The 144179-nt window shown below is 38.8% G+C and overlaps 1 protein-coding gene across 1 annotated transcript; it reads left to right on the top strand.

The window, feature by feature from the left end:
- Positions 1–65498: 65498 nt before the first annotated feature.
- On the top strand, positions 65499–143815 carry ALX4 (ALX homeobox 4). The gene is made up of 4 exons (XM_070931220.1): positions 65499–65982; positions 113384–113694; positions 137423–137551; positions 143492–143815. The coding sequence occupies exons 1-4, from the start codon at positions 65499–65501 to the stop codon at positions 143813–143815; spliced, it is 1248 nt and encodes a 415-aa protein (XP_070787321.1).
- The last annotated feature ends 364 nt before the right edge of the window (positions 143816–144179 follow it).

The following is a 144179-nucleotide window of genomic DNA, read 5'->3' as shown; positions in this document are numbered from 1 at the left end:
TTAGTAGAGAATCAGAGGGCTAAAAAGGTCAGCTCTTCCAGGACAACTGTTCCTTTCCCATTCTTTTTTCTTCTTTCTAGGCTCAAGATACCCACAGGATTCAAACAGACTTGGGGGGGAAAAATTCATTGGTCATTGGGGCTTTTTTCTCTCTCTCTCTCTTTCTCTGAAATCCAGGACAAGGAAGGACCACTTCCACTCTGTGTAATTGTTAATTATATGAGAGGAAGTTGACTAACAATCAGAACCATTGGCATCCTCTTAATTCCATGGCAGCTTTCCCATATTAAATCATTGAGGTCATTATCTGTGACTCTCAAAGGAAGCTGTGCTAAGCTTAGATTTTATTGGTAACCTGGATGACAAAAAACCATTGATCATCTCTATTATCATGTTCTGTCCATGGAATATCAGACATGCACTCACTGATGAGTGTGGTTTGCAAGAATAAACCTAGAGATCAGGATGTGCACTTCAGTTGTAGAACATTTCTTATTACAGCTCAGGCATTCTGAAATGTGGAAGCATTTTATTACAGTCTCTTGTTATCCATTCATCTCAATTAATGTCAACCCCAATGTAAGATCATTTAGTGGTAATTATTACTAGACATCAGTACTTCTCTAGGATAGATTTCAAACTGAAAAAAATGTAATTCTGAAACACAGGAGCATAATTTGAAGCCACATTGATATAGCCCTATTCCTCAGACCTTATAAAAGGGGCCATTCAATTATAATTTTTCATATGACCAAAGAAAGACAAGGTTAAATACTTGGGAGGAAATCCTATGATATTTATTTCATTACCCTTACTTAGAGGTTCAATGTGGTTGCTCCTGCCATGACCCTGCCTCCTTTTTTGTCCTACGCTTTTAGTTTTCTAGACTACTTTTAGAAACTTACTTCTGCCTCCTCCAATTGCACAATTCTTGATTTCAAGTAGTTATTGAAGCCTTATTTAAAAAGAGGAAAGTAGAAAAGGGCGAATCCATTTCTCTCTATTCACATTGACACCTGTGCTGTCAGAGTTCCTGAATTATCTGCATTTTTTTCTGGGTTCAGATTCTTGCTAGGGAGTAGAATAACGTGTATTCTAGGAAGTAGAATAACGTGTATTCTAGGAAGTCATGGGTTGTAGGCAGGAGTGAGCTTCAATAATTTTAGCAAGGGGTTCTCTGCCCAGTTGCTGAGTGGGTGTGGCCATGGTGAGTGTGACCTAGTGGCCATGGGGGGGGGGGCGTTTTGGTCCTCCTAAAGCTCTAGAGGCTTTTAATGAGCCTCCAGGAGGGCAAAACCGGCCTCCCCAGGTTTTGGAGGCCCTCTGGAGGCCCGTTTCCAGCCTTCCCAAACCTCCAGTAGGCCCATTTTTCACACTCCCCAAGCCCTGCACTTATCTGCATCCAAAAAGGGCCACATGGGCACTCCTGGGAGGGGCAGGGCAGGGTGGGTGGGGCCAGCCAGTAGTGGGATTTGGAGGCTCTCCGAACTGCACAGAATCTTAGCTAGAGGTTCTCCCAAACCCCTGCAAACCCACAGCAGCCCACCCCTGGTTGTAGGAAGTCATGGCTGACCGAAGACAGTTTAAAGCTAACATAGAAAATGTTAGCCATTTTGCCCATATTATCTTCAGTCCTTCTGCTGCCTTTGTCAAAAGATAACATGGTACCTCTATTCCATGCACATAATCTAATACTGGTTGATGAAAGGCCAACTTCTGTACTATGTTTTTTAAAAGAAGCAAAATTACAATTTTGTCCTTCAGTACATTGCTGCCATTTATATTCCCAGTATTTACTACCTGAAGTAGCCAGTACCTACTGACATTATAGGGTTTGCTCTGCTCCTCTTCATTGGTATTGAATTCATTTAAGTATCTTCCATCACCTGCCACTTGAACATTTTTCTGAATTAACAACACAAGGAACTGAATCAGATATTTTCTACAGGCAAGACAGCTGTTCCACCACTGAGCTATGACAACATCTCTTCTTCCTCCTCTGATCTCACTCACCCCAAAACCCTATGAAAAACCAAGAATTGATTAAAAGTAAAAGCATCCAGAATGACATTTCTAAAACTCCATCATCTATTTTTTCCCCCTGGAGAGCTACATAACCCCAAACAATATGTGGAAGACCACTATTAACCTGGGGAGGGAGGATCTGAAATATTCTTCACCCAAAAGGGGTAAGAGGTAGACAAATTTATCAGTAAAAAGCTTGCCCTACTGCGAAAGAATGAAGATTGCAGGGACGCAAAGTGACTTGGCTCTCCCTTTCATCTCATTCCCCTCCAAGCAACTATGCTGAAACAAGGTAGCTTGGTGCAGGGGGTAACTTCAGACAAACTGGTTTTTTTAATCCTTTTCTGTTTCTGCTGGGCATTCATCGGACAGATTTCAAAAGACTGCGTTGCTAATGAAAAACATACTGGTTGTTAAAATTAAGTTAACTCCTTTTATATATTTTTTTAAAAGAGAAAAGATGAAGATGAAGAAGAAAAGGGGAAAAAAGGAAAGGAAAGACCCTCTTTGATTTCATTGGTATAGATATTAGAACCACATTGTTCATCAAGATATATTTGGCCTTGCAAAAATACACAGTAGTTCTTATAAGCACGGAATCAGTGGTTTTATATAGAATCTTTTTCTCCTCATTATTGGGGAGAAAAAACATGGAAGGATGGCTTAGAAAATATTGTGTTGAAAGATAACTTTGAGAATTGTTTTCAATATTCAAATATTTTTATAGCATATTTGAAGCAGGAGTGGGAGAAAAAAAGGAATTATTTTTTTGTGTTTAAATATTTGTATGATGCCTGCTCCAACCATGTGGCTTTAGGTGGCTTAGTTACAAAATTCACACACAATATTCAAACAAACCATTAAATTCCAGCCACATAAAACTTCAAGGCACAATACAAACCAAATAACATTCTATGCATTTTTGAGATTTTTTTTTTCAGTTCGCTAGCTTTTGTTGATAGAATTGGACTAAACCATTCCTGTCGTATTTATATGTTTACTAGATCGGAAAGCAGTGATGAAACTCCAGGTGTTTGTGTGTGTTTGTGTGAGGAAGAGAGAGGGGGGAAGAGAGAGGGGAGAGAGAGAGAGACTGTGTATATGTGATATCATAATGTGCATACAAGAGGAAAGCTTGTGTTGCGTCAATGTGACACAGCTTTCATCATTTGTCCTCCCTCAGCTACCCTCCAGATGACTCCAACAGAATGTTTTGTGACGCATTGTTTTTGTGTTAGCATTAACTAACATCAAGTGAGTTTTATTAATTATGGTATTTGGCTAATATGTTCAAGCAGTGCCGTAGGCCTCTTAGGAATCCCCCTCTCCCTTTCCCGGTATTTTAATCTGGTATTCTTCAGATAGAATAACAATAAAATCAGAAAATGAAGGGTGTCTTGCTTCTCTTATCTGTTTCCTTGTTTTCAGAAGAATGTGGGAAGTAGATGAGTCTAAAAATCTCTCCTGTTATGATTTCTACAAGTCCTGCTGCTCATAAATTTCTCATGCTTCTTACTTCCTTGCTTCTGTATAACATATGTAGGACATTTTTTATCCAGGAGGCTTGGAACAGTTCTCGCTTTAGTAACTGTGTAATACAGCATAAAGCTTCCAGTGGTCAGAATGCTCATTTTTCTAAAACTGCAAATGCTGCTGCTTACCATTAATCATCATCTGAAATTCATATAATTATTGAGAGACTCAGGGCCAATCTTATCATTATTTGTAACCTGAGACTGTTCTTTCTCCTTAAAATGTCTTCATTATATAATCTTCACTAGGGGTCATTATTAACAACTGTAAAGATTCAATAGATGGTATTGATCACTTATTTCCAAAATGGTCAGGGGAGACTTTAAAAATCACTTTAAAGTTTTAGTTATACCTTCACAAACAGGATACATGGATAGCTGGATAGCTTTGTAAAGAACTAGTTTGTAAATAAAAATCCAACCCAACTCATTATTGTTTTGTATTATGTTTATGTATGTATGTATGTATCTTTTTAGTCCTAGCACGGAGGGCAGTGACTCACATGGCTAGGACCCTGGGTTGTCAATCAGCAAGCCCACGATTCAAGACCTAAGTGCTGCTCTGTGACAAGGTCAGCTCCAGGGGTGAAATGCTCCCGGATCGGACCAGATCACCCGATCTGATAGCGATCTTGGCCGGTGGTTCAGCAATCTGGTAGCGACAGTGGAACGTAGCTCCGCCCACCCGGCCGGGTATTATTACTTCCTGGTTTTACCCAGGAAGTAATGTGTTTTTTACCTTCTGCGCATGCGCAGAAGGTCTGCGAGCGCCTGTGATGCGCACGAGCAGCGCCTGTGCTTCTGAACCGGTAAGGAAGGTAAGTAAATTTCACCCCTGGTCAGCTCCCATCATTTGCTCCAGCTCCTGCCAAACTAGCAATTCAAAAGCATGTAATTGCAAGTAGATAGATAGGTACCACTTCAGTGGGCACATTAAGAAAAGGAACCCCCAACTGGGCGTCCTGGGCAACAGTGAAGTCACAGGATAATTCTTTCAACCTAGAACACCTTAGATCAGGGGTGTCAAACTCATGTTTTCCACAGCAGTGTCATGTGATATATAAGGACTTCTTTTTCCCCCTTTGCTAAACTGGGCGTGGATGTGGCCAGCATGTGACACATCTGGCCCACGGGCCAGGAGTTTGACAGCCCTGCCTTAGATGCTTCACAATGTGAATGTGTTCTAGTGCAACACTAAGATTTTGAAAAGCACAAACTTTGCACAGCATCAGAAATGCCCAAGACTGAAGTAAGAAACAATATAAAGCAACTGTGTTTTATATCAACACACACAACCACTCCTACAATGGTGTTATAGAGAAATTTGGAACATAAACTACCATCTAGAGAAGATCTCTGGACTTCAGCCATATAGGCTGAAGCCATTTTGGGATCATCACTTGTAATCCAGATCAGGAAGTCAACCTCTCTATAAAATATACCTGTTAGTCATTCCTTCATTGACTTCCCTCTGAGGTTCCAATTGCCTTGCTGTTTCCGTGCCTTGGTGATAACACAGAGTAAGCAGTGGCAGACAAAAATCTCATCACTGTACTCAACTGAAGTAGTATTCATGTCAGGGGAGCACACACACACAGACACACTCATATACACACATCCTGCTGCTGCTGCTGCTGCTGACATCAAAACCAACCCAACCAGCTGGAATCAATATGCCAGCCTGGGTTTTTACTTATTCATGGTGGAGCACCCTCCCAAAACTGTAGTTGTAGAAATCCTAAGTATAATGCAATGCCATATCTGTGATATAAAATCAATATATAGCACTATTCCCATCATTATCTAGCAACTTTCAAAATAGGTAGCATTTGGACAAGCACAGAACTAAGTTAAAGATAGCTTAAATCACTTTGAAAAGAAAAAGGAAAGGATTGATTATCTGCTTCATCTAACTGTAGGTCAAGTAAAAACTCTCTTCCAAATCTCCCAAATATTTACACCCAGAAAATACAATGCCTGGGAGACGAAACATCTGAGAAAATGGGAAATTTCTTTCCAATCCCAAATAAAATCATATTTTGCAACTTGTTGAAATCTGGCTTGTAAGTGTGAAACCTTCTAGTATAGATACAGTGACCATATTATAAAGGACAGTCCTTTATTTCAGAAAGCTGTCCTTTATGTTTATTTTTCAAAAGCTCAGTTTTGTCCTTTGTTTTGTCCGTATAAGTTTTACAATACAAATGGTACCATTTAGTGCCCAGTCTTTCATATTAATGTGAAAAATATGGAAATTGAATTGTCCTTTTAAAATAAAGTTACATAATATTGCTTGTTTTTTGATATCTTTATTAGAATATGTACTTTTGTTGCTTCTACACTTGATTTTTTTCTTTGTAAAGCAGTTATTAATTTTTTTGTCCTTATGAATTTCCTTCAGATTTGCCCCCTTTTCAGATTTGTCCTTTATTTTTCCAAGAAAATATAGTCACCACAAGGATAGGCACAAAATGAGGCTCATACACATTATATAGTGTACACAGAAACTACACAGTATAATTTGACTCTATCCATATCTATCCATATCGCCAAACCACGCACCACTGGCACTACAGGCTCATGCGAGCTAGACAGAACCGGCAGGATTTCACCACTGGACAGCAGTGTCCTGTTGTTGGACTGTTCTATATTTGGAACTATATATTTTGGAACTGGATCAATCCTGAGAAAGTCACAAATGTAAACATACATAACTGCATGTATATGGACAAATATATTACATATACATACATACATACATACATACATACATACATACATACATACATACATAAACACAAAACTGCATTCATATGTCCTATGGTTTCTCTGCATTTTGCTAAGCCATGGGCAGTTGAGATGGGAATTTTGTCAATTTATGCAGGATATATGTAAAGCACCATTGATTCATTAATTGGCTTATAATTGAAGATAAATAGTGGAATGGACGATGGTCATATAGATTTCTCACTGTCTAAAAAAAATATTTTTTTCCAAAAATAACTTTCCACAGTAATTACACTGGAGATGCACTATGGCTTCATAGTTCATTTTCATTAGTTTATTCATACTGCAATAAATATTGACTTTTCCCTGTGAACACCAGGAGTTTTAATTCAGAAAACTACAAATCCCAGAGAGGTTTTTAAGAAAACCATAAGTTGTTTCCAAATGAAGCTTTGTTATACAATGGTCCTTCTGCCTCACTCTTAAAATGTTCCAGGAAGCAAATAATAAGATATTATTGTAATACTCTGTGTTTTCCTTTTCATTCAAAGATGGAAAGCTGAAATAACTACATTTCTTGATCTGGAAGTTTTAACAGCTGCCATGTGGAAGATGTTATGAAGTGGAGAATTAAAAATCAGATGGAATTATAAGAGAGGTACAACTATAGCTTGTTGTAGCCACATCTTTCCCCAGATTGGTTGATGATCTTCTAAATTTCATTGTTGTGGATACCTATTTCTATAATTAACCATTTTATTTTTAAGCACAGACCATTCCCCCCTACTTGTTTACGTTTTCATATGTGCCTCTTGTCTTTGGTCAGTTTGATCTATCTAAGTAGCTAAACTCCTTTTTCATCAGATACATGACTTCTAATTTTCGTGGTTTCAGATTCTGAATGTTACTCCTTTTCCTATGCACACTATTTTCATCCTTTTGGTTCATGAAACTATATAAACTCTATTTTCTCAGAATATCATCAATAGTCATTGATCAAGGCATTCTAACAATAAATGGAGGCATTCCAATGTTCAAACAATCTAAGTATTTTACCAAGTAGCAGATACAAGACTCCTGCAATTAATATTTCTAAATGTTGATTTTATTTCTTTATTCGAAGTGATGATAGATAGTAAAAAAACCTATTGACACTAAGGTATCTTTTCTCCTGATCTAGATGTCATGGGCAAACTGAATTAATAAAAAGGAGAAATGTTCCCAGGGTTAATTTTCTATTTCAAATTATCCCAATTACAAATTAAAGATAAGGTACTAAACAAGTGGCAAATACCAATACCTAATTTTATATGATCTAGTAGAAGACAAAAGATTAAGTTTAAGATTTTAGAAGATTCAAAATTACAGTGTGGATTGGCAGTACCTAATTTCAAATTGTATTACCAAGCTAGTTGTTTAACTTGGATAGCACATTGAATTATATCATCTTACAGCTGGATTGTTTCTATTGAAGGAGCAGGCCTTCCAGATGGTTTGCATAAATACCTTTGATTTGACATATATAGAAAAATACAACCTATAGGAGATCATTCAATAATAAGCAGCATATTAAAAGTTTGGGATAAACACAGAACAAGAATTAGTCCAAATATATTCCCATGAAAGTGAACATACAAAGATATTTGAACAATGGAGATGGAATAACTCATATAATCATCAAGATCTAATTATTAATAAGACAAAGAGGAAATCCTTCAAAATTCTTTCTCTGGAATGGTCAGAATCCCTTCACTGGTTTCACTACCTCCAAATAAACATTATAATTCTGAAGGAATTACAAAAACAAGGTGGAACGTTCAGAGACCTGACTGAATTTGAAAAACATAAAAGAAAATTCAGAACATTGTAAGCTGAGCTTATCTACAAGTTCCAGTTGAAATATGATTCAGAGACCAATCAAGGACTGTATGATTAAACGGATGCCAAAATAAACAGAAAAATTGATATACAACAATGGGAATATCAGTGGAAGAAAATATTTACAGTGAATATTTCACTTACAGAAAATTGATATAAGCTATTTTACTAAAGGTATTATTTCTCCAGTATTAATTGGTAAAATTTTTGGAAATGTAATAAGCAGATCAGGTCATTTGTTTTTCATTTTGATAGCAATACTGCAAAGCCAATAATTATGGATAATAATTTTATAATAGAATGAAACAAATTCTAAAGGTTGTGTTCTTTTTGCAACTTGCTATTTACCCATTAAATATTACTCATGTTCCACAAAGTATGCCAAACTGGTTTTATATATGATTTTAGATATGAGGAATACTAATTACAGAATGGCTTTTACAGAAGATTGGCAAGGCATGTTGTTAGAGAATGTATCAATGTCAAAAATAACTTCATTTTTTTAAAAAAATAATAAATCTGATATAGAATTCAAATCAATATGGAAACCAAATTTTTAATTATAATTCCACACATGGTCTTGTACTGTGTTTGATGCTTACATTTCTTCTAATAAAAGACTAGCATTTAAATTTCTCTATGACTTTCTAAATAATAATACATTATTTATACTAGGCCAAAATTACTATAAATGCTCATCTTGATTTATTTGGTTTACCTCATTTACTGATATTTTAAATATGAAATCATTTATATTTTACTGGTTACAGTTATTAATGGTATGTTATGGTATGTTATTTTGATTGTAATAATCCGGTTTCAAATTGACAAATATTTTAATATATAAAATGAAACGAATGTTCTTTGACATTTTTTATTCAGTATAGTTATATACTTGTAAATCTTTTTTCTATAAACTTTTTGCTTTTTCTACTTTCTTTACGATTTTAAATATTTAATGAAATTAAAAAGTAGTAAGAGACAATATGTTAAAATCCCTATGAATATGCTGTGTTTCTGTTGTGTACATAGGTGGATGTATACGCACATTCTGTGAATAATGTAATATCTAAGTGGAATGGAACTCATATGACCATGGTTTCAAATTTTGCTTTAGTTATCTATACATTTTTATAAACAAGAAATTTCCATGTATATATTTGCATTAGAATGATTATATCAGGACATCTTTCAATCATTAATTCTAAGAGAACATGCAAAAAGTTCATATACTAATCTCTATTAGTTAGAAAATCTTAATTTGGAGTTGACAAAGGTAAACCAATGTCTGATCAATCTTCTCGAACAAGTAATTTACTATTTGATTATTACTGTGAATATGGGTAATTACATTAAGAAGACATGCATGCATTTCTTTACTGACTAAATTGAAGAGACCTTAGATAATAATCTGCAGAAATGTATAATAGATCAGTGGTGGTATTCAGCCGGTTCTATCCGGTTCAGGCAAAATGGTAGCAGCGGCTGCGGAATGCTCCGCCCACCCACTCGGATGTCATCATGTTCCATTTTTGTGCAGAAGGTTCTGCACATGCGCAGAGGTGTCACGCATGAGCAAAGCGAGCACACATGCACGCACGCTCACGTTTCTGAACCGGTAGCGAAGGTAAGTCAATACCACCCCTGTATTAGATGTATAACTGACACTCATCAAATGTGGACAAATGCATGTAAGAAGTACCAGCTCAAAGTCAAAGTGGAGAAAATAGCCTAATAAAGAAGACTTATGAAGTTCATAATAACTTGAAAATTATAAAAGATTGCAAAGAATTCAAAACAACAGCTTTTGTTCCTTCAGACAATCTTTGGACAAATAATAAAGATTGTGGAAACCACCTGACCATAAATGCTTGACCAATTTGCCTGACAAAGGTGGTTTTAAAAATAAAATATCCATCAAGGCTGCTCTTAATTTGCAGCAAAAAGGTGGGATATCAATATAGTAAGTTTATAGGTTTGGCCACCAAGATGAGAACTCGGCTGCAAAGAAAATTGGAGTATCTCCAGCAACAATTAATTGCAATGTTTTTTGAGTTTGAAAGTTTAAGAAAAAATGGATAAGGAATCACTGTGGTATAGTCATCAAGAAGCTTGCCTAGAATTACAAATATCCAGGTTCAATCAGGCAAATCTTTGAATGAATTGAGACAGTCATTCTCCCTCTGACCAGTCTAACTTTCTTCATGGCATTAGAAAAATGGGAAGAGGGAACGCTATGCACTGTACGCTACCTTCAAGAAAGGCAGAATATAAATCCAACAAATAATATTACATCTTGCTTTCCAACATAACTTTATTTTCTTAAGGATTCTCATTTCAAAGACAATAATAATACCAATACTGACTTCAATCAAGAATAAAGTATAAAGGTTAGGAAATATTAAAATATTTCTATAAGTAGGTAAGCCTGGGATTTTGGCATTCAAGATAGAAAGTTTGTGTGTATCATCAGGTATTTACTTTATAGATTTAAGCTAGTTTTCAGAACTGATCCACACAAACTTATACATAAAGCTGTTTTCAGAGTACTCTTGACTAGTGAATTCTAACTACGATCTGCTGCATTCATCAATCTAGGTGTGGTCATCATTACATACCGGAACGCTGTATGTTTTCTGTAATTTTTAAATCTGAATCATTCATTATTATTGTAGAAAATGCAAGATAGATTTTATGTTTGCAGTCAAAAATAGTCAAATTAGATAAATTTCCATAGGTGAGAATTTTAGTCAAATTCGTAATTTTGAAAAATAAACTTTCCTTTTCTTATTCTTTTTAATTGAATTGGCTTACTATTTTTCTGATAATTCTCATTTTGAACAGTGAAATCCCAACAAGAACTTTTTGTAATATTTTTGGGAAGTCAGAATATGTCCTACAAAATACAATTTAAAATACTAAGAATACTACCACCAGATCTGTAATTTGAAATCTGAAGTGCCATGCCTAAAGTATCAAAGGTAAAGTTGTTACCATTTAAAAAATAATTACTGTCAGTCTATTAATCGCTTCATTAAATACTTTACATATGAGAAAAAAATATTCTAAGACAAAAGCACATCTTGTTTTAAATGGTCAAACAAATGAAATATTCACTGAAATAGTTAAAATAGGAGAATAGTATCACAGAAAAACATTAAAAGTTTAGAAGCAAAGCAATATATCCGGTAGTATTCAAGGCACAAATAATCTTTTGCAAAGTTGATTCCTGTAATGCTGTCTCTATACGAAGATCATCTTTCTAATGCAAATTTCATTAGGCACGGTAAGTGCTATAATAAATGTATGTCTCTTCATAACACTTCCTTTTTAAATTTTTCTCTATCAATTTTTGAAAGAAGAGGCAGTTTTCCTAGAAATAAGAAGAAAATAGTTCTAGGTTATTTTCAGAATATTTTTTTAACACTCACCTCTTCCTACCATTTCCATCACTACTAATGGAACTTCAATTGAAAAATGCATGTAATACACATATTGCTAGTATCATTGTTAAAGTTTTTTTTAAAAATAGAATAGTTTACAGTATTATTAACATTCCCTCTTCTTACCTAGCATCTTTAAACATGCATGTGTACCAGTGGTGGGTTGTTACCGGTTCGCCCCAGATCGGGTGAACTGGTAGTGGCAGGAGGCTACGCCCACCCACCCAGACGTCTCTGCACATGTGCAGTAGCATCACACATGCGTGCAAGCGCATGCACATCCACAAGTGAACCAGTAGCAATGGGATTTGAAACCCACTACTGATGTGCACATCCAGAAAACAAAAGTTTTGAACCATAAGGAAAGTGGGGGCTAATAGGGCATAAAGTGCAATGTTTTATGAATCCAATATTCAGAATGTAGGATCAAGCTGACTACCTTATTAAAATTTCTTTTTAAAGTCTCAAAGGCTAGTTAGCCATATGAATGAAGGCTAGAAAGTAAACAGCAAAGCTTACAAAACCTGATACAGATAATCCCCACAGAGAAAACAGCAAGAAAAAAAATGCTTTAGACAAAAACGGTAGCTTTATGATGGCACCAGGAGAGAACAATGCTTGAGGAGGGGAATCAGAACAAATAGATTAAGTATGTCAAAGACAGCATAGGAATGTAGAAGTGGGTTGAGGGACATCTGAAGAGTTTTGGGGTGCTCTTTAAACAAAATTCCGAGTGGCTTTCTGATGATGCCTGAAAGGATGGCCTGCCAAGCCTTCAGAATGATCCAGGAAGAGATAGAACAAGACTCATCTGGGAGCCAGTGGCAACACAAGTGAGCAACAAGGCAATGGGTGGACTATTCTCAACAGCAAAATGCTATTATTCCATCCAGGGTCCAATTTGCATAAGGAAGTCTCTTTGTTGAAGAGTCAAAGTCCATTGTTCAAAGGCCTGTCTGTGATAAGAGTCTTGCACACTAATAAGATATCTGCCCCAGCATACCTTTGATCTGAACTAGCAGATAGTATTCTCCTAGGTTGATGGTCATATTGAAGTCAGATGGTGGCTATTGGCCCACTGGACATCATTCCTTTTTTCCATGTGCCCCAATCCACTGTATTTAAAATAATGTATAATAACAGACCTATCTGCTGGGCAGCCCCCCTCAAGTAGGGTTGGCTGGGTTGCATGTGTTGTCTTAGGCTTACCTTGTCTGGTTTTTCTCCCAAACCTAATGCACCTGATGAACAACAGTTTGGAACATCCTTCAAGAGCTTTTTCTACAGATTCATGAATCTCTCTCTGACATTTTCTTGAATAAGTCCAATTGGAGTTCATCCTGTCCTCAAAGTGTTTGTAGACTTCCATCTCATATCTTGATTTCTGCCAAAAAAAAAAAATGTTGCCATTGAAGTATGGATAGAGATACCATATATGGGAACTTTTGTAGGAGATGTACATTCTCTAAAAAAATGATTAAGTTCTTATCTCCATTTCTGTAGTCAGGAAACAAGTCTTTCTATGGAAATTAATAGCATCTTTGAGTTCTATGCTTGTATCTTACCTGTATCAGTTTCGTGTGCAAGTTGAATTCTCTTTTTCTTCCAACGTTAGCTTTTCTCGTTCTCATTTCAATGGCACCTTCTCCATCTCCAATACCACGTCTAGGTGGAATTCAAAATATTTATTCCAGAGGACTGCTTACCTCCCTTTTTCTGGGTTGCTGGCTCACACCTCTCTTCTGCAGGAGGAGTTGTGAGTTAAAGCACTTCGTTTGCATTCAACTAATTTCTCTTGCTTAAGCTTTTTTTATCTAGCAAAAAGGTTTTTAAAAATGAAGAAAGAGAAGGAAAAAATGTTTACACAAATTGCATTTATTAGGGTTGATTCGAAAAAGATAGTTTGAGGTGAATATAGCAGTGATTCTTTTACTGCCCCAGTCTTCCTTCCCTCCCTGCCCCCAGCTCCCATAACAGCAAGACTAAAAGAAGTAAAATGTCATTTCTCCTTTCTACTAATAAAGGAATACAAAAAATCAGATTAAGCCCAGCAACTAGAAGTCAATTTGCAAAGGCATGTTATTAGATTACAACTAGCACCAAAAATGTCAGTTTAAACCAGTTTTTACTAGAAAACACACAGCAACACAGAGGATCACAGGTGTTGGGCTTAAACCAAATAGGATAGATTCAAAAAGTGTAAACAAAAGAACAATTTGTATGCTCATCCAAAATGGAGGTTACATTTCATAGAAAAATAGTTGTGAAAGGAATTAGGCTTTGAATACACCCAAAATAAAAGCTAAATTTTAATATAATCTGGTTACTTACTGATTCCAGAAGTCCACATGTGGTTACTTCTTTCTAGATTCCTGGAAATTTATCATACCATATAAACTGAAGCAGTTCCTATTGTCTCTTTTCTTGTCTCGAGAAAGATTTTAAGACAAAAGTCTCTAGTCATTTTCTTTTAAAATTATTTTGCTCCTAGGTAGACTATTTTGGACCGATCTAGTTTTCTCCCATTTCTTTATGTAAAGGTCTAGCCTTTTTTGGCAACACTTTAAAATCTGCCTCTCATGGTAAATTTGGAAGCAATTTTTAAAAAAGAATTGGGGCAGATCTTTATCTTACATTACTAATAGGGACAATTTCAAAGATATCCAGGAACATATAGTTAAAGAAAAAGGAATTTGCTAAAGGATTTGCCAAATAATAACTTTAACCAGCCACTGTTTTAGAGTCATTTTGCATTCTCTTTAAAAATGATAATGTCTCATTAGGCTTGGATGAAAACCTAAGAGATGTTAAGTTGAGGGAATCGCTAATTGCTCCTCTTTTTCATTTATTTGGATTATATCAGCTAACATTTAAATATTCTGGCAATGTGAAGAATAGGGTTTCTGAATATAAACAAAACAGAGATACTAAATACTAAACATCTAGTTTATATGGAGCCTGAATAAATAGAGTCACTCCCAGCAATCAAATGCCTTAAGGGCATCCTGAGATAAAAAGGGATGTGTTCGTGCAGAAATAATAGCAAAAAATAATCACATTAGGATATGCCAAAAAATTGGGTGTATATGCTATTTGATAAAATGATACATGCATTTTGCCAAAACATCACTTATAAGTTTAGCATTAAATTAATAGGATCAAGAACCACTCTTATTTTCATTGATGATTTTTAATGGTCATCTTATCGCTATTAAACAAGCTTTGTTTAGCTTGTATTTCAGGTAATAACACATTCTTCTCTGTGAATGGATAGACCATATAAAGTAGGCTTAAATAACACCCTTAGAAATTTCAGGTTAGTTTTCGTATGAGTAGGCTTGTTTTTGGACAGCATATTAATATGATGGATTTCCATATTTAAATCACATCAAATATAAGACATTATATTATTAATTTGAATCAATTTTAAAATTAGGTAATATTACAAGAAAAATGATGGTCCCAGATATCTGAATTCCAGTTTCCCTACATATAAGTAAATACAATGCTTCTTTAGTGTATAAAGTGCTAATTGCATGACCTTTGAGGCATCTTAGATATTGCACCTAAATTTTTATTTCTGACACAATTTGAATTCCATTGAAGCAAAGAGAGCCAAAAGTACCCAAGCAAAAAAAAAAAGGAAATTTGTTGAAAACAAATATCAGCTGCAAGGTAAACTGTAGAAGTAGGGAACCTCAGAGCTTGGACAATAAGAAAATGCATAGGCCATGCATTAACAATTGTAGGCTTTATTTTAATCCTGACAGAATTACTACTTTCTTCAAAAAAATTAGCTGATCTATTATGTTCAATTTAAGTTAAACTTTCCCATTTCATTTTCAGTTGAGCTGATTTTTGCAAGATGTCTGAAAAGTGACATTTGGAAATGAAGAACAATATTCATCAAAGTGGATGAGGAAAGCTGGTGTTTCACCCCCTTCCTAATATTCCATAAGTATGAAGACATACAACTTTAAATACATGGTTAGTTTTCCAGATCTTCAATCTTATTTCAGAGAACCTGAAATACCAAAGTGAACTGGTAGGAAGCTTAGGCATACAGTGCAAATGAGTTATTTGAAGGTGTTAGTTTCATGTTAAGTAATCATAAAGCTGTAACAAAATTGTCTAACTGGGAAACTGTTGAAAAGGATTGAAAAAGAAATTGCAAAGGACTTTGTGATCACACATCAGACCCATAATTCAGGGTGCCTATAGTTAGTAACTAAAATCTTTTTAAAAATCTCAGTCACATCAAGATCCAATAGGTTTGTTTAGAAACAGCTACACATTACCACAAATAATATCATCAGTTTATATCAAGGCCATGAATGTTACATATCTGCTACTTCCAAAAAAAGGAAAAAGCCTATTCTGATTCTTACTGAGGATGTCATTATGAAAATAAGAGTTCATGTGATGGCATACCATCCTACAGAATAACTAGCCAACATCTGATTAAAGAGAAAATACCTTCAAGCCAGAAGTTGGCCCCATCCATCACTGGAGTTTCCTTTATAGAAAAGACTATATAACACCATTGTATTTGATTCAGAGAACAACATGCAGGGCAGATAAACTTGTGCTTGCTGAACTTCTTCCTTCCCCAGATTTTATTTATTTATTTATTTGAATGGGACAATGTTGTTTTGGGAGGAGGCTTCTGTGGCATCCTTTCCATTTCTAAGAATGCCTTGCATACCAAAGAAGCACTGTACAGAATCCAAAAGATGGGATAGTTCCTTGTTTGAAAACATGGACACCTGCCTGGGGAAAAAAAGGTAAACCATGCATGGAGGGGAGGGGGCAAGAGAAGATGGCAAACTTTTTGTCATGTTGTTTTTAAGGACAGCCATTTTGGATAGGTCTCCAGTCCCTTGGTTTTGCACGAATACTTGCAGCATCCATTTTAAGTGTTTGATATACCCATTAAGCCAAAATGTTAGCTTTTCCAGAGCTTATCTGAGGAAAATATCTTTCCTTGCTCTAGTACATTCCTATATTTTCTTGTCCTTGGTTCTAATTTAAGTCCAAGACAGGGGTGAAATCCAGCTGATTCTAACAGGTTCTGGAGAACCGGTAGCAGAAATTTTGAGTAGTTCGGAGAACCGGTAGTGGAAATTTTAAGTAGCTCAGAGAACCGGCAAACACCACCTCTGGCTGGCCCCAGAGTGGGGTGGGAATGGAAATTTTGCAATATCCTTCCCCTACCACACCCACAGAACTGGTCGGGAAAAATTTTGAATTTCACCCCTGGTCCAAGGCTCTGAGTTCTGACTTGTTGCTTAGTTCTGACCCTCGCCTGTTGATTGGCTCCAGCCTTTGGTATAATTTCTCATCTCACACTCTGGACTAGTGATCACATCTCAGACCTTGTAAGACTTCTTTCTAATTATTTCTACTACTACAACTAAATTGCATTCACAGGCTTGGATTATTGAATGTTGACCCGCTTAACTTCGGGTCAAACTGAAGAACAGAGCTTTGTGTCTATGGCTGGTTTACAAAAATAGAAATAGAATCCCAGGTTGGGAAAATAGGGTGGGAGTTTTCCCAAAGAAAAACATATTCTGTATGATGCAGCTGTTCTGGAGAGAATCAGTGAAAACACGTTGAGCTTACATATAGGAGTTAGGATATAAGCAATGTGTTTGCAAATTTTTCCAGGAAATGCAAATCATGTTTTGTATCTGAATTTCTCTGATAGATTTGCAAGAGAGAAAAAATTTCTCTCCAAGTGTCAAGAAATTGTTGTTGTTCCCTATTTCCAAATTCAGGTCTATTTCAGTTGGCTAATAATTATTTGTATCTACATGGCATCCAGTTGTTTTTCCAAACATTCTATAGAACCCGTTGGATAATGCATATGACTACAAGTGATATGTGGTCTCTCAGAATACCTTCTACCCAGTGCACTTGTGACATGGGGTGGGAGGGATTGGAGCTAGTTTTGGGGAAGGTTTTAATCCACTAAATGAATGCACTATTTTCTCACTATCAACTAATCCTAATAAACTGGCCTTTTGCTATTTTAAGGATGTGACATTTAAGATGATGTGAAACTTTGAACAATTTTTGGCTAATTGTTGTATTTAAGTAATTTTTAGAAAGCAAAGATGCCTTTTGTTATATATGTATGTGCATGTGAATTACTTTAACTGTTTTTATTATAATTTTTATACATAGCTTTTATGTTTTCATGTCTATTTGTACACCATCAGCTCTATAAAGTAGATGGCCGATTTCTAAACAATACACACACGCATAAATTATACATACTGTAAATACATATATTAGAAATCACTCCTCTCCCTCATAGAATTGGCAGTGTGTGTGTTTGTGTGTGTATGTATTTCATCCAGTGTGAATAGAGCTAGCATATTAAATCTCCAAAGAACAAATTAATTAACATGGCATAAATTTAATCCATTCATGATTGATACTTCATTTTGAATTTTTGCACATATTTCTTAAGCATAGAATGAACTGTTATCAATAGCCCAGGCAACAATCTATCCTTTATCACTCCCTTGCCATTTTTGTAGAGTTCAATTTAAGCAAATAACTCTTTGAGGAATACAAATCATTGTTTCTCCCCTTCACATTCAAATCCAATTTACTGTGGATTTAATTAATGTTAAATGACCACAGAACTCCTCTATCCAATAAACCATATGAAAATCCCTTTAACAGTAGGTGAAGCCAATATGCTTAATTTTACTGTAATACACATTAAAGTGAGAAAAAAATTGTCATGTACAACTCTTGAAGAGAGAGAGACTTAAAACAACAAGAATAGACCAGGAAAATATGTTGATGCATTTCCTAAATAAGAGCAAAATTCTCCATTGATTGCATTGCATTTTAATGCAGCCTCACTTAAATAAATATGAAAGACATTTAACAAATGCATTCATCTTGCATGGATCATACTCTATTTGTTCATATACAAAAAGTACATCTGATAAAAAGCATAGTATATCAGTTCATAACTCTACATTATATTAAGCAAACAACATGGAACTGTTCAGTGTCAATCCATCAGCTTTGTACACATAAAGGCTCTTAAGTATGGAAAAAGAGATATTATAACCAACATATTAACTGTAAAATGGAATTTAAAATACCGTTGAAAGAGGGACTCGCAAGGAAGCTAAGAACACAAGCATCTATTCTACCCTAATCTGCAGCCACATTTTCTAAGAGCGAAACATTTTTATTTTCTTGTTAAGGAATGCCCCGGAACTAAAAAAAATTCTTGAAAGGATAAAGAGGAAAGGGCAGGCAAGAACCTGTATTGAGAAGATTATCTTAGCCATTAATGGCCTCAGTGTAACAATTCCTTATTAGGGAGCCCCAGGCCAAAACCTGACATTTTTACTACTTGCAGTAAACTTCGTGCATCTGCAACAATATTCATAATCAAGAGCCAGGGACCACCGCAAATTGTTTCGAGCCTTGCAACAATCAAGTGAGCATTTCATTATCCTGAGAAGACCAGAGTCCTGATAAATCAGAGAACTTTTCCATACACATTCATCTCCAGAAAAGAGTGCTTTCGCTAAGATGAAAAAAGCATGTTGGAAGGATTGGAAACATTAGAATTTTTTTTTTTTAAAGAAAAAGTAAAACAGCCACCCTGATATCACAGGCTGAGTTGAGACAGAAACCTGATCTTACATGGAATAGGCAACATTTGGGTCTGTTTTATGTGAATTGCTCCAAGCTGTTTTGGTTAGAATTGTATAGATTTTAAGGTAAAGCATACCATATACACAGTCTAAAGTCACATGCACTTTTGGAACATAGTACTCCCCAACTTTTCTTGTACCAATGGTAGGGTCCAAAGTTATTCTTCTGCACTGGGTAAGTGTTTTGCCTTTTGAAATGGAACTGAATTAAGCACTTGGTTTATTGTTCAGTTAGTCAACTTTTCAGTACTGTAAACTGTAAGTAATCTCCCTTCCTATTCTCTGATTTCTTTTTTTAAAAAAAGAAAGAAAGAAAAAAAGAAAAAGTAATAGTTCTGTTTCAGTTGTTTATTTTATTTTTCATGCCATTTCTTTTAACAATAACTTAGTATATATTCTTTTCCTTCCTTCTGGTTGGGTGATCAATGTTTTAAAAAATCCCTGTTCAAAATCATTTATCTAGCAAAGAGAGAGAGAAATATATACTACATATCTTTTTTGGCTGCTGTTTTGGTTGAAAACTGCTTCAAGAATCCTGCCATAGAAATTATATTAAAACACAGTTCCAAACATTCTTGTGATATTCTGAATTTTAAATTCAGGTAATAAAAAAAATTCTTCTAAAAACTGAACAATCATTGCTGCTTTTCACATTGTTTTATTTGAAATGCCTCAGTATAGATATAGTAAATGCAATGAATTTTTAAATGACATGTTCAACATTAAAAATACCATAGAGAGAAAGAGTAACCAGAAAAAATTGCAAACCAAGACTAACGAGGAGCATATTGAAAGTAAACGATAATATCATGAGATTTAAGAATATCCAACACTTTGTTTAGCTTATTTGCTTTGAATATTTAGCTAGTTTAGAATTGGCAATAAAAAGATTCGTGGATAAATCTCCACTAAGCCTGAAATTCTATGTACATTTACTTGGAAGTAAGTTCTATTAAACACTGTGTGTGTACGTGTGTATGTGTATTTTATATGATACATAAAATTTAACTGTATGTATATACACAAGCATTTTTATTTGACATAATCATAATTGATAATATTCTACGGGATTTTCAGATAGACAAATATTTGTGTTCACTTACACAAATATTTGTATGGAGAAACACACAGAGAATTTGTATTTTATCATTTCTCAAACATTTACATGTTCTTCAGTTCAATATGAATTGTCAAATAGCTAAACTCCTACTATTTATATATTTGTCATTCATGCTTCCCACCACTCTTTTGAATTTAATCTTTTTTCTCTTCTCCTTATATTAAAAGTAATGTTTTTATACTATTCTATTTTTTTCTGTTTCTCATCTGGCTTTCTTCCACATTTTTGATGTTTACTTTTCACTGTCTGCAGGTCTCGTAATAAACACACAACACAAATAAAACTCTGTAAATAAAATGAGCAAATCTAGATAAGAAATTCTGTTCATTTGTGACTTTAAAATTCCTTGACTGAACGATATATGTTTAAGAACAACTAACTATTTTCTAGTCACAAAGGATAACATTTGAAATCACTTGAATAGCAATTTGAAATTGTAGTTTTGTTTTTAATTGTAATATGTGTATTGAATATGTATATAAAAGATTAATTCAGGCTTCAATAGAGCAGAAACTGAATCATTTCAAATTCTTCATAATACTTTTAAGAATAAAAAGTTATGTTCTTTACACAAAGTTCTGTGTTTTCCTGTATTCATAAAATATAATAATCTGGACTGCAATCATAAATACACTATTTGGGAGCAAATCCTATCACATATAATGGAACTAATTTTTAAATAGTAATTATAGAATAGCATGATAAAAAAAGATTATTAAACTGTTGGCTTCTAAGGGAGGGAGAAAGTTATATCCTAACCTAAGGAGAATGGGTTTTTTAATAAACAAAGGAATTCTTTTTTTAAAAAGTTTTTTTTAATTTAAAATTAAACACATTTGTTTTAATGAATATCCAAAATTAGAAGAGCAACTTTGATTCCGGCTTTTCAGTGACTCTAAGAAAATTTACTTTGTGGTTTTTTTTCCTGTGAGATCAAAAGAATCTAATTAACTTTTCTCTAAGGTAAACAAACTTGAAACTTGAAATATCCTCCTGAATTTTCTGGGAAGCAGTCGGGCCTCTGTGTGTTATGTCTTTTCCTTTCTTTATATTGCTGACATTTTCCATACTGTGAGAGGCGGGGGGAGAGATTATTTTTCAACATAAAGGTAGAGTGATATTCAGAGCTGTAGCTATTTTATAGCCAACAAAATATTTAAATGAAATTGTTGCAAAACTGCCAAACTGAAATCATTTGAAAGATTAATAGTGTATTGTTGTGTTAAGATGATTTTGTTTCCTTAAACCCACTTTAAGCAGAGTGTCTTCTTTCTTGAAGAAACTTGCAATAGAGAGAATGGGAAAGTTGGCTGTTCAGCTGCAGAGAGTAGAGAAAGGATAAAGGACTTTCCAATGAACCCCAGGTTCTAGACAGCCTGAGTTGCTTTAAAGGAAGAGGGGAAAATGGATCAACAGTTTTATAAATTCCAATAGAAGAGAATTTTATAAACTCTTTTATAAGTATATAAGGAGTCAACCCAACATGATCTGAAGAATCCAGTCTCTTGAGTCAAAATCCAATCTCAGCTCTTCATATGAACTAAATTTAAAAGAATTGCTCCCATCACCATTTGACTTTTGACCAGTCATTTCATGCCACCTATTTCCTAGCTTTATGAAGAATTGAATATGTATTCACATTTGGTAGGCCATTATAGAAGCTGAACTATGGTTTTGAAACCTTTGAAGAACTTTTCATTTAAGATTTCCACACTGAAGATTGAGATCATTCATAATTGAGCCATTTATAAGAATGAAAGGGAAGTCTGTGTATATTAATTGAGTGAAAGACATTGGTGTGTGAAAGGTCTACAATTCTTCATCTAAAGCAGAAATGTCCTAAAAGCAGAAATGTGTGTTGCTTGTCTATGCGTGTATCAAACTCCTTATTTACAACTTCAGAAGGGAATTTCAGAATGATGAAAACACATATGTGCGCCAGTCATTTTTATTCTACCCTATGTACTTCATACTCTATATGCCCTTGCCAGCCATTTTCTCCTACTAGAATTTCAGATGCATTTTTGGAAAGGCAACCATGCATTTAGAAGTCTGGCCTTGAGTCAGTGAATAGGTAGAATAGCTTCAAAAGGTTATTCAGGATGAGAGAGCAGTTGGCTGGGAAATCAGTTAAGCATCCTCTTTCTATCCCTCTTTCTCTAGTTAAGATCTTGGATTTACTTTGTCTCTTTTTGATGAAAGTTCATAGCTCACTGAAATAGCATGTGTATATAGAAATCCCAGGCAAATCATCTGGTTTTTCTAGGCTGGAAGACTCCAGCTGAAATTCTGATGAGCAATTACCAGTCACTATAAACAAATCAAGCTAGAGGAGGGGGAACAAGTTGACTTGATGCAAGGCAACTTTCTATGTTGCAAGAGTTTTCAGTATGGTGGTGGATTACTTCACAGTAGGCCTAGCTGTGATAGGATACCAACCAATATAACATTAGGGATAGGATTCAGAGAACTGAACAAAGGATCCTTTTGGTTTGTGATATTAAAACCGCAACAATCACATGTGCAATCAACTTTGGAAAGACTTTCCAAGTTGGGCAAACAGGATAATTTCAAAACCTCTGTTGCTTTTATAAGTTGTCTATCTCATTTTTATAGCCTTTTTTTTAAAAAGAACCATATCAGAAGTAGAAAATAGTAGTGTCTGACTGGGTGCAACCACCAACTTTTGGTTCTGCCTTGATATATTACTTGCTTCAACCATGCCTACCATGCAGTCACCAAGGAAATAGTTGTCAGCCCTGATCCAATTGCCAGTTTGACAGATTAAGGATTCAAATGGAGAAATGAAATTCCTAATCTCCAGGAGGATCTTTTGATTTCATTTTCTAAGTGTAAATAATCACACTTAACAAGTGGTAGATTCTGTTGTGAACAATGAGTTCATTATATAAATAGCATTCTCCAAACTTAAAATTTAATAGCCTGAACAAAAACCTTTACAAAAAATTATTTCATACTTATCTTAGGGCTCCAGTAACTGCAAATTAGTTAAGCTTTACAGCATTGAGGATAAACTGTGAGCCCTAAGACCTGCTCTAACTTTATAACTGCAAACTTCAGCTTCTAAATGCCTTGAAGAATTTTCATGCTTGCATTCTGGGTTTTGCAGGAATCAATCTCATACCCTTAATACACTATTTGAAAAAAAAAATGCAATTGCATTTACACAATATTTCTGTAAGCTGCAAAGACAAATGCTAAAGAATTATAATAGAATAAAATTGGTTAAAGGCATCCCAAAACATTGTTCCTGTTGATTATTTTGTCTTAAAGTACACATCCAATCTTATAAAAATGTTGCCTGCTTTCTGATGGAAAGCAGTTTCCTCTTCACTTTTAGATTGCTTTTCAATTAGAGGTTCCAATCTCATTTACACACTAGAAGACAGCTGTAGAGACCTACTTAATTGGGGTGGGACATAGTTTTCTTGCAGACCATTAAAATAGCCTGGGTGTGGGCAGCTTGCATTTATTTAATTAAAATGTTTTGCAATCCAGAAAGTGTTTTCTTATTTGTGAGAATGTTGAGTCTCATCACCAGAGTATGTTTGTTCATTAGCCAAAATCCATATTTGGGCTGCTCTGATTTCATGCTATGTGTGGTTTCTCATTGGAGAAAAGTCTACAAAATATTGTACTGATCTTTACAAAATATTTTGGGCAATTTCAGATGTTGTCACCTATAGCTGTAAATTTGGCCTAAGATACGTGAAAAAAGCAAAAGATTCCCAAAATATTTGTTTTGGTAATAATTTAAACATGAAGATGATGGTATCGCCATTGTGAATTAAGCTGAAGACTAATCATGCTTGCACCGAAAGTGGTGTATTCCATATTTAACTTCTATGTCTGCACTATTTTCAGCTTTAACCTTGATTAGCGCTAGAGCAATCACCAGCTAACAAACTTCAGTGTAACACAAGTGATATAAAAATAAAGACTTTGTAATCTGTGTTTTAGAATATTCTGTTTCTTGAGCTTCTATTTTCAGCAACTTAGAGCCAAAACAGGAGCACAGAAAACACTTGGTAAGTTCAATTTCAGTTACAGTGTATGGCTGAGATCCTGTCACTTGTATATGAAAGCAAGTAAATTCTACTGAAATAAATGGCATTTGCTTCCAAGTAAGTGTGGTTAGAAGTGCGGTATTTCCAGATGGCAGATTCTCATGCTCTCAATTTGACATTTGTGCACTAAACCACAAGCATAAGAATCCAGTAAAATAGATACTTGGGGGGTGGCGGGGGAGACATCTTTTTTTTCTTTCTAACTGCAAGCATGTTAATTAACTGGCCACTATTTATTATATGCTTGCTTTATACAGTATTTCTCAAGGTTGGTAGAGCAGACCAAGCATTCATTTAACTAAAGGCACAGATATAAAAGGTTATGTTTATACTGAGTGTACATCTGCCCCTATTTAAATCCCCATTCCGGAAGCACCCTAAAATAAAGTGAAATTGCTTCACAGCTATGGATATAGAATAACCTTCTCCAAACTTCTCCAGATGCATTGGGACTTAAGTCACAAAATTCTCATCCAATGTGTACAAGGTGGGAAATCTGAGAATTATAAGTCTAGCACATCTGGAAGGTACTAGACTGAGTAATGCAATTTCTGGTAGAACTGAATTTTTTTTAACATATCTGAGGAAAAATATACAAAAAGCCGTTCACAGCTTATATTTCACTATTCAACAAGAACTCTTTTACTTATAACTCCCAATCTGGGCTTGAGATTCAATGACTACAAGACCAATTCTATATTCTAAAAGTATTTCTTCCTTGCAATCCTATGAATGACATTATGTATTCCATAAGACTGCCGTTCTCCAGATTCTTTCAGGGATCTCTTCACTACATATAACATTGACAAGGGGATACTTGGAGAAAAGTAGTACTAAAACCCAGTTTCCAAAGGAGAGGGGGTGGAAAAGTATCTGCTTTCAAATGCTTTTTTATTATTATTATTATTATTATTATTATTATTATTATTATTATTATTATTATTATTATTATTATTATTATTTATTCAATTTATATCCCGCCCTTCTCCTAGTGGACTCAGGGCGGTGCACAGCCGGAACTAAAACACATACCAATACAAAATTTAAAATTTTTAAAAGAATTATATAACTGTGGCCCAAAATTTAAAACATTCAAATTAAAACCCCATGACAATTTAAAACTAAAAAACTAAAAAGACTAAAAAAGGGGGATGGGGTTCACGCCAGCCCTGCTTGATGGAAAAGAGTAGTTTTCAGGGCACGGCGAAAGACCCGGAGATCCGATATCCTTCGTATCTCTGGGGGCAAATCGTTCCAGAGGGCAAGAGCTGCCACAGAGAAGGCCCTCCACCTGGGGGTCGCCAGCCGACATTGCCTGGCTGACGGCACCCTGAGGAATCCCTCTCTGTGGGAGCGTACTGGTTGGTGGGAGGCTATCGGTGGCAGAAGGCCGATAGAAAGATTTTGATATCTTTTGCCATATCATGCATAAAGCAGTTGAACAGATATCTTGATATATTTTTTTTAGGAAAAAAAAATAAGTTTCCATGCCACTCTCTTAGAACAAATTTGCTCCTCATTATAAAAATTGCTGAGTCAGGGAAAGTGATTTTCATGATGCACAGAAAGATCTTGGAAAGAAAATATGTATTTGTTGCACTGGTTTCAATGAATGGACATAGTTCCAGGTTCTGCTGTTTTCTCTTTAAAAATAAAATATAACTTTAATTTACTAAAATAGAAAAAGGTGAAAAGATAAGATCTGAGGACCTGAACAGGGACTTAGTCAAGGTTATTATGTCATCTATGCAAATGCTATAGTGATTATTTTAGACAGGATAGAAAGCTACTATATTTTCTTCAAATTATCCTACTTTGGATCCATTGTGTGAAGACCTAGCTCTGTGGAGAAGGTTCCTCTGTTGGAAAGAAGACAGAAGATAGAGAAGAAGAGGACAACCAGCAGCAGGATGGATGGATTTAGTTATAGTGGCAATAGACACACCATTGGAAGTTTTGAAAGAAATTTGAAATAGACCATCATGGAGAAAATCTATGTCCATGGTCACTAATATATAACAATGACTTGATGGCATGTAATCAAAATCTCTTTTTTATTGCAACTCATTAACTACTGCTTAATTATGTATTTGTTAACATATTAAAGATGCTGCTAGTTTTTGCCAGGCTGAGAATTAAGGTGGTGTAAGTGTATGCAAGACCAAAAAAAGCTGGGAGTATTAAAAAAATATGAAAGAACAGCAGTCACATTTGTTCTGGATCCCAGAAGGCCACAGTTAATAAGCAAGTAAAGAGAAGGAAAGAATGTGGTTTAAACTATGAAATTGTTTGGGGTTTTTTGTTTATTTGTCCTAGTGCTAAAGACAAGTATTTTAGTAAACAAAAACATTACACACTTTTGTACCTGGAGAGGAAAGTCCAGGAGTGATCATATAAACCAGGAGTAAAATCTAGCAGGTTCTGACAGGATCTGGAGAACCGGTAGCAGAAATTTTGAGCAGTTCGGAGAACCGGCAAATACCACCTCTGGCTGGCCCCAGAGTGGGGAGGGAATGGGGATTTCACAGTATCCTTCCCTTGCCACATCCACCAAGTCGCACCCACCAAACCACACCATGCCCACCAAGCCATGCCCACAGAATCGGTAGTAAAAGAAATTGGATTTCACCACTGATATAAACTGAAAGACCAGTCTAACTTAATGAAAAGAGATTAATTTCTTCATCTATTTGTTTTTAAGTGTTGAGTTTTGAGTACCAATCATAGGTGGCATTAAAGGGTAAGAGTCTAAATATTTATTAGAGTTTATTGTATTATTTGGCTGCAAACCTCAGACCTTGGTATATGCTGTGAATGAAAAGTTCGAAATAGTAGAAGATACTGAGCAGTTTTGAACGTATTTTAATTTGCATCCTGTGTTACTCATGCCTCACATATATTGTACATATAGACAATTTATGTATATAAATTTATGTATATAAAATTCACCCAAGTTGCATATCCTATACCAATCGTTTCCTGCCCTCTTTTCAGGGAGCAGTTGTGGAAGCATTTGAAATCATGTAACCTGCTTTAGAGTTTGTGTGTGTGTGTGTGTGTGTGTGTGTGTGTGTGTGTGCGCGCGTGTGTGTGTGTATATATAAAATGGTTGAGGTTATAAATGTCTGATAAAAAGTGTTAGGGTGTGTGTAAAAAGTATTTGTTGCTTGTGCAACGAGCAGAGCAGAAACACACAGGGAAGGAGATAAACGTCCAGCTCATGTGAGAATAATACTTTATAGATAACAAACAGTCTCAGTGTAAAACAGTCCAAGGTCATAAACAGTAATATCAGTCCAGTAAGTATCTTCCCTTACCAAAGCAAACAGGCTTTAGTAACTTTTGGTATACAGTACCATACGCAGTAAGCAACAGGATACAATCAGGTATCAATCCGGAAGAAGCAGGAAGAACCAGGAAGAACGAACGCTTCTCTGTGCTGCTTATTTATGCACTGTAGCCTAATTACAGGGTTCAGCAAACCCTGATTACGTGGCTCAGTTATTTCTTAAAGAAACAGATATTGCCTGACCAACAAGTTAGGAGTAAGCTGCAAGCTGAACCTAACATTCTCCCCATTGGGCAGGACAATATACACAATAGATACAGAAACAAAAATACACATCCAAATCATACATTGTACAGTGGTATCAGTCACATTTCAGATTCTTAATCCAAATCTTTCACAACAATTGGTGTGTTTAATGGCACCTTGCGCTTTGGTAAAGTTGTCGGCAATATTGTCCTCTGATGCGCAATATTCCAATGTAATCATGTTATCCTTAACACATTGCCGAACATTCAGATAACGTATATCAGTGTATTTAGTCCTTGTCTTTACAGCAAGATTCGTTGCCATTTTAATGGCTGCCTGGTTATCTTCATAAACCGTAATAGGATACTCCATTTTGAATCCAATATCTTCCATCAACTGTTTATAATAAATCAGTTCAGTACATGTAAGTGATAGACAAGAAAACTCCGCTTCCATGGTAGACAAACTTATGTGTTTCTGGCGAATTGATTTCCATCCAATCAGGCAGTTATCCAACATGATTGCTATTCCAGACGTAGATTTTCTGGCAAAACTGGCATCAGCATATGCCTTTAACACCATATTGGCATTTGGTTCTAAATACATAGCAAAATGCAATGTTCTTTTAAGATACCTAAGAACACGTTTAGCAGCCTGCCAATGCCTATCAGTAGGCTCTGAACTATATTGTGCTAGTTGATTAACACTAAAAGCTATATCAGGCCGTGTCCAGTTGCTCAAATACGACAAACTGCCTATTAATGATTGATACAGTTCTTTACTGAACTGTGGACTCTGCAAACTATCCTGCTGGAATTCTTGTGCCATAGGAGTCTTGGCAGGTTTACATAATTCCATCCCATATTTTTTCAACAATTTGCAGATTTTATTAGACTGTGAAATTCTAAATCCTCTAGATGTTTTCAGGATATCCAGCCCTAGATAATGCCGTATATGTCCTAGATTTCTAAGTTTAAATTTTGTTTGCAACTGACCGATAATCTCTCTGGCCTCAGCGTCAGTTCTGGTAATTATGGCAATGTCGTCTGTAAAGAGTAACAAGAATGAAACACATCCATCCTGTTCTTTTTTAAACAGACATTTATCTGCTACGCCCTCATAGAACCCAATGTTATGTAATTCCTGCACTATACATTGGTTCCACTCGTAACCTGATTGTCTTAAACCATATAGGCTTTTTTGTAGCCTCCAACACTCAGTGCTATCCTGTGTATCATAACCAGGAGGTTTCTTCATATATATTGTATGCCTCAACGGAGCGTTCAAGTAAGCTGTCTCGACATCTAAATGAGTAATAGAGCATTTATTTCTAGCTGCCCAAACAAGCATCGTCCTCAAAGTGCTCGCTTGTAAACTTGAATGAAGTTGCTTACTGAATGAATTTGAATATATACCCATACCTAAACAAGTTAATCAATAAAAAGAGAAGTGGTTTGCCAATGTAATGAATGAAACAAGATTGTTGTACAACTTTTTCAAGTGGAAGGATGTATTTGGCAAAAATGTGGTTAGAACAGGATTCAAAAGAAAAATGAAAAACAAACAAACAGGTGAGATAAGGATCATTTTAATTAACTAAACTCTTATGATTGCCCCATGTATTAAATGATTTTGCTATCTAAAAATAATAATCATTTCATATATGCTTTATCAAGGCACACAACAAAATATAACAACAATTATTAATCAGTCCAATAAAACAAGCTTAGAATGAAGTAAATTGATACATTAAAAACTATAAAGGTAAAGATTTCCCTGTCTAGTTGCGTCTCATTCTAAAGCAAGGAGCTCATCTCCGTTTCTTGGCCAAAGACATTTTCTGTGGTCATATGGCCAACATGGCTATATGCCAAAGGTGCACAGAACACTGTTATCTTCTTGCCAAAGTGGTACCTATTTATCTACTTTCATTGGCATATTTTTGAACTGCTAGGTGGGCAGGAGCTGAGGCAAGGAACAGTTGTTTACCCCATTGAACGACACTCAGGTCTCAAACCCAGGCTGTCAGCTCTCCAGCTGGCAAGTTCAGCAAGTTCAGTTTTTAACTGCTGAGCCATCATACCTCCTTAAAACGGTAGTTCTACACAAAGGCCCTCCAATTTGAGGGTGGAGTTTGAAAGCTATGTCCAAGGCTTTGAGGGCTTCCTAGGACCATGGAATCCAAGAATGTGTACTCATGAAGGATGGTTTCGTGTAGGGAAATTCAACATTGATGAAGGCTCTTCCAAAGTATAAATATCAAGAATACGTATTTGAGGTAAATCAGCCTCTGCATTTTTGATAACAATCGTGCTTTGATGGCCCTAAGAGCCCATTTGTATTTTAATCTAATCTAGTGTTCTGTGTCCTGCAATGGGCAGCCGGATATTTCTGAAAAGCTCACTAGGAAAATATGAGAAGGACATTCTAATTCTGGATGAAGTTGGCAGCTTATCCTCCATCAATTTGACCAATCCCCTATCAAAGCTATTTGAATCTCCATCACTATATTGTGTAATAAACAAGTTCTACAATGCACACTATAAAGCCTGGATTTGTGCAGGTAGCACAATAAATTGTACCAGGTACTAATAAAAGTTCTCTTTTTATAATCCCTCAATTCATTATTATTAATACTCCTGCAGTGCAAAATAGATAGAAGGTAATATCACCTTCTTCCCAAATCTGTGAAATAGAAATGTCTTTGTACTTCTCTGGACCACTGTCAACAGTGATCTAGAATAAATTCAGCACCCTAGTGCTCTCCACATAATCAGCAATTTAAATTGCCATGACGCTATCCTCTGTCCACAGTATCCAAGATTAAAATAGCCGATCTACTATTTTAAGATTTGTTCTTTACATAACTCCATAGAAGACTTTCATGCCTCAAAACGAGTATCTTTTTTAGCAAATGTGATTAGCTGAATAGCACCAGAAAAGAAACAATTTGTCCTCTAAAGTAGAGATTGGCAACACACAGCAGGCAGAATATCGGAGACCAGCCAGCCTTTTGCTGCTGTCCCCAAGAGTCTCCATCTGAGGTAGCCAAGATATGACTGAATAATTTGTGAGAATTTAAAATAGAAATGGACTTTTGTTTTCCTGTTTGATTTGTGATTATGAGCCATCAAGCGGTCAACTCTTAGTGACCCTTTAGATAGTACCACTGAGTTATTTTAGATTTTAGATTAAATCAAATGAGGCTGATAATTCTAAGAGAAAGTTTAACTCTCATCTAGCTCATTCCTTTTTCATAAGCATGATGTATAAAATGTTGTAATGGGCTTTGCGAAGTTGCTATGCCAGTGGTGGGATTCAAATAATTTAACAACCAGTTCACTGCTCTAATGACCAGCTGGGTAGGCGTGGCTCGGTGGTCATGTGACTGGGTGGGTATGGCCAACTCAGCGACACTCATATCGATGGGCGCTTCGCCTTAGCTGTTACAATGTAATAAGGGTTAACCAGAGAGGCAGTTTCTGTAAGCAGGGCAATAAAGATTAGGCTAGAAACAACACCAGAATGTTTCCTTCCTTACAGGATTAGCCCTGTATAGTGGAAAAAAACAAAATAAGATTTCTTTCAACAACCAGTTCTCCGAACTGCTTAGAAAGTTAACAACCAATTCTCCCAAATAGGTACGAACTGGCTGAATCCCACCACTGGCTATGGCCCATCTTAACAAAATATATGCCTAATGCCAAAATCCACTGACTTTGGTAGGAACTGAAAGGATTCCGCCTCTCAGAAAACCACTTCCATATTTATGACTTTGTGCTCACACAGCCTCATGTACCTTCTTCATTGCAGCAGCATAGGAAACATTTGCAGCAGGAAATCTTCAATGTCCTCCACATTCTTATTGAATCAGTGCTGAAAGTACTTTTTTTTAGGTGAGTCATCTGGAACCTTGAAGGATCAGAACAATTTCAAATACTGACAGAAGTTGAATAACAGAGCAATTGTTTCATTATTCAGTCAAGCCTTATTCATTGCATCACAGGTTTCACTGCTCTGATAACCATCAGGTGTTGTCGAATTTTTAAGAATGAATTAGTTTCCTGTCCATAATGAATAGGTTTGTGTCATGTAAACTGGCCTTTAAGGTGTAAAAGAGCAAATATTTTTGTCCTTGTTCCTTTCTACAATACATTTATTGAATATCTGTTACAATTGTTATCCCTCATTCTCCAAATTATAGGATGATGTGTCTGTATTGTTATTTGAATATATTACAACAATTGGGTTCACAAAAAGCTCAGAAATTTTTTAGGGTTTTGTGCTTTATGGAAGGGTATTTGAGTATAGTATTTATCTGAACAACTCCATCATTTACCTTTTAATTGGTTTCTGCCAATAAATACTTTATGTCCCCTTTCAGCATTTTCTGCCAAGATTCTTCCACCAAGTGAGGTGGCAATCTTACCATCTTTATTCAAATATAATTCAATTGCATACATGTTTCTAAGCAGGGGTGGGCTTCAAAATTTTTATCAAGGGGTTCTCTGCCTGGTTGTTGGGTGGGCATGACCATGGGGGCCGTGGCCTAGTTGGCCTCCTGCATCACGGGGGGGGGCATTTTTGCCCTCCCCAGGCTCTGGAGGCTTTCCTCGAGCTTCCAGGAGGGCGAAAACGGCCTCCCCAAGCTCCGGAGGCCCTCTGGAGGCCGGCAATGGGCCCATTTCCAGCCTTCCTGAACTTCTCCCAAACCCCTGCAAACCCCCAGCAGGCCACCCCTGTTTCTGAGTCAATAACACCACTGTTGTTCATGATATCAAATACAAACTATGATCTTTCCCCAATCTTGGGTCATGCATACTTTTCATAGTTTCATTCACGCTAGTTGGATCTCTGGTTCTGTAGAAACTTCTACTCATATGTTTCTCCATTATCACATGTTTAGCGTCCCAGTGTTCTGTGATGTTTATATACACACTTATTATTTATTTATTTATTTATTTATTTATTTATTTATTTATTTATTTATCAAATTTCTATACCGCCCTACTCCCGAAGGACTCAGGACGGTGAACAGCCAAGATAAAATACAGATAATACAAATATTAAAAAATCCCTTAAAATTATTAAATATTTTGGCCAAAACACAGATTAAAACACCCAATTTATAAAATCACACGAATTAAAAATTTAAAAGAGGAGAGTTAGGCCAGGCCAGCCTACTGAAATAAAAAAGTTTTGAGAGCACGACGAAACGTGCGGAGTCTATTACACAGTCAGCTTCTGATGAAAACTCAAGGTGTTCGTTGCAGTTGTAAATCCTTAACCATAGTAACATAAGCATATTTTAAATGACAAATTTTCTATTTTGAGAACAGAAACACAAAAGCTTAGTTTTCACAAAATCTACACAGATAAAATATCAGTTCCAAGTGTGATCAGTTTCCAGTTCAAAGTTCAGCCAGGTAATCCATGAAAACCTGTACCTCATCAGATTGTTGATGTTAGTTGCGAAGTCGTGTCTGACCCATCGCAACCTCATGGACAACATTCCACCAGGCCTTCCTGTCCTCTACCATCCCCCAGAGTCCATTTAAGTTCACATCAACTGCTTCAGTGACTCCATCCAGCCACCCCATTCTCTGCCATCCCCTTCTTCTTTTGCCCTCAATTGTTCCCAGCATTAGGCTCTTCTCCAGTGAGTCCTTCCTTCTCATTAGGTGGCCAAAGTATTTGAGTTTCATCTTCAGGATCTGTCCTTCTAAAGAGCAGTCAGGGTTGATCTCCTCTAGGACTGACCGGTTTGATCGCCTTGCAGTCCAAGGGACTCGCAGGAGTCTTCTCCAGCACCATAGTTTAAAGGCCTCAATTCTTTGGTGTTCAGCCTTCCTTATGGTTCAACTTTCACAGCCATACTTTGAAACTGGGAAAGCCATAGCCTTGACTATATGCACTTTTGTTGGCAGGGTGATGTCTCTGCTTTTTAGTATGCTGTCTAGCTTTGCCATAGCTTTCCTCCCCAGGAGCAAGCGTCTTTTAATTTCTTGGCTGCAGTCCCCATCTGCGATGATCTTGGAGCCCAGGAAAATAAAATCTGTCACTACCTCCATTTCTTCCACATCTATTTGCCAGGAATTGAGATGGCCAAATGCCATGATCTTAGTTCTCTTAATGTTGAGTTTCAAGCCAACTTTTGTACTCTCCTCCTTCACCCGCATGAAAAAGGTCTTTAGTTCCTCCTCAGATACACCCTTTTTATTTGGTTCCTATAATGCAGGCTGAGATTTTAGACCTGTCAAAGTCTTCGGCTTCTGAATATGAATATGAAGATCCAATCTGACCCCTAATAGCCTATCAAGCAACATCTAGAAGAAATTTTAAATGTTACTACAACAATCAAGACAACAGCAACCTGGTACATATGAAAAAGACTGAGATAGCCAGAGGAAGACTGGGAAACTCAGGTTTTAAATGCCTGTTCAGCAACAAAGGTTATTTGGTCTTTCTTCAATTGCACCTAACCATAGCATAGAAAATCCCGTGATATTACCTTCACCTCATTCTCAGCCTATGAGCAAGACAGCCTTAAGTTGATTTTAGCTTTACTGAAGTTATATTTCTCTCTAATTTCACATAGTCCAAGGACAGCCTCATCTTTAGCCTAGTCTATAAAAACTGTTTGTTTTTGCTTTACTGCTGTTCATCTCAATTGAAATATATTTAGATATCGTTCAATGGTGCTAGATCAAAATTGTCATAGTTGCCCCACTTAAGTTATAATATATATTATGTTGTTAGATTTATAGCCACTGCCTTTCTTTGTTTTTGTCTTCTATAGTCAAGGCAATTTACAAGAGGATTTCCATTTTATCCCTACAAATAGCAACTTTGTCAAGTAAATTGGTCTGAGAAAAAGAGTGACTAATTCAGAATAATTTTGTGGCAGAGACTGGATAAGTACCTGGATCTTCTCCATCCTGGTCCCAGACCTATTTAAATTTCCCCAACCAATTTCCTTCTAAAGGTAGGCTTCAACTTTCATAATCTTTAGATGGCATAGTCATAATGCCAGAATTATGGAACCGACATCAACAATACCTGAAGAGAACCAATTGGAGAAAACTACACAGCTGTAGTGAAAAATAAGATGCAATCCTTACGTTTTTCAAACCTATTTTTGTACTGCCTGCTCATCTTGAAAGAAGTTCCTCATATGTGTTCAAATGGTCAGCTGTTAAACTGATACCAGCCTTTGAAAGAGGCTTGTGGTTACCATTCATGGACTAACACATCAAAAGTTCTAATCTGGTTCTGATGACTTTCTTCAAATGCCAAGTCAAACAGTGGGTGTGAATGACCTTGCCTTGACCTGGACATCTATTTAAATATTCACTTGGCAATCCCTAGAGTGGAAAACAAGACAACACAACAATGTCTCTAAGCACTTAAGGGCAAATTACTCTAGTTGCTTAGTAAGTGAGAAGGAACTAGCCATTCAATTGACTCTCAGACCTGAAGATCAGATTGAGCCATACTCTTTTGATATGGCCTTAACTTTTATTGTTGATATCATTCCTGTTGAGTTAGAGAGATCAGAACATCAGTCATCTGGTTAAGCAAAGGAAAAAAATAGTAGATCCAGAGGAAACATGCTGCAGAGCACCAGTTGGAAGTTGTCAACGACTGATAAATGACTTGGACTTCATAGTGGAATCTGAATCCCCATTGTGGGAAGAATCTTGTGTTCATGTGGTGCATAGCCAACCATAGATATAATCATTGTGCCCAATAAATGAGCCAAAGTCTTTTTTTACAGTACGAATGCAAGCAGCAGGTTATTCTCCAAGTACCGGTGGAATAAATTATAATTGTTATTTTAAATTCCCAAATATTTAACTTCTGGTTGAATTTTTCCTCGGGACAGGCATGATGTGAAAAGTAGACGAAATTGGCATGTCACTATTAAACCGAGTGTTTCCTTATAGAGGGATGAAGCAAGCCTGACAGATCCCTTTCAGGGGAGAGTGAACTGGTAAATTGTCATGATTTCCACTCAATTGAGTTTCTCCTACGTACAGTAGTGGCCAAAATTGTGGAAACCTTTTGGGAAAAGTGTATTTTTGAGGTTTGATGGCTAATAACATCATTTTGGGGGGGGGAGTTTCAAGATAATCATATTCCACTGCTGGAATGGTCTGGGAATAGCCCAGACCTTAACCCAATTGGAAATCTATGAAGCTGACTAAAGAAACTTGTTAGTCAGAAGCAACCCAGCAATAAAGCCCAGTTAATAGAAGCAATCATTCAATCTTGGTTTCACATTATAACAGCTGCAGAACTAAAAGACTTGACTCACTCCATAGGAAGACATTGTTCATACTAAAGATTACCCAACTAAGTATTAACTGATGGAATAATTTTTGTATATCTCATTTTTTCTATGGTGATAATTTTTGTATATCGTGTTTTTTCTATGTGCTTCACTTTTCTTCTTTATACTGTAACTGCTATTCTAATAGCAAATCCTTCATAAAAGTTATTGCATTACATTCTTGATTAAATTATCTTTCCATTGATATATAATTTTATGGTACTACTCCAAAAAAAAAAAAAGTGATGTTATTAGCTAGTTTTGGAAAATACACTTTTCCCAAAAGGTTTCCATAATTTTGGCCACTACTGTAGTTTTTCTGAATCACCAAGGAAAGGGTGGCCATAGAATGCTCATATTATTAGAAAGCTATTATTATCACTGCAAAACACTGCTCATTTTGCAAATGGTTAATATGTAAGATTAAAGGATTGGATTCTGGTGAATTTATGATCTCATAGTCCATTTTTATCCTAATAACAATTGTGTAAATGCAGCCAGAAATGATGAGAAAAAATGAATATTCAGATATTATTCTTACATGTAAAATTACACCACCAAAATGACAAATGACCTAGCAGCATGGACATTTTTTCTACTAGTTTTTCTGTATTTAGACAAGTTATTATAATTAATAACTCGATTAATTAATAATTAATTAATTAATTAATTAGGATTAGCTTGTATACATTTCTATTGGTTGTTTTGTACTTTCTTCAGGAGGCTAAATAGCACTTTATACTTTTTGTTGTTTATAATATAAAACTATATTTTGTAATACTATCTGAAATTCAGTTATTTTTCTTTTCTTTTCAATTTTTGAAAGATATTTCTGTTTGTTTGTAAGAAGCTGATTATGCATCAAAGAATTTATGGCAGGGAAGGCCAAAATATTGTTTTAACATAATCATCTTTTTATGTTTCTGTGTTCTGTATGCCCTAGAGCCGTGATGGCGAATCTATGGCATGCGTGCCACAGGTGGCACGCGGAGCCATATTAGTGGGCACGCCAGCTCAGCTCTGGGGCGCATGCGCGTGCCGGCCAGCTGATTTTCAGGCCTTCGGGGCCTACCAGAAGTAGGGAGACAGGCTGTTTCCTGCCTCTGGAGGGCCTGGGGGCGGGGTGGGGAAGGCCCGTTTTTCTTTCTTACCTGACTCCAAATCCTCTCTGTGTATCTTGGAGGCCCTACGGAGGCTGAAAGGGCCCATTTCCCCACTCCCGGTGGGACAGGAAGTGACGTTTTTTCCTGTTCCCAGCCTCCAGAGGCTCCTACAGATTCCTAGAGAGGCTCCTAAAGACTCCTAGAGAGGTTCTGGAGGTTGGGGACAGCAAAAAAAGTCACTTCCTGTTCCACCAGGAGTTGGGAAATGGGCCCTTTCAGCGTCTGTAGGGCCTCCAAGGGAGTGGGAAAGGCTGTTTTCGCCATTCCCAGATACACAGAGAGGATGTGGAACCAAGTAAGAAAGAAAAACGGGCCTTCTCCACCCCGCCCCCAGGCCCTCCAGAGGCAGGAAACAGCCTGTCTCCCTACTTCTGGTAGGTCCCGAAGGCCTGAAAATCAGCTGGCCGGCGCGCACATGCGCCCCAGAGCTGAGCTGGCGTGCCCACTAATATGGCTCCGCGTGCCACCTGTGGCACGCGTGCCATAGATTCGCCATCACGGCTCTAGGGCATACAGAACACAGAAACATAAAAAGATGATTATATTAAAACAATATTTTGGCCTTCCCTGCCATAAATTCTTTGATGCATAATCAGCTTCTTACAAACAAACAGAAATATCTTTCAAAAATTGAAAAGAAAAGAAAAATAACTGAATTTCAGATAGTATTACAAAATATAGTTTTATATTATAAACAACAAAAAGTATAAAGTGCTATTTAGCCTCCTGAAGAAAGTACAAAACAACCAATAGAAATGTATACATAGCTAATTAAAGCGCTCCATGGCTTAGGGCTAGGGTATCTACGAGACCGCCTTCTGCCGCCAATAGCCTCCCACTGGCCAGTTCACTCACACAGAGAGGGCCTCCTCAGGGTGCCGTCGGCCAGACAATGTTGGCTGGCAACCCCCAGGGGGAGAGCCTTCTCTGTGGCGGCACCTGCCCTCTGGAACGACCTACCCCCAGAGATACGCACGATACCAGACCTCCAGACTTTTTGTCAGGCCCTGAAAACTCATCTATTCCATCCAGCAGGGCTGGCTTGATCCCATCCTTTCAGTTTTAATTTGAAATTGGTTTTAACTGGGTTGTTTTAAATTGATGGCCAAAATTATTTAATGTCTTTTGAACTGTTTTTTAAATTTTATATGTTATGTTTTATCTTGGCTGTTCACCACCCTGAGTCCTGTTGGAGAAGGGCGGTATAGAAATCAAATAAAATAAATAAAGTCACACACTGTTAGTAAGTTTCTTGCTGGAAACAACTTGTAATTATCATCAGAGCATTTTTGGAAAAGTTTTATTGTATCTTGTTTTCTGGGCTGGTTGCGAACCTTTGCCAGACTTTGGTTTATTCTTGCTACTTAATAAATTTGATAAGGACCATTGGTGTGTGTCAATATCCTCGGGAATCCGGAGCTGGAGCAGAACGCAAACATCTGTTTACATATGATGCCCTGTACTGCATTTGTGCTTCCCTAATACCCTGAAATTAAATTGCAACAATATACTTGCAACATTCAATTGCCAAATCAGTGACTAATTTTCATCAGCAAATTTCTTTCTTTTCAAAATAAAGATAAAAAAAGCTCCCTAAAATGGAAAAATTCTAATCTTAAATAACTTTGCCCACCTCCAAAAGCCCTGAAATCACATCATTGAAATTTGGCTATTTTGCTCCTGAATGAATGTTGAACTATTGGGGACATTTATGAAACTTTGAGGGGTAAATTGGGCTCAGTTCCAAACTTGGAATAGGCAGATGTTGTTCTTTGTTCCTTGATGATGTTAAAGATATTGTAGCAGAATGTAAGCTGTTCCAAGTAAAGCTGCCTTTTGCAATTGACTGATGGTGATTTTGACAACGCTGATGGTGTTTAAGTAGTGCTCCAGATGTTTTGGGATTGCACCCAAGGTGCCTATTTCTGTTGGTACTATCTTTGCTTTCTTTTGCCATAATTGTTCTACTTCTATTTGCAGGTCTTCATATTTTGTAATTTTCTCCAGATATTTATTTATTAGTTCGATTTATATGCCGCCCTTGTCCAGAGACTCAGGGCGGCTTTCAATGCATAAAGCAATAGCCTTCATATTTTTGTATATACCTGCTTAGTAGGGCTTTTTGCCCCCCCCCCAGCGGTGTTCTATTTTATACAAAGTCAGCTTATTGCCCCCACAAACCGGGTCCTCATTTTACCTACCTCGGAAAGATGGAAGGCTGAGTCAACCTTGAGTCTGGTGAGAATTGAACTCGCAGTAATTGCAGGCAGCTGGCAGCTAAGTGCTACTTTAACAGTAGTTTAGTCTGCTGCGCCACCATTTCTCTTCTGTTCTATGCCTGCAGGTACTGCAATGACCCCTAGCCAGAGTTTTTTGTCTTTCTTATCAACAACTGCTAGGTCTGAAGTATTATATGTAGGTGGGAATTCTAAGTTCTGGAGCATTTTAGATTCTTCATTTTCTATTACTTTGTCTATTTTGTGCTCCCACCAGTTCTTGCTTGCAGGCAAATGGCATTTCTGCAGATATTCCAAGGTAGCATTGTTGCTACTATGTCAAGCTTTTGTTGTAGTCAGTATCTGATCTTCTTACAGCAGCTGATCCTCTTTTATTGTTCTTTATTGTCTTTTGCTATCTTCTCAATTCTGGATTTGTATGCATTTGTGCTTAAGACTCAGTCTTGTGGAGACAGAATTATCCCCTATCTCTTTCTTCAACTTTCCTGCTCTTAACCTTTGCCAGGTCTTGTTATCTGCTTTGCCTGCTAATCTTTTTTTATGTATTGGCCATTTAATACTTTGCCTTGTTATGACTTTTTCTAGCCTTCATTTAGTCTTTCTGTACACCAGTTTCATCTTTTTGATATCCAGTAAATATTCATGGTGTACTAACTTCAGTGCATCTGCTTTACTGGTCTGCAAATGTTCTTTCAATGCTGTTTGTTTTTCGAACATTACCTAGTGTACTTTCAAACTATGGTCCTTGGTAAGTAGATTCTGTCAATATTGCTGAGTGGATGAAGGGCATGATTCATTGTCATTATTTTTCTGGTCTTCCTATCCAGCGCTTTTAATTCTGCTTAAGTCCAGTCCACTATTTCTTCTGTGAATCTAATGATTATAGGTGTTAATTGCCTTGATGGCATTTCCTCCACTGAGTTTGAACTTTACGATATTTATCACTCTTATGATGTATTGACTTCTAACCTTCTTTTTGACTTAGTATGCATTAGCGTTTATATTTATTATGATTGCACACTCCAAAATCTTGGGGCAGTTTACACATCAAAATGTACAATTAAAACAGTTAAAAAATAATAACAAAAGTTATAACCCAAACTAAACCTGGGAAAGAAACAGGATTTATGAGCTTTTCAGAGCTCCAGGAGAATGGCACCATCCATATCTCTGGAGAGATACTATTCCAGAGGGCAGGGGCAGTGACAGAGAAGGCATGCTTCTTTGGGCCCACAAGATGGCAATGTTTAATTGAGAGGAGTATACCCTCTTCATGCATCTATCAATTGGGCAGAAACAATTTGAGACAGGTGGCCCTGCAGATATGCCCTAAGCCATGAAGGGATTGATAGCTGACAATCAGCACCTTGAATGACACCTGGAAGCTGTCTGGCAGCCAGTGTAACTCACATAGCAGTGATAACACATGAGCATAACAAGAAGTGCCCATTACTGCTCGTGCCACTGCATTTTGAACCAGCTATAGCTTCCCAATGGTCTTTAAAGGCAGCCCATATAGAATGCATTGCCATAGTCCACTCATTAATTGACAGGGGTTGATATTTGATATAGTTTTATCTGGCTTGTTCAAATTGTCTGGTCTTTACTCAACTGGCAGCAGAGGCCATTCCATCTGTGTTAATACTTCTATTTGTAAGAAGAGATGCCTAACATTGAACTTGAGAGCATATTTATATAAGTGGTATGTTCTGCCATTGATCTCTGGGTGTATCAAAAGAAGCAATTATTCTCATAATTGATCCTTCTACTCAGTATTTTGATGGTTCTTCAAAAGAATGGCAGCATTGTGATACAACATGAAGAGGAGTAGAAAGCTACTTGTGATTGATATATTACATTAGTACCATGGCGAATGTGTGATTATGTAGTGCACAATAACTTTATCTCAAACCCATCTCATGCTGCTTTTTGGCCATTTCCAGTGCTACTGCTAACTCTCTTCATATGACATTCATTAGAAAACATGCTGTTGTTAATTCCAGAAAAAGTTACTCTCCAGCCTTTCTCAAGATACTAGGAGCCTCCAGATGGTTTGGCCCCAGCTCTTACATTTCCCAGAGCACAATGAAACTGGCTAGGAATTATGGAGCTTATAGTCCAACACAGCTGGAGAGGCCCTGATTAGGGAAGCTTGAACTAAGCAAAGTAATAGATGAAACCATATAACTGTCTGTTTACAGATGTCTTCTCCTTGTGAGCCAAGAATACTCTGTGGGTCAAAAATAGCCCTGAGGTTTACACGGATTGGTTAAACAAATCATAAAGCTTTTAACCTCATTTGAAAGTCGAATCCCCTAATCACCGAGCAGAAAGGTAATGTATTGTTTGCATCTCTGCCATGGGACCCATGCTCTGCATTTTTTATTTATTTTTAGCCAATTACAGTAGACATTGTCTGGAGGAATTCTAATATCTGTATATATACACATAGCTCACTGTTGTGGTTTGCTGCTGCTTATTTCAACCTGGATATGTATTGTGTTGTGCTTCACTTGGATTGATTAAACTAAAGATAGTCTTCAGATTAAACTGGTTTCACTCAAAATGCAAACAGAGCAGTCTATTCAAAACTGAGTTGAACTTTCAAAGTACAGCATATTATTAAGAAATTTATACTAAATGTTCAATGAAGCCTGAAAGTATAAGGTAAAGGTAAAGGTTCCCCTCGCACATATGTACTAGTCATTCCCGACTCCGGGAGGCGGTGTTCATCTTCATTTCAAAGCCGAAGAGCCAGCGCTGTCCGAAGACGTCTCTGTGGTCATGTGGCCGGCATGACTAAATGCTAGAGGCGCACGAAACACTGTTACCTTCCCACCAAAGGTGGCCCTATTTTTCTACTTGCATTTTTTACGTGCTTTCAAACTGCTAGGTTGGCAAAAGCTGGGAGAAGTAACGGGAGCTCACCCCGTTATGCAGCACTAGGGATTCAAACCACTGAACTGCTGACCTTTCAATTGACAAGCTCAGTGTCTTACCCACTGATCATTGCGTCCCTTGAAAGTATATATGTGCTAATAATATTCAGTTTATCTTTGTAGAATTTTTTTTAGTCTGTACTATCTCTATATTTTCCTATCATGGGCTATAGTCCAATAACTCAACAACTCTAAGTACCAGGTAGAAGAAGGGTGCTGTTAACACCGACTTAAAAAGCTCCATTGAAATGTACTGGATTTTTTAAAAAACCCACTCAATTCTGTTGCTAGTCTCCTGATTCGTTAAAGTACTGTTTGAAACTATGGGCACCTCCACAAGAAGATTCTATGTGTTGGTACAGAATCAAGCATCCATGATGCTACCATATTAGCTTTGTTTAAAATTGGAACAGATTTATTTGAGTTAGTATACTTGATAAAAGAGCAAAGCTACTTTTTTCTTCTGAAACTACTATGCTGGCAGAAGATCTTAATAGACAGGAGACTGGTCTTACCTCCTGTGATGCAATCCAGGTTTCACTGCAGCCCTGTATTTTAGTAATACTACAGAATATTACTCATAAAAGTTAATATGAGGATAGTCAGAAGAAATTCTTGATATCAAGGCTGTCTTTTCTGGAAGAACATATTCTTTTCAATAAGCTACCTCTCTTGAGGCTATAAGCAACTTTTAATGGTCCTGAAAACGTATGAGTAAAGGACTGTGAAGATGGAAAACTGGATTACAAATTAAAGTAATGAGAAAATAATAAAATGACTCAGGGATAAATTCTACTTTAGAATATTTGAGATTTTTTTTCCAGAGTTCTTATGAGTTGTTCTAAGGCTGTTGTATTAAGGTTGCATTGATTGTTTATCTATTAAATCTATATGGATGCCCAGCTCAAGTACCTGACTCTAGGTGGCTAAGAATAAAAAAGCAAAATAAAAACAATAAACAAAAGTATAATTAACATAAATAGCAGCCAAGCAATCAAGCTGCAACAATACTAACAATCATTAATGCAACCAAGGAACTGAGTATGTCTAGTTTAATGAAAAGAAGGACTAGGGGAGACATGATAGCACTGTTCCAATATCTCAGGGGCTGCCACAAAGAAGAGGGAGTCAAGCTATTCTCCAAAGCACTTAAACAAGAAGTAATGGGTGGAAACTAATCAAGGAGAGAAGCAATTTAGAACTAAGGAGAAATTTCATGACAGTTAGAACAATTAATCAGTGGAACAACTTGCCTCCAGAAGTTGTGAATGCTCCAACACTGGACATTTTTAAGAAGATGTTGGATAACCATTTGTCTGAAGTGGTGTAGGGTTTCCTGCCTAAGCAGGGGGTTGGACTAGAAGACCTCCAAGGTCCCTTCCAACTCTGTTATTCTATTCTAAACTGACTCACCCAAACCATCAAGGCCCCAAGCTTGATGAAAAAAATCCAGTCTTTAAGGGCTTGTGAAAATCCAGCTCGATCAGGGCAAATCTGATCTCAGATGGGAAGGATATCTCAGGGGGCAAGCACTACAACAGATCAGGCTTTTTTCCCAGATCCTACCAGAGAGCACACCTTCATGGACAGGACCTGCAACTGGCCTCTCCTAGTATCTAATGGGACATAGATTCCATCAAAAGTGATGGTCCCATAAATAATCTGGCCCCAAACCATGGTCTTTAATGGTAATCACCAGCACCTTTAATTGTATCCGGATGCAGACTGGCAGACAGTGTAGCTCATGGAGCAGAGGGCTTTTGGGTGCTATTTGTAACTACTGCCTACTGTGTAGGCACATTTCATCCTTCTTGCATAAGAGGCACTTCTTTTGTGCTCTTGCTGCTGTTAATATTATCTATAATATGAGATGCAAGTTTCCTGTCAATAAGGACAGAAACTTAAAATACTTTTTCTACAAGTGTTTAGATTAATGCTTGTTTTGATGGCTATGTGGTTTGTTCTAGATTTTATTAAAAACATCAGACTAATAGCAAGTGGAAGGGGTTTTCTTTTCTTTACTTTGCTTTTGGAATGTAGCCAACAAAATAAGCATTAATCCAAAATACTGGGTTTTGAATTATTACTTGCAAGGGTGCAAGTAAAAAAAAAATTGAGAAAAGAATTTATAGCAACATTATTGGGTTTTGGGTTTTTTTTTTGTTTTTTTTTTTGGTGGAAATGTATTAATGCACCGGGGCGGGGGGGAGAGATGGAGAGAGAGAGATTAAAATGTGGCACTCTATAAATCTGAGTGACAGTAAGGACACGTGGCCTTCTACCCAAATGCTTTTACCTGTGATTTCAAACATCAGAGAATTTTGTCTGGATCTTCATTCCATTACCGAACAAATTTAATCCATCATCTACAGAAATTCCAGACATCTTAACTATTCAACTATTGAGGGATCATTTTGTTTTTCCTTCAGTTCATTTGGTTTCATATAGACCAAAAAAACATTTTTAGATTAATAAAGGCTATTTTGACATGTGGAAAATCTGAAATTTGAGGATTTTTAAATTGCTTTCTCTTCAGAAAAAAGTTATCAGAGCTTCTTCTTCTTTTTCAGCAAAAATTGGGAAGAGGGTTCTCTGTGGTAGCTACCTACAGTCTGTAAAATTCCCGTTTATTAATTTTTGATGCTTCTCTGTTGACAAGCAATATCAAATTTATTTTAAAAGTTTTTCTTAAGCTAATTTGCTTTCTGAATTAAATTGCCTCCTGTTGGTATTTTTATTTATTATCAGATGCTTTATTTCATAAACTTTAATTAAACTATTTTACTTCATCTGAGTTTTAATGTAAGCAGTTCTGAGTACTATTTAGTAAAAGAGGAAAAATGACTGGATATCTGTGATTCCTAATAATTATAATATGCTTTTCTTCTTGCATATTATATTATTAGGAATCACAGCTATCTATTCATTGCACTTATTTGATGACTAATTGCAAATGATATATCCAAAAGAAATGTAGTGATGTGTGAGAGCTGCTAATTAATAAGTACTTTACAGAGTGTATTCACAGACTAAGAAAGTTAGTCACTCTATACTTAAATCCCTTTTATAATTCACTAATAGGATTTAATCATACAGTTAAACTTTTACTCTGACGATTTCTAGGGATAGTTTCCAAGTGCTTTAGATATCACACTATTTGTGTGAGGTCTTTGAAAGTTTGCACAAGCAACCAGGTTGCCCCAAGCCAGCAGTCATTTTGGATAACAGTACTGTATTAATAGTAGTATCCATTGAATAGCACATAAATTAAAAATCAATAAATCGCCACTTCAGCATGGTATCAATCCAGGGATTTAACCAAACTGTAAAGTGACTGATACTATCTTTTAACCTTTGTAATTAAGTTGATGGTATTGATTTTATTTGGAATTCTGTAGGTTTGTTGCATTCTCTTTTCATGTGTTCTCTTTGTATTCCCCAATAAACTTTTTTTAAAATCTAGAAATTTGGCTTTATTAGTTTATAAAATAATTTCTCATTAAATCTTTTGCCCACATGCAAGAATATACAGTTATATAGCCTCTAATAAAACTTGTTAAGTTCTATATTTCTGGACTTTGGATGAGAAAATCCAAAATACTTTCCTTTCTCTTTAGTCTCCTAAAGCTAGACTAAAAAGAGAATTGTAGAATTCCCCAACTGGACAGATTAGGGAATGTCACGAGGTTCAGCTACACTAGTAGCACTCTATTATAATTAGTTTTTTACTAGAAAACATTTGGAAGGAGTTTACCAGCAAACTGTATAAACAGAAAGGTGCTCTGACATTACAGGCTAACTGACCAATGACTGTAACATGTCAATAGGTAAAATCATGATTCAAGATAAAAATCAAGAATTGACGTGAAGAAAACTAAGTCTTGCTTATGATGAATAAAGACAGTTTCAACAAAATAAGGTTCTATCTAATTCACTTTGAGAATCATCCGTGTCAACATGCAGGGAGAGTTGATCGAATAGGCATTGCTAATGTTGACTTTCAAAACGGTGTTTTTTTTTATTTCAAAATCCCTCAGAATAAATTTAACAGTGATGAGTAAAAGGACAAATTTTGCTGTAAATCTGTAACTGACTCAGAAAAATAACAAATTGAAGGCTATAGAAAAGACTCATTTCACATTAGCAGTCCAGAGGAAGACTCCATGGGCAGTTACAGATCAGGTAAACATCAGCAAGTTAATTAGTAAAACTGGAAATTTATATAGACTTGTCTGGAATAAATCATATGATAGTCTTACTAGACACATATGGGAATGCATTACTAAAATTAATTAAACAAGTTAATAAACAGAGGAAAATAAAGGGGAAGGAAGAAATCCTTTTCCCCCCAAAAAAAAACAACTGAAGGAATTTATAAAGGCCATTTTCCTCCTGCTGAATTAAAGTGTGGTGTGTCTTGCCTGTGTCCGCATGAAATGAAGCCATCAAAAAAAAAACAAATGGCTGTTTTCATTGCCAAATCTATCCTGCTTCTGGTAGTATGTTTTGCAAAACTGTATAATCCAGATTAGTGGCTGCATCAATTATTACAGGTATACCAAATGGTTTCCTCTAAAGATATCATTATACTATTCTACAGTTTTGAGTTTCTGGATTCTGCTTGGTTTATCTTCCCCTCTTCCACCCATTTTGGGCATCTGACAAGTTTAAAATAATGTGAAATGAAGAAATATATCGGGAAATGTTGCACAATCATAAACATGTGTCTACTATGTTTAAAATTATCTTAGCAATACCAAACAGATTCGAATACAGGCCATTTTGAATAGGCACAGGGAAATACCAGTGAAGAAACAGACAGAGAAAGGAGGAATTCAAACCTAGCATATTTGTTCAGCTAGTTAGATCCTTACAGAGCGTAATATATTAACCTGGCTAGCTGCTGGGCAATCACCTTCTTTTACTCTACAGAGAAAAGTTGTTGAAATTGATAAATACAGAATATATTCACATACAAAATAATCAGCCAAGTGCAGTTCAGTACCCTTAATTATTTTCATGATGGACAATTAGGTATAGTGAGGTAATATATATGCCTTGTCAACACTTCAGCGTTGTTCAAATTTTAAGTTGTGTAAAGTAGTCAAACTTTTATTTCTTTTTTTAAAAAATGGAACTCAGATTTCCTTTACAGTCCTGTCTTGGTTAAAAGCCTGGAGGGAAGCTGATTTCAAAAATTAGGAAAGCGGAAGGAAGTATGAAAGGAACTCAAGAAACTTAATGGCAATTGATAGGGCATATGCTAGGAGAGAAACGGTTTAGAGAGAAACTCAGATGGGAGAAGATATTCCTGTGGTTATACTACAACAAATAATTTTACCTGCCTCCAAGATAATGGGCGGCAAAGTATTATAGATACGTTGGGATATTTATTCTGGTATATGGTAAAAAAATCAACAGAAATGAGATGAGGCCAAGACTGGGCGATCAACAGAAAAGTTTGCATTATCAGAGTATTATGTACCATTATAAACTGCCAGGAAACCAAAGATAGCATTAATTAAATGTCTATCCAGCATCTTGCAGTCTGATTTTATGGGACAGCTAGGAAACATTTAAAATCAAAACATTCAACCTGTTGGAACAGTCATGTCTTAAGCAAACATTTCCATATGCAGGAGCATTTACAGCTATGAAATGGCTTAAGATCCATTTTCTTCCACAAAGCTGGTGCATTCAGGAACAGATGGGAAAGTCTTGAAATCCTATTATTTCTTTAAATAAACTTTCCCTAAGCCAAAGGGGGAAAAGAAGGCCTTCATTCTATTCAATAACAATTTGGGAGTGACAGGCAGAACTCTTTATTAGAACTATATAGCAAAGATTTCCCAAATCTCCAGCTGTGCTGCTTTTACAACCACCATAACCTCAACCAGTATAATATTATTGGCTGGGGATTATGGGAGCTTACATCCAGGCTGTCTAGAAGTTACCAGGTTGGCAAAGGTTCCTATAAAACTTTTCAGGCAAGTATGATTAAGGATCACTGCTTTTTATAGGACTTTTCTTCCCAGTAGATTTGGCCATTTCCCCATTAGTGACTAACATTTCTAGAGTCACCAGCTGTTACTGAAACAATATAAAGGCACTCCTTCTTACTGTTTCAGCAGTGCAATGGTTGTCAGATTACTACCAAAAAATCCAGGATTATAGATAGAATGTAGAATTTAAAAAATCCCAGAAGAAAGCAATTATTTTGCAACAAAACCAAATCCATCCATACAATTACCAAGGATTCAGTTTGGCACAATGCCACCATGCATTTTACAAAATGGTATTCATTTTACAAAGAATTCAAAGTGGCAAATATATCCAACACACCTTCTTCCTTCTATTTTCCCCACAAAGAGGGTGACTGGCCCAAAGTCACCCAGCTAACTTTCATGGGTAAGACAGGATTTGAACTCATGGTCTCCTGCTTTCTAGTTTGGTTCCTTAACCACTAGACCATACTGGTTCTCTGCACTGGCAATGTAATTCGTATCTTCATTACTGTTCTGCCAGCCCAGGGGTAATTGAATGACTCAAGAAATGAAGGACCCCCTGAAACGCCTTTTTGGTTTTCTCAGTCAACTGATTCTGTATTGCTTCTTTCCTGGCCAGATTTCCTTGTCTATTCCTTCTCCTTGCTTCATTCTACTGCTTAGGAGACCTGGTTTGTAGGTCTCAACTTAACCGTGATCTTTTTTGAGCAGAACGGTGGCAAGTTTATGCCAGCCAGCCAGGCCTGCTGGGTGATTTTGCTTGCTAGGCCAGAGACGGTGCATCTCTTCCACATTATCTTCTCCAGCAATGGAGAGTCAAGACATTTTTGGTATGTCCATTTATTGTTTACCTGGTTGTAATTATGAGTGCAACCAGGTAAGCAGTAAATGGCATGCTAAAGGTCTTGACACATGGGAAGCAAACTTTATCTTACTACTAAGAACTTCATATTCCCAGGGGAGGATTTTGCTTCCCTATTTCTGGATTTACTCTTCAGAGGGGGCTAATTAACTAACATATTTCAAGAATGAAATATTATAATGCTAAAATAAATAATAAGAATAGCACAAATGGTACAACTAAGGTACAGACCACTAAATATAGAAAAGTAATAGTATAGAAAATTTTGTGTGTGTGTGTGTGTGTGTGTGTGTGTATGCACACACACATACAGAGAGAGAGAGAGAGAGAGAGAGAGAGATTGATTGATTAACAGCAAGGTTATCTTGGAGCAATCATAATCTTTGTGATAAAGCCACAGAGTAGTTTAGTGATTCTTTGTTACATTGCTGTGTAGAATATTGTGTAGGACTGCAATCTGACATGCCGTTAATTTGCTTAAACCCTGATGCAGTTAATGGATTGAATCAAGCAAATCATGCTCAAAATAAAAGCCTAGATTATTTTCAGGGAGGGAGGAAGGAAGGAAGGAGATAGAGAAAGGCTATTCTATTAAGAATTATTATGCCTCAAAATACAATTCATACAATTAGAATCTGTATTGTTAAAATGCTAACAACAATATTTGAAATCTTGTCAGATTCACCTCCTGCTGTGATGTTTGCCATTTGCTCCTAAAATAATCTTCTGTTTTTTACTTGCTTTCTTACTTGCCTGCCCCATTGATCTTTTTTCATTTCACTATAAAATTTATTTTTTAAAAAATACACCAAGAATGACAAGAAAATACCAATAGCTATTGGTACTTAGACTTATATACCACTTCATAGTGCTTTACAGCACTCTCTAAGCAGTTTACAGAGTCAGCACATGGCCCTTAACAATCTGTGTTAAGGGCTTCAGCAGGTTCTGACCAGTTCTGGAGAACCGGTAGCGGAAATTTTGAGTAGTTCAGAGAACCAGTAGTAAAAATTCTGACTGGCCCCATCCCCATCTATTCTCTGCTTTCCAAGTCCCAGCTGATCAGGAGGAAATGGGGATTTGGCAGTAACCTTCCCCTGGACTGGGGTGGGAATGGAGATTTTACAGTACCCTTCCCCTGCCACGCCCTCCAAGCCACACCCACAGAACCTGTAGTAAAAAAAATTTTGAAACCCACCACTGGTCTGCAATACTGCATTCTAACCACTGCGCCACCAAGGCTCTTTTACTTCTCTAGTTGGATCATAAACAAATCATTTGTCCTTTTCGGATAATCTGGGATAATCCAGAAAGTACTGCTCTCTGTGGGAGTTTCCCTTTTTACATATTTACTCTAGTTCTATTGGAAGCAAGGAGTAAATATTGCTTTTCTGAGCAGCCTTGATCAATGACTGCTTCAAGGACTGAAGAAAACTATTCCCCACCTCCCAGGAAACAGAGTAAATCAGGTAGACATGTACTGAGAAGTGTCCTAAGTGTCCAATTCCTATAGGAGTAAACCAGTGATGGAATTCAATTGTTTTTTACCAGTTCTGTAGGCTTGGCTTGGTGGGTGTGGCATGGCTTGGTGGGCGTGGCTTGGTGGGCATGGCAGGGGAAGCATACTACAAAATCCCCATTCCCTCCCCACTCCTGGGGGAAGGATATTGCAAAATCTCCATTTCCTCCCCACTCTGGAGCCAGCCAGAGCTGGTATTTGCCAGTTCTCCAAACTACTCAAAATTTCTGCTACCGGTTCTCCAGAACCTTTCAGAACCTGCTGAATAGCACTCCTGGACCAACTGTTCTTCTCAAATATATAGACAAACACCAAAACACACACACACACACACACACATCATCTCATCTGTGCTAAATTCAATTCCTGTTGACTCATCCCTCCAGTGCTGTACTGCAAATTCAGGATCTATTATGATTATATTTAACATTTATACACATTACCAACACAAACCCAACAGATTTTATTTCCCCACAATGACTTGCCTGCTCAGAGTCTCCTCGAACCACAAAATGGCAGCAAAATAAATTTAATAATAATAATAATAATAATAATAATAATAATAATAATAATAATAATAATAATAAAAATTTCACTGAGCTGAACAGGGCTTACTCCCCAATAAAATGCCTTTATTACTAAATCACATCAGCGCTCAACCGTTCTGACAAGATTAGTACAAAAATAAGTGCTGCCTGACTATGACTTTTGCATGGTGGTATGCCCTGCTCATTTCAAGTAGACAAAATACTCGAGGCAGCATGCCCATTGTCCAGGCTTTCAGCCATAAGGTAATATTTCTACCATATGAGGAAAACTTAAAACAAGAACAATTATTCAGCAAGATCAAAGAGTAAAAGAACTCTTTCCTAACTTTTCCCTCTTTGGCTCTTTTCTCTCATCTTTGATTCTTCACTGGCCACTAATTGGTATGCCCAGATTTCATGAGTACAGTTGCCCTCCTCCCTTTCAAGGCTAAGCAGTCTTTCCATGTCTCTTTTGCACTGGGTTTTTTTGCCAAGGTCAAAGGGGATGTTCCTAGGGCTGATCCATGCCTTCAGATGACAGCAGATATCACAAATGGAGTCAGCTGAAGAATTTGGGAACTGGCAGCAAACCTCAAGAAGATCATGCTCTTATACTTCATTCTGGCCATCCACAGAGTGGACTTTCTACTGTCTCCCTGCCATGTCTCCTTAGCCAGCCAATGAAGAGTCTACCCTTAATCAGCTTTCAGATTCAGATTCAGATTAACAGAATTGGAAGGGACCTTGTAGGTCATCTAGTTCAATCCCCCCACCCAAGCAGGTGACCCTACACCATTTCTGACAAATGGCAGTCCAATCTCTTCTTGAAATTCTCAAGTGATGAAGCTCCCACAACTTCTGAAGGCAAGCTGTTCCACTGGTTGATTGTTCTCACTGTCAGAAAATTTCTCCTTATTTCCAAGTTAAATCTCTCCTTTTTTTTTTTTTTTTAATTTGATTTATATGCCGCCCTTCTCCGGAGACTCAGGGCGGCTTACAATGCTTTAAGCAATAGCCTTCATTCTTTTGTATATTTTATACAAAGTCAGCTTATTGCCCCCACAAACTGGGTCCTCATTTCACCTACCTTAGAAAGGATGGAAGGCTGAGTCAACCTTGAGCCTTGGAGAGATTCGAACCAGCAGAAATTGCAGGCAGCTGTGTTAATAACAGGGTGCACTAAACCCTTGTACTATCAAGGCTCCTTGTTCAGTTTCCATCCATTATTCCTTGTCTGGCCTACAGGTGCTTTAGAAAATATCTTGACCCCTTCCTCTCAGTGGCAGCCCCTCAAATATTGGAAAACTGCTATCATGTCTCCCCTGGTCCTTCTCTTCACTAGACTAGTCATGCCCAGTTGCTGTAACCGTTCTTCATATATTTTAGTCTCCAGTCCCCTAATCATTGCTCTTTTCTGCAGTTTTTCTAGAGTCTCAACATCTTTCATGATCCTCCAGGCTCTGGATTGAGTTTAGATTCTGAACAGAGGCAGTGAGGTGGATTGTGGAGGTACATAGATTTTAAAAGCTCTGATTCATTCTGTCCTGCCCATTTCAGATTTCTGGAACCAAACTAGTCCTCCCTCTCGGGAACAACAAGAAATGTGGATCTCCTACTGTAAGGCAACAGTTGCTGTAGTGTGTAGTAGTACATGCAATCCAAATGTAGAAAGAACATGTGGAAGCGTTGTTTTCTTCTAAACAGTTCTCTTCTGTACTTGTTGGCAAAATCCCGACTCCAACAGGAAAAGTCAAAGGTCCTTAGCAGCCCAATCAAGTATGCATTGACTCAAAAGTAAGTCACATTGCATTCACTGGGTCTCATTCCCAGATAAAAGGATATTGGATTACAGCCTTCAAGTACACTTGAGGAACGCAAGTGGTTAGCAAATGCCAGGAGCATTTCTGAGGGCAGAGCCTGAAATCAGTGTTGCAGCCCTTAAATATAAGCAGCTTTTATTTCCTGAGGACTGGTAGACCCCACCCTAGTTTGTGAACAATAGTTCAAGCTCCTTTAAGGTGTTTATTGGTTTGTCAACAAATTGCTTTATAATAAAAAGCAAAATCCATAATCACCCTATTATTTGTACCCTCACCTTTAGTATTATTGCTTTTTCAAATTTGTCTTTCTCGTGACACGGTTGCATGAAACCCTCTGCAGAAACCAAAGATAAAGGAAACTGTTTTCAGCAAAGTTTTACCAGATGATGTTGCCTAGTCTACCTATTAGAAACACATTGTTCATGTCTGTTTTTATATTCATGTAAAGAGCTGTTTTTAATGGAGATGAGCTATCCAATGACAGGGTCTTTCATATCCTTTTTAAAGAGTAGTCATCCACAAGCTCTTTACCATTTTTTCTCAGAATTAACAATGTGCAAGGTATATATAGAACCAAAACCAAGTGGGGGGGGGAAGTATAAATAAATACAACTTTTGCTTGGGCTTCCACTGCAACCCAATCTAGCTAGAATTATTATGCTTTATTAAATTGGCATTTCTTTATTAGGCTAATTTTCAAAAGTAAATAAAGTCTCTATCAAATCAAACTTGACTCCTGAATTTTATCTTGTTTCTTGAGCACAAGACAAAAACGCTTAGCCACTGCAGTATTTTAAAATGCTTTTTGCTTTTCCAATCTAGTCCAGTATTGTTTGTAAACATCCTTCAGGAAACAGAAATGAAAAATAAGAGAGTAATTCCAGGGAAATTGACCCCATTGATAATAATGGAAGCTGCTCAAGAATAGTGACACACTTCCGCTGTTATCCTATCAAATGCCTGTTCACAGCTTCTCAATGGATTATGCCAGCAGTCACCAGTTTACAACTTGAATTGTAAATTGGAAATTACTACATATGATTCTGATAAAACTTCATGGATCACTTAGAATCAAACTTTTCAAGCTCGATATTCATCCATCTCAACTTGGATTCATATAACTGCAACTAGCTGTTGTGGATATCTCTTCTCTGCTAAGATCATGTCTAGTATCAAGTGTGTATAGTTGTAGGCAGAGGTGGAATTCAGCCGGTTCGGACCAGTTTGGGTGAACTGGTAGCTCTGATGATCAATTGGCCCCACCCACCCACCTCAGTTCTATCCTGTCCTTTATTTTCTGCTTTGTAGCTCATCTCAATCATGCGGCACAGCTGATTTCCCCCTCCTCTCGCTGTTCTACTTACCATTGCTGACTTGGAAGGTAAGCAGCTGACCTTCTAGATGCTCCGTTTTCAGCAGTGCATGCAAGCGCCTTAGGCACACATGCACGCAAAGCACACGTGCACATGCAAAGCACACGTGCGCATGCAAAGCATGTGTGCGCACGCAAAGCGCAAGCTCACCAAATCGGTTGTTAAACCGGCAACATTCCACCACTGGTTGTAGGTAAAGATATGCTCCCCTTCCATTAATAATAATGGTAACAAGCCAGAAAAGTCTGTTTTTTGTTATTATTGGGGGTGGGTTAGGGGGCACACTGTCCTAAGAAGATTTTTTTCAGAAATAAAAGTTCAGCTGCTGTAAGAAATTGTATAAAAAGATATAAGGTATAAAAGGTATTATATAACTATAATACGGATGTGATACTGTTGCAGTTATTTTTAATGACAGCCCACCTTACTGGACTGATATAAGAATTAATAAGGCAACATGCTAAAGCAACCGTCCCCACCTGATCAATCTTGTAGTATCAAATTTCAATTCTCAGTACTAAGTCATTATGGACAATGGACATGCTAGCTAGGAATCTGGAGAACTGAAGGCATTGGTTTAGGACTAGGTCATCCACATTTCATTCCCAGTTAGTATGAGCCGTGATGGGGCAATGGTTAGAGTGCAGTACTGCAGGCTTCTTCTGCTGATTGCCGGCTGACTGAAATTTGGCAGTTCGAATCTCAACAGGCTCGAGGTATACACAGCCTTCCATCCTTCTGAGGTCAGTAAAATGAGGACCCAGATTGTTGGAGGCAATATGCTGACTCTGTAAGGCTTCTACTGCAGGCTTCTTCTGCTGATTGCCGGCTGACTGAAATTTGGCAGTTCGAATCTCAACAGGCTCGAGGTATACACAGCCTTCCATCCTTCTGAGGTCAGTAAAATGAGGACCCAGATTGTTGGAGGCAATATGCTGACTCTGTAAACTGCTTAGAGAGGGCTGTAAAGCACTGTAAAGTGGTATTAAGTCTAAGAGCTATTGCTATTGCTAGTCACAGAACTCAAACTGGAGCAATCACCAACCCTTTGCCCAATTACTGGAATGATTTGTGTGAATAATATGAGCATATTATCTGAGAAGATATAAAGGGAAAAGAGAAATACACATGATTCAAATGTATTTGAAATACATTTCAAATACACATAATTATGAACTTTAAAAAGAATTATATTACATAATGTAATTGTGATTTTAGGAATGATATTGCATGATATAATCATTCTTTTTAAGAATTATATTATGTAATGTAAACATGATCTTTAAGAAGAATTATACGACTGTTAAACTTGAGGGTTAAAAACAGCCCATTCTTCTTCAGCTGAACAAATTTCTATGTAAGCTGCTTCATAAAGTGAAATATGATCCTTTCCTCGCTTTCTGTTTACATCAGCAGAACTCCTGAGCAACCCTATATTCCTTCTTGATCACATGACACTGCCCTTATCTCACTCCAGCCTATGTTTAAACAGACTAAACTGATGCTTTCCCTTCTGGAAAAAGAGCCAGTTTTTTTCCCTTTTTAATATGATGGGGAGCCATAGGCCATAAACTGCGAAACCAGCCTTGAATACCAAGAAGATTCAAGACAACACATTGCCATATCACCATTATCTTCTCTCTTGTGTGGCAAATTCTTGAGTTCCATATAGTTATTTTGGAATAAAAGATTCTGATAACATTGACCGAGAGGTTGTTAGCTATATAATGCATTTATGCACAATGCTGAACAATCTGGGTCTTCTATTTTTTGTTGTTGCTGTTTGTTTGTTTGTTTGTTTGTTTGTTTGTTTACTGAATATTGGATGGGCAAGAAAAAGGCTTTGTTCTTCAAGCCAATCTCTTCAGCTGCTCATTGTGGGTGGAGATATTGTGAGGATATAAAACCTGACTTCATTACTGTTATATTAAGCTAGACCTATTTGGGGGTGGGGGGTGCTAGAATATGCTGCAATGAAAAAATAAACTTCAGAGCTGTCCTGGGATATTGCTCTGAGTCACAAATTAGCTAGCTAAAAATTACCTATCCCTTATTGGTGATACAGTATGTATCTTCCTCAGCTTCAGCTCTTCAGCTCTTCTGCCAGAGGCCTGGGAGTTTGAGGCTTCTGTGCAATATCTTGGCTGTTCCTAGCAATGCACTGTTCTCTACGGAGAGCTCTGATGTTGTTCCTGGGATCTGTTGGAACCACTCTCCCAATGTAGAATTCACAACTCTAAGGGTTCCTATCACACTGGAACCACTTTAGCCTTTACTGGGATCACTTTAGTGATATAAGTGTATACCCCCATACACAGAGAGAAATATACACTCACTGTAGTAAAGCACAGCCCACGCCTCTTTGAAAATTAAAATTGTGATCCTACACAAGGTTCCATGGGAATATTAATTCTCTGTAGATGTGTAAACAATTGCACAATCAAAAAATATATCCTATGGAGAGTTATTTGGAAATCAGCCACTGAGAAACTAGCGTTGTAGGCCAAATATGGAGAAGTTGAAAAATATATCATATACTAGAGTCACCTCCATGAGATTGGCAGCCTACACGTTTGATTAATAAATAATAAATAAAATCAAATATTCTGGAAGAAGAGAATGGCAAGCCACTTCCAAGAAGCCTCTTCCAGCGTGGATGTGCTCATGAAGTACTAGGAATGAAGGAGACTGCCTTGAAACGTGTACAGAATTATAGGTTTGAAATGCTACTATTTCATTTTTTTACACCAGGGTGGGAGATATTGGGATTCAGAGAATCGTAAAATCGTTTCAGGAATGTTCGATTGACCAGGTTCTTATCTACCCAATACTATCATTTACAGCAAGGAAATAGCCATCAACTTCCTGAAGATCACTTTGGGAAAGGGCAGCTTTGTCCAGAGAGGAAATCAAATGATAGCACTTTGCATTACTTCGAAAGGCCAGGGCAGAGAAGGTTCTTTTGCATCATCCTTCTTCCTGCTTTCTCAAATGCAAAACAATTATTAAAATGCCAGTTCCCTTTACTTCCAGGGCTAGAATGTACAGAAATCAATGGCCATCTATTTATAGATGCTGCGTGAAGCCACCAAGAGTATTTGCAAATAAATGATACAGGTCTAAGGCATGAGGGATGGCTGCCCATCTAACACTGGGATCAAATACGAAATCGTGCTAAAAGAAAGTTCCCCAAAAACTTGGCATCACAGAAGAGAATCCACCATAACCATATAATTGAATTGGCTTTGAGGACATGTTTGGATAGGAGAGTAATAGAGGTGTATCTAGCTCTGCAGTGATTTGCCAACCATCCAGATCTGTGTCCCTTCTAAATTTCATCAGCAGCAGCCAGTCAAAAAACCATGTTGGATTTTTACTCCCAGTTACTCCACATATTCTGTGGAGCTCCAAGATTAGGGAAGGCAGAGCAATTAGCAAAAGAGAAAACACGGGTCTCTTCCACCTTATCTCATGGCTAACTATCTAAGGCTGAATAGCTGAACCAGTGGAACTTCTCTCTTCATGAGCCAAGGATAATTTTCTCTCTGAACCCCACATTTAGACTGAGGCTTCAGGAGCCAGACTTTCAAGTCATGGCTGGGAAGCATAAACAGGTTAATTCTGTGTATCCATTTCCTGTGGTGCCTTTCAAAAGGATTGGATTTTAATCTATAGGACCCACAATGTCAGCCCATAGTGGTTGATTGGTTGGGTTAATAAGTGAAAATAGGAGCTGTAACCCAGGGAAGCTAATAGTGGGAGAAGGTTGAGACAGATGATCCCCTATGGCAGGGGTCAACAACCTGTGGCTCTGGAGCCGCATGTGGCTTCTTCACCCCTCTACTGCAGCTCCCTGTCATTCAAAATATGTGTCACAACCACCAATGTGCAACACCCGCCGGCACGCGATTTATTGAGCTTTTCAATCCCCGTAGGCCAACCATGGATAAATCCAAGAAAAGAAAAGTTTCAGAAGAAAACAGAATGTTTAATTCAAGTACATATGCTAGTTTTGTGGCTGCTCAAGAAATAGTCAGGCACGGGAAGGGTTTTGTGGCTCCCGGTGTTTTCTTTTCTGTGGGAAACGGGTCCAAATGGCTTTTTGAGTGTTTAAGGTTGCAGACCCCTGCCCTATGGCATATTTAACTAATCTTGAAGTACCTAACCATTGGAGGGCCTTTACTCTGGCACAATATCACATTCTCCCTTCAGCTGTTTTGAAGGCCAATAAAAGAAGATCCCCAATCCAAAGAGACAACACCCCTATGACTCCAGACATAGAAACAACAGAACATATACTTCTCTGGTGCCTATTCTAGAGAGACATTCGTACTAACTTCATCTCATCATTATTGCATAAATAGCCAAGGTGCACAGGACAATTCAGCGCCTCCGTGATGCTCTAAGATACCAGCCCAATGCCTGGCAGAATTTTTTTCCCCCTTTGATATAATTTTGCACGCAGTCGTACCGTAGTAATCCTCCAAGATGATCTTATTTATATGTATACAGTGAGTTCTCTGACTTTTTCTGATCTCCTCCCCTTTGAATGCACGAGTCCTTCACAGTCTTTTTTTTTTTCTTTTCTTATTCAGACACTTGCCTATAATTGAAGTCAGGACAATTTAACGTGGATTAAATTCAGCAGAACGCACCTAAATTGCGGTGATCATCCGACACATCCACCCAGGTGCACCTGGCGCCCTGCATGCCCGCGATCCCTATTCCTTCATTCTTGGAATAGCGCAGTACGGCCTTTCCCTGGCAGTTTTTGCCACGAGGTCCCTATGGAGCAGGATCCACAATTCCCGCTCTAGTCTAGTAATTCGCAGTTACTTGGCGAATGAAGTAGTGTAGTTTAGGGATGCGAGTGGTTGTTCTAAAGTCCCTACCCCATCCGCTTCAATGGAATAAAGTGCGGGGAAGGAAAATAGACGGTAAAACCATTTTACTCCGAGTATGTGTGCAAGAAATTCAGTCCCACGTAAACATGGAAAGGCCAGGTTTCCCTAACCGGGACGCTTGTAGAGACTTTACCACTACTGAGGGGCTCAGATTGCGGGTGGTTTTAGGTCTCTTTTCAGCACAGTTCTTGCTGCGCCCGAAATGCTTCTTACTACCTGCCCAAATTAAGGAATGGTGGTCTTAGTTGGAATACCCTGAAATAAGTTCAATGGAAACCAGAAGGACTTATTTCTGAATAGACGGGTAGTGAGCAATAGAGCTGAGGGCTTCCCCCCAAACCACAATCATTACGTTGACTTTACCTCTGATGCGATTTGGTAAACGATGCTTAGGAAGGATGGGCAAAGCGAGGTTTTCTAGCCGTTTTCTAATAACTCCTGAGACCGAATCTCTAGCGCTGAAGAATGAATGGACTTCCAAGTATAATTTGACCAGATAGCTCTTCCGTTTATTTTAACTCCGTGGAACGAAACCCATCGTTTTTAACCCAGAAAGAGGAAACGCTTGGGCGGCATGTATCTATTTTGGTTCCTGATGTGTTTGGGCGGGGAAAATAGCGAACCATTCGGTTTCCAGCGCCTGCGTTTCCGCGAAAGTGAGATTTCAATTTAGACTAAAGGAAATGCGCTCCGAATCCCAGCCTTAACGCTGGGTACCAGCGATTCACCCACAGGCGCTCCGGGAAGGAGCGTTCGGATGCCACAAAGCTGGAGTGTAGGAAAAGGGATGATCTCTGTTCTGTTTCTGCGGAATTTATATTCCGGATTTGGCCGATCGACTGTGCTCGGATAGTCGGGTCTGGACTATAAATGGTCCCTTCCAGTTCTATTCTGAATTACTATTTTAAAGATAAGCCAGTGACAACCACATTTAGTTTGATGATTACAGCTGAGAATAAATTACATGTAAGCGGATGTGTGCTGAAAACTGTGACATTCCCACAGCAGGACTAATAAGGGCAGGCTTAAGAATACTCCATCCCAACCAGTAGAAAACAGAATCGATGACTTGGACCCAGATGGTCGTTTCCAATTTATAACGTTTAAAATTCTTACTGCTACTTTAAAATTCATCCGTCAAAGTAGCACTGGTTTTCCAAATACCCTGTTACTCCTATTGGCCATTGGATGACTGAAGATGGATTTTAGGAATGTTACAGGTCTGGGGCCATTTGCTTAATTCTTCGATCGCTTTCCACAATATCCTCGATGAAGAAAAAGAGAGAGAGAGAGAGAGAGAGAGAGAGAGACTGAGAGACAAAGGGAGACTTAAAGGAACTGCAGGTCCGATAAAATCGGGAGGGTTTTAATTCTAAACGAATGTTGACTAGATAGCAATGCCGGAAAAGTAAATTTATTAAACCGCGGAGAGCATGTCCCATCTGAAAGAAATGGGAATTGGGTAGGGGCGTCCTAATTCCTGCGCTATCACTTCGGCTTAAGGAGATTTAACAAGCGCACTGAGGATCTCGCCTTCTCACACAAACATCCCCACCTTCCCATTTTTGGTAATGATCGCAGAGGTGAGAATTGTGCCAGTGGAAGGGGACAGATTTTCTTCTCTCTAATTTCTTTGAACCTCTGAATGGTTTTCGCACAGAGGACCGAACTATCCTGAACCTGATTAAGAACCTAGATACGCGAATCATTCCGGGGGTGGGGGGCGTAGTCGTCGTCGTCGTTATTGTTTTGCTTTTAAAGAAATCGGGCTGTTTTTCTTTCCGATCAAGCGGTGCATCCCGAAGATCAATTGCGTGGAAGTTCCATCCTCGGATAGTTAGATGAGCGTAGCAGACTGACGATTCCCAGTTAAAATGCACGAATTCGACACAGCTCCTCCCCATAAACTCAGCCCCTCTCTTCCAAGGTGGCCTGCTAGGCAATTCTTCTTGCTGGGATATTTGAACAATGGTAGATCTTTCGAAATGGTTTTTTAACGTTTAATTTTTAAAGAGTAACCTGACCATGCAATATTTTTTTTTTAAAAAAAATAATAATTAAAAGAGAAGCCTGTACTTCCAATTAAGTTATAAAAGAAACTTCATTCCATTTCATTTCCTGAAATCTTAATGTGCCACCGTTAAAAAAAAAAAACACTTGCTCATTAGATTTAAAGCAGCCAAAAGGAAGTATTGGTGGCCAATCAACTTGTAAAAAAAGAAAGAAAGAAAGAAAAGGCATTATAAATGGGAAAGAAGAGATTTTACTTGTTATTATTTCGAGGAAGTAAAACGACTGCTTGTATGTTCTGGGAGAGACAGGAAAAGGAAAATGGATCATTCTTACAATCAATATCCTGCCGAGGATGTTAGCTCATTTGGGTCTTATAACAAGAGCCCGAACCTTAGCCTCCAGCCCAAACTATCTCTCCTTTTCTTTCATCCTGTTAAGCCCCAATCTGGTAAACCGGTTTAGGGCAGATGAAGACTCTTCACACTTTAGACCGAAACCAATACCTTCGAGTGTAACAGCCCTGACATTCACTAGAATGTCATCTTTCTCCAAAGAGGACGTTCATTTGCCAGGGACTCCTAGCTCCGCTGGATTTTTTAGGCAAACTCCGTAGCTCTGGCAAAAAGCCACAGCAGGGGAACAGGCCTCACCCCATCCCTCCGCCCGGACCACGGAACCCATAGCGAGGCGTGGGGTGCCACATTATTTGCTTGCGCTGTTCAAGGGCTCGGATTCCCGCCCTCCCCAGATCCTGAATATAATGTTTATCGACTCAAAACACTATCCTTAAAAATCTTAAAACAAATGTATTTATCAATGCACTTTTAAGAACTCGATTCCTCCCGTTTATAAACTTCGCCACCTATGGATGCTCTTAAATAAGCTCAAGTCTGACTTTGGCATTTGAGATAAGGAAAAGATTGGTATTATTAAGAATTATCTCACTTTCTTACTGTTCTTAGAGGATTTTTTTCCCCCTTCCGCTCCAGCAAAAAAGATAATGGAAGTTAAAGTCCCATCTAAACAAAGAAAAACTAATTGTCCGGTCAATCGAAAGCTTCGCAGTTTTCAGCGGGACTCATAAAATTGCTCGTTCTGGTTGGGCTGGAGAGCTTAAACTCCCGGTTAAAAAAAGTGTATCAGAAGCCAAGAGATTTTGAAATCGGGTGAAAAAGCTAGCCGGCCCGAGTCTTCCCTCTTCCAAGTTTACCGCAGCTACGGAAGTCCCGCTGCACGGGACGGGGGAAAAAAGCGACTCCCGCCCCCAGCCAGACCGACCCCCCACCCTACCCCAATTCAGGATCGCCCAACTTGCCTTTTCTCTGAAGATTTCCCCATGGCCTGTCCAGAAGTGGTTTTAGAAAGGCTCGAACGCACCATGGAGCTGATTTGGTTTTTATTAAGTCATACGAGAGAGGGTGAGCGAGGGGGGGGGAAGAGGGGGAGGCCCCAAAAACGAGGAAAGAATTAAGCAGGTAATAAAGAGACGAAAGCAAGAAAAGCCGCTGAAAGCTTTCTTGGATCAGAAACCGGGCCAAAACTCTGCCCAAGAAGGACTTTGGGGCTGTTTGAAACCTCTTCCCTTAAACATTTGGGGCTGCTCCTTAGCAAGACCACCCGACGGGTCTGAAACTAAGAAATAGCGACTCCGCTTCCTGAGCTCCTAGAAAGAAAACGCCTCCAGAAGAAGGGAAGGAAGGGGTATAAATTGGATTACAGGTGCATCCCTCTCGAGAGTTGCTTGTCCAACCGTCCCTGTTTATTAAGGCCCATCGTAAGAGACCTTCCCCCGTGCCCCAATCCCGAATCATCAAACTGCCCAGAACCCGGATTTGGAGACACCCCCCCCCACCCCTCTGATAAAACAAGTACAACTCATAATAATGCGAACGTGTTGTTTTTCCCAGCCAGACCCAGATGTTCAAACAGGTGCTTAGCTTGAAGGCGAAACAACTCAGTGAGACCCTGCTAAGAACTGTCGCCCGAGATCACCAGGGTCTCTCTGTCGGTTCAGGTGCATTGCGACCCGTTCCGCCAATTTGGTACAGTTCCGTTTCGAGCCTAGGCGTTATTGTCCGGCTCTGTTAAAATCCCAAATCGGGTTAAATTCCCGAAGCTTCCGAAATATTTGGTTCCCTTTGGTCAGCCTCGAGAGAAGGATTTGAATCAACTATCTGATCCCCGCCCGCTTCTCTCCCAGACTCAGGGCTCGCCACGCGTTTGCCATCTAGATAATAATTTTGTTTTTTTCCATCTCGTCTCCTTCCCGGGGGATCGTCTCGAGTTCTACGGCCGCCTTCGTTTTTAAATCACCGGGCTTCCTTTTTAAAAACTACCTCGGAGTAGACGATGCTCCCTCCCTGGTGAGGTGAAATAAGTGTAGCAAAGGCCGCGCGAAGAAAGGGTTAAGGGTGCTTTTGACCGAGAAGCCGCGGATCCCGTTTGCGTAATATCTTTATTACTGAAAACTTCAAGGTAGAGAAAGAGAGAGGGGGGGGGACGCAATGGAAACCAGATGTCGGAATGGAAAAAGAGAGATTACAGATGGAGAAAATGGAGCGTAAAGGGGCAGCAGGAGTTAAAGTAGGAGAGGAGGAGTCGCGGTATATTTTTTTCCCCTGGATCCATTTCGGAGGCCTGGAAAAGTGGGTCTCCCCCCAAAACGTAAACCTCCAAAGCACCTTGGGAAGCGGAGGGGAGAATCCCTTTCCGGCACCCAGGTGGCGGGACAAACATTTGCTAAAAGAAAACCACTAGCGGGAAAGATTTGCCTATTTGGATTGATAGGAGTGGATAGCAGGGAAGCCTTTTAATTCTAGGCAATTGTGTCCCTTTATTTATTAACTAAAATTCGATCCAGGCGGGCAATCAACCGATGAAGCTTTCTTCTTTTCTCTTGAAAGCTCCTCCAGTTGAATGCATACCTGTTCCCCGGCTGTTTTCCACACAAGAGTTGGGAAAGAGAGCGATTAAAGCCAGCAAAGGCGGGAGGCTGCCTAACAAACCTGGCCAGATGACCCCAACGTTGACGGTCATTTTTCCCGGTCAGCAAACTGAAAAGAGCTGTGCCAGGCTACAGCTCAGAAGAAAGGAGGAAAGAGGGCCGGAGGAATCGACCCAGGAATGCCCGGAGGGACGCCTCGGAGTCGGCCGGCTCTTCCGCCCTGCTCACAACTGAGCCGGCATCAGCCCCAATTGCATCATCGCCATGTGGCCTCCTGGCTTCTATATTGTATTGCTTTCTAATGGTTGTTGAAAAACAAACAAATAATGCAAAAGCAACAAACAAGAAAGCCGGCCCTTTTTCTCCCCGGCTTCCCTTTCCCGCCTGCCGTTCTTTGCACGGATGGATTGGGCAGCGCCGGCCGAGAGAGCCGATTTCTTGGCCCGAGGGCCCGAGGGGAGGAGGAGGAGGAGAAGGAGGAAAAACCTGGGGAAGGAAAGAAGAGGGGCTGAAGGAAGAGCTCCTTCCGAAGAATCCCTCCTTCTCTCTCCCCTCCCTCCCCTCTTGGTGAGCCCCTTTCCCCTTTTACTGGGGTGGGGGGGTGGGGGGTGGGACGGATCTGCTCAGCTCCGGAGAACATCTGACTCTGCTTAGTGCTGGCTAGCCCAGCCGTCTGTGTGCGGGTGTGTGGCTGCGTGTGTCGGTGAGTGTGTATGTGTGCATGAGCGTGCGGGGGGGGGAGGCTGGGGGGCAAAGCCAGAGAAAGGCTCGCTGGCGTTGCATGAGGACACTGCTGCCGGGGCCTTTTAATTTTAGGCATGAATGCTGAGAGTTGCGTGTCGTTCTGCGATCCGTCGGCTGCTACCATGGATTCCTTCTACAACGCCGCCTCGCAAGGCAGCGTCGACGGCTCCTCGCCTTTTAGGGCATTTCCCGGCAGCAGCGACAAATTCAGCTCCGCTTTCCTGGCCAGCAAAGGACAAAGCTTTGGAGACAGCGGCGGGGGCGGCGGCGGTAGCAGCGGCAGCAGCAACAACAGCCCCAAGCGCCGGAGCCGCTACAGCCAGCCGGAATGCCCGTCTCTGGACGGCAGCGGCGCGCAGCAGTCACAGGCGCTCCCGACGGCCACCACCGCCGCCGCCGCTTCCACCACCACCACCGCCGCCGCCTTTAACAAGTACCACTTGCAGCCACCGCCGCCGCTCTACGGGCAGCGCGGCTCTTGTAAAAGCCCCCCGAGCAGCAACCTCAAGCTGCAGGACACCAGCGGCCACAACGGAGCCCTGCAGCTTTCTTGCTTCGGTGAGTCACCCTGTCGGTCGGGGCCTGGGCCGGGGCTGATGGGGCAAGAGGTCCTTGCGGGAAAGCAGCCCTTGGCCAGGGCCCTCTGAGCTGGGAATTCGTGGTGCGCCTCTGTTCGGTGTATCCGACGAGTTCTCGCGGTCTTAAAACTGGACGCGGGTCTATCTCCTTCCTTCCTTCCTTCCTTCCTTCCTTCCTTCCTTCCTTCCTTCCTTCCTTCCTTCCTTCGCAAAGCAGAGCGGTGGCAATTCAGGGCTTCCTTCTGGATTCGAAGGGTGAAATGGAAGTCCATGGGCTCCGCGATGGGAAGCAACGGAGGCAAACGGCCGCTTAGGAAGGAAAGGGCATCGTCAAACCTCAGCCTCCGAAAGGAGATGTGTGCCGCCCACTGTCTGATTTCGCGGGGAGATGGAGACTTGCAAATGACCTGAATCAGATGAATCTCTCACGCTGTTGAGTTGAACATCCCGCTCTGGGATTAACAGTCCGATACCACCAACTTGATAGTTTCCCCTGTGATTTAAAACAAAACTAAAATATGATTAATATTACTTGTATAACTTAGCTGTTTCTTATTTTGTAACTGAAGAAGCATGGCTTGGAAGTAATTTCCTGGAAGTGGGGAGGAATTTATTTCAAAAGTACCTATTCTCTTTCAGAAAGAAAAAAACAAGTAAAAGTTTGGAGGGAAGTTGGAGGCAGAAAAGACCATTTATTTCCCTGGTTGGTTTCTAAACTCGTGGCAAAGGTTGACTCCTAATTCTGTTTTTGCTCCGTTTCTCCTGTCCTGCCCAAATACCCCTGAAGAGCACAGTAACCATATATTAAGCATCCCCAAACAAAGCTCTCCCCCTTTCCAGATAGACAGCTCAAGTCTTCGGCCTTGAACTTCTGAGAACCACCCGCTAACACGTTTTGTTAGTGTCATTTAATTAGGCGCATGGAATTCATGAATAGCTTATCCCGGATTCGTTCTCATTATGCGTTACAGAAGTGGTTAAAATGGAAAGCAAGTGTTTGCTTAGGCGGTTCTTCTGGGAGAATATATTAGCGATAAGGAAAGTGAAAATAGAATTATCTCTCTGTATCTTTCCTCCGCCAGCTCCCTCCCTCCTTATAAAAACATCCTTTAATGTCGCCCCAACCGTCTTGTCTTTTCAGTCCTGAAAAACGCCTCCGCTTGGACACGGAAAAACAAACCAGCTTTTTAAAGTTTGTGATTAGCGATCTTAAATATAAAGGTATATATAAAAGTAGTCCTAAATATACATTTCGAAGCCACATCCTATTTTCAAGAAAATTATTTAGAACTGGGAAACTCTCTGGATTGCCAGAAATGCACTTGCATTCCTCCTCATCCATTTCCTCCTCCGTCTAACCACTATCTTCTTAAAATGTGCTGATCGCTTTAATGTTCCAGTTATTTAAATTGATCAAATCTGGCTGGGCTATGACCAATGCAAAAAGGAATAACTGGAGTTGCACTTATTTCAGCATCCTGCAAGCTACTGCTGAGCAGCTTTTTATCCTGTGCTTATCCTGTAACACCTCCCCCACCAAAAACTTTAGCAGCTCTTGACTTTCCGAGGGGAATCGGAAGCCCGTATCTTTCGACATCTTTGCCTTTGCACCCGGGATTGCCTTTCCTTGCTGAGTTTCTTAGCGAGTTACTTCTGGGGAGAAAATCCACCACTGTCTTTCTCTACCCCGCTGTCCCGCTTCCACAAACAGCCCTTTCGATTAATTTAAGAAGATTGGAAATCTGGGTGTGTTTGGACCTAGGTCCTAGAGGAAAAACGATGGGGGTTGAGGTTATGTTAATAAGCCATCCATCACCGGAAGAGCAAAGAGATCCTCCTGTCTACCTTGTTTTCTGGTTTCACTCATTGTTAGACAACCAGCCAGGTCCCAGAGTCCACAGAATTCTACTGAATTTCCCCTCCTCTATGCGAGCAGGAACGTCGGAAGACTCTGTAAAGTCAGTTGTTCAATTGCGGGCCCAACTAGGTGCCCAGGATCAAGTGTAGATTAGGGGCTAAGGGTTCGCAAATAAGGCGATCAATCTTACAACTAAAGAAAATTTATTCTGTTGGTCAATGTTGTCTGGAAGCCTTTTCCACTATAGTGCCTTTTTCAGAAATGCGTTGACAAAGGGCAAGCGTAGATTTTCTTTCTGTCCATTTCCAACACGACTACGAACTCGAGAAGGCGTTTCCATCCGTTTCACGCACCTTTGCTCACAATCGCATTGGCAACGGAGCCTTGTTTGCTTACTGACCAATTTGCAGTCCAGTTCAGGTGACTAATCTCCAGGGGAATGGAGTTGGAGCATCATTAAAATTAAGCCAGGAAGATTGGAAATGAAGGCCCTGGAGCCTCCAACCGTTCTCTTTCCAAGGAGGTTTCAATAACTTATTTGTCTTTATGATATCTTCTTCCTTTCTTACGTAGGGCAAATGAGCAGCGGCAAGTAGGTTTCTTCCCCAAGTGAGCACTTCAAATAAAAATAGAAAGGTAGAAATAGAAAAGCGAGGCTAAACTGAAATATCTTGGGGTAGAACCTCTCGAAGAGGGAAGCCCCAGCACCCACATAACGACCCCTTTTTTATGCCAAGGGAGAATAAATAAGTGGCCCCGATTCCAATCTACCTTTTAAAAAATGTCATCCTAAACAATGGAGTGAGCCCAAAGGGGCCCTCTTCAAGTTGAGAGCGATGGGACAGGATAGTGAGCTTTACCCGCGCTCATTTTCCAGCGGGCAACTCGGTGAGAGGCAAAGCCCTTGAATGGCCTCGGTAAAGGTCGGCAATAGCCAAATATTCACCTGCACCGGAAGATGTCTGTTACCCGCCACTTTTCCCTTTGGGTTTTCGGGATGATAAATGGGGGAAACAAGGAGGGGAAGGAGGGCCTCTCATAAGGAAATATTCCCGACACCTGGCTTGGATCTGTTCTGAATAACCATTTGCGCGGTTGGACGCCTCTAATAGCTCTGCGCCGCGGAATCAGCTGATTGTAGTCCTTGTGTCTGAATCTTTAAACCAGATGCTTGGGGTCCGTGATTGCTACCATTTGATGGAGACGGGAATGGCCACACTGAAAATCAGAGATTTCTTCCTCGACCCAATTGTGTTAACATCGAGGAAGGCGAAAATCCCTAACCATCTTTAGAGGAAATCCAAGGAAATCGCGCTAATTTAATTAATTCCCAAATTAATTAAGGTTAATCTTCGGTACTATTTGTGCTACCTTCACTATAAAATAAAGAAGGCCCAAATGATAACCGATCATCGTCCCTTGAGAGAAAAATCCCAATCACCTTCCCTGTGATCTTCGCCTTTGGGGCCCATTCAGTGAGGGTGGTCACAGCGTAAGGATAGCGATCGATTAAACGTTAGCAGAATTTCCAACCACCTTTCCTTCAGAGGCGCATTTTCAAAGCAGCGCTCCGTAGCGTTGTGTGTGTGTGTGATGTGGCTTGAGGGACAAGGCAACTTAATGGGAACCACCTGGATTTGTGGGGAACAATGAATCACAATAATAAGGAATATTGATGAAAGAATAGTTGCCGATTAGCATGAAGGGGAGGTTGGGGAGCGAGGGCTGCCAATTATGGGCGCATGAAATAAATCGTACTTCCCACCAGAGATAAACCGGCCTCGATGAGTCTCCAACGTTGGGAATGAGACTCTGTATTCAAATCGGAGCAAAATGTTCGTTTGGGGTGGGGGGAGAAAAAGGGGCAAGAAAAAGCGGGATAAAATTCTCGCACGTTCAAAAAGCTAAATTACGTCCTCACACGGGCCGTTTCATCGGCCCTGCGGTGGCAGCTGAAAAGTAAACGGTGTTCCTGTTAAAAGCGCTGGCGTCCAATACACCTTTGTCTAATGAAAGCGAACGTTTTTCCACTCCGGACCGAGTGACAGTAATCACCGAAACGGTTCATGATGTGTTAAAGTCCTGGGCAAGGACCATTAACGGCAAGAAACTCGAACGGGGATGCGAACTCCCCGTGAGGCCTACCCTCTCCCTAGGCGGCAAGATTTGGGAGAGAAGAACAGGACGGAGAACTCAGGGCTCCTGCGAAAGGCGCCTTCAGGGCGCGGGGAAATGCGGCCCTTACGAGAAAGGTAGCGCCCTGGGAAAGCAAGCGGGACTTCTCGGTCACTTTCTTTAGCTCTCGCGGCGGTTCCTGTCGAATCGCAAACAACCCCTTCGTGGCCTGCGACACTCGGTACGGGATGACAAGCCCTTGTTTTCCATAGGTTTTGTTCGGCATTCCTGGTAGATCTTCATCTAGACCAGGCTCTGCCGGCGAAGACCTGTTAACATTTCAGCTTAAAACCATTGGCATCATGGGAATTTTCCCTCAGGAAACTGTTCCCGCCTTTTTCGTCAAGCAGTGCGGCCTAGCCCGTGTCTTGGCTCCTCCAACTTAGCCCGCCGTCTTGACTCCACGCGGAATCGAGATAGGATTCCTCAAGGAAAAACCTTTCTGACATCCTCCTCGGCACCCTCAGTGGCCGTGGATTTCTTAAGGTCCGCCGTCGTCCCGTATTTAGTCTTGTACAAGCTCGGATCCCCCAGATGCGGTCGAGCAAACAAGCAACGATTCCATTTCCCACCCTTCGCAATGAATGCCGGGAATGGTAACCGACGCCATTCGGAGACCGACGCTTCAGGCCCACCTCTCTGGAAACCGAGGTTTCCCCCGAGGGACCAGAGCTAAACTGCAGGAAGCCAGAGCCCCGCTGATGGCCTCAGAGCCATTTCGGAGCGTTCCTACCGGCGGCCGAGCTTTGCAGATCGATTTAGGCAGAGAGGCGACAGTGTGGAGTCAGTTCTTGGTAGGCATTAATAATTCTATCGCCCCAGTGAGGAGTGATAAGGTTATATATACCTTGGGAACAGAAAACTAATTAAAGTCTCTTTGAGAGTCTGCTTAAGTGTGTCCCTCTTCTTCCCTGCCCCAAAGTGCCAGTTTATTGCCAGCCCTCTGTTTCACCTCTTCAGGTCCAAGTTCAGCCTCTCCAGCACTGGGGCAGGTGGGTTGGTGGGTTTTGAGTCCACCTTCTCAATGTTGCCTCTACAAAAGGGAGAGTGCTTGAGCTGCCCTCCGGGACAGTTTTATCCTCATAGATTCCAAAAATAACGAAAGATTATTTTATTATCTGCAAAAACTAAAGGCCTAGAGAAACCCATTGGCCCATGGTTTGAATAGTTAATCTGGTCTTCAATGAGTCTGCTTTTATTTCTAGAGTTAAAAGATGTCTGAAAGGCCTCCTTCCAGGGATCTCTTCGTGCTTTTCCTTTATGTCTCCAGAACCAAGAGGATCACTTCAGTTTAAAAGGAGACTAAATTTAGCTAATGCTCAGCTTGATTAGAAAAGGAGTGAATCCTGAGATTGGACAGAAGGAAGAGGAAAGTGATTGAAGTCCCTGTCTGACAGATTGACACCCCTGTACATATTTGGTAGAGATACAATTACACTTTCAAATGGAATTTGTAAAGTCGAACATGTAAAATATATGTTTATTCAGAGTTTCTACATTTGTAAACTTGTACTTGATAATAAGAAATGTGCATAACAACATTGAAGGACAGGTCTTTAATTATCCCTTCATAATTAGGCCATTTCCTCACTGGTTATTTATTACTTTTTACAAAGCAATTCAACTGTTGCAGTAAGGAAAAGCTGATCTTCATGTCTGATATATCAGTCTAGTGATAGCTGATGCTATAAATCACAATAAAAGAAAAGGCAACTCTTTTAAGAGGATTGATTTATTTGATTGATTGCTACTAGTAGATGTGTGTGTGTGTTGCTGTACTATACCAAATACAAATGAGTATCAATATCCAATCAAAACACATCCAATTCATCCACCTCTATTAGGTTTCTGTTTGTGAATAATGAAATCTGCCTGCATAAATACCTCGAAATATTACTCTCTTTGCTGAATATGACCCTCTGAATTTCCTTGTATCAAAAAGGCTGAATTGTACATCTGCAAACTGAAATTGTAATTAAAGGAAAAATAGAAAATGTAAGAATAAACTGCATATTTGGTTAGAAACTGTTAAAAGGGAGGGAAAACTCCATCATGTGATTTGTGGTGAAAAGTAGTCTGAATTAATATTTCTCCAACTTGGAACTGAGATAAATGGTATTTCTCCATATTTAAATATATTACCCTCATAAAAATTGTTCTGGAAAAGAAGAGGACATGTGGGCAGACAGGCATCTGTGCGTGCTAGGGTGGGGATGCTCATTCAAAGCATGAGAGAGGGTGGTGGGTAGAAAGAGAGAGAATGTGCCCTGGGATATTTGCTCACTGGAGTAATATAAGAAAAACTACTTTTCCTGGCATTCAAAGATCTAAAAGTGCCAGGCCTGGCAATTCCTAGTGGCTTGTTTTCTTAGGAAATAACCAGGCAGCCTATAAAGCAACGTTGTTGGGAGTGGGAAAAGACTGTCTGCATGGAAATCTGAGGAGGGTGGCAGATTTTCCAAATGACCTTTCAGAGAGTTTGAAAACAACTCAGAACTGAACTGCCCCAGCTTCCATCGGGCAAAGATCTTGCAGGATAAGAATCCTTACCTCCATTTAGTTTCTGGCTGATTGGAATATCTGCTGAGCTTCCTTTCCATCAAAGGCTACTTTTTACTCCTCCAGTTGTGATTTCCCTTTTTTGAACTGTCCCAAAAGCCAGGGAGATTTACTACTGGACTAAATCAGTTTGAAGGGCAACACTTGTGCCCAGTCTTTGCTTTATTCTTAAAGTAAAGGAATAGAATTGTCTTCTGTACTGATTGCATAGAACCAGGCTGGGTTCACATAATACACTAAGTGAAAATGTTCTTGGTACAGTGTATTGTAAGGATGTAGCCAGCATAAGTAGTTTCTGGTTCAGTAAATTATGGTTCAATTAAGTGTGGTTGGCCTGAGATGTAAACCTCCTCACCTCCCATACATTAAAAAAGAACTTGACTACAAGTTATTTATTGGCATAAATAACCAGTGGATGTCCTTCTCTGCTTCTGCTTTTGTTTCTTGGGCAGCCTTCTTCCATTGGCCCACATTAAAAACTCCAGCTAATTCTTTGCTGGTGTGAGACTCCTGAAGCAGAATTAGTGACTTGGCCCTGGCATCGGGTGACATTGTAAACTCAGAGCATTAGATAAAGATGGATGGAACTACTAATTTATGCAGTTTGACTTATAGCTCTAGCAAGTCCACCAATGCACACCAACCTTCCATAATCTAGCAATCAACCATACTTTCTGTATCACCAAAATATAGCCGCCTAGACCTACAGAGAAACGTCACTTCCAGCAGATGGGATAGAAAAGAAGTCACTGCCTTTTTTACTTTGGCTATTCCTTACCCACTGAAAATAATAGAGGGAAGAAGTAGAACATTTTCAAATCAAGGAGTTTATTATAAAAGACCACAAGTCTATGACCATCACTCCCCAAACAAGTTACCAAAATTTCAGTGGTTGATAGAACCAGTTATGCTGAGCCTATACCATACTTTCCCAACATGATGTCCTTCAGATGTGTTTGGCCAATCCCATAATTCCCAAACAGACTATAACAAGAGAGTGTATATTGGATGGGAATTATGAGAATCCCAATAACTGTGGAAGGTGCTAAATTGGAGCAACTAGCTACTTTCTTACTTAAAGTATTTAATTCCTTTTGACATAACTGTTTTTAGAAATCTCTCCTCTTCCACATACATACATACATACATACATACATACATACATACATACATACTAGAAAATACATCTCTGAATTTGGACCAATTTTTGCTGCTGCTTGATAGTTACAATAATAAAGCACAGTGTGGCAGAAAAGTGGTATTTACATCACATAGAATCAGAGAACTCTGAGTTGAATTCTTAGAGCAACTTTATGCAACCTGGTAAATGAGCCAGACTAAAATGTTTGTTATGTCCAGATATGCTATCAGAGTGAAATGGAACTTAAAATAAAACTTACCTGAACTGTCTCAGGAGTAACAAGTTAGGACTGAGATCTTGAATCATCCTTAGACTACTTTTCAAATGATTTTACCTATCTGGAATTACATAATCTGTGTGGAACCACGTGGTCTGAAGTGTTCAAACCTGTTCCTCTCTTATTTTAACCTTACCAAGGTATGTTGAACTAAACAGCAGGAAGAAAGTGTAAACAAAACAATTTAATGTATTTTACTGATATTTAAAGCATACCATAAATTTGCAACATCAAAATTATGTCCCCTTTTTCGTAATCCACAAGTCTATCTAGATAAATTAGATTTTACTTGCTATTGTGTTGAACTGCCTCACCTGAGAGCCTCAGACCTACCTTTTTGTGAGATTGAGGGAAGTTTTCTGCCTAACTATCTTAAAATCTTATAGAGTTTATAGGATTAAAATATTCTGTGTACTAATCAGTCCTTCAAAATTATGTGTGGAAAGACCTAGTAACCAATGCTTTACCTGGTGATTTAAGCCAGAGTGATCAGGAATTGCTAAAATTATGAACACTCCCCCTCCATGCCCCAAATGTTATAATAATCTAATTTTCCTTTTGGTTTATTTATACTCGGGTTGCTTCCTCATTAGTAAGTGATAGCATTCTGTACACTCGTCCCAGCCATCTCTCTGATACGTTAATAATGAAGACAGGCTACTTCCTCTTTAGCTAAAAGATTCATGGTGTCATCCTGCATTAATATAATACCGGTAGTAATGAAAACAGGCCTTATAATCACGGTGGGGTGGATGCCAGAGTTGCTATAAACAACTAAAATTTGCCAGGCTTTGTTTCATCATGGCAGGACCCTATAAAATGCTACAAATCTCCAGTGAGAAAATAGCTGGAGACCATTCCCAGCCATATAATATAGAAAAGAACATAGTCTCTGAATCAATAACATGGCTGAATGATACTATAAGTTAGTAGCTCAGAAACCGGGCAAGCGACGATGAGCATTTGCGGTGGTCCAGAGGTCAAAACTTCTCTGACTGTCTGGACTTTGAAGACTGTTGTTCCTCCACTGAAAGAATCAGGCAACGACAAAAACGTCAGGAGTTAACATCGTTTCACCGAATAGGGATATCCCGGAGTAGTCCAATAGCACGGACGGCCCAATAGCAATCCTTCCCACCACTCGCTAAACCTCCCTTTATGGAGTCCCATTAGGAAGCTGGGCGAGCTCAGCCTATTTTTTAAAAAAGGGAGGGGTGGATTTGGGTGGGAAGAATAGTTACCGCGGGCATCGATCTTGTTCCGCATGATTTCCAAGCCCTTTCGGTTGTCCCCCTGCGGGAGAAGCAACTACGAGCTGGCCCGTCCCACAGCTCCCTTGAAAGATCCGGAGTTGGCGGGCGTTCGCCTGGCGAATGGGAGGAGACAGATCCCCCTTTCCAAGCGGAGGGAGAACCGAAAGCGGGACGGCCAGGCTCTGAGGCTGGCAAGTCAATGTGATGCTGCGACTGGGCGGCGGCCGCTTCTTACCCGAATCCTTGCAAAGGGGATGAACCGTGTCCGTCAACCAGGTCCTGCACAACTACTTAGAGACGTGCTCAGGCTTGGTTTGAACAAAAACATATTACAGCGCCTCAAATTGTTGTAAATACTTTTACAGTACGACTCTTAAGCATGCCTATTCAACAATAAAATATATTATGCTCCTTGAGCTTTACTCCTGGTAAATCCGTTTAGGATTTACATTCTAAAATGCACTGTCCTTTGTTACCTGGGTTATTTCCCATATGATTTCACTTTTTGCATTTTCCCCCTTTTATATCTAATAAAGTAGAATCTAATTCAGAAAAGTACATCAATAAATATGAGGATTTTTAAAGATTCACAAGACCCTTTCTTTGTCTTTGATCCCCAATCTGTTGCCCTTCAGATGTTTGAACTGCAATTCCCAGAATTCCTAGGAACATAGTGACTGCTATAGTAAAGTTAAGGTCCAGCTCATTTGAAGTCCACCAGGCTGGGGTGAGAAAGAGGAGGTTGCTGTATATATTTACTTGGGAAATCATTGTAATATATTCACTAACATTCGAGCTTCCTAAAATTAACTTCTAAGTATATTTGTATTATGTAAGGGAAAAGAAAAAGAAATGGGACTGTTCATAGTTACAGAAATTACTTTCTCATTGGGTTTGCTGCTGGTTAAAAATGGTTTTCTCTCTCCTTGACCAAGAAAACTACTTTGAATAAAATGAAAAATAGAGTGTCTATATTTCTTTCATTTCTGAGATTTATTTTGTGCCTTTTTGTTATAAAGAAAAGTGATTGCCAAATGTGTATTTTAAGAAATTTAAACAGTTGCATATTCTAATCTGCTTCCCAACTTCCCAAATAATTCTCCTGCTTCCCTCAAACCAATTATTCTAGGACAGGCTGGCTTTTCATCTTTAAAATAACTTTTACCTTCCAGATCATGCTAATTTGTGCTTACCAAATGGTTCACACGTGCTTGGAACTGAGACTGGATGTTCACAGGCAAGTAAAAGGTAATATAATCAAAGTCCATTTCCTCTATGGTGATTTATGGTATCATCTAGCCATCATTATGCTGGTATATCAGTAATGGAGACAGCCTACTGCCGCAATTAGGGCTAGATGGCTGTATAAATCACTACAAAGGAAATTAAACTGTTGGGGAGACTGTGCTACTAAATCAATTTTTAATGCTTCTCTGTGTTTTGTTTTATTTAATGTTTCACAAGTAAAAAAGAAATAAACAGATGGAGGAAAACAGATGATGTGAATTTAAAGAATTGTTTTAACAACAGGAAGTTTTGGTGGCTTGTTTGCTAGGATTTGTGGATTGCTTGTTTGTTGCCACATTCTTAATTATGATTGCTGTTGATCTACTGAAGTGACACTATTCGTGATAGCACCTCAGTGTCACGTGAATGTTTGTCTCTATGTTCCCAATGTTGAAAAGTAACCAGGCTAAGGAAGGCAGAATAAGTGTGCCATAAAGTGCTGTTAAGTAACACCAGCTGCCTGCAATTACTGCAAATTCGAATCTCACCAGGCTCAAGGTTGACTCAGCCTTCCATCCTTTCGAGGTAGGTAAAATGAGGACCCGGATTGTGGGGCCAATAAACTGACTTTGTATGAAAAAGAACACCGCTTAGAGGGGGGCTGAAAGCCCTACTAAGCAGGTATATACAAAATATAAAGGCTATTGCTTAACGCATTGTAAGCCGCCCTGAGTCTCCGGAGAAGGGTGGCATATAAATCGAACCAATAAATAAATAAATAAACCTATTCCTTTGGAAGAGACATGCGAAGTTAACAGCTCAATATACCAACTTGTGGTGTTCAGGACAAAAAGCCTCTTACCTTACTACAGACACACAGACACACACCCCTACACACACACACACACACACACACACAAAGCAAAGTGCAAGCCATTTCAAGCTGCAACATTTTTTATTAGGAGAGATTTTCAGAGACTGTTTCCCCAAAAGATGAATCCTAACAACAAAATAGTGATATCTGTCCCCAACTTGCTCCTCAAGACTTCCAACAGTACATTAATCACTATTGTAACTGAATCTATCCATGTTGCTGCTGGCTCTCCTCTTCTGTTTCCTTCACTTTCCCCAGCAAGTTTTCTAGTATTTCTGAACTAGAAATAGATTTGAGGAAAAGGCAGCTGAGTCCCAGGCTAGGGACAGAAAGAGATTACCACTCCTAGTAACCAGGGGTCATAAACTGGCTGTACCTTTGGAACAGATCCTCTACAAATTGGGACTTTCTAAGGAGAGGGATCCATCAGGCATTATCTCAACACTGGATGTCATTTTTCCACATTTTCAAAATGGAGAAAGCAAAACAAAAAGTGAAGGTTATATAATTGTGTAAGAATGACACAGATTCACCAAACCTAGAGATTATCATGCATAGAAATGGGAAGAATGGAAAGCAATACTACTACTACTACTACTACTACTACTACTACTACTACTACTACTACTTATTATTATTATTATTGTTGTTGTTGTTGTTGTTGTTGTTGTTGTTTAATTTGGCCATTATTGGTTTTTAAATAATTCAAGGCAGTAAACTCACATAATACTCCTTCCTCCTCCTATTTTCCCCATAACAACAACTCTGTGGGGTGGGGTGGGCTAAAAGAGAGTGACTGACCCAGTCACCTGGCCAGCTTTCATATATTCATATACAAGCAGACACAGCACCAGATGGAAAAAGAAAAAGATCATTATCTATTGTCACCAAAGAGAAGTATTTGGAAAAATAACTTTGGTTTCAAAATAGAACTGAAGGGCCAATGTCACTATCTATGACTGAAATAAAATGTTTTTTACTCAAATATACCATCTAAAATTCATCCATGTGTAAAAGACCTCAGGATGAAGACAGTTTCAACTGGATTTTATATATTCAAAATTGTATCAAAATGCAATCCAAAATCATCTCCATCTTCACAATATGAGTACTCTTAACATTCCACTTTAAGATCTGTAATGAAATATTTCCTATATCTTGGCTATCACCAAAGAGCCTTGGTGGTGCAGCGGACTAAACTGCTGTTAAGTAGCACTTAGCTGCCAGCTGCCTGCAATTACTGCAAGTTCAAATCTCACCAGGCTCAAGGTTGACTCAGCCTTCCATCCTTCCGAGGTAGGTAAAATGAGGACCCGGATTGTGGGGGCAATAAGCTGATTTTATATAAAAAAAGAACACCGCTGGGGGGGGGGCGAAAGCCCTACTAAGCAGGTATATACAAAGTATGAAGGCTATTGCTTAACGCATTGTAAGCCGCCCTGAGTCTCCGGAGAAGGGCGGCCTATAAATCGAACCAATAAATAAATAAATAAATCGCTTCTCTTGCCCCCTCCCCCCCTTTTGTTGTTGTTGTTGTTGTTGTTGTTGTTGTTGTTGTTGTTCCTTACTGTCTGGCCTGGTGTAGCCTTTAGGTCAGGAGAAATGGGAAATTTGCAACAGAAATGGCTCAATGGGAGAATCTCAAAGACCTTGGAATCTTTTACTCCAACCCAATCTCTGCCAGTGCAAGAGATGATGATGATGATGATGATGATGATGATGATGATGATGATGATGATGATGATGACGACGACGACGACTGCGACAATAGTGATGATGATGGTTGTGGTGATGATTTGGAACATGATAAATACAGAAAAACAGCTTCCCTCTTCCAAATGAGTCCGATTCACACATGCACTCAGACATCTTGCACGCCGGACTCCCACACCCATGTGGCTGCAGCTAAGAAAAGAGCACACAGCCCATATGCCAATTCGCCTTCTCCGGCATTTCCTGGCTCGCTCCCGCTCTCCGTCCTTTGCTAGAAGAGCTCTCTGGCCCCTGGGGTGATGCCTGCCGGGGGGAAGGCTTCGGAAGCGGCTTTCGCCTCCGCCTTCAAATTGCGCAACCAGAGGTCGCCAGAGCGGTCATTCAAACGGCTCCAGCGCCCTCCCAGAGAGAGAGAGGGAGGGAGGGAGGGAGAGGGAGAGAGAGAGAGACACACACAGACACACAGAGAGAGAGAGAGAGAGGAGGGAAGAAAAGGAGCTGTTTCAGAAGTTGGCAAAAGGAGTCCGGGACTCGGATAAGTCTTTGCCTTTCTGCAGGCAGCGCCGGAGGAATTCTTTCTCGTCTCAACAGGCAGCCTGTCGGCGGGGTTTTTTCGCCCGCAAATCGGGGACCGAAAGGTAGGACTTTCTCGGACCAGATGCAAGTGAGCGTTTACACTTTGCGAGGAAGCGCGGCAGCGGTGACTTTTCTCCTCTTTTCCTGGGAATCCTACGGGAAGCAGTGAAATGTCAAACTTGCTTCTGCGTAATTTTTTCCCTTTCGTAAGAAAGGAGAAGAAGAAAAAAGGGATTCTCGCCGCACTAGGGCTGTTATTTTCCAACGGGATTGCTCTTACGCGATGTCTGAGGCTTTTTTTACGTTGGAATTTGTTTGGTAGGCTGTCTCCAAAGCCAAAGCATGGGAGAGAGGAGAACAAAACAGGGGAAGGGAGGAGGAGAGGAGAAGCTGCAGACAGTTTTCTATTTGTCATAGCAAACCACCCACTATAAAGCAGATGGAGAGGTGGGAGGCGGCTCCTGGATGAAAAGTCTGTGGATCCTTCCCAAATGTGTGTCCGGCAAAGGGATGCCCCATGCTCAGACAGATATATTGAGGCCAAAGATCACAAATGAAAAGGATAGGGATGTGGATGTGTGATGTGTGTGTCCATGAGTGCGTTATCTGTGCTTCCTTGGAGTGTGTACTCGGTGTGGTTTCATGACTAAAGGCGGATGGAGTGATTCACTGGCTGCCTTTCTGGGTGTCTCTACAAAACAAGTTGTGGATCAATAGAAATCTTTTGGCCCAACTTACTAACCTCCCAAGTTAATGCAAGCAGGGCTTAAAGGAAGTTAATGTGCAGACTTTGGGTTCTCCGAGCCAGCAGACTTATTCCTTTTTCCACCCAGGGCTATGATGCATTTCCCTCGCAAGATAGAGGTAAGCTTTGCCTGCCAAAACCTCATGTGCAAAGGCCTTTCCAGCTACATCTTTGGTGCCAGCCAGCTGAGCCATTCTGCAACCGAAAGGCTAAAAAGGGATCTGACTGGAGTCTGCCTCTTCCTCCAAGCCAGCCCTGGTTAGCCCTTTTTAAAATGTCATGTTTTTTCGCTCTTGGCATTCAGCTCCAAAATTCCTACCTCCATCCTGTCTCACAGCGCAGATTACTTCACTGTGCCATATTGCAGAGCCAGCCCCGTTTCCTCTTGGACAGCCTGATGTTTATGATTCAGGGGCTTTCAGGGGCTTACCAGAAAGCCATGAAGATGGCAATGGGGAAATAAGGCCACTTTTCTACACGACAAACCTTTTTGAAGGTTGATCTGCCTTTCCCAAAGATTTGTCATTAGACTTATCCGGCATGGAATCTGCAGAGGTAGGGGCCTCAGTTCCCATCATCCACAGCCAGAACACACGCAGGGAAAAGATGATGAAAATCATAATCCTGTGCATCAGAAGTTTTTACATTTCAACTGTTTCACAAACAGAAAGTTGGATGAGTTCTCTAGGGAAAAGAAACGAACACTAAACTAGTTATAAAGGTATTTTAGATTTAGGAAAATGAAGGAACTGGCCAATATTTTATGATGGCTTGTCTTTGGAGCACAGCTTTAACATTCAGGACATTCGGTATGCCTCCTCTTCATGGCAAAATGGCAATTACACCAAGTTCCAACTAATCCAATGGTTGGTAACATGGATGAAGTAGCTATGAACTTTGGCTACTTTGGTTACAGATCCTGGAGACTTCAAGACGCTGAGCATCTGTCATCTTGTGAAAACCTGTCTGGGCCTCCATAAAAGAAATAGTTTTGGTTTGGTTTATTGCTTAATTGCTTGCAAATGCCTTCTCCGCCTCCAGGAGTGATAGAAGCTGTAATCCAATTCATCTGGAGGGCAACCAACTGGGGAACACTTTCCTGCGACAGCAAACATATTTATTCATTTATATTCCTCTAGGAGCTCTCTCCTCCAACTTTTGCCCACAACAACAATCTTGTGAGATATGATGGGCTGGATAAGAGGGAGAGAAACTGACCCACTGACAACCAGTAAATGTCCAATGCTGAGGGAGGACAAGAACCTGAATTTTTCTATTCCTAAACCAAAGCCTTAACCACTGCTCCACTCTAGTTCTCATATATGTCAGGATTCAATATAATATAAGCCAAAATGCTAATACAATTGGTCAGTGAGCCTTCGTGGCTTCATTTTCCTTTTCTGTGCCCAATAGCAAATCCTGCCCTTCCAAATGCAGCAAAGGAATGACAGTGAGAATCTTTTTAGTGTTCCCAAATCACCTAATCTATAGATTTTTGATTTAGCAATTCTTCCAACATTTTCCCCTTCCTGGTAAATAAAAAATGGAACTGTCATGGCCCTGCCTGCTGTTAGAATTCTGCCCTAGGCAAGCTATACCAAGCTTGATATAGCCTTGATCCATGGATAGTAGTAATTCATCTCACACTAGAAAGTGAGTGAGTAGAGTTTGATATTTTAGGATAGCTTTTGTACCTCTTATAACATTTCAGTAAAAAGATAATTTGCAGGATAAAACAATCATATTATAAATACAGCTATCAATCTAATTCTATAGATTGTGTGGGATTTTTTAAAATGATGATTTATATACATATATATATATAATGTAGATACTCTTTGATCTATTTATCAATCTGGAATAGAGAAAAATGTCCACAAAATATAGCTATTAATAATAAAACTAATCTCTATTCTAAGATGTACAATTAGTTTATGGGTATAAGACATAATGAGGAACAAGTGGCTAATACTAGATTTTACCCAAATTGTCTGAAGAGTATAGCTGTCTGGGTTCACACATCATAGTAAGCCACAATTTTAAATTATGGCTTGTTGAACAGGCACAATTGACTAGGCCCATAAATCATAATATGCCATACACAATAATTTGTAAACCATAGTGGCTGGATTTACACAGCACCCTAAACCAAAACCAAATAGCCCATGTTTTGTGTGACATGTAAACCAAGCTTCTGCAAACAATGTAATGTTGAACTGACTATTTGTTTGCAAGCACGATTCATTTATAAGACCTGGTAATATAGACTGCAGCTATAGAAGCACTGACATAGTGCTTCTGTTAAATAGAAATAGCATTTCAATTATGCTTTATACGATCTCTGGAAATGGAAGTCTACATGACATCAAATAAAGCCTCTGACAGATGTGCATAAAGCAACATTTATACCAAGTTTCTTCAAATATTTCTTTAAACTGAAGTTTTCACCTATTTAACACATACATTTACAAGTGTGTGTGGGGAAGGGGGGCTTTTGAGTTAATATTGACTCCTAGTGATTGCCTGAAAAACTGCCGTGCATTTTTCTTGACAAACTTTCCAAAGTGATTTGCCATTGCCTGCTTCCTAGGGCTGAGAGAGGGTGACTGGACCAAGATTATTCATCTGGCTTCATGCCCAAGGCATGATCAGAACTCAGTCTCCTGGTTTCTAGCCAGATACACCAAACATTTACAAGAGGAGAATATATTTCATGGAGCCAGGTACTAACAGAAAGACACTGGAAATATTACACTCCTGCTCAAATGTAGGGACCCCTGCTGTTTTAAGAAAGGATGGTGTTTTTAACAGAAATACATCCCTGCTGTTTAATTGGAGACTTCTTATTCCATAAGATGAGGCATCCAGAAAAGTAATATAGTCATGTCACCTTCATTAACATTCAAAATAATGTCTATCAAGCACATTTCTGCATAAATCCTTATCTTTCGCCAGTATCGCTGATCTCACTTTCGATAATCCATTTTTTCTTATGTCTCTTTGAATTAAGTTAAGACAGCCTTTCAAAAAGACTGTAGGGATTTCCTCTCTTTGTGCATTCCACATCTAGGTGAGAAAAGCAACTATAGAACTACATCAAGCACCAGTTTTGGAAGAGCCAACCAACAAATGATTGTGACCACTTTGAACAATAATCCAAAAGCAGGCATTCTTTGCAAGCATTCTACAAGTACCCTGTGTAAAGTGATGTGGCATTATTATCTTCCCATGACAAATAAGATAGGACTTGCTTGCAGATAGCTTGAAGATCTTTTGAGGAAATGAGAATTTGGCTGGGTCACAACATAGATTATTAAATAGGAGAACATCAGGAGGTGGGTACTTCTGGCTTTTTGACATTTTGTCAAATTTTAGGGTTGGGGGGTTTTTTTGGGGTTGTTATTGTTGTTAAAAAATAAATGAAGCAAGGTCATTTTTAAATATCGCTTTTCAACTGTGCAGTTAAGCACCATTTAAATTCATGGATGTGGACCGAATTTGATTTAGCACAAGTATGTGCTTTTAAATAGGAACAGCCTGCTTATTCTAAGGTTGAGGTAAACATTACTTCCTAAAGAGTTTGGGAAATCAGACATTATAGACAGACCTCAGTGCCCGCGAGCACTGGCAGCTAGAGTGACACAAAAGGGAATAGAGTGACATATAAAACATCACGGCATTGCAGCTTGTGCCACACCACATACATTACAGTGTTAAACATATGCTCATTGTGACAAAAGCAGTGAGGGTCTGCAGTCAAATCTACAAACAAAAATAGCAAGTCAAAGACATTGAAGGCATAAGGTAAGGAAAAATACCTAGTTTGCCTTAAAATCATATTTTACAATCCTTGCAAAACACTTGTTTCCACCATATTCACAAATCACTTGCTTTTGTTCTTCCAATTTCTTGTCTCTTTTTTCTTTTGAGATATTTATCAACTCTGTCCAACCATAATTTTCTCACTTTTCCACTTTCTCTTGATCTACAGTATATACTTTTCCTTCATATATTAGTTTTACAACTGAATGCTCATTCATTTTATCTTTCTGACTAAACCACCTTCCTCTACTTCCTTCATATCGGTCTCAGTTTTGGACACAATCCATTGTACTCAACAGTCATTCAACACCTATTCATTTTGACTCCATGTATTTTTGTTTTACTACACATTCTTTTAAAATACTCCCTTTCTTCTCCATTCAACCTTTTATGTGTCTCCTAACAAAGCCACTGTATTTGTTACAGACTATATATTTCCCTACTTTCCTTCCAGCACTTGGATATCACAAAATTTCTCCGCTAATTTTTCCATCTTTAGTAAACATTCAATGAAGGTACACAAATTAATCTATTTAGATTGATTTGATTGACTGACTGACTGACTGACTGACTGATTACCTTCACATAGATATCTCTAGTATGAAGGTAGAATATTGTACTGTATACAGTATGTATAGGTTCCTGATGGGATACTCTGGAAGTAAAATGGAAATAGGCAAAAAAAAATCATCAATCAATATATAAATGGTATAAATGGGAAAGAAGTATCTTTCTGCAAACTGAAAGCAAACAGCCTATTACCTTTTTAAAATCTTATATACTATATATTACATGCCCAAACAGAGAGCGGCACATTTTCCTACTGAAATTGGTTGGCTTTAGCTACAAAGTAATCCCATACCTGGAGATTTTGAACTTCTCACATTGTTATTTCAGACATGATCCTAGGAAGGAACACAGTGATAATTCACACAAAGCTTTGGCAACATTCTAGAGTTTTCCTCCCTTTTAAGCATACTATGGTGTGGGAGCCTTAGTGTTAATTTGGAGAAAGAAAAAAGAATCCTGAAGACTACCAATGCATTGCTCATGCCCTTGACCTCTTTGTTAAATCATTTTTTTCCCTCAAAAAAGTATCTGCTTCTTTGAGCTTTTGAGTACATGCATGCTGAAAAACCTTGAGACATTTCCCAGATGATGTGAGATGCTATGATATTCTCTTTTAATATCACTATTAAAAGAGAATGATTACAACTATTTTTCTCATGAAAGTTCCTTTGCCAGATTGAATGTAGCCACTGTACTATATATCATTATCTAGTGAAGAAGAAGTGATTAAACTGGGCATAAGAACACATCATGCATGGATGATGATGATGATGATGATGATGATGATATTAAATTCTCTTACCCCCAAAGTAACACATCTCAAAAGAACAGTGTCTTCTCTTCTTCATCTTCCTGCATAGAACCCTGTATTTTGTATTCATTTATTACTGTTTATTTGACTAGGCTTATATGCTATTCCAGGCATGTCTGACTCAGAGCCACTTACAGTAATAAGATTAAAACTAAAACAAAACATCATAATAAAATAAATGAATGAGTAACGTCCCACACACTGAGGAACAACCTCAACAGCACCCATGTGAGGAGAGACTGAAAAGGCTCGCTTAACCCTCAAAGACCTACTGAAGTAGTAGCCAAGTGTTAATGGCTTTGGGAAAGCTAACAGAGTCGGGGTCCATTTAGTATCAGGAGGATGATACACTGTTCAAAAGAAGGCAGGCGGTGACTGAGAAGGCCTGACTCAGGATCATGATGCTGACACTGCCTAAGTGATGAGACTCAGAACAACCCTTGTCTTCCAACAATACAGTATTGGACTATAATAATATACCACAAAAATCTGGACAGCATTTAGCAGAGCACAGGGAGAAAAAACCACTCTTAAATGGCTGAAAACCAAAAACTCAGCATAAGATAAACAACAGAGGAAGAAGGAAGAGAGGAGTGGAAAGAAAAGAGGGTTTTTTTTAAAAAAAAATGTTTCAATGATTGCAAGTTAGTGTTCACCTCATTCAGTCTATGATATGTTATTCTCAGTTGGCAACTGTGGTGGACATATTTTTTTAGGTAAACACTCATAAGATTGGCCTGTAATCCTCAGTACACTTAGCAGTAAAGTCTCACCCACCCACCCCCATAATAGAACCGTTATTCTAGGTAATCGCTACATCATAGCTCCTTTGCTGAAATAATTCTTCTGTTTGTTATAATGACAGCCTGTTAAAATAGGTGGAATAAAATATTGCCATTTAACAATTCTATCAAGAAGAAGGTGGGGATTTCTACTTCTGAAGGCTTGGTTCCCCAAAGAAAATAACATCTTTCTGAACGGCTCAGGGTATGCAGTAACGTCTTTTGGACCAACTCTAAAAACAATCTTCTGAGAAAGTAAGGTCAGAAAACTCCATACCCTAGAAATTAGACAAACTGTCCTTCCAAAGCTTTTGTATGAATTTGACTTTATCACTGGAGAGAATGAGAAGCAGGCAAAAGAAAGGAGAAAGAGAATTTTTGTTGGTACAGAAACAAAATGGACACTTCCCCTCTCAAACATTCCTCTAGCTTTGGATTCTGGGGACAGCTTGAGAATGTGTCTCTACCAATGCTGGCAAGCTCCCCCTTCTCCTATTTCCTGCTGTGAATTCCAGTATCTTTCATCTATTGGAATCTAAAATGTTTATCTCTTCTTCTTCTTTCTTAATTTCATTCTTTCCAGACCCCTGGAGATAGGCATATCTCAAAACAGTTGGGAAAACGGAAATGGGCAGGGAGGGGGTTTGACATGTGCCTTTAAAAAAACTTCAAAGCCATTCCATCTATTTCCCTGCATCTCAAATCTTCCACTCACATGTGCACATGTTTATTATTTTTTGGCACCCCAGTCTTCAACACATTCCCCAGGAAATAAGGGAAGCTTCACACAACCTATTTTTTTCTTTCTGTATACAAGCAACTCAATGATCTCTCTGTCCATTTATGGTTATACAAAATGTGTGAATCAGGATTAAGGGCACTGGAATGTGGCCATTTCAGCTTCACAGAGGTTAACTCAGCAGGTGGTATAACCCTAATGTCATTAGGCTTTATAGGTGCCTGCTATTTCTTCTGCGTTGATTTTATAACACTCTCTTTTGACCAACAGCAAATATAACTCTACAGGGTCTTGATTTTGCTTTAACAAGAGGAACAAGATGTTGCTTTCTCTGTATTTCCATTTTTGAAACTGTTTGGAAGCCACACAGCATTACCTGTATACAAATATCAACTGAGCCAGGACAATCCTTAGGGTTACAAAAATATACCCCTCAGTTTTAGCAGAAATAAAACCTGAAGGAGATATCAAAAAGATGGAACAAGCACTGAATATACTCAGAGGCTACAAAATGCTAACTAATTGAATGAGGAGGAAAACAAGAAATAAGATATGAAACAGAGCATGGTTGACTGATTAAGAGTCCATCCATACTGCTTCTTTGCCATAGCAGCAAATATGGTCATTCTTATTTGCTGAGGACATAGTATCAACCCACAGTATCTTCCTTATCAGTTAATTGCTAAAATTACCTGAAGACAGGTTTAATTGTTCACTGTTATGCCAGCACAAGACATACAGACTATCTAGGGTGCTTGGAGGAAGCTACTTGAGATGACAGGTCAGAGATGGCAAAATGCTTAGCTCCAATAAGTCCAGCTGGTAAGTCGAGGGACCATTCCTTTCTATTGTGTTGCTGGGGTTTGCTCCTACACTGCATTGTTGCTTTGGCTGTGAGGCAGACTGGGACTATAGCTTCCACAGTCTCGTTGTGGATTCTTTTTTCTCAAAAGATAGGTTGATCCACTGACCTAAAAGTGGTCACAACCTCTGCTGAGAGCCTGGCAGGCAAGTACCCAACTGCATATACATTATTCCTGTCTTGATTACCAATTATATTCATATTATGCTCTAAAGCAGCTATTGGGAGTTGTCTTTGTATGTGAAGGGTGGTCCAAAGGCCTCCTGCTGCACTGATCATTGATTCAGTTGTGAGGGAGATCAAAATTCAGCTTATGCAGCCAGTCACATTCAAATATCTACCAATTTTGATCAATCCACCTATACATACATAGCAACACTCCTTCCTCACTTTTCAAACTTCAGTTCTTCAACAATCTTTTCAAAGACCTAGATGAGAGAGATGAAATGTGATCTGATGAGATGAGATGAGATGAGATGAGAGAGAGAAAAATCTTCACTGTTTAGATAATTAGAAAATGCTACCATGCCTTTTAGTTTTGCATGTTTGTACTTAGCTATATGAATTAGATTTTCTCTCATAGTATGAAAATAGTCTTGATGTCTATTGTTTAACCCAGACAGATAACCATCTATTTCCATTCAGTTTCATTCACTTAGGAAGCTGGGTTCATATTTGTTTCAGGGTGCCCACCTTGAATATGAATACTGGTTGCTAGGGAACATGAGTGAATTGCTTCCATATTATTTGGGCTTCCTTTGATCAGTTGGGTTGCCACTGCAGGAAACATGATGCTGAATGAAGTAAATTTTGAGCCGAGTTGCCAGTTTGAGCTGCATGTGTTACATATGTTTCATCATGGAAGAAGCAAATTGAAAATCTGAGCTTTTCTGTCACTTAAGTGAGGAGGATTCACTAATTGTTTTGGGGCTTCTTATATGGTTGATCTAACTCTGGTAAAGAAAACCAAGTGCATTAGTTTAGATAACTCCAAGATGGACTTAAGGATGCTTATGAAGGCCACTGAAATAGTGAATTCATGATAGTTGGGCTACACCAAAATATGGATTTATTCTGGTATTGCCAAGGCTCATTCACTCATTTGTTACAGGAATTATATGTGTATTTATGGGTACACAAAAGTGTATATACTTGTATATGTGTCTATATGGCATGTTTGTCATCATCATCATAATCAACACCAAAAGCCATTTGTAAGCAGCCTATATTTTTCAAGAGCACATTCCTTCTTGCTTTAGAAAAACCATGGAAAAAAATAACACGTTAACTGCAGTCATAGATGCTTTAGCTCCGCTTAGCTTTTTTTATATATATCAAGGTTTGCTTTTAACTTGTTTAGATTTTTTAATCATCTTATAGAAAGCAGTAAAATACTTTTCCTGTTGAATATTTTCCTGTTGAAAAATTAAAATAATGTAGAATGAATTAAATGTTCTATTGCTATATATTTTTATCATACCCTAACATTTACTAGCATTACACATTTTAAAGGATTTTTTAAAAGGAAATCTTTAGAGGTATCTTGTTATGTTTCCCTAGAAAACTGAACCTCAATGTATTTTTAGTGTAAAAATGTTTTTTTAGTACTTTTTCAATTAATCAGACTCAACAGACTTTTGAAGTGATCTAGTACAACTCTCAAACTTCCTATAGAATGAGAACAGAGGGATGGCTGGCTTTGGGACTGTTTGAAAACAGATGCTTGTAGATGAATAACTCCTAGAACTATCATTCAAAAAGCTTCATGCAGGGATGTTTTATTTCTCTCACTAATTGATATTTTGTGGTATAAAAAAAATTGTCAGTAGTGGGAAAAGACAATGACATTGATGATGCTGAATGAGTACACAGTATAATTCCCTGAAAAAATATGAGATTTGTCATATTGGTATATTCGCATGACAAGTCTCGATAGAGGCCGGTTGATGTTCGTCCTTCAACATTGGGAAAAAAAGATGGTATCTGAATTTGCCCATTGGAAAGATTCCTGAGTTTATTTCTGAGTATAGTTGGAATTCTTCTTTTCCTGAATTATGAATGGAGAAAAAATTGAATGGTTATAATGAGTCGCCTTCTTTTTCGGAATTCTTTGTTAATAACAGTCTAGGATATCACAACGACTACATTTATGGAAGCAAACCAGCATAATATATATCATAAAAGTGCTCACTTTTTTATTTGTTTATATCTCACTTTATTTTCAGTTAGCTGAAGGTGTTGAAAGTATGACTCTATTTTGCATAGCAAATTCTTTTTTAATATAGTTGTTATTGAAAAAAAAATTAACAAGAGAAAATACAAATATTATAAAAGAAACAAGAAAAATAAGAAAGAATAGTGATAAAAAAAGTAAACAGAATAAAAAATAGAAAAGACAAAAGTAAAAAAAAAAGATTATAAAGAAGCAATTAAAAATATTGTGGATAGTGTTTATAAATACATTTATATTTTACCCTCTCTTTCTAAGGTTACATCATAATTTCCTTCTTTTCATAATTTCTTCTGTCTTCCATAATTTCCTTCTTTCTAATCTTCAAACCCATAAATCACAAGATCATTTTTCTCTCTTTTTCAGCAAAATATTCATAAGAAGATTCCTGTCACTGATAAACACAGTTTGTTGGTCTTTCACAAATCAAACAAGTTAATTTTACCAGTCTGCTAATTCTGTCATCTCAAACAACCATTCCTCTGTTGTGGGCATTTCACAATCTTTCCAATTTTTGTGCATATAGTTATCTCAAAACAGTAATCATATATAAAAATAATCTTCCACTGCTTCTTGGCTGTCCATTAATCCCAGCAAGAAAAATTCTGGTTTCAGTTGAATGTTTATCTTTAACATTCTAGGTATCATTACATACATTTGAATCCAAAAGTTTGTAGCTTTTTTACAAGTCCCTATGCATGATGAAATGACTCTTCATATTTTCCTCATTTGCAGGATAAATATTTTGCATAACAATATCCATAAAGTTGTAGTTTTAACTTTTTTTTCCTGGCTGCAATCTCCTTAACTAGCAATGACTTTTGTAACTAAGAATGTTTCTATAGCTAATGCAATATAATGTAGAAAACAGAATATAATATTCCTTATTAATAACAGTCTATGTTACCACAACGACTCTACATTTATGGAAGCAAACCAGCATAACATATAATAGTGGGCAGTATTTTTTTGTTTTATATCTCACTTTGTTTTCAGTTAACTCAGCACACATTTCTTTTCCCTCTTCCTGTTTATGCTCATTGAGTTAATGCAGGATAGATTAGGCTGAGAAAGAATTATCTGGTCAGAATCAAGGTCTAGTCTAGATGGAACTCCAGTGTCTCGGGTTTAAGACCAGCATTCTAACCACTATACCCTGCTGACTTTCTAATACAGGGTTTCAGCGAAGAAACATGTAATTTACAATTGAGGAATGTAAACAAAAGTTTTGATCAGCTGATAGTCCTAAAGCAAGAAATTAGGACATTTGTGGGAGGAAGAAGTACACAAAAATATTGTGGAAAACGCAAGTCAGCTCAAGAGCTGTAGAAAGCATGAACTTGTTGAAATATTAGCAGTTGTTACAGATTTTGTAACAATAGAGACGATACTGATATGATCTGAAGCATCAGTGCCCCTTGAATGTTTTCTCATCTGAGTCATACATGCTGGGTCACATTGTTCTCAAATGTGAAAAAAGAAACTTGCTTGCCAGGAATAAGATAAGAGGAAGTCACTAGAACGGTGTATCATCTTCAATTTTCTTAAAAAGCATTGATGCTGTCACTGCTTCAATGGAAAGGGCTCTCTTGTTACTGCAGCCTTGAGTGCCAAAGAGGCCTTACATTTCATGAGTGGGAGGGGACATGAGGGTCCTCTCTATCCTTGTCAGGCTGATATAGCAACTTAGTGGAAATAGCAACCAGAAACTTAACTGCTTAAATTGGATCTTGTATATGGAAATCCAAAATAATTCAAAATGTACTGTTCTAACTGTTTGAGAGATACTTCAAAAAAAAAAAGAGAGAGACCTTATTTATTATCTGAAGGCAGTAACATAAATCCCCATTTGTCTCTTGGGGTTTTCACGATATGTCTTCTGTATTTTGCTATGCTTTTTATTGATTTGCCTTGCAAACTGGCCACATAGAGTTGATTTTTATTGATCTTGAAAAGCTATGCATGCTTATACCTGGTGGTACATGAGTGAGGAACCACTAGCAAAGAACCTAGCTGTGGGCTAGACTATGAAGGAGATTTTACCTTCTGTCTGATTTTATTTAAATCGTGTCTGCTTTTTGTTTTTCATTTTAGATTGATGTTTGAAAAGCAAGAAAAACAAATGCAGATTCTTCTCTGCACCTTGCCTATGGTGACAGAAAAACACCTTATATCCCACTATTGTAATATTTGTTGAAATTGTTTGACTTTTAAAGAACTCTTTATTTGTCTAAGATTTTATCAAAAGATATGATTCAAGAGATTATTGGATCACTGAAAACTCCTTTTTTGTTTCGCCATATACTGAAAGGACTTTTATATGACCCAGGTTCTGCTGTGCTCTTCATGAAGGTATCATTTGTGGAAAGCCAAATGTAAGGAAGAATAGGAGAAAAATGCGTTCTCACATTTATAGATTGCAAAACAGGGACTACAAGTCATATTCATATCTCACCCAAGCACCAAAAATTATCTCACCAGTGATGCCTCCGATACCCTGTTTTTCTACTTAGGATTTGTTTGGAAGAGAATTATACTGACTTTAAACAATTGTGGAATATATGAGGAGAATGACAAGATTTCCTAAATAGTATGTGGTCATTCCTACCCAGAGCCTCATGCTTTTAGGTACTTTCCCCAGCTTCACTTGGCACTAGTAGTATGTTACCACTTAATCATGCGATCTTGACTCTAACCCTAATCCTTACCCAGACCAGAACTGAAATAGTCTTTTGTTGTGTCTTTCCAATCTTTATTAAAGTAAGCTTTCGTTTTTAAAATAATGAAGTTATACCACAGCAATGTGCTATGTAAAATCTGTTTTCTTTGCAGCCTCTTTGTGAACGACAGTAACTATGAGCATACAGTACCTGCCAGTATGGCTGTGTCTTTTCTCTCTGATTCCTGGCTGACATCCACATACCATTTCTTTTCTGCCATTAGATCTCTCTGAACGGGGCCCAACAGCCTTTCCCTACCTTGTTTGAATGACCTGATCTGTGCATGCTTTCTGCCAGCAGATAACATTGACAGAGAGAAAATAATAATAATGTCAGAAAGGAAAGGAGAGAAACCAAGGAGGAGCCATATTTTAAAAAATCTGCCAATGAAGACAGACAATTTGGCACTGACCCGCTCTAGACATTCCAGAACCAGAATGGAGCTGATGATCTGAACAACTAACATTTATCACAGCAATGTTTGGGTTTTTGTTTTTTTGTTTTTGTTTTTTTTTGCAGAAACAAGAATAGATTCATCCATGCTTTGAATTAATACTGAAGAAATGTCCTAAGATTTGCAGCACTGGGCCTGATTATCACTCCATTGGCTGTAAATTAGGATAACAACAATATGAGGGCATGAGCTGCGCTGGTATTTTCTCTGCTGTTTTCTTTCTTTCAAACCTCTTTCAAAAATTGATTAAATCTTCTGGAGCATTCTTCCTTTCCTCAGAGGCAACTCATTAGACTTTTCCCAGCCAAAAAGGGAATCACTGGGAATCCACGCAGCATCAATCATATAAATAGGAAAATTGCCTTCGGTTACATCTTCCATCTCTTCATTTAGCACAACAAATTGGCATGTCTTAGAATCCATCCTGAAATGTAGGGACTGTCTCAGGTAAAAGGACCTGGTGCTTGAAAGTAATTGTGCAAGAACTGGCCAGAGGAGATATGCCTAGTTCAGGATGTTGAACTGAATCCCATAGTTTCTCCAATACACATTTTTAACCACATTGTGTGGATACATTTTATGGCATCCAAGTGAAGATAACCAGACGTTCAGTGGAAATATTGGTTAGTTGAAATTCTTATTTCTTGTTCTATACACATCAACTGTATTTCAAGAGCCTTGGTGGCACAGTAGACTAAAGTGCTGTTAAGTAGCACCAGCTGCCTGCAATTACTGCAAGTTCAAATCTCAACAGGCTCAAGGTTGACTCAGCCTTCCATCCTTTCGAGGTAGGTAAAATGAGGACCCGGATTGTGGGGGCAATAAGCTGACTTTATATAAAAAAGAACACCGCTTGGGGGGCCCCAAAAGCCCTACTAAGCAGGTATATACAAAAGTATGAAGGTTATTGCTTAATGCATTGTAAGCTGCCCTGAGTCTCCGGAGAAGGGCGGCATATAAATCGAACCAATAAATAAATAATGTTTACTAAATGAGTTAAAATTATTAGCCGTCCATTAAAGTGAGAAGAGAAAATGAAGTATAAAAGTTTGCACTGAGGTGTTTGGATAGTTCCCTCTTTTGTCTATGAAATATTAAATGTATGGCTAAATGTCTTTAATCAAAAGTAAGTCTTCCTGAAAGGGTGTTCTCCCAAAATAATTACTTAAGCAAATACTGCTATCATAATTTTGTATATCTGTGTAATGCAAACAACGCTTACTTTTGGGAAAGAATTATATTTTTTACACTAAATGCCTCCTGGTGGCTAGACAGGGTAATGATTTAAAGCAATTTCAAAATCCAACTCAATAGAATTTGTAGCTACTTACATATTTCACACCATAGCCTCTATTATGGGCATTCATGAAGTGCAATAGGACTATAAATCACCTAAAATGTTTTAACCTATGCAAGTATGTAGCCCAATATCTAAACAATTTACTTTTCCAAAATATCTCAGAGTATGTCTTTAGCCCTCTTTAATATTTTTCTTTCAGACATCTTTAAGAATAGATATCATGCTAATGAAAGACCCAGTCCATGTGCAAATGTGTGCTAGAAATATTGGCCTTTTCGTATAAAATTATGTTTGTTTAGGAATGCTTTTAGTACTTTGTTAGTGGCCAATACAAAAAATTCAGACAGCTATGGATGATACATAAATACTTAAGTTTCTCTACTGGCAGGTAAGATCCTAAAATCTCATAGCAAGTAGCAAAATTTTCTCCAGCAGCGGTCCACATACAGTGTCATAATAAGGAAAAATTAAGAATTTAAGATTGATGGTGTAGTATGTTGATGACATGAAATGTAAATAAATATTGGCACCAGTTCCAAATTGTAATTATGATTAATTGATTAAAGGATTGAAAGGTTCATACCTGAAGTTTTTAAATATTTTAATAGTTTAGCAAGCCAGTATTTTAGTAGTATAGTTCCAGTACACAAATAAAATACTTTATTCACTTAGTTTAACTATGTAGCATTTTACCATTTTAATCACCATTTTATAATTTAGCATTTAACTCTTATTTTAGTATTCTAATAGTTTTTTTTTTATTTTTCCTTAGCTTACATATTCTTATTGTCTAAAATTTCTAAATCCTGTTAAGAAACTGTCCATAATTGTGACCACTGACCATAATAAAGATGTTTGCTTGTTTATAAAACATCATTGTTTCCCATGTTTGAATTTAAAGGCATGAAATGAAGTTTCTCCCTTCACTGGCAAACACATCTTCCTGAAAAATTACTTCCTTTCTACTCTCCTCCTTTTCCAAAGGCGTTTAAAACATTATTGCACAATAGCTAATTCAAGTTTTTAAACCATGTTAGTCACTTCTAACTCCAATTTTGAGATACTGAATGCAAATCTCATTCAGTATCTACTACCTTTGATGAAGATGAAATATATATAAAATCTAAACTGATTCAGATTAAAGCAAACAAACCAAGGCCATTTCATAACTTCAGAAAAGTAAATTCCATTTGTGACCACTAAGCAATTCAGGTGCATTCAAGTTCAGAAATGAGCAGTTTCAATAGTGCTTGGTTGCTAGAAAGTCTGCTATTTCTAGTTCCTTATAAAAAGTCTGATGGCATTTCCTTTAGCCCATCAGAGTATGTGAATTTGGTCGTCCTAGTCCATCTCCCAAGTATTCTGACATAATGCATTCCTACAGAGTTCAAGCCACCATAACTTCCCTTTTAAAAGCAAAACATTCCCTTATTTATTATCTGAAAGTACTGTTTAATACCCATTCTCATCTTGGTACGTAATGCATCCAGACCATTGTCTGATCACGTTCAAATGCTGTCTTTGATCTGTTTGCTGATTAGTTAAGATTGATTTCTTATTCTCGATCATCTTTCTGATTAGTCATCTTCTTGCTATTTTGTTCTGCCTTTTTGCTCTGGATACATTTGAGAACGGTGTCAAAGAAAATTTATTCTATGGGGAATCTGTAGGTTGTGGTTTTTGGAATTTTCCGAGGAATTTCATTAAAACTGATTGCCTATTTTGTTGTGGCTTGTTGATGCCGTACTTTATTTTTACCTCGAATTAAATTTAAAAAGTTTCTTATTTCATTTAGTTTTGGGGAGTTTTTTTAAACACTTGTTTACTTGTGTTTGGATGAATAGACACTGATACCTATTACTGGAATTTCTGTAGCTCAGCAAGTTTATATGTGTCTCTTTATTCCAACCGATCAAGTTTATATACCGGTATGTCTCTTTATTGCATCTGATTATAACCCATACATATTTCCCTGTCAATTCTCTGTACTTGTAAATACAGAAAATTCTACTCTTTAGCCAAACTTAGATGTTCAACTGATAAATACAGCAACAGCTTTCACTGCACGTTTCATAATTCAATATATGAATTAGAGTACAATATCTGAAGTAAAGATTGAATAGTCCTAAGAGACAAATAATTATGTTGCTTCCAAATCAATTCTAATTTTAATCTCTGATTATATATTTTATAAAGCCAGTAATTTTAAAATATTTTTTAATATTATAAAATATGTGAGTACCTTACTTTATACCACATGAATATAGTATATTACATATTTGCCACTTCCAAAACATTTTGCCAAAGTCTACTTTTGAATATTTCCTAGTAATTTTGTTGATGATTTTATATGATTATTTGATCTACTTTGAACAAAAGTCATTTTATTAATTCACTGATTTTCCAAAAACCTTTAAATCAGTTTATTAGTCGCCTTAACATTCTTAGTTACAGATACAAATCTTATGACTTCTGGAATTTGTCCAAAATATTGCCACCAAGTTGAAAATAGGAGAAATGATTAAATATATTGTAACTCAATAATTACATTTATTCTAAGATAACTTGATTATTATGTTTTTGTCCTGGCTCTACCTATTTTTTGATCCTTGGCTCTACTGCTGTTTTGCACCTTTCTTAGCACTCTCATACCCCTATTCTGAGCAATTTTTGCATAATTTCATATTTCATTCCTCCAAATTCCTTCTTTATTTATCACTTATAGCTGTTATGTACAATGAGAGCTTATGCACCGAAGACAAATTCCTTGTGTGTCCAATAAAGAATTCTACTCTATTTTTAATTGAATGTATTATATAGTGATAGAATAATTAGATTGTGAAAATGTGAAGAACATATAGTCGGTGGAGGGGTTCAAGTTTTATAAAATATGTCTTTGATTTCGATTATACTCTGTGGAAGTCCGGGGGGGGAGGGGAGGGTTAGGGGGGGTTAGGGAGGGTTAGGGGGGGTTAGGGAGGTTAGTGGGGGTTGGGAGGGTTAGGGGGGTGAAATTGGGGAGAAAATGTATTTGTAAAACTTTTTCAAACAAAAAGAATTCTACTCTATTCTATTGAATACATTTTCCTATTTTCCACTTTGGCATTATTCTTCTAGGAAGAATGCGTTGGATAGTATTTGCAATTTGTAATTTTTCTATGTTTTATAAGGATTTTCTAAATCATGTTTTGGTAGATATAAAATCAATCTTTCTATCTGACGAATATCTCAGCTAAATGTGTCTTCATTATTATGCATTTTACTTACTTGTGGCCTAATTCTTCTCTTATTATTTTGTTATAAATATATAGAAGGAACGTTTTCCTTCTTACAGTGGTATGGCTCTTCTGCTGACTTCTACCTATCTAGCTATTGCATTTATATCCTGCCTTTTAATAAGAAATTCAAGGCAACGTGCATATCATTTCTTCCTTCTATTTGTTCTCATAACAACCTCGTAAATTAAGCTGGGACAAGAGAGAGAATGACTAATCTAAAATCACTCAGTGAATTTCTCTACCTAATTGGGGGTTAGAATCTGGATTTTCCCAACTTCATTATCTTTACTTCATTTTCTATGTTTGTTTGTTTGTTTGTTTGTTTATTCATGTCAGAAGCATCACAATTAAAATAATTTTCTATGTTGAAACATTGAAGCACTAGTCTAAGAGAAGGATAATTTCTGGGGTTTCGTGGAGTTTCTTCACCTCCTGAACAGGGTTTTGTTTTGGTTTTTTGGCCATTATCTTAACTCTAAATGTATCCTGTAGATTTCTGAATCACTTATTTGTCCCAATTCAGGGTGCAAAACATATAATAGGTTAAAACATTCCTGTTAGTTTCTGCTTCAAGGTAGACTCTGGGTTTCCAGTCACTTTATTGGTACAAACCTGTCTGCCTCTGGTTTTATTCTTGTAGCAGATAGTGTAAGTGAGCAGAGGTGATTCTGTCGACTTCATTCAGCATCTTTTTTAAATTACTTCTTAATTTTCATCTGTCCCATCCAGTAATTTTTATATTGTTGATACGTTATCATCAGATGGATCATCTGGGAGTGTGTGAATTTATGTATGTGTGTTTGAAGAAATACACTAAAACAAATCAGGGATCAGGGAGGAGGGAGGGAGGGAGGGAGGGAGGGAGGGAGGGAGGGAAGGAAGGAAGGAAGGAAGGAAGGAAGGAAGGAAGGAAGGAAGGAAGGAAGGAAGGGAATGCAAGTGCACAAACACAGACATTTGTGATTCAAGAAGAAGACATAAAAGCATAGAACTGAAACAGGAAATTTAGGCACAAGTTCAGGATTCCAGACATACCTGACATATTGCTGTTTTCAGCCTCTTTTTGAGCATGTCCACTGAAGGAGAGTTTACCATTTCCTTGCAATTCATTCTTCTGCTGAATAGTTTTTACTATTAGGAAGTTTTTCATAGCATTTCACTAGAATTTTTCTTCCTTAACTTGAGGCTGTTACTTCTTGAGCTGCTTGCAGGTGCTATTAAAGGCTGAGGACTTTTTTCTCTGTAACATTCTACCAGGTATTTACATACTTAGCTGACTCAAGAAAGGTATTACAAAGGTGCCCATCAAACGTTCTCATCAGCCTGGCTTGGAGATCGCAAATGGAGATTTAAGGTTGAATCTTAGACTGTATATTCTTCCATAGCTGTATTGACGACTTTGGTCAAGAGATAAAGGGAAGGTTTTTTTTAATTTGCCACTGATGCAAAATTGGGTGGAATAGATTTTGAAGTTGAAGTCCACAAGTTGAAATCCACAAGTGATAAAGGGGCCATGGTTCCCCACCTCTGATGTAGAAGGCTTAATCTAGATTCCTGCGTGCTGCAGACAATTGAGGTTAATGGCCTAAATGTTCCCATCCAATTTATGATTCTATGATATCTTATGCCACACTTTTATTTTATAAAACTTCGTTTCCATCCCCCAGATCATCCTTGTTGCCCTTCTCCGCATCTCTTTAAGTTTGAGTGGATTTTTCTAAAATGTGGCATATCCTGAACTATTTTTCTATTGCAAGGGTTCTTTCTGTGAGTTTATATATATCCTATATATGTCCCTTATCACTAAATAGGAATCATCATGTGATAAGGCTAAGTGGCATAGCTTGATTTCAACTTTCATTGACATTGGCTGGGTGTATAATGTAAATCAGGAAGGGAGAACATATTGGTGATCAGGAGACATATTTCATTTTCTTTTTTTTCTTTCTTTTTTTGAACAAATTTTATTAAATTTTTCTTTTACATATTACATGTTTTATGAACAGAGTATTGACCGGGTCACATCTTATACAACTTATAACATAGTTATAATATGATATTCTTTTTCCCTACTTTTTTATCTTATCTTAATCTCTTCTTAATACATAGTATATAAGCAATATCATCATCCGCCCTTCAAATCCTAATTTCTTAGCCTTACTTCAATTAATTATCTTATTTCTCCATCTATAAAATATATTTCTCAAAATCCCCATTACATTTTTTGGCTATAAACAATGTACTTCATCTTATTCAATTTTTACTTTTAAACCCTTTAACTTAATTGACCTTCCACATCTTATCTTAATCTCTTCTAAGTACATAATAAGCAATATCACTATCCACCCTTAATTCCTAGTTCCTTATTATAACATCAATTAATTATTTTATTTCATCATTTACAACATATTATTTCAAAATCCCCATCACACTTTTTTACATTTCAATTTTATCTCTTGATTTCAGTTATTTTCATAATTGAACCAAATTACCACTTCATATTTCATCTGCTGTTCATTTTACAATACACAATATACATAATCCTATTTACTTTTTATATTCACAGTTACTATTGTTAATACAGTTCCCTTAGATCTACTAATATATACCTTATTTCCTTTCCTCCTTTTCACTATTCTTCCCCTTTTAACCATTTTCTCTTGGTCTCTCCAGAATTCCACTTCTTAATATTTTTTTTCTATTACAAGGGTTCCTTCTGTGGGTTAATATATATCCTATATATGTCCCTTATCACTAAATAGGAATTATCATGTGATAAGGCTAAGTGGCATAGCTTGATTTCAACTTTCATTGACATTGGCTGGGTGTGTAATGTAAATCAGGAAGGGAGAACATCTTGGTGATCAGGAGACATAGTTCATTTTCATGCTTCATTTTGGGGGTGGGGAAAAGGTAGGAGGGGACGAACAATGCAAAACGGGCAGCCCAAAATCATGAATATGGAGTCCACTGGATGAATTGGGTGGCCAATAAATTTAAAGAGAGAGGGAAGGAGGGAGGGAGGGAGGGAGGGAGGGAGGGAGGGAGGGAGAAAGAAAGAAAGAAAGAAAGAAAGAAAGAAAGAAAGAAAGAAAGAAAGAAAGAAAGAAAGAAAGAAAGACTAATTTTTTCTTATTTTCGTTTCCCTAGCAAGAAATTTTTTTTCTTAAAAAAAAACTACATTAATATTTACACTATTTCTATTTATTTTTCAGTTACAAAGGTTAGAATTTGCACTGATATTTTCAGCAATTGTGCTATTGCTTTTGACATTATCGTCAGATGGATCATCTGAGAGTGTGTGTATTTTGAGCCATAAATTAGAAAGATTGGGTGGGAAAGCAGAAGAAGTGGAATTGGAGGGCTGCATGAGGCTCTGGGGCTTAGTTTTTTAAACTATCTTTTGTCTGGACTATCTGTATGATTTTTGCAGTATTTATTATGTAAATTCTAAAGGATGTACTCTTGTATAAGACCCACATCTGCCAGCCAGATTTCATGGATGCTCTTCATATCCTGTAAATACTGTTATATTCACAGCTTCTAAATTTTCCACCTCTCTCTTCACATTCTGTGATTCAAATGTACACTGCATATAATGAAAAATGAATGATTTTCTGATGTCCGTATCACAGCCTTGCCTGCTCTTATTAATGATGCTAGAAATAATGATTTTTTTTTTTACTGTCCTTTGCTTAGGAAGATTTCTCACTATCTCTTGCTCTTTTTGTCTCTCTTCATTTTTCTTTGCTTCATATTATTTGGAATGTAAGTGGATTAAAATGGTTTCTCTTTTGGGGTTGAGACATTTTTTTCCTATGCTAGGCATTCTTACACTTTGCTATGTTTCTTATTTTCAAAGAGTTTTATTAAGACATTACATATAGAAAAAATAACAATGAATACAAACTACAAAAATACATGAAGGAAGGAAAAAAGGTGAAAAAAAAAGAAAAGAAGGTGTAAAATAAAAGGGGAAAAAAGAAGGAACTTCCACATTCATCCCAGCAAATAAAAATGATTTTATTGGAGAATCACCCTCTCTAAATGCAACATAATTCATATCTTAACTAAGAAACAAAATCCCATAAACTCAGCATTTGTTCTTTGTCAACATAAACCTGGTAAGGGGAACCAGATATAACTAATTTTCAATTTTAACCTCGATTGAATAAGCCAACATTATATTCCTTCCCTGAATTTTTAAGAATCTTAATTTTCAAGCTCTTCAAAAAATAGAGCTTAATTTCTATTCATCTTTTTTAAAGCCAAAAATTCTTCAAAACATTAACAGTACTCATCAGAGCATATCCAATAAATAAAGTTTTTCCACCTTTTTAATCACTTCTTCTGAAGTTCTTCAAGATCTTAACAGAGCTTAGTCTGAGGATCCAGTAAGGAAAAGTTATCGAAATTTCTTTTCTGTACACCTCCTTTAGGGAATGAGACATCCATCAGTCTCATTTGTGCATCTACTACATCTTTCTCCATATTCTTCTCATTGCTTGACTGTTTTAAATCTACCTTCAAATTAATTTTAAAATTGTCCATTGTAACTTTTTCTTCTTCTGTAATTTCATTAACACAAGCTCTCTCTATCACATCCAGTAATTTTGAAGACCAATATTTATTAAGAATTTTTTGCCCCATTCTTTATTTCTTTAACAAAAAGAATGTATTATCCTCTAGCTCCCTCTAGTGTCGAACCTTTAAGTCTCATTATGTTTCTTAAAAAAAAACAAATCCAAACTATCTGCATTTCCCACGGGAATAATTCCTCTAATTCATTCATAACTATAATTCCAAACCAGCTGGATTCTTAATCCATTGTTAACTTTCCAAAATTCATATTCTTATTTACTGTGTAATAAAAAATAATATTTTGCAAAGCAATCGTCCTTAAGACATCTTTCTTCAAGAAGGCAATTCACCCAATGAATACAGTAAAATCTTGCTGATCCAAAGGGATTTAATCTTTCCAATACAGGAATAAAAAAAAAAAGTAATGAAGAAATGAAGAAATGAGGTTCAGTCAAGCTTTATGTCCTTAAATAGCTGATTACAGATGCAAGATAATGGAATCCTTAACTCCCAACTGCTCAACTCATAATTGAAAACTGACAGTTCTCGCAATATACACCTAAGGAGTGGCTATTCAGGATCATGTTTCACCTGTCCAGATGCACATCCAGCCTTCATTGTCTCATAAACGATACGATCTTGCTGCCAGCAGAACATTAACTCACCATGGTGCTCACCTGAAGACTACTTTGCTGTGTTTTTGAAACTTCTTTTGTTGCCTCTCCCAAAGATGCATTTTCAAAAGGCAACTGGACTTCGTTTTTTCTTGAAAATGTTTCACTTCTCATCCAAGAAGCTTCTTTAGAACTGAGGAATCTTCTTGGATGAGAAGTGAAACATCTTCGTCCAGTTGCCTTTTGAAAAAGCATCTTTGGGACAACCATGACCTGGATGATTGAGAATCTCCATAGCCATTTTGTTGCCTCTCTTTTTGCCAAAAGTAAATTTTTGGTGAGAGATATAGCAGCCAGACCTCTCCCTTGTATGTATCGATCTAGTTCATTTCTTGAAGTTTTACTTTGGGAGATGAAATCAAAGAGATGATTGCTAGAAAATGGTCTGATAAGAGACAGCATAGCCTGCAGCTGCATAGTGGGTGGAGCAAGAGGTTCAGAAGTGACCCTACCTTAGTTATCAGGCTATAACAGTGATGCCGGAAGAAAGGTACTTTCAGACTTGCAAGATTCTGTTAATGTAGCTGTAATGAAACAAAATGTTAAAAAGTTATATTTATGTAGTTACTTATCAAACACATCTAAATTATATTAAAGTAACCAAAATATACAATCTCCAAGGCATGTCACTTTTGAGCACCACTTTGGACAACACTGGCTCTTTGGCTTTGAAACAGAGATGAGCACCACCCCCTAGAGTCGGGAACGACTAGCACATATGTGCGAGGGGAACCTTTACCTTTACCTTTAATGTTTGGAAACTGAAAGCTGTAAAATTTGACACACCCTACGAGTGTACAATAAAGTAGAAGTAATTTAACTGGTCATGTTGTTTGTTTTGTTTGTTTGTTTGTTTTATTAGATTCATATACCGCCCTACTCCCGAAGGACTCAGGGCGGTGAACAGGCACAAAATAAAATACATAGATACAAAAGTTTCCTATCTGATCTACCTGGTAAGGCTGACAACTATTCTGTTCATTCTTGTGCAGTTCTTCAGATCAGTTTTCTACTTCTGATCCGGCAAACAGTATTCCAAGTAAAATAGAGTGGAAACCTTTTCAGATAAATCCCCAAATTTCCATCTCATGTGTGTCTTATAGATTTTCTGTCCTTTATGAAGATGAGGTTCTTTTAGTCTACTCAAGCAAGGCACTAGAGTGCTTCAATCTCCAAAATGTATGATGTGTTTGCAAAGCCAGGTCAAGGATACATGAACATCTTCACTAACATTCCATGGGCAAGGTGCCAATACATAGGATGTTTTCATAATCAAGTATGGAAATGCAAGATTATACATGTGATTGATTACAAATTAATAATTAAAAAGAAACCTCAAAAACCTAGTTGCTGCATCTAAATGTACCTGCTAAACCATTAACCACAGGTTCAGCTAGCTCTAGCTGCCCAGACCAATTTCCTTTCAAAGCCCAACCACAAACACTGTGTTGAAACTATAATATGCCCATTTTCTTCTAGTGATGGCAGAATAGTTGCTTAAATGTATTTATTAATATTCAAATGGCTTAACTTCTTTCACAGACACCACTACCTCACACTTTCCAGAGGCTCACACATGCTATGGCATGCCTTTGTAAAAACCCTGCTCCAAGTGATTTTCTTAATCTCAGAAGAATTTACATAATTGGGCCTTTTCTGAATTCCACAACAGGTTTTAATTTTCTCTTCTCCTATATTCAGAAAGAATCAGTGGACTTTGTTTCTTTCAATTGTTGGAAATAATAACCACCGCGACCCAAAAGCAAATAAAATTGGACATGTTGAAAATCAGCATCTTTCTTTTGGCCCGATTTTCAAAATTGACTTGCATTTTCCCCCTTTAAAAAAAAAAAAAATCATCTGAAACAGTTTAGAAATGCAGTTGATCCAAAAAAATAGCTTACAAGATTACTAACTTGTAATGAATGCCTTCACCTAATTACGTCTGTGGCTTGCTTGACAGATGCACTAGGTCCTAGCTCCCAGGTATAATGTAAAATACAAATTGAACTTTTCAAGATCGAAACTACTTCTTTGGAACAAGGGAGCCGAAAGATAGCCTTTTGTCATATACTGTATGTCTGCTCACACCGCAGTCTTAAAGGCATTCACCTTATTGTGTCCATCAAATGAAGTGAGACAGAAAAAATCATTATCAGGGAGAGGACATTTGTCGAGTCCTACCGGAGCTCGCCATCGATGGGGGGGTATGGGAGGCGAGGAACGGAGATGGACAGCAGCGGACACACACACGCAGTTCCAGACTAGCGGCGTTCCTTGCTGGCGATGGATGATGACGTCATCGGGGTCGCCAAACCTGCTGTCCCTGCTGCTTATGGCGCTCACAGCTGTTGGCGCCAAGGGGGGGGGTTGATTGTGATAATTGCCGGATGCTTGCTTAAGGGCTAGATTTCTGTTAAATAGCGCTGTGGGGTGATTACACGCAGCGCTGACTTTGAACCAAAACACCGACTTGTACTTTACTTTTGACTGCGAACTTGTACCTGCCGAAGTAAACCTTGATTCTCTGCAGCGTTTCTGGTGGTTATTAACGGTCGCGGTTCAGAACGAACAACAAGCTGAGAACATTTTACACAATAATATCCCATCGTAATGGAACGTGTATCTCTAAAAGTCTTGGATGGAACACCATCTCTGGGATCTTCCTTTCTTTTGATTTTTTTTCCCCTCTTCCTTTAAATAACTCATATAGCTTGGGCCTCTCCGTTGTAAAAACAGTACCTATAAATTCCATTCATCGTTGTGTTGCTAAAAGTTGTAATGTACTTTACTTGCTTTTCATTGTATTCAAGGCACATATGCCCCCTGAGAATATTGCAATATGGTTCAACTGTCTTAAATAAATTCATATGTTTTACACATTAGCCTGAAGCAAAATTTCTACAAAATGAAAGGAGCTAGTGGTCATTATATTTTATCATATAACTTGCAATTTTTCAGAACTTAGCATGATGGATAGGGAAACTTTCCTTCTCCTTGTACCATGTTTCCCCGAAAATAAGACCCTGTCTTATATTTTTTTGAACCTTGAAATAAGTGCTTGGCCTTATTGCCATGCACTCAAAAGCCCGATATGAGGGAATGTCTTATTTTGGGGAAAACAGGGTAGTTTACGTACACAGAAAAGTCTACATTTCGTTCAAATTCGTTCTCTCTTTCTTTCTCTTGGCAAAGGAAAGTTATCAGAGGGTGAATATTGGATAGCCACTGAGGTATTTAGATTTAGCTCTGTGTTATACGTGGTGTTCTCCCAGATGAAGTTTATGTTGTGCAATTGCTCTACCTCAAAATTTGGCAGTGAGTAATCTAGATGTTGTTTATTTCCTATATTGCTTCTTACATTTTTAGGGTTTTCTCAAAATTGTTTTCAAAACAGAAACAAGGAAAAAAAATTGGAGTTCATCCCTTAATCTGACATCTAGCTCAGGCTTTAAAAGAATGCATTGGATTTTTACTGTTTCCTTCCAAGTTATTCCAAGTTATATGTCAAAATTCAACCGTTTCTTAGTTTCTAATGTGGTCATAAGGTAAATTATATTTAAGGCACCAGCAGATGGCCACATTAAAATGATATCCATCACTCTTTTAGCCAGGAGAAAAATATGCCAGCATAAAATTTCCTGCCCTGATTGCTGCCCACTATTCTATCACAACAGTCATGTTGCTGACTTGGTTATCATTATAGTTTTTCTTTTTCTTTTTTTAACCTTTAAGTCAGTGTTCACTCATGGCAACTGCCTATGATAGTGCCTTCAGTTCTTATGGAAGTGGTTTGCCATTGCCTTCTTCCTAGTGCTGAGAAAGAGTGACCGGCCCAAAGTCACCCAGCTGACTTTGTGCCTAAGGTGAGATTAGAATTGACAGTCTTGTGGTGCCTACTCCAGTGCCTTGATCACTACATCAAACTGGTTGTTTTGCTTTACTGCTTTATTTTATTTATTGCTTTAAAGCTTGCAAAATAATGAGTGGATCCCCTAGCTTCCTTTCCCTTTCCAGCAAAGACTGCTGATTGTCAGGAAAACTGGTGTTTGTAAAGCCACGTTTACCCAGGTCCAGGGGCAAAACTGCTCCATGCTTGTAATCGATCATTTGGATTAGCTGTCAGAGAACACTAGCTGAAGATGAGGTGCCCACTGGATATGGTAAAAATAGGGACGAGGGTAGCCATAATTGGAGCTCTGCCTGATTTTTTTGGGTGGCCATTGTGGGCAACATCTTGATTTTTCAAAGTCACATCTGCAGACACCTCTGGAATGAAAAGGAGAAATCTTACTTTGAGAATGTTCTTTCTATTGATGGCATCTGGTTGTTTCACTCAAGGACTGGGAATAAGAAAGGAGCAATATTGTGGGGATCAAGCACAGAATATGATTGTTCTGTGGTATCCTTCAAGTAGGAACATGGCTCAGAAAACCAAAATTGGCTGTAATGAAGGGATTGTGAAATGGTTATCTAACATTATTATGTTATTATCCAAAAGAAGAGGTTCTGGCAGGATAATTTGTCTCTGGCCCCAAAAAGCCTTTACCAGCCTTGTCTTTTGCGTACATTGACTTTATGTGTGAGATTCCTGCGACTATTCTGTTTATCAGAACAATAACATTGCTGTCTTCCTGACCCACATGCAGTTTCTTTGCACTCTGTTCTCCCCCCCCCTCCCTAGGAGTAAATCTCCAATCTAAAGGGATTTGAAACTCCCATTTCAAGCCTGTTGCACATATTTTCTCTGTTCCCTCCCAAAAGCCATCCTGAGTTGCCCACTACCAATGTAATTGCAACAATTCCAAGCCATCATTCACAAGACATATACCACGGGACTATGTTTTCCTGGTCCTATTAATCTTGGTAGTGCCAACCAATGGGTCTTCATCTTCAAAGAAGCCCTCCAGAACCCTTTCCCAGAACATCTGTCCAACTGGAAATAAATCTTCACCCTTGGGGCTTGCAGCACTGATGTAAGGGCTTCAGGGCAATCTCATTTCTCCATGGGAATCTGCTTGATAGAGCCAAACTGTGTGTGAATTTCTTGGTGTTCCTTTTTTTTTTCTTTTCTTTTCTTTTCTTTTTTTTTGCTGTTTGCTGAGTTCTTGGCATGGACTAATGTGAAACTGACCCACCATGTCCAGCCTGTGCATTGGCCTCTGCTGGATGATGGGTGATCGGGAGGTGCCCAGTTATGCTGACTGTTGTTATGAAAACCATGAGAATATTGGACAAAGTGGCTGTTCTGACCTAGGATTCCCCAAACCACTAAGCAGACTCCTCACCCCAATAAAACCTCTTTTATTTAGGTTGAAGGGAATTTCTCTCCAGGACTCCAACAAAGTCCTGGCAAACAGTCTTTAGTGAGATTTCACAACTACAGACCTTTGTCAGGCTTGGAGAGTTGCCAGGCCGATATCTTTCAAACACCACGCTGTAGCCGTAATTACTTGGCAAGATGTCAGGAACAGATCTTCACCCTCATGAATTGAATTAATTGTCTCCTGCAAACTCCCCTCCCCTTCGCTCTTCTTTATTCCCTATGGGAGGGGCCATTCACTGTCTACCTGTGCATTTATCCCAAGTCGGCCCTTGTTCCTTAGCTGTTCCCTTCTCCTGGCAGCTCTGCGCATGCACACATTGGGAACAGGCTCCAGCTGTTCTTCTGCCCCACTGATATCCGACTCCAAATGCAGCTGATAACTGTCGGACGGCCCCGGCCCCATCTCTGCCTCTGACGCAGAGCACTCATCAGAGCCTTCCCCAGACTCCAGGACTCCATGTTCCTCTCCAACTTCCTCACTGTCTGAGTCTGCCACCAGCTCTGCTGGCCGCTGGGGGGGCCACAGCAGTGGCTACCAAGAAGCCTCTACTTTGTGTCTAGCAGACTGGTAGATGTAGATGGACAACAACACTAGAAGCCATCCTGGCTGGTTGGAAACATGTTTGCAATGTATCTCCATGCCCCAGAGTGATAGACTTTGGATAGTATTGGCATGCAACATGTAAAGTGCAGATGACTTGTATATGGGCTTTTTTAAGTATCTGTAGTTGCTTCTTTGGAACCCGGATTGTATCTGGTATAAGTACACATAGTGGGAAAAAAGGCCAATATATACAAGTGCATTATCCATAGTTTATATGTGACTTACAAAACTAGGCTGCCCAATTGTTTTATTTATTAAGCACCTTGTCAATTTGTTTTAAATTAAACAATAGGGTTTTTTTTTTAAGAAAGCAAATACATAGACATACACAAATAAATGCAAATAATTCTGAAATATGATACATTCTATAAGAAAATCTTATCTGTAGGTCCTGTTGGGGTGTGTGTGTGGGTGGGTGGATGGGTGTGTGCGTGCATGTGTGCGCGCATGTCGGTCAGTGCATGTGAGTCTATTGTCTGCAGACAATCGAGAGATGTACTTGCTGAAAGCTCTTGGCTCACGTTCTCTCCATAATTTGTTCTCTGTCCAATAAAGATGGAATAGTCCAAGAATTATTCCCCTCCCCTTTGGGCTCTGCACACATACCATTATTCTCCCTCTGTGACAATTCTTTCATAGACTTCCATGGTGCGCTTTCTCCTCTCCTGGCAACAGTGAAGGAGGAAAAAGACAAAAAGCTCCGTGGAAAAAAAAAAGTTGGCAGATGGCAGGCAACCCCCCTCTCGAGCCATTGTTCTTTTCAGCCTCTGCTGCCAACTCTGGGAGAAAAGGCATGTGGCTTCACAGTCAGATGGAGTCTTCTGTAAATGCTCTTGTACAATTAATGGCTTAGAAGGCATGACAAATTAAGAAGGGCCATAAACAGGGGAATGAATTTGGAAAATGTCAATGTAATGGTTGCCAGATTGGGACTTTATAGAGTCACTGGGAAATAAATCTCTCCCCCCCCCCGAAAAAAAAAAAACCTCCAGCTGAAGCTTAAGTACAAAAAAGCTTAAGTACAAAAGTATGTTTTATAGGGAGTGTCGCATAGCCATTGAATAGCCTTGCGTCCCATTGTATGCAGGAGTAGCCTTCAATCTGTGGAGCAACAGTGCCTTCAAACAACTCTAAGCCCAGGGACCATCTATCACTTTTTAATTTACTCTCATGTGATTTGCATGAGGACTAAATGCATTGGTGGGAGAAGTGGGATCACGACCGTAACTCCACTTTTTAGTTGCAGGAATAGTCAATGTACCAATATTTTGGTCAGTGAATAAACAAGCATGTTCCGTGCTTACATCAGCATCTGCAGCAATGTTTATATCCAGAAAGCATTCTCTCCGTCATCTGGAATCCTGGAAAAACAGAGCTACTGATTCCACTGCATACATATTTACATATATTTGTTTTACTTGGAATATGTGTATTTCCAAATCACCACGAGCATGTGAGCTTTACATTCTCTTCCCCCTCCCAGAAGGTTCCACACTGCAGATAACCCCGCCCCCCCGCAACTCCTGTCGAAACAAAACGTCTATTATTTATTTATATCCCACCTGTATTACTTTTACAAATAACTCAAGGTGGCAAACATGATCCACCTTCCTCCTCCTATTTTCCCCACAACAAAAAATCTGTCTGGTGCACTGGGTGGTGGAGTAAGTGGCCCAAAGTCACCCCGCTGGCTTTCATGCCTAAGGAGGGGCTTGAAATCACTGCTTTCAAGCTTGGTGAACTAGACCAAACTGGCTCTCATGGACCAGTCTTCCATGCTCAACAATCTGTGGATTGTGGACAGGGGGGAAATGGTGCTGATTTTATAAAATTTTAAAAAAAACTGAAGTTGGTCCAGGGTCTAAGTCAGGAATGTCAAAATGGCGGCCCGCGGACCGGATGCATCATGTGAAGGCCACGCCCACCCCGGTTCCGCGAAGGCAAAAAACATTGCGATACATCACGATACATCATGTGATGTGATCAACTTTGACACCCATGGTCTAAGTCATTATCATTATGATTAAGTCATTTATTTAATAACAATCTGGTAATTAGTGAAGTTTGAATTAAGGATTGCCCAGCTGATTACTTACCATAATAAGTAACTTAAACTAAGGATGGAAAACTCTTTCAGTTTTGATTTTGTGCAGATCTTCATTTCTTCACCCTTAAACTTGTTTCCTTTTATTTGGGATCACCTTGCCATTTTAAAAATCATTATTATTATTTTATTATCATCTGTACATTTTTCCTAACAAATATCTTTTTGTGTGCCATTTAATCAACCCTTTGTACTTAATTTTTAAATTTTTCAGTAGTACAGTAGATAAGTTCTTGGTTGACCAATTGCATCAGAAAATGGAGAAACATGCAGACTTAAAAATGCAGGTGATGGTTTGTCCTGAAACTGCAAATTAAGTCAGTCAATCATTTCCTATTCTTATTTTATCACTGCCCTGCATCAGAAATTGCATAGTGTGTGTAATTCTGGTTCCAAGAATAACATATTGGGAAGCCAATGTGTTACCAGATAGAAGCTCAATCATGTATAAGAACGCCACATTATTATTATTCTTTCACAAAACCCTTCACTGGCATATACTGTATGTCAGATTTTAATAGGGAGGAATAAGAGTTAAAACTTACTTATTGCCAAATATCCAGGATCCATTCTCTACTGAACCAATGTGAAACAGTTCACAGTTTGTCAAACAGAAGCATAAGATGACAGATTCTTTGCAAGTTGAATGTTATATGTTCTGGAACTGATAACAAAAGCAAAAGCAGCAAGAAGCGAGTCATAATGATTGATGGCTAACAATCCAAGGAGCTAGAGGAAGCAGGGAGACAAGCTCTAAGTATGGCACGTTGATTTCCCATCTGTTCTCCCCTCCCACCCCCGCAGATCTTCCCCTTCTTTAAGAAAATAAAGTTAAACATGACCAATAAGTTAAAATGAAAATAAGACTGTAAATATGCCTATTTAGAATTTATTTTCACCCAACTGATCAGGACATTAGATAAAATGCATTTAAGCGAGAGCATTAGTAAAAACTATAACGTTCTTTCCAGGTCAATGCCTGGAATGCACTACCTGACTCTGTAATTTCTTCCCCAAACCCCCAAAACTTTAACCTTAAACTTATGTTTATACTTTTACCTGTTATCTTATATACGCTTGACAAATAAACTTATGATTATGATTATGATTGTCGGAGTGTTTGCCTACACATGGCAAAGTCAGAATGAGTCTTGGAGTACCTTTTCTGATTAACCAATTGTATTAAAAGATCATTTTAAATTTTATTAAAAGATCATTTTACATTGTATTAAAAGATCATTTTACATATTACATTTTAATTGTATTAAAATGATGTTGCTTTCATGCAACATCAGATAAAGTTGCATCTGATGAACTGAGTCGCAGCTAATAAAACTTATGCCAATGTTTTTCAAACTTGGTAGCTAAGATGTGTGGACTCCAACTCTCAGAATTCCCCAGCCAGCAAAGGTGCTCCCAGACTCCTTCTTATTTGACTCTCTGTATGTCCTTTTCTTTCTAGAGTGTTGTGGAAATTCCTCCCCCTTAAAACCATGTGTGGAGCAGCCATCCCAAGTCTGACATTCACCAGGAATCTTAGGATTTAGGAGAATTCCTAGAATTCTCAGCCAGCATCACCCAAAGTCATGCAGGAATTGTGAGAATTGCAGTTTCCCCGCATATAGAGGATACTAGATTGGAGAAGGTTGGGTGAAGTAGCAACAATTATCCTACTGTCCAATGTGCTTGCTCTTAAAAAAAATGGAAGTATCCTAATAGCCTATCAATTATATGGACCTTTGTCTTGTTTATACATTTTGAAGTAGCCTACTTCAGCATAGGAAATTGCAGCAGAATTAGCACGACAGATCTTTACCAGAGTGGACCTAAAGCTGATCTTCTTTAAGTAACTAAACTTAAAGTTAAATTAAAGGATTCCATTTATCTTATAGGCCTCAAGCTGTATCCTTCATCTTTTACTTTTATTCTAAGCCAAATGGTTTTATATTTCTTATTTCTTAATATTTCATCCTCCTGGCACATCTCCTTAAATCCATCTCTTTTCCTTGTATCTTCTTTCTTCAAGAACATGCATCCAACTCAGTAATTTGTTTATCCATAGATTTATGGGGTTTTTTTTCTCTCTCTCTGTCCTTCCCTTTTCCCTATCCCCATCTCCTACATAGCTAAAGAAAGTTCCCTGGGAGAGACTGAGCTACAGCCAGGATCTGATTCTGCTGGAATGGATAGTAGTTACCTCAGCGTGAAAGAGACCAGTGCAAAGACGTCCCAAGAGAGGGCAACTAATGATCTTCCCAGCCCAATGGACAAGACTGATTCGGAGAGCAACAAAGGCAAGAAGAGACGTAACCGCACCACCTTCACCAGCTACCAGTTGGAAGAGCTGGAAAAGGTCTTTCAGAAGACCCATTATCCAGATGTCTATGCCAGAGAGCAATTAGCCATGAGGACAGATCTCACTGAAGCCCGAGTACAGGTAAGGGCAGAAACTGTCGGTCATGGGAGAAAGGAAATTGGCAAGTCCACAATGCAGCCACGTCTACAACTATAGTAGTGAGCAATATCCTTAGACTGGGATAAATGTACAGTGTTCTACAATACACATTTTAGAATAACAACGCCTGTATTTAGTTTAGAAACCTGCCAAAATGGCTTCACAAGCATCTTCAGTCAGCACCAAAGTGAGGCAATGAAAATAGATGGTCCATTGTGTTGAAAACTCTTTTGAAATGGAAACCTTAAATTTTTGTTTCCTGGTCCAAAGGATCAGTGAAAACTATTCTATATCTGGGTATGAATTTGATGAGAACCAAAATGTATATATAACACCAAGCTATTTTTTTCAGCTTTTTAAAAAATCTCTATTAATTAACTATTAATTAATTCATTTATTCATTTATTATTTTAATTTATTATTTATTTATTAAATTTGTTTGCCACCCATCTTGCTGCGACTACAAATTGCATGCTTAATTCAAGAAGGCAGGTTTTTGTGTTCTACTTCTAGCATTCAACAATTGCAGACATTATATACAACTCTTGGTACACTCATTATTAACAATTCTTCAGAGAAGCTCCGTGCTGCAGCAGCAGATGCTTTTCAAGTACAGATACTCCTTGGTTAACAACCATTTGTTCAGTTTTCATTCAAAGCTACAATGGTGCTGAATGAAGAGACTTAGTTTACTCTATTATCATTGCACCTCATACAACGAAATTAAATGCCATCTTCAGTACTTATGGATGGTCCTCAAATTTATAGTCATCGCAGCAGCCCTGCAGTCACATGATCATGATTCAGGCACTTGGCAACCAACTTGCAGTTACAATGGTCACAGCATCTTGACAGTCACATGATTACTATTTTCAATCTTCTGTAAAGCAAAGTCAATGGGGAAGCCAGCAGGAGGTCACAAATGGACAATCACGTGACCTCTTGCCTAACAGTAGCAACGGAGCTGCCATCATAAGTAGATGCGGTCATTAAACAAATGGTTGTAAGTCAAGGGACTACTTGTATAACAATATAGCAACGCAATATATATATGCAAGTCTTGGCATATTCGGGTCTTTTCCCATGTAAGATTGAGAGTATCTTGGCGACGTTTCAACGAAGTCCCACTTGTCATCTTCAGGCTGGTGTCTTCGGCTTCGTGCTTGTGCAAGCAAAGCGTGATCGGAGATGTTGTCTCTCTATAAGTACTGGTGGGGAGGTGGGGAGTGCTGGCTTTGTTGTTTTAAGCTCAGGATGTTACAACACAGCCAACGACCCAGGATGTTGCAGCACAGGACTCAGGATGTCACAACACTAGAGCTCAGGATGCTACCACACAACCCATTACCCAGGTCGTTACAACACAAAAGGTTAATGGGCACACCGCTAGGACCTCAGCCACACAGGATGTTACGAAACTGCAAACATTAACTCCATCTACTAATCAAGATGTAACATATATATATAAATAAGATGCAATAATAAATTGTTGCAAAAACAATAAAAATGCTAACCCCAATCATTCTAACATTTACCAGAAAAGCTTCCTTTCAACCAATTACCAGAATGTCATCAGGCTGGATATTAGCCTAAATTCAAGTTGGAAGCAACTTCATAAATAAAAGCTTCTCCCAAAAACTCCTTTTGCAGCAGAGGTGGGTTTCAGCAGGTTCTGACCAGTTCTGGAGAACCAGTAGCAGAAATTTTGAGTAGTTCGGAGAACAGGTAAATACCACCTTTGGCTCTGGCCCTCATCTAGTCTCTGCCTCCCGAGTCTGATCGGGAGGAAATGAGGATTTTGCAGTAACCTTCCCCTGGAGTGCGGTGGGAATGGAGATTTTACAGTATCCTTCCCCTGCCATGCCCACCAAGCCACGCCCACCAAGCCACACCCACAGAACCGGTAGTAAAAAAATTTGAAACCCACCACTGTTTTGCAGGCTTTAGGTCTTCACACAACGCTTCGTTGAGTGAGGGTTACTTCCCCGCGGCCTTGAAGGAGGCGGTGGTGAGGCCTCTCCTCAAGAAGCCGTCCCTGGATCCAGCAATATTGGCCAACTACCGTCCTGTCTCCAACCTTCGCTTCCTGGCGAAGGTTGTTGAGAGTGTGATCGCGCGACAGTTCCCGCAATTCCTGGAGGAAACATCCTATCTGGATCCGTTCCAGTCTGGTTTCAGGCCTGGGCACAGCACGGAAACGGCATTGGTCGCGTTGGTTGATGATCTCTGGAGGGCTCGGGACAGGGGTTGCTCCTCTGTTCTGGTCCTGTTAGACCTCTCAGTGGCTTTTGATACCATCGACCATGGTATCATGCTGCACCGGTTGGAAGAGTTGGGGATGGGGGGCACCGTGTTACGGTGGTTCTCCTCCTTTCTCTCCGACCGGTCGCAGTTCGTGTTGGCAGGGGGGCAGAGGTCGACCTCGAGACCTCTTATATGTGGAGTGCCTCAGGGGTCGGTCCTCTCGCCCCTCCTGTTCAACATTTATGTGAAGCCGCTGGGCGAGATCATCCGTGGCTTTGGGGTGAGATACCATCAGTACGCTGATGATACTCAGCTGTACATCTCCACCCCAGGCCACCCCAACGATGCCCTTGAAGTGATGTCCCAGTGCCTGGAGGCTGTACGGATCTGGATGGGGAGGAACAGGCTCAGGCTCAACCCTTCCAAGACTGAGTGGCTGTGGTTCCCGGCATCCCGATATGGTCAGTTGACTCCATCACTGACCATTGGGGGCGAGTCTTTGGCCCCCACAGAGAGGGCTCGCAATCTGGGAGTCCTCCTGGATACGCAGCTGTCCTTGGAGGAACATCTGACGGCTGTAACCAGGGGGACCTTTTATCAGGTTCGCCTGATTCGCCAGTTGCGGCCCTTTCTTGATCGGGATTCCTTGTGCACAGTCACTCATGCCCTCGTAACCTCTCGCCTTGATTACTGCAATGCTCTCTACATGGGGCTCCCCTTGAGGAGCACCCGGAGGCTCCAACTGGTCCAGAACGCAGCAGCGCGGGTAGTGACGGGAGCAGCGTGGCAGTGCGTGAACTGCACTGGCTCCCAGTGGTCTTCCGGGTGCGCTTCAAGGTGTTGGTTATCACCTTTAAAGCACTCCATGGCATAGGGCCTAGCTATCTTCGAGACCGCCTACTGCCACCGACGACCTCCCACCGACCCGTGCGCTCCCACAGAGAGGGCCTCCTCGGGGTGCCATCAGCCAAACAATGCAGGCTGGTGACCCCCAGGGGGAGGGCCTTCTCTGGGGGGGCACCTACCCTCTGGAATCAGTTGCCCCCTGAGATAAGGAGAATCCATGACCTCAGTGCCTTCCGCCGTGCCCTTAAAACTTTCTTTTTTCAACAAGCCGGGCTGGCTTAATTTCTTTTTAAGGGTTTTTTAATTGTTCTGTTTTGCTTATCGTTTTAATTAATGGGGCCAAATCTATATATATTTTTAAATGTGTTTTAATATTTGTATCTGATGTTTTTATCTGGCTGTTCACCGCCCTGAGTCCTCAGGGAGAAGGGCGGTATACAAATTCAATAAAAAAAAAAAACATAAGAATTGGGAAACCGGTACTAACATTTCCCAGGAGAATTTATTAGACATGTTGACTCTGGTTGGAGAGACCTAGGATCCAAACCAGGTTAACATCACTATTTTCAGTTGTATCTGGAAATCTAGTGAAAGCCAATGAAGGAAGCCTGTAGCAAAGATCTTACATGGCTGTGGTGGCTCTCACTCAAGAAATGGGTTCCTGTTTTTGTACCAACTGCTGTTTCTGAAGCAGCACTGAGCAGAATGCTGCAGTAGTCTAACTGGGTGGTGGTGAAGACTTCAGCTACCTTAGCCAACATCTGGATAGAGAGCTGCATAGAAGTGCTTTTTAACAATTAGTCCTGTTTCTAAGCCATTTCTTCCTCTCTTGCTTCCTTCCATTGTATAGAGCAGTGGCCCCCAACCAGTGGTGAAATCCAAATTCTTTTACTACCAGTTCTGTGGGCGTGGTGTGATGGGTGTGGCAGGGGAAGGATATTGCAAAATCTCCATTCCCACCCCACTCCAGGGGAAGGATACTGCAAAATCCCCATTCCCTCCCCACTCCTGGGGGAAGAATATTGCAAAATCTCCATTCCCACCCCACTCTGAGGCCAGCCAGGGGTGGTATTTGCCGGTTCTCCAAACTACTCAAAATGTCAGCTACCAGTTCTCCAGAACCTGTCAGAACCTGCTGGATTTCACCCCTGCCCCAACTTTTTGGGTACCAGGGACTGGTTCTGTAGAGAGAGCTTTTTCCGCGGACCGGAGGGGGCATGGTTTCGTGTGCTGCCTACATCCCACGGATGGGGCTTTCGCTTGTTTGCCCAGACCAGTTTCTGGCATGCCATGGACTGGTATCGGTCCACAGACTAAGGATTGGGGACCCCTGGTGTACAGAGCCGAGAAATCTTTGTTCATCCCAGAGCCCTCTCTCATTAATGAAAACCTTTTCTAGCGATGACCCTGCCCCGTGGAAGGCTTTTGAAAGCAAGGTGAAATGTCAAACTTTGCTGAAGCAAAATCCTTGCTTAAGAAGAAAGAGGAGGAGGGCAAAATAAATGTCAAGCAAAAAAGTAATATGTCTTGATCCCCTTTTTCCCATAAAACCTTGGGAGGCTAGTGGAAGGAGTGGAAAGGCTGAACTAAGCCTGCAGGAAATTAAACATGAAATGAAAATAAGCTAAAGCCATTCGGCTCTCTTATCCAAAGCTCAAATTTCCCATTCCAAGCCACTGATAAAATGGTGTCCAGTTTCAGTGATTAAAGATGAATTCTGGCTCTTTTCCTGTACTCAAACAAGAGAACAAAGCTCTTGCCCTCTAAAGGAAAGGGAAACTGGATGAAAAGCAGGGCTTTTGGAAGTGTTTGAAAGAGTCAGATGAGGCAAGAAACAGTGATGATGAGAAAGAGCCTGATGTGTGGGTGTGGGAATGTGGTCTGTGTGAGTGACAACCCACTTGGAATATGTTAGGGATGAACCATGAGTTAAGAGTCAGAAAGTAAGACAGGATTATATATATATATATATTGGTATTCCTGCATTAAGTACGGTTCTTTCTTCACCAGAATGATACCATCGATGTACAACGAGAAAGTTCTAACAAACTTGAAATTCATTTTTTTAATGAAACTTAGAGGAATAGATGTTTGTTCCTTTTATAGCCCAGGCAAAGTTTGTCAGGGCCATCACATGCTGAGGTTTAAAAAAACAACCCCTTACTAAGAACTAAACTAAAAAGTGGGAAGAAGAGAGCAAAAACAATCTAGCCTGTCAAGTGATCTTCTTGGATTAAGCTTCTTGGGTTGTTTCCATTTTTTTTTTCCTCTGCTGGAAGAAAACAGCATATTCCAGTGTTTTTCAATCTTAATAATTTTAAGATCTCTGGACTTCAATTCCCAGAATTCCCCAGCTAGCAGGTTGGGGAATAGTTCATTGTTCTCTTACTTAAAGCATGCATTGTTTATAGTTGTGGTAGCAATAATAATAGCAGAAATAGCATACCTTCCAGGTTATGGAAATTCTACAGCAATTTAACTAAATGGCGTTCTCTATCACATGAAGTACTGTCAACCTTTTTGTAAATAGTTCTCCCATTTATCTAAATCAAAGAGAGAAAGTGCCCAATTTAAAGTGGGTGGCAGTAACTTAGTCAAGTTGGGTTGATCTCAAAAGGGAGAGGATAATAGGAAGTCAAGAATCAAATTCAACTTGAAAGAGAAAGTATTATTATCAAAAGGAAAAAGATTTTTTTTTCACACACCTGATGAAAGATTTCTTGCCAGAACCAATTTTCTTCCACAAATTAGGGAAATGGCATGTGGAAAATATTAAGGTTTTTCCCACTATTAGGTGCCAGGGCTGATTAATTTCACCCTCTCTAAGACTGTTGATGAGAGCAAGCAAGATGTCACATAAAGCCCATATTATGGGGTGAAGAAAACATTGGTGACAGGGGTGCTATTCAGCAGGTTCTGACAGGTTCTGGAGAACCAGTAGCGGAAATTTTGAGTAGTTTGGAGAACCGGCAAATACCACCTATGGCTGGTCCCAGAGTGGGGTGGGAATGGAGATTTTGCAGTATCCTTCCCCTGCCACACCCACCAAGCCATGCCCACCAAGCCATGCCCACAGAACCGGTAGTAAAAAAATTTGAATTCCACCACTGTTTGGTGATATGTTCTAAGTAGCAGTTGTAATTGGCCATAATATATAGGTCTGTCCATAAGATAGTGTACGGTTATACTCAATGTTGATGTCTATCTTCTTCCTATTTTAGATATCTTCATTAGCGTTATAAGCCCCTTGATGCATATGGAAAATGCTTTTTTTCTTTCTCATGTGGGAGAGGAAAGAGTTTAGAAAGAAGGTGTCCTAAAACAGAGTAAGGGGGCATTCTTTGATGGCTGAACATGTCAGTGCTGGGAAAGACAAAAGTCACAACAAACAGGACAATGGCACAAAGTGGGAAAGGACTAGCGGATAATTCCCTCTTCCTTTTTTTCCCCTGTTCAGATGCAATTTCCCTTGCTTTTAAAAAATGTGTTCAACCTCTTTTAGGTCATATAGTGGCTTTTGTTTTTGCTGAATTTGTGCAAGGGTTGAATTCAAAAAGTCCAGTCATAACTTCTTGCAATCACAGAAAAATGTAGGTGCTATATGAAGCCATTTCTTGGAAGGTTGCCCCTTTACTCCCCCTTAAATTACATATATAAAGAGCCATAGTGGCACAGTGGTTAGAATATAGTATTGCAGATTAATTCTGCCAGCAGTTCGATTCTCACCAGCTCAAGGTTGACTCAGCCTTTCATCCTTCCGAGGTCAGTAAAATGAGGACTCAGATTGTTGGGAGCAATAGGCTGACTCTGTAAACAGTTTAGAGAGGGTTGTAAAGCACTGTGAAGTGGTATATAAGTCTAAGTGCTATTGCTATCAGTTAAGACTCTGTTGAAAGTTAACCATAGGCTTTTGTTGTAACCCAGAAGTAATCTGTGGTCAATCATAGTGAATTATCATTTTGCAAAGATTCACAAAAATTATTTTCGGTATTTGCCAATCTTGTACATGGTGGGACAAAAATGAGGATTTGGCTTGGACACAGTTCTTGGATTCAGAAAATAACTTACTCAAATTAGGTTCCACTCCAGGTGAGATTTGGTAAGCTTTCTGACTGGCAATAGATGGTTAGTTAAAAGAGGATGTATCAGAGGTGGATTTAAGCAGGTTCTGACCAGTTCTGGAAAACCGGTAGCGGAAATTTTGAGTAGTTCGGAGAACCAGTATTAAACATTCTGACTGGCCCCGCCCCCATCTATTCTCTGCCTCTCAAGTCCCAGCTGATCAGGAGGAAATGGGGATTTTGCAGTAACCTTCCCCTGGAGTGGGGAGGGAATGGAGATTTTACAGTATCCTTCCCCTGCCATGCCCACCAAGCCATGCCCACCAAGCCACACCACACCCACCAAGCCACGCCCACAGAACTGGTAGTAAAAAAATTTGAAACCCACCACTGGGATGTATGTGGTTTTGTTGGTGGTGGTTTCAGGATTTTGTTTGTTAATTTTAGCCACAAACTGCCCTGTAGCTAAAGCAACCCCTTCCAATGAACTATGTCAGGGGCATCAAACTCATGGCCCGTGGGCCAGTTATATTTATTTATTTATTTTATTTTATTGGATTTTTATACTGCCCTTCTAACACAGGACTCAGGGCGGTGAACAGCCAAGAATAAAAACATCACATACAAAATTTAAAAAATTTTTAAAGAAAGAATTAAACAAATTTTGGCCCAATAAATTTAAAACACCCCAACTAAAATCAAATCAACAATTAAAAATATCTAAGGGGGGGGTTAAGCCAGCCCGCCTTGATGAAATAAAAAAGTTTTAAGGACACGGCGAAAAGCACGGAGATCTGGGATCCGTATCTCCGGGGGCAGGTCATTCCAGAGGACAAGTGCTGCCACAGAGAAGACCCTCCCGCTGGGGGTCGCCAGCCAACATTGTCTGGCCGACGGCACCCTGAGGAGTCCCTCTCTGTAGGAGCGTACTGGCCGGTGGGAGGCTATCAGTGGCAGAAAGCGGTCCTGTAAGTACCCAGGCCCTAAGCCGTGGAGCGCTTTAAAGGTGGTAACCAACACCTTGAAGCGCACCCGGAAAACCACTGGGAGCCAATGCATCTCGTGCAGGAGGGGTGTCACATGGGAGCACCCCGTTGCTCCCATAATCCCCCGCGCGGCCGCATTCTGCACCAGTTGGAGCCTCCTGGTGCTCCTCAAGAGGAGCCCCATGTAGAGAGTATTACAGTAGTCCAGGCGGGAGGTGATGAGTGCCTGAGTGACCGTGCATAAGGAGTCCCAATCCAGAAAGGGACGCAACTGGCGAATCAGACGAACTTGATAAAAAGCCCCCCTGGTCACGGCCATCATATGCTCTTCTAAAGACAGCCATGCATCCAGGAGGACGCCCAAGTTGCAAGCCCTCTCCATGGGGGCCAGTAACTTGCCCCCAATAGCCAGCAATGGCACCAGCTGGCTATATTGGGACGCCAGCAGCCACAGCCACTTGGTCTTGGAAGGGTTGAGTCGGAGCCTGTTTCTCCCCATCCAGACCCGCACGGCTTCCAGGCACCGGGACATCACTTCAAGGGCATCATTGGGATGGCCTGGGTGGAGATGTACAGCTGAGTATCATCAGCGTACTGATGGAACTCCACCCCAAAACCACAGATGATCTCACCCAGCGGCTTCACATAAATGTTGAACAGGAGGGGTGAGAGGACCGACCTCTGTGGCACCCCACAAACAAGGCGCCTCGGGGTCGGCCTCTGCCCCCCGCCAACACCGACTGCGACCAGTCAGAGAGATAGGAGGTGCCGTACAATGGTGCCCCCCACCCCCAACCCTCCAACCGGCACAGCATGATATCATGGTCGATGGTATCAAAAGCCACTGAGAGGTCTAACAGGACTAGGATAGAGGAACAACCCCTATCCCGAGCCCTCCAGAGATCATCCACCCATGCATCACATGCTGGCCATGCCCATGCCTGGTTTAGCGAAGGGGGGAAAAGTCATGATACGTCACATGATGATGCCATGACGACGCAAGTTGAACACCCCTGAATTATGTCATGCTTTCAGAACCTTACAAAACAGGGTTTTACTAAAGACTTTATTTCTATCGCTTCTCTTTATGTTTCACCCCATTCATCAATACTGAAGGAAAGGGAAGATAAAGGTGTTGGGGAGGGGATGATATAACTGTTGTTGTTACCAGGAATGAAAAAAGGTAGCCTCCCAGCTTGGGGCAAGGGAGGACTTCAGAAATGGCCATTACATAACTGATAGATTCTCTTAACAATTTATGAGGGTTGAGTGAATTGCCCCATGGAGTGGATGACTTAGTCAACAATGTCACCTGAACACAACTTCTGTGATTAGACAATAGAACTGTCAATCAGATAGTTCCATTCCAGTCTCTTCCAGCTTTTCCCCCACTGTAGCAATTTGCAGCACATAGAAACTCAAGCTAAAAGTTGCATTGTTTGGGACTGGCTCTGTTTGTTTGCTTGCTCTTGTTCTACAGACACAGCATCTGCCTTTCTGCAGTGTTACAAAGCACTGAATCACAGATAAAAAGTTGTGGTGATTTCCCCTTTGGTTTTAATGGCTTTGAAAAGATGATGAAACAATACCCTCAGAATATATAGATATGCCTGAAATAAGCATCACAGCTGATCCAACCTGAGGATAGCTTTTCTAGTTTGTTTTTCATGAATGCCATGAACTTCTCATTTATCTAACTCAGTGGCCCCCAACCTTCAGGGCACCATGGACCGGTTCCATGGAGAAAGGTCTTTCTGTGGACCAGAGGGGGTGTGGTTTTGTGTGTTGCCTGCATCCCGCAGATGGGGCTTTGCTTATTTGCGCGGTCCAGTTTCTGGCATGCCGCATGGACCGGGGATTGGGGACCCCTGATCTAAAGAAAATATGTCTGCTGATCATTAATAGCTCTATTGGGGAAGCAAATGAAAGCTTTTTCTTTGTCTATCTTGGCATCATGAACATAAAAGGAAAAGCATTTGGACTTTTCATTGCACATTCCAATAAGTATAGCTTCTGATGGAATCAAATGATGTTTTTGCACAGGTAATCCTCGACTTGCAATCACAGTTGGGACAGAATTTTTGTTGCTAATGCGGCAGTTGTAAAGTGAGTTATGCCCAATTTTACAAACTTGTTTTTTGCCATGGTTGTTAAGCAATTTGCTACAATTAATTAAGTGAATCTTAGGTTGTTAAGCAAATTCAGCTTCCTCCATTAATTATTGCTTGTTGGAAGCCTGCTAGGAAGGTAGCAAATGTCAATCACATGACCTCAGGATGCTGCCTCTATCATAAATACATGCTGGTTATCAAGTGTCCAAATTTATCTGTGTGTCTGTGTGTCTGTGTGTCTGTGTGTCTGTATTGCTGTGGTAGTCATTAAGTGTTAGGACCGGTTGTAAGTCCCATTTTTTAGTGCCACTGTAACTTTGAATGGTTCCTAATGAATGGTTGTAAATTGAGGATCACCTGCACTTGGACTACAATCTGATTCATCAGAATTAAAACATTATAAAAGTGGCAAACATCTGTAGTTTGGGTCTAGGACAAGGGTCACAACCTGCGGCTCTGGAGCCCCATGTGGCTCTTTCATCCCTCTGCTACGGCTCCCTGTTGCTCAAAATATAACAATCGTCAATGTGTGATACTCGCCAGCATACTATTTATTGAGCTTTTCGGCCCCCGGTAGGCCAACCATGGATAAATCCAAGAAAAGAAAAGTTTCAGAAGAAAACAGAATGTTTAATTCAACTACATATGCTAGTTCTGTGGCCGCTCAGGAAATAGTCAGGCACGGGAAAGGTTTTGTGGATCCCGGTGTTTTCTTTTCTGTGGGAAATGGGTCCAGATGGCTCTTTGAGTGTTTAAGGTTGCCAACCCCTGGTCTAGGATGACGGTCAAGGTTCGTTCTCCAAGTTTGTGGGTTGGTTTCTGAATGTTTCGTTACCAGGCTAGATAACATCTTCAGCGGAGTTTAGGGAGTTTAGAACTCCTAAACTCCACTGAAGATGTTATCTAGCCTGGTAATGAACTGTTTGGAAACCAACCCAAAAGGTCTGAGAACGAATCTTCACCCTCACATTATGAAAGCTAAAAATGCCCTAACTTTGAGCTCAAGTCCCAGTAATTAAATCAATATGCTGTTTTCTTGGCAGCAGTATGAAGGTGATTTGCTATTGTCTTTTTCCCAATCTAGGCAACAATCTGGTATTTTCTGGACATTTAGCATCCAAGCATAGACCTGGCCCACAATACTGAAAATCTTCCAACCTACTTGCTGAGACATAAAGTATTACAAATAGTTATCAAAGGGTGCAGAATAAAAAAGAGAACTTTGGATTAGATTTTTTTTCTGTTTTTTTATTGTATTTCATAAGTACTTAGCAATCAATATCACAATCAAATTTTAGTAAAGAATTGAGAATGTCAGATGTAAATGCCTTATTCTCTATTGTGTAAATAATGTATATATGGGACATCAGGGGTTAACTTATTCTTTGGATTTTAATGTATTCATAATTTACCACTCCCATTCCTGGCTCCACCCCTTGTATATATAAGGAGCCACCCTCACCATTTTCTTTGCTTCTATCTTGAATATTCAGCGAATATAGAATGCCTATTATTATTAAAGAGAAATATATTTAAATCTCTAATTCTTATTATCTTTATTGAGTCTGATCCTGAAAATATTGCAACAAGCTGGTAGCAGAGGATGGTTAATTGACTCAATAAATAATTAAAAATGTCTAAGAAAGATAGGCCCAACACCAGGGCCTACAGCAAGGAAATAGAAACTGAACAAGAGATGATCAACGAATCCACTAACGCGATTTCGAGAGAATCCGAAGAATACACCACTGAAGAAGAAGAACTGATAAATGAAAATAATGACCAGGAAGAAATCGAAATAGAAAATAACGAACTCAGGTCAGAGATATTGAAGATACTAAAAAGCCAGAAGAACGATGAAAGCCTCATCGCGAACCTCCAAGAAATGCTGAAGAACAACGGAGCAGCGAGAGAGAAAAACGTCGTTAAAGGAAAACCCAAAGATCAAAAAACTGTGAGTGAAATGAATACTGAGAAAGTCGTTGTGAAAAAGAAAAGATGTGATCCCGCGCGAAATTTTGAATGGCAGCCATCTTGGTTTCAACGAACTTCAAAAGAGAGTGAAGCAGAGCCAATCAAAACGCTCAGTTCAAAATTTCTGGCGCGAAAAACGCTATCAGACGACGAAAGTGAAAAAGAAGACTCAAACTCTTCAGAAGAACCAGAATCAGGAAGTGAAGACGATTTAACAAAGTCTCAAGTAAAGTCAGCAATGAAAACGCTTTTTGCTGCTTTTGGGCCAAGATTGAAAATTTCCAAGGCACCAACGAAGAAGCAAGAGATCAAACCGACAACTCGAGACCTGCACGCTCCCATCCTGACTTCGAAGGCGACGACACCTGAGCCCAGAGAGCCATGCCGATTCCGTCCTACACCGCAGACCGGATCAAGTGCCAACGCACACGAAAGAAAGAGAAGAGCTGTCGCCACCACCAGAACCCCTAAAACCGAACCAGAGACCGACTCATCTGAAGAGGAGCGGAACAAGAGAGCTGAAATGGAGAGAACCTTCCACGACGACGCCAAGGAAGAAATGAGCAACGCGCATGTGCAAAGCTACGTAGACGGCCCCGAAAGACTTGAACTGGCCAGAGAACCGCGCAGACTCGTTGCGAGCATCCCCATGCCGTTCTGTAATTTCCTGCACTTGCGAGACCACGGACTGCCTCAGGTTGTAAGTAATGGACAAAATAATGTGGGGAACTTACCCAGTGACTTCCCAAAACTTAGAGTTGATGGCATTAATTTACAAGAGTGGTATCAACAGCTTCAGGTTGTCTTTATGAAAGAAAATTTACTATTCTTTATAACTAGTCCTCCAAGAAGACCTTGGACTTTAAAAATAGATTGTTTACATCATAGAGCATTTTTCATAATAATATCTAGCGTGTCTCCTGCAATGTATCATAGCATCAAATCAAACCTAACTGTGTCAGAAATAATTCAATGCATGTTTAATCTATTTCACAGCGATAGCGTAGCTACAACTACAAGAATGTCTAAGGATTTCTTTTCTTCTAGAGTGAAACCAGGGGTTTCTATAAGTGAGCATTTGATATCTCTAAACAAAATAAGAGCTGAGCTGCAATTGAGGGGGGAAGTGATTTCAGATCAAACAATGAAAAGTGTTATTATCAATTCACTTGATCCATCATGGGATAGCTTTATGTCACACTTAGATACTATTAATTTAGGATATTTAACCATAGAAAGTCTATCTAACAAATTGATAGCAGAAGACAATTCAAGAAAAAATCGTTCCAGTAATCAAACAGAACACAAATCTTTTAGGAAAGTAGCTTTCCAAGAAAAATATAATGAAGCCTTTAGATGCCACAATTGTGGGTCCAGGGAACACAGTAGAAGAGACTGTCCCAAAGTCTCAAGGGAGAGACATAGGCCAGAATATAGGAGCAAATACAATTATAGACAGTCTTCCACAGATAGACACAAATATAGAAGCCCACCAAATTACAGAGAAAGTAGAGGGGGTAGAGAAAATTCAAAAGAGAGAAAATCTGGGTCACTAAATGGACTAAACAAACAAGAAAGCACCAAAACACAACAAAATGAGAACAATAATTGGCTTATTGATTCTGGTGCAACCAATCACACCACTAACAACAAAAGTATATTATCTTCATTTACAGAAGATAAGTTTGTGATAAAGGTAGCTAATCAAGAAAAGGTTCAAGTATTAGGCAGAGGAAATGTGACCTTGCCTGGTTTAGGTAAAATAGAGGGGGTATTATTAATCCCAGAAATACCTCATAACATACTAAGTGCTATAAAACTAAGCAGAGATTCTGACATCAATATAGTTTTCTCAAAGGGGAAAGCAACTTTAGAGAAGGACAAAACAAATATAAGCACTGTGATGATAAAAGGAGGTCTACCCTATCTGATAACAAAAGAAAGATGGTTACATAACATTGATTCAAATATGGAAGATTGTATTGAAGCAGATGATGAAAATGTTAGTAACAGTGACAATGATGAATGTAAAATACCTCATGATCACAAAAATACACACAATGAGAAGAAACCAAAAATAGGTAAACCAATTCATGATGAGTGTGCTCACATCTTACATAGGAAGTTAGGGCATGCAAGCTTTCCTGTAGTTCAAAAAATGACTGAACACGCAGAAGGTGTCAAAATAAAAAATTGTGAAAATTATTTGGAATGCTCAGTATGTAAATCCACCAAACTAAAAACCAGTCCCAGACCAAAAAAATCTAACAGATCAACTAACAATATTTTTGACTTAGTACATATGGATTTAGTTGGTCCATTAACTCCATCAATTACCTATAGAAAACGTTACTTTCTAACAATAGTGGATGATTATAGTCGCTATGGTTTTGTTTACACATTAAAGCACAAGGATGAAACCTTTCAGAAATTTAAGGAATTCTACAAACGCATAGAAACACAACATAATATCAGAATAAAACAAATTATGACAGATAGGGGATGTGAATTCATGTCTAATGAATTCTCCCAATGGTTAAAGGATAGAGGAATGCTACATTTCACGTCCAATCCATTTTCTGCGTTTCAAAACGGGATTGTAGAGAGAAAGAATTCCACACTACAAACCATGATTAGATGCACATTAGAGGATGCTGGTTTAGGCAAACAATTCTGGTCAGAAGCCCTACATTATTCAAATTACACTCAAAATAGAACCTGGTCCAGTATTGTGAATAAGACACCGTATGAGGTGATGTACAATAGGAAACCTAAATTAGCACACATGCACATATTTGGAGTCACTGCAGATGTGCACATACCTAAGCAGTTGAGGAGAAAGGGAGAAAACGTATCCAGAAGATTAAGATTTATGGGATATGAAACTGGAACCAAAGGGTACAGATTCATTGATAATAATAACAAATTTATAGTCTCCAGAACAGCTGTGTTCCATGAGCAGGCCAATTGGTCTAAACTGCATCTTAATGAAATATTTCCAAATAAATGCAAAGATGCGATATCTTGCGAGGAAGGGACAATAGAAAATCAAAACATTAACAAAAATAAGAACAAAACCAAAACTTGGACAAATAGTCAGCATAAAATAAAGACAGACACATTAACAAAAAAGGAAGCTAGATATTTGCATGACAACCATAGCAAACCTGAAAGAGCTATTAGAAACAATAGAAATCAAATACCAAGTAAATACAAAGATTACATAATGCATATGAATGGAGAACAAATAACACCTAATACATATGAGGAAGTGTTAAAACTCCCTCGTGAAGAAAGAGAAAAATGGGAACTAGCTATGAAAAAAGAGATGGAAAGTTTGCAAGGATTAAATGTATTCACTCCTGCGATCGCACCTAAGGATAAAACAATTATAGGTACCAGGTGGATTTATAAAATTAAGAACCTAGAAGGAGGCAATACTTTATACAAGGCTAGACTAGTTGCACAAGGTTATGCACAAAAATATCCAGAAGACTATACTGACACATACTCCCCCACGGTGAGGACAGAGAGTGTTAAAACAGCTCTAGTAGTAGCATCTGCACTCAATCTGGACGTATTTCAATATGACATACAGACTGCGTATTTACACGCAAAACTAGATAAGGAAATATATGTAAGAGCACCACATAGTCAATACACTAATAAGAATGAAATTTGGTTATTAAACAAGAGTCTATACGGATTAAAGCAATCTGGCAAGAGATGGTACGATTGCTTGGTAAAAGTACTAAAGACCATGGATTTCAACGCTACCACTGCTGATAACTGTTTCTTTGTAAAAAAGAGTGATGATCACATTGAATTTGTATTAATTTATGTGGATGATATTTTATATATAGGAAAACACAAAGAGAGCAGAGAAATCTTTGTAAATAAGTTAAACGAACATTTCTCGTTGAAATCTCTAGGTAAAGTGAATAAATACCTTGGTGTACAAATTAACAAAACTAGAAGGGGATTCAAACTTACTCAGAAAGATAAGATCATTGAACTTCTAAACAAATGTAATTTAAACAATGCCAAAACCTGTGACACTCCTATGCAAACTGATTTCCTTAGAAACACTGATGAGTCTTCCCCTGAATTTAAAGATAATACATTTTACAGATCAGTTATAGGCTCACTCCTTTATATATCTAATTGGACCAGACCAGATATTGCATTACCTCTCAATTTATTGTCAAGATATGTTAGCAAACCAACCATGTATCATTGGGAAGCTGTCAAAAGAATTCTAAGATATCTGAAAAGTACATTAGATTTTTGTTTAGTATTAGAACCTAATAATGACAAAGAACCAAAAATTACCTGTTATGCAGATGCAGATTGGGCTGGTGATACATCATGCAGAAAGAGTACTTCTGGTTATATTTTTCTATTGAATGATTGTCCAGTTTACTGGTACACTGGTAAACAAGAACTGGTAGCCACTTCAACCACAGAAGCGGAATATGTTTGTTTATCCAAAGCTGCAAATAACCTTGTATGGTTCAATGACTTGATCTCAGATGTTTGGAAAAAACCTGCATTACCTTTTGTTGTGCATGAAGATAATAAAGCAGCCATTGAAATATCCAGATCCGATGCCATTGGACAAAGGTCCAGGCATATTGATATAAAATTTAAGCACGTGAGACAATTATCTCAAGATGGATTCATCAAAGCAATACATTGTGATACTTCTGAACAATTAGCTGACATATTAACGAAGCCTTTACCTTCTAAACAGCACAAATATTTAACTTCTAAATTGTATGTATTATATTGTCCTGAATCTGAATGCAATTGGTGTTGTATAGCGAACTGGCATTTAGAGGGGGATTTGTCAGATGTAAATGCCTTATTCTCTATTGTGTAAATAATGTATATATGGGACATCAGGGGTTAACTTATTCTTTGGATTTTAATGTATTCATAATTTACCACTCCCATTCCTGGCTCCACCCCTTGTATATATAAGGAGCCACCCTCACCATTTTCTTTGCTTCTATCTTGAATATTCAGCGAATATAGAATGCCTATTATTATTAAAGAGAAATATATTTAAATCTCTAATTCTTATTATCTTTATTGAGTCTGATCCTGAAAATATTGCAACAGAGAAGTATATACTGGTATAGGCTTTCACAATTGGCACCAATGAAGCAGTGATGAATGGCCATGGTCTAGTTTTCTAAACCATGGCTACTGAGCCCGAAAGCTCATCACTGCTTAGTTGAGAAGTATGTTTGTTGAAATGAAATAAAGGAAGAGATGAGGAATTGACATCAAACCTAAGTCTACCCCTTTTTAGATCTCTGGACCGAACTTCAACAACTTTATTTGAAAACTCCAGAGCACCCAAATTCAGCTTGGACAGTCCGCCCTCCCTGCTGCTCTTTTAATGTATCTCAAAATCAATTGGGTTAATCCTTGAAAATTGTATTGCATATAAAAATTGTAGCACATATGAAAAACGTAATTGTGCATTGCCCAGACTTGCTCTCTGATATGAACTGCCTCCAAATTTGATATAAAATAAATAAAATAAAATCAGTTGCATCCTAATTGTAGACACTTAGGAGGGAGGGAAGATTTGTCCAGCAAACAGGCAGAAAACAAGTGGTGAAATGCAGCCAGTTCTATCCGACTCGGGCAAACCGATAGCGCCAGTGGTGGGAGGCTCCCCCCACCCGCCTGGATGTCATCACGTCCCATTTTTTATACTCTGCGCATGCACAGAAGGTCCTGTGCATGCACAGGGGTGTCGCTAGCGAGCAAAGCTAGTGCACGTGTGCTCCCATTTGCAAACTGGTAGTGAAGGTAAGTGGATTTCACCCCTGCAGAAAACCAATTATTTTTCTAGTTGTGGGGCAGTGACATAAGTTTACGTTCTTGATTTGATTGTCTTATTGGACTCCTCTTCTTTAGAGGTTAATTTAGATTGCTTCCTTACATTGCAATGGGTTAAATCAGCCAGGCTGTGTCAGAGGCTCTCCTATTCATTCTGCAGAACAGAATTGTGGCATCTGCTCCGCAGACTTGCTCTCAGCTCAGCACTGCATTTCCTCAAATACCTGATCATTCTGAAATGGAAAATTAGATCTGGGTTCCCTCTCAAATCAACCTACTGAGAGGTCCAAGGTCAGCGTCATTCCTCTGAAAAGCTTAACCTGTGCATATGAAAGCGGCTTTGATATTTGGGTTTTTACACATATTGCCGGCACAAGCCTTCCCGTCAAAAGTTGCTGTTAAGGTTTCTCCTCGCCTTTGGGCATGCCTGGCTAGCCTAGAACAATTCTGCAGCACACATCATGCATATTCAGGAGGACCTTCGGGAATGGTTTACACTGACAGGGAGAAATGTGTTTGCCATCTATGGAGATGGGCACATCTGCATAGCATATGTTCTGCTCCCCACTGAGAGCACCCTCTCTACCTGTTACCCACTCCTTTTCACATCAGTCAGGGTCAGCATCCTGGACTCTGCATCTGCAGATCAAAGATACACGGGCTTGGCCAAGCCTGCAAGTGGCTGCCAGCTGGACTGTTTACAGGAGGGGTCATTGTCAATGTACGGTGAAGGCAAGGCAGTCTAGCTAGGGTGATAGATACTTTCAGCCTTATTGCTTAAGCTGTCTTTTTTTTTCTTCCCTTCATAAGTGTATGTTCCTGCGTCATCATCATTGATGTAGCCCATTCTTCCCTCCCACCAGCATGCTCCCTGTTTGATCTTGTAGTCTCTCGGAGTTCCTGTCTAACTGGTAGGGAATCATCATTTCTGGTATAAAGTACAGGCCAGGCCAAAATAATTGCCATAACTCAAAACGCTACAGCTGCCAGACAGTCGTTACAAATGCAGTCCTAGCCATTACATACAAATGAGTGATGCTGCTTGGATAAGCAACAAACTATCTCATCTCCCCGTCTGGGGAGGTCAATGAGATGCTTCTTGCCAACTTCAAGCAAGCAGAAGGAAATCTCTTCTCCCAGATCAAAGTGAGACACTGGCAAGAATGAATCCAGCAGTTTAAAAGGGAAGTCAGACTCTAAAAATAGGAGAAGGGATGACAGAAAAGGGAATTGATATTCTCCCCTATTGTAGAATAGAATAGAATAGAATTCTTTATTGGCCAAGTGTGATTGGACACACAAGGAATTTGTCTTGGTGCATACGCTCTCGGAGTACATAAAAGAAAAAAATACATTCATCAAGAATCATAAGGTATCAGTTATCAGTTCTAAAAAGGGATTGGGGCAAGAAGAATATGCAAAACGGCAAAATAGGAATAACAAGAAAATAATACATGGCAACATGTCCCAAAGGGGCTTTTTCAAGAGGCAACTGAACTTTCTGTTTTTTCTTTGAAGATGTTTTGCTTCTCATCCAAGAAGCTTCTTCAGCTCTTCCCCACCATCCAGTCAGAGCTGAAGAAGCTTCTTGGATGAGAAGCGAAACATTTTCAAAGAAAAAACAGAAAGTTCAGTTGCCTCTTGAAAAAGCACCTTTGGGACAACCATGACCTGGATGACTGAGAATCTCCATAGACACATGGCAACATGGGAAAATATTCACTGAAAGAACCAGGTCAGTTCACATACCTTTATACATCTGTGTTACATAATTGTTTTACGTTTCATGGGTGTTTATTCATCTCTTGAGTTCTATTAAGGGAACTAATGAGGAACAAACACATGTAGAGCAGACTAGAATCTAGAAATTTTACTTGTGCAAAGAAATGCCCAGATCTTTATTTCCTTATTGTTATGATTTATTATAATTACTGTCTTTTAAGTTATTACCATCACATTATATCAGGAGCCTCCAAACCTGGCAACTTTAAGACTTGTGGGCTTTAACTTCCAGAATTCTCCAGCCAGCATTACTTTTAAAAATAAGAATTCTAATAGTATTTTAAGCGCTGTATCATCCAAACTGAAATTAATCTTTTTTAATAGCTGACTTGCAGCAAAGGATACAAATTATGACAATTGATTAGAATCCTGATTCAACTCTTACTTTAGATTCTTTTTTTATTATTGATAATTTAGCTTTATTATAATGTATTATGACAATTCAATGTTTCTGGGCTTAGAATTTTAAACCTTAAAAACTTTTTACTGTATGGGGATATAGGAGCAGTTATAGAGCTAGATATGATGAAATTAGCTGTAGTTTTCTCTGTTATGACATTGATGATAGCTACCAATTTATATAGTTTGAAAAAGCTGTTTATTATTATTGCCTAAATTATGGGCAGCATATGTTAAATGTCAGTTGCTGGAGAGCAACATTAGGTGAAGAATGTTACTTTCTTGTTCATATGATAAATGTCTTATATGTGAAATAGAATTCTAGCTTAAATAAACATTTGGTCTTATCCAGCTCTCAACAGTAAATCACATATATAATACTTAAAAAGTGAGCTATAGTCTACAACTATTCAACTTTTGGGGGATACACCCCCAAAATTTGTTCTGTTGGAGTGTACATATTATTTGAGTTTTACAATTGGCATTCTGGTCATGTTTGGATTTGGGGTTTCCCCCCCCCCCCTGCATGAAATAGTAATAGCACCATTGTTACTATTAATTTTCCTTATCATGTGTCTGTATGAGCAGGAGAAATGAGAGATATATTGTGTTTTTATGAGTGCTGTCACTCATAAAAACACAATATAAATGACATCATGGGAAAGGAAGGATACGATATGATGGCATCAGCTGGTGGAAGGTGGGAGCTGCATGTTACGATAGGCAAGGAGAGAGCAAAAGAACATTTTAGTTATCGTAATCAAATTCAAGTCTTCAAAACAATGTGAATTGTAATTTAAAGTACTGAAGAAAAGAGCAGAGATTATTGTAGAACTGCCAACTGTACACATTAAGAAATTCTGGAGAACGGCTAGATCTCAGAAGACTGAAGGAAAGGAAAGACTGAATCTGTTTTCAAAAAAAGGACTCTGTGAAGTACAGCTCTTTTAACTTGATGTCTATACTGCGCAAAGTCCTCAAGCAGATAATAATTAAATAATATATTTGTAAGCACTTGGATAGGAATGCAACAGTTCACAAGACCCATAATGGGCTTGTCACAAACAAGCCAGGCCACATTAGTTTTAATTTCTTTTTTGACAGAGCTGTTCGCATAATGGATCAGGGGAATATCATGGACATAATATATTCAGACTTCAGCAAAGCATTCAACAAAGTATTTCATGATGTGGTACCGATCATTGCATATCATACTGAGGAGGGAATGGATTTGTTCTCTGTGGCCTCAGAGGACAGAATCTGAACAAGTGTGTTGAAACAACTGGAAAATAGTTTCAGGCTTGATATTAGAAGGAATTTCTTGATGGTTCAAACTATCAATTAGTGGGGAAAAATTGCCTCATGAAGTGAGGCAATTCATTTCATTTGTCTGAAATGCTTCAAAGGATCCCGTGCTGAGCAAGGAGTATGATTAGATGACCTCTTCCACTTCTAGATTTCAGGAGCAGCATTTTCCTTCAAATTATTATTATTATATGGGTAATCTACAATTAAATTAATTGTTCCCCTTATATACTCTACCTTCATCTTTGTTGTTTTCAAGAGTTTTCCATAATTAATTAATTAATTTCCTTAGTTTAATTAATTAAAGAGAACAGTTAAAACTTGGACCACATGTTTTCTGAATAGTTTTTATCCAAGAGCTATAATTGCACTCAACAATGAACTAAAGGGCCACCATCAGTGAGCTGTTGGACAGTATTACTTGGTCTGTTGTGTGGGGTGGGGAATTTGTGGTGGGTGGGAGTGTGTTTGGGGATTGTTATATGTGTTGGACCTGGTCTTTGGGTATTAAATGAATTTCGTTGTATGGGTATACTGTGTATACACGTACAATGGCAATAAAGTTATTACTATTATTCTTATGATTATAATGATGATGATGATGATGATTAATTGACTTTGTTCAGCAAAGATTCTTGGCTTTTCTTAATGTAATCATTCAAACCATTCTTTTTTTCCTACCACATCAGTAGAAGTCCTCTATCCCTTAAGCTCTGGGCAAACATAGCCAATCTATATGATTTTTGGTTGCAAAGCATAGTGTCTGTTCATTTGGATTTTAAGTTATTATTATTATATCTGTTCACAACAATGTGAAATCACAGCTGCCAGTTCTTTAGCTGGTGTGGCTTTCATATGCATCATGTTCTTCCCAAGAATCTAGAATGTCACAATGTATCAGTTTAATATATGTGTGGATCCCAATAATGTGATCTTTGCAATTGACACATGGGAATTTTGTCAATGAGCAGATTTTCTAAGAGGTTGCCAAGATTTTTTGACATTGCACCCTATGTGGGACCCACTGGGACCAAGATAGTCACTGTATGCCATAATCTTTCCATTTCAATTTTCAGATCTTTTTTTTTTTTAAATGTTCCATTTGTAAGTCATGGCCAGGTTTTATTTTTATGACACCTTCCCCTCAATCTTTTGTAGAAATTGACTATGTAATGTGTTTCCTTCCCAGCATTCTGTTCATGCTTTTATTACATTATTTCAATATTCACTTTTTGTTTCCTATACATTGTTAAGTTCCAGTTTTTAACTTGCAGCAATGTTTGTTCTTGGTTTTTATATAATCAGGCTAATGCATGCTTTTCTTCTTTGACAGCTTATTTGACCTGAAGTAAACCTCTGCCTCCATTTTATTATTATGTATTCGAATTGGTGCTGACTCCTGGTCATTGTCTGGATTAGTCCCTGGCTGTTTTCTTGGGAAGCTTTTTCAGAAGGGGCTTGCCATTGCTTCCTTCTTAGGGCAGGACTAGTACTTACAGACTCACAGTTTCTAGCCTGATGCCTGAATCACTACAGCAAATTGGGTCTCTTCAAATTATTAACTACCAGTAGCTAAACAAAATATTTAAGGAGGTGCTTCATAGCATGATTGATGAATTTCTCTTCAAATAGTTAAAGTAGCCTCATCATTGGAAGACTTGAAACAACTGCAGCTTGCTGTTGCAATTCACAGCTTATCCCCATATTTATTTATTTATTTATTTATTTATTTATTTATTTATTTATTTATTTATTTATTTATTTATTTATTTAGCTTATATGCCGCCCTATCTCACAATGGACTCAGGGCGGCTCACAACAATAAAACACAAGCCACAATAAAAATAAAGACTAAAATCTAAAAAATTTAAAATTAACCCATTAAAACCCTTAAAACCCCATCATCAGACCAGGTCAAGCATGTAGAAACAGCTATTTTGCTTTACTTTCTGCAAAGGATGGTTGCTTTAATAATTCAAGGAGAGGTGATTGATTTGTGCTTGTATGCATTGTAAAGCACCCCTTTTAAATATTCTACACTGTCTATCTGTCTGTACTATTTAAACCTTCTGAATGAACTGTCTATAGAAAAATGGCACTTATTGCTTCTTCTCTGATGTGGATTTCTTGGTGCTGATCTCCTCAGGTTTGGTTTCAGAACCGAAGAGCAAAATGGAGAAAACGGGAACGATTTGGTCAAATGCAACAGGTTCGCACACATTTCTCCACTGCCTATGAGTTGCCTTTGTTAACCCGAGCAGAGAATTATGCCCAGGTAAGTGCTTTTCATCAACACACCTGTCGTGAACCTCTGATAGTTTTATCAGAGGCTCTGTTGTAAACCAAATGAGGTTTTGCTAGGTGAAATGAAAGTTTAAGGTTCAAGAAATGAACACTTTAACCTTTTCCATTTTAACAGTAATTTGTTTATTTATTATTTATTACATTTGTTTGCCACCCATCTCACCACAAGGACAGTACTCCACAGTAATGGAGAAATGCCGAGGTGATCTGGAGAATATGTAAACCATCTGGAGTTCTTAGCCAATTGATTGATTGATTATGAGCCATCAAGCTGGTGTCAACTCTTAGCAATCATATAGATAGATTTTTTTCCCATAATACCCTAGTCCTTCAGACCTTCCAACAATGCACCCATTGCCACTGCAACTGAGTGCATCCATCTTGCTATTAGTTATCCTCTTATTTTCTTTCCTTTCATTTTCCCTTCAATAGAATCTGCTTCAAATAACTAAACCTTGTCATAATATGTCCAAAATATGATAATTTGATTCTGGTCTTTTGTGCCTTGAATGATAAGAGCCATTGTTGCATAGTGCTTAGAATGAGGTATTGCAGGCTAACTTTGCTGACTGTCAGCAGTTTGATTCAGACTGGCTCAAGGTTGACTCAACCTTCCATCCTTCTGAAGCCGGAAAATGAGCACCTGGATTGTTGGGGGAAATATGCTGGCTCTGTAAAGTGTTTAGAGAGTGCCGTAAAGCACTATGAAGAGGTATATAAGTCTAAGTGCTATTGCTATAACACTTGGTTGATTTGTTATATGATCCATTTGTTTGTTTTCTTGTCTGCCTAAATCCATAACTTTGACAGAATTCAATCATATGATCCAATTATACCATTTATCTTATCATGTAACCATTAGCACATCTTGATGAATTACTTAAGCAAAGAAAAAAAGGCAGACTGTACCATGAAAATACATCATGGTATATCTACAAGCACCATACACTCTCTATTTTCTGGCTGCCAATATTGTGTCCCAGTTTTGTGGAAGGTAGGGTGAAGAGTCTTTCTTAGAAGCTTACCACAGAGTCTATAATGGCAATGTCCATAATATGGCATAAATCCTTCAGTAGCAATCCTTCTGCTATGTGGGGCCTGGAACATTCATTGGAATGTTTAGCAACACCAGAAGTTCTTTGCAGATAAATTAACTTTAATACTCTCTGAATACAGATTCCGAACTTTTTAAAAGTAGTACAGACCTGTCAGTTTAGCAATCTTTGACTTCAAAAGAGTTATTTAAGGCAGGTCATTATACATGAAAGACCTTTAGTTCTCAGACAGAGAATACTTTAGGTAACATTTTTGGGTAGCTTTTCCCCTCTTCTGTCTCTTTCATATCTTGGTTTTATCTAATACTTAAGCTCCTTACATAGGACAGAATGTCTATAAATAAAATAAAATTGGATAGGTTTTGTTCTCAACTATTTTTTAAAACAGCATATTTTAATAAAGACAACGGAAAGCTGGAGTTCCATTATTTTTTTCCCCCATGACGATTCTAACTAAGATTGCATCCAAATTATAATCATAATTTCTCCCCCCCCCAAAAAAAAGCTGGTCTCTCTACAAATTTCACAAATGCTTTCTTTCAATTCCCAGAGTTTAAACTCACAAATACAGTATGTATTTCCTAATAGCCCACACAATGTCCCTCCTCACCTCCAAGCCAAAAGCCCTTAACTTTTTAAACTTTTCCTTAATAAATTAAACTTAATATTCTGATCCTTTTAGTTGTTGTTTTTTTTCGAAATCTTCTCAAGCTGTGTAATATTATCCTGTTTGAGATGAAAACAGCTAAAGTTATACTTATGGTTATCATATTTCCTGGAAAAAAAATAAATGGTAAACTTAAAAAGTGGGGGGGATGAAAAAGGATGAAAAACATGTTTATGTTAAATTTTGCTTTACAAACGAAAAAGACCAAAAAAACCCACCCTATTCAAAAAGCATATTCCAATAAAAAATATCTAAAAAGCATAAGAATCTCTGGAATTATAAGAAGCAGGTGTTAAGAAAGATTTCTGCAATCAGACTATGCATTAAGTGGTACAATTTGCAATGGTAAAAATTAAATGACCAAAAATAAAAGCCAGAACTGAGTTTTTGAAAAATAAAGCTGAATGACAGCTTTCTGATATAAAGGACATATGGTCACTATAGTTCTACTTCATATTGTAAAAGAATCGAATGTGTGTATATATGTGTATATGTATGTGCATATGTATGTGTATATGTGAATATATATGTGTGTGTGTGTATATATTTATATAAACACACACACACACACACACACACACACACATCAGGATTCTTGCCATTTTATGGATCGTATTTTGATCACCTTTGAGTTTTACCCTATTGCTCTCACAATAGCTACCACTTATCTGTAGCCTGCCAGAAGGAAAGGTCAGAGCAGAGCCAAGGCAAATGATGATGAAAGGCTGAGAAAGGCAGGCCTGTTAGAAAACTGTGTTTTCCTACTTTCCATCTGGATCCTCTCCTCTTGCTTGCTTTCATCTTATGCTCTTCTCATCTTCACACCTCCTTCTCTGCCTTTCCTTCCTCCCTTTGGTTATGCCTGAATCTGGACTTCCCCAATCCTTAGTTACTGTAAGAAAATTTCCCTTTCATATTCTTTTTTTAAAAAAAAGGTGTAGTAGGGGCAAAGGAGTGCTGGAGTAGGAATTTCATGATAATTTCTAAAGGATCGCTTAGCCTTTGCTATTCTTTTGCAGCAAAAACAACAAAGAGTTTTGTGACCTGGCCTGTATATGCATAAGTGCGTAAGATATTGTGGATCATATTCCACTTCCTCAGATTGATGGCGGGGCAGGAAGAACAGAAGGAAAAGAAATAAGAATGATGAACTCTAACCTCCCCAAACAACACTTGTATGCATTTATAAATACAGTACTCTTTTGTCAAAAATATACTCCATGCTTCTAGAAAGGTGAAATCTCAAATCTCTTCTTCCATAAGCCCTCAAGGTCATCATACGCTGTCTCTATCCATACTCTAACCACCCAGAGTCAGTTAGGTGAGATGGGTGGTGAAAAAAGTGTAATAAATAGAATAAATAAATAAAATAAAATTTCCTTCTTGTTTTGGAGATAGCAGCTCAGTGGTTTTCACTGCCACTACTTACAGTATCTTCCACCACGGAGTGTCTCACCAGGTGCCTCCTCCTAACCTTGGTTTATGAGAAAGGTAGATCTTTCAAGTAATAAAATGGTAAAATTTGAGTTTGGGTGGAGGATGAGGAAATGGCCCTCCCTTCCTTGGGAAACAAGCCACTTTTAGAAGAGAGAAATGAAATCAGGCTTTATTGTAAAAAAAAAAAAAAAAAAAATTATTTAAAAATAAATTTAAATAATAGTTTAAAATATGAAATCTCCCCTTTAATTTTAAATACTCACAAGGCACACATCCAATAGCGAAGGAGATGAAGTACAGCACTGTTCAGGTTGTAGGAAAACAGCAGGTTGATATAAAAAGGAAAAAAACCACAAAAGTGTACTGCATCCAGCAGATCATAAGAAACAACTGGTCCGCTGCAAATAGGATTTCTCTGTCCAAAGTCTCAGCAAAGAGATTGGAAGATTCCATTCACTTATTTATTTCCAAATGTGTATGGCTGCCTAATTCTATGACAACTCTGGGTGGCATGAACTATTAAAACATCCTGAAATAATAAAGAACAGAAAGAAGAGCCAAACGCCCAGGAAGAGTAAAACAAACACACCCCTCAATCAAAAACATACCACAAGGGACATATTATTGTTTCTGTGTTGTTTTTATCATCATCATTACAAGAAAGATTTTAAAGGTGTTTTTTTTTTTAAAAAAAAAAATACATTTTCTGGAACATACCTGAAATATAATTCAGAACAGAATCCCTTACTTTGTACAGAAACGTAAAAGCAGAGAAAACTGGTTTAGCCCAAGTGCAATCAAACAGAAATGAAAGACATATTGCATTTCTCTAGTCATTGACCTATTTCTTCCAACTGAAATGAAAGAATCCTGTTTCCTTCCCATATTTCTCTTTTTCCTGAAAATTCCAGACTTGGCACCATGTTTTCCCCGCTTCCGTTCCCATCTTCTCCTTCAGTTTCCTCCATAGGAAACCTTTGTTTTTCAAAAGATTCACATTTTCTATGCTTGGAATTAGGGAGGAACTGGGGTATCTTTCTGGGTCTACCTGGAGAAAAAAAGTATTCTTATGAAAGTATTTATTTATTTATTTATTTATTTATTTATTTATTTATTTATTTCAATTTGTATACCGCCCTTCTCCTAGTGGACTCAGGGCGGTGAACAGCCAGAACTAAAACACATGCCGATACAAACTTTAAAATGGTTAAAAGAATTACATAACTGGCCCAATTTAAAACAATTCAATTAAAACCCCATGACAATTTAAAACTAAAAAACTAAAAAGACTAAAAAAGGGGGGGGGTTTCACGCCAGCCCTGCTTGATGGAAAAGAATAGTTTTCAGGGCACGGCGAAAGACCCGGAGATCCGATATCCTTCGTATCTCCGGGGGCAAATCGTTCCAGAGGGCAGGAGCTGCCACAGAGAAGGCCCTCCACCTGGGGGTCGCCAGCCGACATTGCCTGGCTGACGGCACCCTGAGGAGTCCCTCTCTGTGGGCGCGTACTGGTTGGTGGGAGGCTATCGGCGGCAGTATGTACTTTGTGTCTGAGCAAATGGCAACACATGGCTTTGGAACACAGTGATGGTCATAAATGCAAGGACTGGTCCCATAGCTGTTTTTTTTTTTTTTACACCATCATAAATTTGGATAGTCACGAAATAAGGCAGTCTGAAAGTGAGGACTATTTCACACAAGATCCTCCCAACCATGCTATGGCATTGACTAATCCACATTTGGTCATTTACATATTTCTGAACAAGTGGAAAATCCCAACAACATCCCGTTTACCTTTGCATGGATATCTAATAGTAGCATTTCTATAGCAACCCACTCTAGCGCTTGTCCTGCTATCTATGGCAGCTTTTTCACAGTGAACTTTGTTGTGCACCCAAACTGCACATTTGCATCTGGGTAAGCATAGTGGTGTTTGCTTATTTGGTTGGTGATGTTGCAACCTAAACTACAATGAGGTTTGTTTGGCTAAGCGTCTTTATTAGGACTAAATTTCCCCATGACAAGCAATAGCACTTAGACTTAGATACCGCTTTACAGCATTCTCTGAGTGGTTTACAAATGTCAGCAAATTTCCCCCAACAATCTGGGTCCTCATTTTACCGACCTTGGAAGAATGAAAGGTTGAGCCCGTCAGGCTCAAACTCCAGGCTGTGGGCAGAGTCAGCCTGCAATATTGAACCACTGTACCACCACAGCAATTGTATCCACCCATTTCCTTTAAGTTCCATCTCTTATACTTCCAGCACTAAAAAAAAAAAAATACTTACATGCTTCTTTTATTCATCATCATCATCATTTTAGCCATTGTCTCTCCACTGCAGGATGAAGGTCTCTTCCGCATGTTTCCAACTCAGATGGTTCTGAGCTTTCTTTTGCCAGTTGGGCCTGCTATACTTGCTTCTTTTATTCTATACAGGGTTAGCTTGACTGGAAAAAAAAGAGATACCGTGTTTCCCTGAAAATAAGACCCTCTCTTATATTTTTTTTGAACCCTGAAATAAGCGCTTGGCCTTACTGCAATGAGCACAAAAGCCCGATTGGGCTTATTATCAAGGGATGTCTTATTTTGGGGAAAACATGGTATATTATGCACAATCTGTCCACACCTTTAGAAAAGTCCTGCTTTTGAATTTTTCAGCATGGAATGAGCCAAGGTGAACTAATTTTACTTTCCTTTTTTCTTTCTTTCGTTCCTTTCCTCCCTCATCTACCCCCACCCCCCGCATCTCAGATACAGAATCCTTCCTGGATCGGCAACAATGGTGCCGCCTCCCCTGTGCCTGCCTGCGTAGTGCCCTGTGACTCGGTGCCTTCCTGCATGTCTCCCCATGCTCATCCCCACACCACCGGAGGAGTCTCTGAATTCCTGAGTGTCTCCGGTCCGGGCAGCCACGTGGGGCAAACGCACATGGGCAGCCTCTTTGGCAGCGCTGGCATCAGCCCCAGCATCAATGGCTATGAGTTGAATGGCGAGCCGGACCGCAAGTCTTCCAGCATTGCAGCCCTGCGGATGAAAGCCAAGGAGCACAGTGCTGCCATATCGTGGGCAACATGACAGGGCTGCTGCTTTTGCCCTCAAGAAACGGACAGCTCAAGCAGGACAGATGATCCAAATCCTCCGCTCTTGGACTGGGGGCAGTGTGCGCCCTCCTCAGAGGTCTGAATGCAGCACTTTTCGCTTCCTTAGGGAGAATGGCATGGTGCCGATTGCCGTATTTGGAGTGTTTTAAGCATGTAGGCCTTCCCCCCCCTCCCTTCCCAGGAAAGGAATGTGGAAGTCAAGAGGGGATATTTCTCCTGCATCAGACAAACTTGAGTTTTCTATTCCCCTTATGCTGTTGTTCTCCTGATTGCCAGTTTGCCGTTGTTCTTGCTCTATCTAGCACGAAAGCTGCCTCCCACCAAGGCTTCCATCATGC

Source organism: Pituophis catenifer, unplaced genomic scaffold (genome assembly GCF_029215685.1).
Source record: "Pituophis catenifer annectens isolate HBS135680 unplaced genomic scaffold, rPitCat1.0.hap2 SCAF_1, whole genome shotgun sequence".
NCBI lineage: Eukaryota > Metazoa > Chordata > Lepidosauria > Squamata > Colubridae > Pituophis > Pituophis catenifer.
Note: the sequence above shows the minus strand (reverse complement) of the source record. Positions and strands in the feature narration are given on the sequence as shown.

Excerpts from the sequence above, each read along its gene's own strand:
- ALX4 (XM_070931220.1), top strand. The coding sequence starts at position 65,499 with ATGAATGCTGAGAGTTGCGTGTCGTTCTGCGATCCGTCGGCTGCTACC. Across the intron at positions 65,983-113,383 it reads CCTGCAGCTTTCTTGCTTCG|CTAAAGAAAGTTCCCTGGGA; the intron begins GTGAGTCACCCT and ends TCTCCTACATAG. Across the intron at positions 113,695-137,422 it reads TCACTGAAGCCCGAGTACAG|GTTTGGTTTCAGAACCGAAG; the intron begins GTAAGGGCAGAA and ends TGATCTCCTCAG.